Below are 121,896 nucleotides of genomic sequence, written 5' to 3'. Positions count from 1 at the left end.
AGAAATGCTGCGGCAGCGGTGCTCTGTGCAGCGGCGGTGCTCTGTGCAGCGGCGGCGCTTTGTGCTGGGGCTGCGGCGGTGCTCTGTGCTGGGGCTGCAGCAGTGCTCTGTGCTGGGGCTGCAGCAGTGCTCTGTGCTGGGGCTACAGCAGTGCTCTGTGCTGGGGCGGCAGCGGTGCTCTGTGCTGGGGCGGCAGCGGTGCTCTATGCTTGGGCGGCAGCGGTGCTCTGTGCAGCGGCGGCAGAGCTGGGGCGCACCACCGGCATTTTTTTCAAAGCCCAGAGGCCTCCGCAGCACCATTGCTACGATGCGGTGGCCTCCGCTGCTCCATTGCTACGATGCGGTGGAAAATGGCCGCTGGGGTCGGTGCATGCTCAGATTGAGATCTTTGCTTTAGTCTTGCAAAAATACAGTGGCCCAAAAATGTGACAGTTGTACAGCAAAACTGGAGTTTCCTTTTAGAAGCTTTGCAGCCACTGTCTGCAAGGAACTGTAGGAGGGACAGCGTGTTTTCAATACATTCCTCTTTACTGGGGCAGCAAAGGTGTAAGTCATCAATATACTGGAAAAGGACTACCTGGTCATATGGTCCTCTAGGACTGAAGACATGGTGCCATGCATTGGTTGGGCGATTGAGCACCTTGGAGGAGTACCACCCAGGCGTAATGTTTGCTCTGGTGTGTGAAGGCAAACACATACCAAGAATCAGGGTGGAGTGGTATATGCGAAGAAAGCATTGGATAATTCAGTGACCGTGAAATGGGTGGGTGGCCATGTGAGAAATCAGTGGCAATAGGATATGCAGGTTTGGCACAATGACCGTATTGAGAACAGTGGCCCGCAAGTCATGGACCATGTGGTACTGGGCAGGCTGACCTTTCTCTACCTTTTTCTTGACTGGGAACAGTGGGGTACTGCATGGTGATGTAATTTTAACAATAACCCCTTTTTCTAAAAACTCCTTCACTGTCTTGGATATTGCATCTGCTCGTGCCATGCTCAATACGTATTGAAGCTTGTCTGCAAAGGGGCTCTGTTCTTTAGATCAACTCTCTGGGGGCACAGACAGGCGGCTTACATCTGCTAGCCCTTTGAACCAGAGGTTTTCTGGTATAGCAGATAGAAACTGGGCGGTTTCCTCTTTGGAGTATACTGTGACAAACAGCCACTAGGCAAAGCAGCCATTAGGCAAACCTCATTGTTTGGGGTACCAGAGAGTAGCACAGTACCATCCTCCAGATACTGTGTGTTGGCACGTATCTTCTGCAGCAGGTCAGCACCAAGAAAATTCACAGGAGTGGTGTCACTGACTAGGAGTCAACTAAGGGTGGACTGATTGGTTTGAACGAAACTTTAATGGGGCATGTCAGTTGATTGTATATGGTTTTTCCTTCTACCTCAACACAAGGAAGAGACTGCATGGAAAGGCACCTGACACCTAAAACTTTCCTGCCCAGTGCCCACTACTGATTTGGCTGCACCAGTGCCAATGAGAAAAGGTATGGGCAATTGAAATGGGGATAATGGGTGTGGGACCAAAATTACTGAGAGACATTACACACGCAGGTACTGACTATGGTTTTCCATTTTCCTAGTGAGACCCTGACTCCCCTGCTGGAGAAGGGGAAGGGGGGTATAATGCTCTGCTCCAAGTCTAGGAGGGAGCCTACAGTTTCTCTTTACGTGTCCAGGCTTTCCACAATTCCGACCTCTGACGTTTCTTCATCCTTGCCTGGTCTGGTCTCCTGTCGGGTCTGGTGATACATAAGAGGGGCTCTAGACCGGGTTTTTGCCTTGTTATTCAGGGCATTTGTTGCTTCTACACCTTTGAATTTCAGGGTCTGGCATTCTACTCATCATAGCCATCATGTCACTAGGATTCCAGGGACGCCACACCCTCCCTGGGGCTCTACAGTATCTGGTCCCCTAGACTGGGGTGTGAGGTCTGGTGGTAAAAATCTGGTAGAGTGCTGTGGGAAAGCTGCAGGAGTTGAGTTGAGCTGCCCATCTTGACATAGTATCTGTTCTAGTGAGTCTCGAATGGTAGTGTAAGACTTACTGCTGTATCCATTTGGAATGTGTCAGGGGAGGAGTTGGAGGTCAGTCATGTTAGTCCCATCCAGTGCAGGCATGATATTCATTGGTGGCACTGGCTTTTGCCGAGAGGGGGCATAGCACTTGGGGCACTGGACAAGCACACTGGCTTGACCGGACTCTGGGGGCTTATAGTATTCAAATGGATTGCGAGGCGACATAGATACAATCCTGTCTTAGGAGTAGGAGGGCTGCTGCTGTTGCTGGAACTGTTGCTGCTGCTGGAGCTGTTTCATAGACAGTTTATTTGTCTCTTGTTGTGCCAGGTGTTGTTGTTGGGTTTGTACCAGGTGTTTAATTAGGTCCTACAATCTGTCTGACATTGCTCCCTGGCTTATAGCCACTTTCACCCAAGACATGCAGTACTTCTGTTAGGCTTCTTTCACACTTGCGTCGTGTGACATCTGTCGCAATGCGTCGTTTTGGGGAAAAAACAGATCCTGCAAATGTGCCCGCAGGATGCGTTTTGTGCCCATAGACTTGTATTGCCGACAAATCATGACTTTATGGCCATACGTCGGGTCCGTCGTGCACTGGATGCGTCGTGTTTTGGCGGACCGTCGGCACGAAAAAACATTCAAGGGAACGTTTTTTCGTACGTCACGTCCGCCATTTCCTACCGCGCATGCGCGGATGGAACTCCGCCCCGGACTTTAGAATGGGCAGTGGATGCGTTGAAAAACTGCATTTTCTGCCCACATCGTGCCAAATTTTCACAACGTACGTCAGGCCAAAGCTTAGCGACGGACCCGTACCGACGCAAGTGTGAAAGAAGGTTAAGTCACACGTGTTCCCTGGGAATGCTATCCACATTGTTACATTTGGTAGAAAATCCTATTCGGGAGCAACATGAGCTTCATAGGAACCATTCCTGTTTAACCCCTTTACCCCCAAGGGTGGTTTGCACATTAAAGGGAACCTGTCACCTGAATTTGGCGGGACCAGTTTTGGGTCATATGGGCGGGATTTTCGGGTGTTTGATTCACCCTTTCCTTACCCGCTGGCTGCATGCTGGCCGCAATATTGGATTGAAGTTCATTCTCTGTCCTCCGGAGTACACACCTGCGCAAGGCAATATTGCCTTACGCAGGCGTGTACTCAGGACTCAGGAGGACAGAGAATGAACTTCAATCCAATACTGCGGCCAGCATGCAGCCAGCGGGTAAGGAAAGGGTGAATCAAACACCTGAAAACCCCGCCCATATGACCTAAAACTGGTCCCGCCAAATTCAGGTGACAGGTTCCCTTTAATGACCGGGCCAATTTTTACAATTCTGACCACTGTCCCTTTATGAGGTTACAACTCTGGAACGCTTCAACGGATCCCAGTGATTTTGACACTATTTTCTCGTGACATATTGTACTTCATGTTAGTGGTAAAAATTTCTTTGATATTACCTGCGTTTATTTGTGAAAAAAAAATGGAAATTTGGCGACAATTTTTAAAATTTCGCAATTTTCCAACTTTGAATTTTTATGCCCTTAAATCACAGAGTTATGTCACACAAAATACTTAGTAAGTAACATTTCCCACATGTCTACTTTACATCAGCACAATTTTGGAACCAAATTTTTTTTTTTGTTAGGGAGTTATAAGGGTTAAAAATTGGCCAGCAATTTCTCATTTTTACAACACTATTTTTTTTCAGGGACCACATCACATTTGAAGTCACTTTGAGGGGTCTATATGATAGAAAATACCCAAGTGTGACGCCATTCTAAAGACTGCACCCCTCAAGGTGCTCAAAACCACATTCAAGAAGTGTATTAACCCCTCAGGTGTTTCACGGGAATTTTGGAATGTTTTAAAAAAATAAAATGAACATTTAACTTTTTTTCACAAAAAATTTACTTTAGCTTCAATTTGTTTTATTTTACCAAGATTAACAGGAGAAATTGGACCCCAAAAGTTGTTGTGCAATTTGTCCTGACTACGCTGATACCCCATATGTGGGGGTAAACCACTGTTTGGGCGCATGGCAGAGCTCGGAAGGAAAGGAGCACTGTTTGACTTTTCAATGCAAAATTGACTGGAATTGAGATGGGACGCCATATCGCATTTGGAGAGCCCCTGATGTGCCTAAACATTGAAACCCCCCATAAGTGACACCATTTTGGAAAGTAGACCCCCTAAGGAACTTATCGATATGTGTTGAGCACTTTGACACACCAAGTGCTTCACAGAAGTTTATATTGTAGAGCTGTAAAAATAAAAAATCATATTTTTTCACAAAAATAATCTTTTCATCCCCAATTTTTTATTTTCCCAAGGGTAACAGAAGAAATTGGACCCCGAAATTTGTTGTGCAATTTGTCCTGAGTACGCTGATACCCCATATGTGGGGGTAAACCACTGTTTGGGCGCATGGCAGAGCTCGGAAGGGAAGGAGCGCCGTTTGACTTTCCAATGTAAAATTTACTGGAATTGAGATGGGACGCCATGTTGCGTTTGGAGAGCCCCTGATGTGCCTAAACATTGAAACCCCACACAAGTGACACCATTTTGGATAGTAGACCCACTAAGGAACTTATCTAGATGTGTGGTGAGCACTTTGAACCACCAAGTGTTTCACTACAGTTTATAACGCAGAGCCGTGAAAATATAAATTCTTTTTTTTCCACAAAAATTATTTTCTAGCCCCCAGTTTTGTATTTTCCCAAGGGTAAAAGGAGAAATTGGACCCCAAAAGTTGTTGTCCAATTTGTCCTGAGTACACTGATACCCCAATTGTGGGAGAAAACTACTGTTTGGGTGCATGGCAGAGCTTGGAGGGAAGGAGCGGCGTTTGGAATGCAAACTTAGATGGAATGGTCTGCAGGCGTCACATTGTGCTTGCAGAGCCCCTGATGTACCTGAACAGTAGAAACCCCCCCACAAGTGACCCCATATTGGAAACTAGACCCCCCCAAGGAACGTATCTAGATGTGTTGTGAGAATTTTGAACCCCCAAGTGTTTCACTGCAGTTTATAACGCAGAGCCGTGAAAATAAAAATTATTTTTTTTCCACAAAAATTATTTTTTAGCCCCCAGTTTTGTATTTTCCCAAGGGTAACAGGAGAAACTTCACCCCAAAAGTTGTTGTCCAATTTGTCCTGAGTACGCTGATACCCCATATGTTGGGGTAAACCCCTGTTTTAGTGCACGGGAGAACTCGGAAGGCAAGGATCACTGTTTTACTTTTTCAACGCAGAATTGGCTGGAATTGAGATCGGACGCCATGTCGCGTTTGGAGAGCCCCTGATGTGCCTAAACAGTGGAAACCCCCCATTTCTAATTGAAACCCTAACCCAAACACACCCCTAATCCTAATCCCAACCCTAACCACACCCCTAACCCGAACATGCCCCTAACCCTAATCCCAACCACATCCCTAACCCCAACACACCTCTAATCTCAACCCTAACCACACCCCTAACTCCAACACACCCCTAACCCTAATCCCAACCATAACCCTAACCACACCCCTAACCCTGACCCACCCCTAATCCCAACCGTAAATGTAATCCTAACCCTAACTTTAGCCCCAACCCTAACCCTAACTGTTGCCCCAACCCTAACTGTAGCCCTAACCCTAACTTTAGCCCCAACCCTAACCCTAATGGGAAAATGGAAATAAATACATTTTAAAAATTTTATTATATTTCCCAAACTAAGGGGATGATGAAGGGGGGTTTGATTTACTTTTATAGCGGGTTTTTTAGCGGATTTTTATGATTGGCAGCCGTCACACACTAAAAGACACTTTTTATTGCAAAAAATAGTTTTTGCGTCTCCACATTTTGAGAGCTATAATTTTTTCATATTTTGGTCCACAGAGTCATGTGAGGTCTTGTTTTTTGTGGGACGAGTTGACGTTTTTATTGGTACCATTTTCGGGAACGTGACTTTTTTGATCGCATTTTATTCTGATTTTTGTGAGGCAGAATGAACAAAAACCAGCAATTCGTGAATTTCTTTTGAGGGGGGGTTTATACCGTTCCATGTTTGATAAAATTGATAAAACAGTTTGATTCTTCGGGTCAGTACGATTACAGCGATACCTCTTTTATATCATTTGGCGCTTTTATACGATAAAATCAATTTTATATAAAAAATTATTTTTGCATCGCTTTATTCTGAGGACTATATTTTTTCACTGATAACGCTGTATGGCAGCTCGTTTTTTTGCGGGACAAGAAGACGTTTTCAGCGGTACCATTTTTTTTATATCCCTCTTTTTGATCACGTGTTATTCCACTTTTTGTTTGGCGGTATGATAATAAAGCGTTGTTTTTTGCCTCTTTTTTTTTTACGGTGATCACTGAAGGGGTTAACTAGTGGACAGTTTTATAGGTCGGGTCGTTATGGATGCAGTGATACTAAATATGTGTACTTTTATTGTTTTTTTTTTTTTATTTAGACAAAGAAATGTATTTATTGGAACAATATTTTTTTTTTCTTTTAGGATTTTTTTTTTTTACACGTGTAAATATACCGTAGATTTTTTTTACTTTGTAACATTGCCCCAGGGGGGACATCATACTATAGTGTCAGATCGCTGATCTGACATTTTGCAGTGCACTGTGTCAGATCAGCGATCTGACAGGCACTGCAGGGAGGCTTGCCGGCGCCTGCTCTGAGCAGGCGCCTGCAAGCCACCTCCCTGCAGGACCCGGATGGCCCCCTGTGGCCATTTTTGATCGGGGACCTGATCGCGTTGCTCCGAGGATCTCGGAAGCACACAGGGAGCCCCCTCCCTGCACGATGCTTCCCTGTGCCGCCGGAACGCTGCGATCATGTTTAATTGCAGTGTTCTGGGGGTTAATGTGCCAGGAGCGGTCCATGACCTGCGATAGTCAGCTGACACCTGGCCCCAATCGGCCGCACTCCCCCCGTGAGCGCGGCTGATCGCGTTAGACGTACTATCCCGTCGGTGGTCATACGGGCCCATACCACCTCGACGGAATAGTACATCATCTGTCAGAAAGGGGTTAAAAGTCCGGCTGGTTTATTTCAGTCCTCATAAACCACATCACAGGAAAACTAAAATAAAACCCTTCACAAAGTGAAACATAAAGTAAAAAGTCCATACAATAATGCGGGGTTGTCTGCTTGAGTTAGAGTTCAACTTCTTAGTCCTTTAGTAAAGGCACTCAGTGCTGGAGGTCTACACACCTCCACACACAGAACCATGTGTGTGATAAACACGTCCCATTTTACAATGTAAACCACACCCAGGGGTGAAGATATCTTAAGCAGCCATTCCACCCTAACTCATCGGCTGCTCACAATAACACCTCGTCCTAACATGGCCGATTAACCCCTCTTAGTACTATGTGTACTAGAGCATTACTCCAGGTTTATATCACAGAGGACATGCACCTCTGTGATACGTATCTCCCATCTATTATGTGTCCGGCAGTCACATTACAAGGGGTTAAATGACTTTGGGCCACTGAATTCACATTACATGCCACGCATCCAATTCAAAAATTGAAGAAAACAACCGCACTCAATTTGTATATTTGCATCATGAATGTGAAAAGTCTTTTAATAGGAACACCACAGTGATACAGACAGTAGCTCAGCTACGGTGCGGTTGTTTTCTTCAATTTTTGAATGGTCTGGATCTCTCCAAGTTCAACCAGCACCTTCCTCATTTAATTCAGAGTGCACGTCATTTCTTGTATATTACGCATCCAATTCAGGTCACTCCAGCCTGGCTCAACTGTTTTGGGCATTAGAGCTGACATTTAAGTTGCCAAATAGTAAATTTCCCCAGATCTGAATAAGTAACTTGTTTTTCTAAAGGGTTAAATGACTTTGGGCCACTGGTCTCACATGACTATGACAAAAATAGTGGTATCCCGCATCAAAATAAGGTCACTGCAGCCTGGCTCCTAAATGCGTTCTGGGCATGAGAACTTGCATCATAGTGGGTAAAAAGCCAATTCTCCCAGATTTGAATAAGTAACTGGTGTTTTTAAGGGGTTAAATGACTTTGCGCCACTGATCTCACACCACGATTACATAGATAGTTATGCCCCGCATCAAACTTAGGTCACTGCAGCCTGGTCCAAATTAGTTCTGGGCATCAGATCTGGCATGAAAGTGCGAAAATAGCCCACTAGTTTGTTTTAAGGGCTAAAGGGGTTGTCTGGTCTTAAACTACTTCATGTGACTACAGATTTGTGAATCCTCCCATCACTCGTACTGCTCACTGTGATAATTTTCCAGTGCCGGTGCCAGTAAGTGATTTGCATACTTGCGGCCACATTCTGACAAGACGTGTCCGGCCTCGCTTTATGCACTTGAATTGATTACGGCCTCTTCCATTTATGCAGCACGTGACTGCATGTTTTCAAATCACATACTTGCGGTCACAAGCCTGACGTCCCTGGCGCCGGCACTCACAAGCCTGACGTCCCTGGCGCCGGCACCAGTTACTTATTCAAATGAATTAGATGCGGGACTTCAATATCTTTGTGTCTGCATTGTAAGACTATGTGCGATTTTTCCGCAGCGGAATTGATAAATCTGAAGTGCAAAAACGCTGCGTTTTTGCTGCAGATTTATTGCGGATTTCACTGCGGTTTTACACATGTGGAACGGAGCAGGTGTAAAACTGCTGCGGAATCCTCAGAAAGAAGTGACATGCTGCGGAATGTAAACCGCTGCGTTTCCGCGCAGTTTTTTCCGCAGCATGGGCACAGCGTTTTCTGTTTCCCATAGGTTTACATTGTAATGTAAACTCATGGGAAACTGCTGCGGACTCGCAGCTGCGGAAACGCTTCGGATCCGCAGCAAAATCCGCAGCGTGTGCACATACCCTTAAATCAGTGGCCCAAAGTAATTTAACCCTTTCAATAACTCCCTTCGGTGCCCACATTGATGTCCATTTTCGTGCCAGTTGTATTAATTTTTTGTAGCTGCTTTTAAAGGGAATCTGTCACCCAAAATTTTGCCTGTAAGCTGCGGCCACCGCCATCAGGGGCTTATCTACAGCATTCTGTAATGCTGTAGATAAGCCCCCCCCCTCCGATGTCACCTGAAAGATAAGAAAAACAGGTTATATTATACTCACCCAGGGGCGGTCCCACTGCGGTCCGGGTCCGGTGCCATGACGTCCTCTTCTTTTCTTCCTGCCGCGGCTCCTTCGCAGACGTACTTTATCTATCCTGTTGAGGGCAGAGCAAAGTACTGCAGAATGCTGCAGATAAGCCCCTGATGCCGGTGGCCACCTCTTATAAGCGAATTTTGGGGTGACAGATTCTCTTTAAGTGTATCCTCACCAGGGCACCCCACTGCATTGTATTTTATTATTGTGAATTTTGATTTTTGTTAAACCTGTAACAAACACAAAAAATTGCACTTCTGTGGAAAGTAAAGATGGCAGCTGGTGATTTACCAAAGCCATCCTCATCTCTGTAGTCACAACCTCCATTAGTCCAGTGATGGGGCCGTTTTCACTGATATTGGGTATAATGGTGGTCACCGTCTGCTTCCTCCGGGCTCCGTCATTTTATAGTCAGCGACTGTGGCCGTGTTCAGAGGAATCTAAGGAATCACGAAATATAGAGTCTCCATCTGCAGATATCGCAGGTCCCCCCACTCTTCTGTGAAGGTTTTCTACAAGATCCTAGAGGTGTTTGTGGGGACAGAAATGCACTTCAAGCAGAAGAGCATTTGTGAGGTGAGACCCTGATGTTGGGGGGGAGGGGGGGCGGGCTCACAGTCTCCATTCTTGGATGGCCTGAGGTCCAGACTCTGTGCGTCCGCTCATAATCTTCCACCCTTCATGTCAGTATGGAGCTTGTGCACAGGGCATAGTTATGGGTAACAGGGCCTTCTATCAGATGTTCCCACAAAACCAGAAGCTATAATTGTTCACAATGTTTTGGGCTGAAGATTAAGATTTCCCATCACTGGAACTAAGCGGCCGGGGCAAATCCCTGATAATACCGCAAAGCAATATCCCTCTTCCACCAAACTGAGCAGCAGGCAAAATGTAGTCGGGCGGGTAATGTTCTCCTAACCTTCACCAAACCCCGACTTGTCCATCATACGCTGATAGAGAAATGTGACTCACCACTACACAGAATGCATTTCCTCCAGAGTCCAGGGGTGGCGGCTTCACATCTCTCCATTTGATGCTCGGCCTTGTGCTTGGTGATGTTCGGCTGCATGCAGCTCCTGGCGGGGGCGCAGTGTTTGTGCTAATGTTAATCCCAGAGGAGGTCTGGACTCTGATGTCATGGGGTCAGCAGAGCTTTGGTGACTTTTCTATGCTCTGCTCCTCAGCTCTCGGCCCCCCGCTCTGTAAGGCTATGTGCACACATCTAATGGTCCTCTGCGGATTTTTCCGCAGCGGAATTGATGAATCTGCAGGGCAAAAACGCTGCGTTTTTGCTGCAGATTTGTCGCTAATTTACCGCGGTTTTTCGGCGGATTTCACTGCGGTTTTCTATTGGAGCAGGTGTAAAGCCGCTGCGGAAACCGCAGAAAGAAGTGACATGCTGCGGAATGTAAACAGCTGCATTTCAGCGCGTTTTTTTCCGCAGCATGTGCACAGCGTTTTTTGTTTCCCATAGGTTTACATTGTAATGTAAACTCATGGGAAACTGCTGCGGACCCGCAGCTGCGGATCCGCAGCGTGTGCACATACCCTAATGCTACATGGTGTCGAGTTTGTGGCTGAGTTGCTGTGGTTCTTTCCACCTCTTACTAATATCACTCATAGGCAATGGGGGGAAGAATCAGGCGAATAATTATGTCATGTTCCCCCTGGTGGCTACTACGGTAGTACAAGACCTGCTGATATCAGTGAGCTCTGCACCACCGGTTATTCTGTCATATTAGTAAAGACTGATGGTATGGCGGGGGGCTGGAGGTTATACACTGGGGAAGGGGCCGGAAGTGATACTTATGGCCCTATTGCTCCCAGTGTAATACTTTGGGGGAGGGGGGGGGGGGGCAAAAGGGCTGAACGTAAAAGGCAAATTCAGCAATTACATGAGGCCAGATGCTTTGTCTACATGACATGGGTGTGAGGGTGACCCACCTTTACTACATCAGGCTTTCTGGATAACTTCAACAGCCAGGTCATTTTCTCCCACAAGATCAACACACTCTTCTCCTGAAACACTACATGCAGCTGATGGCCTTTTGTATTACAGCTGCATCCAGGGCATCAGCAGGACTCATATGCTGATTCTTACATCACACACCATCAAATCGCAACAGGATCATCCTTGGTTCCTGGTAGAAGTGCAGAGCTAACTGGGGCCACTAGAGGGCGAAAGCACATCATACATGTAATGAATCACATGGTATAAACTTTGTTGCATCCCTGCAAGGAGATTTAGCCCCATTTGTCCAGGAGCAGGGTAGAGTTAACAGTGCTTAACAGCTGGAATGATTGCATGCAGTTTAATAACTGCACTTTAGGCCGATTTCACTCATCCATTTTTTTTTCCATTACCGGAAAACAACGGTACCGGAGATGTCAGTGTCTGTGTAATACTTGCAGCACACATGTGGCGCCCGTGTGCTGCATCAGAACCACATGCACCTGAGAAGCAGCGGTACAGTAAGCGCTGTTCCTCGGTGCCGAAGACGGCTCTCATAATTCTCCCGTGTTCTGCCGGCGATCAGCATGAGCAGAGGAGAAAGATGAGTTATATTCACCTGATGGCAGCGGCTGATGGGACTATTATTAACATCAGCCTACACCTGCTGCTGCTAATAACAGTGAGTTCAGGCAGCAGTTTATGGGAGTATTCATAACCCGCTGCCTGTGCCATAAATAAAAAATCCGGCGTGGGATCCCTTGTATTTTTGATAACCAGCCAGGCAAAACTCACAGCTTGGGGCAGGGAGCTGGGGGCTCCAGGTCACTGATGGCCCCCACAAACAGTTGTCACATCCCGTAAGCAAAAAAATAGATCAGAATTTGCTCTTAATGGATGTATAGAAAGGCATGGATTTCTTAATGTTTTGCAAGAGCAATAGATATAAATCTGACATAAAACAACTCTGCTTAGAAAGCTTATTAGTGCTGTAAAAAATTAAATCCCAACCCATCGCTCACCCCATCGACCAAAGAGCAGGAAGTGGTCAGTGAGCAACGAACGGTCAACACAACAAAACTGTAAAAAGTATGCAGCAAGTGCAGAATATAATACCAACTTCACAAAGACTCTCCCCCTGAAGATGTAAAAACCATATGAAATAAGACCTTACTGACATGACATTACTTATCCTGTACTGATCCTGAGGTACATGCTGTATTATATTCCAGAGCTGCACTCACTATTCTGCTGGTGCAGTCTCTGTGTACATACATTACTAAACCTGTACTGATCCTGAGTAAAGGCCCCGTCTCACATAGCGAGATCGCTAGCGAGATCGCTGCTGAGTCACTAGTTTTGTGACGCAACAGCGACCTCAGTAGCGATCTCGCTATGTGTGACACGTACCAGCAATCAGGCCCCTGCTGCGAGATCGCTGGTCGTGTCGGAATGGCCTGGACCTTTTTTTGGTCGTTGAGGTCCCGCTGACATCGCTGAATCGGTGTGTGACACCGATCCAGCGATGTCTTCACTGGTAACCAGGGTAAACATCGGGTTACTAAGCGCAGGGCCGCGCTTAGTAACCCGATGTTTACCCTGGTTACCATCGTAAATGTAAAAAAAACCAAACAGCACATGCTCACCATCTGATGTCCGTCAGGTCCCTTGCCGTCTGCTTCCTGCTCTGACTGACTGCCGGCCGTAAAGTGAGAGCAGATCACAGCAGTGACGTCACCGCTGCGCTCTGCTCTCACTGTACGGCGGCTCAGTCAGAGCAGGAAGCAGACGGCAAGGGACACCGAAAGGCGAGTATGTACTGTTTGGTTTTTTTGGTAACCAGGGTAAACATCGGGTTACTAAGCGCGGCCCTGCGCTTAGTAACCCGATGTTTACCCTGGTTACCCGGGGGCTGCAGGGGGACTTCGGCATCGTTGAAGACAGTTTCAACGATGCCGAAGTCGTTCCCCTGATCGTTGGTCGCTGGAGAGAGCTGTCTGTGTGACAGCTCCCCAGCGACCACACAGCGACTTACCAACGATCACGGCCAAGTCGTATCGCTGGTCGTGATCGTTGGTAAATCGCTATGTGAGACGGGGCCTTTACATCCAGGGTCGGTTTTACACAAAGTGGGGCACTGGGCAAAAGTTTAAAGTGGGGCCCCAAATGGTCACATATTGCACCATCACACAAACTTTTCTGTTGTATTTACAAGCGCTAAGTTCAGGCCGGTAAACGAGCGTGATCGACAATATTGAAGTCGTTCGACGCTTGTTTCCCGGCCTCTCTAGGGTAGGTGCACATGTTCAGTAATTGGGAGCGTTTTGGGAGCAGCACATGTCCACTGCCGCCTATTGAATGCAGGTGAATCCGCATGTGGTCACTGAACCGTGTGGATTCACCGTGTCCAATACATTGCATAGGTGAAATTTACCTTGCGTAGACTCACATCTCTGCAAGATAAATAGACATGCTGCGGTCTGAAGAGACGCACCACATGTCCGTCTACATGGTTGAGTGTATAGTGCATCCCCCACATTCACAGAATAGTGCAGCCCCACACACAGTCTAATGCAGTCGATACACACACAACACAGTATGGTGCAGGAGACACACACACACACACACACATACCTCTCCTCCTTGTCCTGCTGCTCTGGCTTCTGCAGAGCATCTCATAGAGCATAATGCAGCCCACTACACACACAGTATAATTCAGCGGCCCCCCACAAACACACACAGTATAGTGCAGTCCCCCCACACAGTATCGTGCAGCAGACACACACAAATACCTCTCCTCCTTGTCCCCTTGCTGCTCTGACTTCTGCAGAGCGTCTCATCAGCTCCACTGCTGACACGCGGAGGCAGAGGGGGAGTGATGAGAGAGGTAGCGTCACATGAAGCTCTCTCCTCCATCACTGCTTTCAACTGTATCAGCATCTGTGATGCCTGTTAGTTGAATGCGTGATGGGGGGGGGGTGGCGACAGCGTTGGGCCCCTCTGCAGCTGTGAGCCCTGGAGGTGCTGGGGCTCTAGTCGGCTGCCTGGTCTGCCTGCCCCTAACGCCAGCCCTGGTTACATTCTGTGTTATACTCAAGCTGCATGTACTATTCTGCTGGCGCAGTCACTGTGTACATGCATTACTAAACCTGTACTAATCCGGAGTTACATGCTGTATTATACTCCAGAGCTGCACTCAATATTCTGCTGGTGCAGTCACTGTGTAAATACGTTATTACTTATCCTGTACTGATCCTGAGTTACATCCTGTATTATACACTGCACAAAAAAATAAAGGGAACACTAAAATCCCACATCCTAGATATTACTGGAAGAAATATTTCAGTTGCAAATCTTTATTAAGTACATAGTGAAATGTGCTGAGAACAATAAAACATAAAAATGATCAATGTAAATCAAAATGAATATCCCATGGAGGTCTGGATTTGGAATGATGCTGAAAATCAAAGTGGAAAATCAAATTACAGGCTGATCCAACTTCAGTGGAAATGCCTCAAGACAAAGAAATGATGTTCAGTTGTGTGTGTGTTGCCTCCATGTGCCCGTGTGATCTCCCTATAATGCCTGGGCATGCTCCTGATGAGGCGGCAGATGGTCTCCTGAGGGATCTCCTCCCAGACGTGGACTAAGGCATCCGCCAACTCCTGGACAGTCTGTGGTGCTATATGACGTTGGTGGATGGTGCGTGACATGATGTTCCAGATGTGTTCAATCGGATTCAGGTCTGGTGAACGGGCGGGCCAGACCATAGCTTCAATGCCTTCATCTTGCAGGAATTGCTGACATACTCCAGCCACATGAGGTCTGGCATGGTCCAGCATTAGGAGGAACTGGAGGGCTGTGCGGCTCTCCAAAGAAATGCCACCCCACACCATTACTGACCCACTGCCAAAGCGGTCATGCTGAAGGATGTTGCAGGCAGATCGCTCTCCGTGTGAACCTGCTTTCATCTGTGAAGAGCACAGGGCGCCAGTGGCGAATTTGCCAATCCTGGAGATCTGTGGCAAATGCCAATCGTCCTGCACGGTGTTGGGCTGGGAGCACAACCCCCATCTGTGGAAGTCGGGCACTCAGACCATCCTCATGGAGTCGGTTTCTAACCGTTTGTGCAGACACATGCACATTTGTGGCCTGCTGGAAGTCATTTTGCAGGGCTCTGGCAGTGCTCCTCCTTGCACAAAGGCTGAGGTAGCGGTCCTGCTGCTGGGTTGTTGCCCTCCTACGGCCTCCTCCACATCTCCTAGTGTACTGGCCTGGATAAGACTGGCTAAAGCCACTCCAGAAGCTTGAAATGCTTCTTACGGTTGCCTTGGCTGTGTTTTGGGTCATTGTCATGCTGGAAAACCCAGCTTCAATGCTCTTACTGTGGGAATGAAGTTGTTAGCAAAAATCTTGCGATACATGGCCCTATCCATACTCCCTTAAATACAATGCAGTCATCTTATCCAATTTGCAGAAAAAAAGTACCCACAAAGTATGATGACTGTTGGGATGGTGTTATTGGCGTTTTACTCATGTTGCGTCTTCCTCTAATCATGGCGAGTGGATTTGAGACCAAAACGGTTTTTTTGGGTCTCATCTGACCACATGACCTTCCTAAGCCTCCTCTGGATCAACTACATGGTCAATGGCGAACTTCAAACAGGCCTGGACATGTGCTGGCATGATCAGGGAGACGTTGTGTGCCCTGCAGGATTTTCATCCAGGACAACGTAGTGTGTTACTAATGGTAATGTTTGAGACTGTGGTCCCAGCTCTCTTCGGGTCATTGACCAGGTCCTCCCATGTAGTATTGGGTTGAGGCAAAATCTTGCACGGAGCCCCAAACCTAGTAAGATTGACAGTCATCTTTTGTTTCTTCCATTTTCTAATAATTGTGCCAACAGTTATTGCCTTCTCACCAAACCTATTGTCCTGGAGACCATCCCAGCCTTGTGCAGGTCTACAATTTTGTCCTTAGACAGCTCTTTGGTCTGATGGATAGGTGGGAATGTGATTGTGTGGACAGGTGTCTTTTATACAAATAAATGAGTTCAGACAGGTGCAATTAATACAGATAATGAGTGCAGAGTAGGAGGGCTTCTTAACCCCTTAATGACTGCCAATACGTCTTTTTAGTGACCTGAGATATAAGAGACTAGCATCGCCCTAGAGGAGACAATCCAGCAGCTGTCGACTGTACACTATAGCTGACAACTTGCTGTATTAGCCACCATCAGTGTTGGCACCGTCCATATCTGTTTAGCCCTTTAGCTGCTGTTGTCAATAGTGACTACATCACATAAATGGTTAACAGAGTGTGGGGACTTCCTCTTGATCCCCATCGGCATCCCGAGAACATAATTGTGTGGTCCTGATGTTTGCCATGGCAGTTCACGACCAAATAATGGCCTCAGAGTCTGCTGGCTGTAGTAATCTGTTCAGAAGTTACCGACATTTCGGGGGTAAAAATATATATTTTTTCATTCCAGCCATGTCACTTTGCATTAATTCAAAATGATGGTCAGATTTCAAAAAAATTTAGCTCCATCACTAAGGGATTAAAGAAAAACTAACAAGTCTGAGAGCCAGAATTCTTGCTGGTTGGTAGGTGATCAACTACGTACTTCATGAAATTTATGTAAAAATCATACAATGTGATTTTCTGGTTTTTAATTTTAGATTCTGCCCCTCACATTTGACTTGGTGTACCTACGATAAAAATTACAGACCTCTCCATTCTTTATAGGTCGGAAAACTTGCAAAATCAGCAGTGTATCAAATACTTATTTTCCCCACTGTACACATGACTCGTACAGATACTGATACTTTATACAGATGACTGATAATGTCTGCACAAACAAAGAAGCAGGGAGTGCTGGGAGATTCAGCTTTATGTCCCCCTCCCCATCTCCCATGTGTTTTTAAGAAATCACATTTTTTTTAATAAGATTTATTATAACAAAACTGTTTGCTTACAAAGCCGTAAAAAAAAATACATCATTATTTCCAAACTACAAGTTTGCGTGTAGATAGATACAATATTTGTCACTACATTCTAGACCTTTTTTCCCCCAATTCTCTTTACAAGATGATATCAGATGCTCCCGGTATTAATCCGCATATAAAAAGGGACTAAAAGAGTTAATCTCTCCAGCTACTTTACTCTCAATACGCTTTTTACAGTGGAGGACAACCTCGTAATTCACCGTTCTACAGTCGTGTGCTCATAAGAGCGTCCTTTGCCGAAATGTCTTTGTAAGATTAGAGTTCACGGCGTAGAACCGCAGCGAGCGCGTTTTCCTCAAGGGATATTCACGTAGACTTTTTAAACAAAATCCACAGTATGGGTCTAATGTCTATATACAAAGCTTAGAGATGCCACAGGCTTGTACCAAAGAATAACTTTTTTATGTTTATTTCTCCAAGGCGCTGTTCACGATTTGTGGGAACAATGGCTCTGGGACAAAATATATCAAATGTATAAAAACTGACCAAAAACTATTATAACATGTAACTGGGTGGGATATCAATACAACTAAATAGCATATTCTACCATTAAAAAAAGAAAACAGTTTGGGGGCATTAAAAACAAACATTTTCCGTGCGACAGTCGTCAATAATTTGAGTGTTTAAATGTGCGAAGCACATTCAAGAATAGACCATAATACTGCAGACTGTCTCAGATGAGGGTTCTTTGGCCCCACAAGCTGCACACACTAATATATATATATATATATTTTTTTTTTTTACACCTTAATGTACAATGTTTTGCCAGTGAGGGGATAAAGTGTTTTGTTCTTTCCAATAGATGGTGACATGAGCAGTGGAGAAAATAAATACCATATTCAATACAATATCTGTCATCACACAATAGACATCTATACCTATACTTTAAGGCAGACATACCGGTATAAAAAAAAGAGAATAAAATAAAAGACAAAGTTCATCCAGAAAACATAAATAAAAAGGGGCAGTGTTAAGGTTTAGGTCAGCACTAAAAAGTTCTCAAATAAATAAAAAAAAAATGTTCTTGACTTTAAAGTATAAAATTGTATAAAAAGTTTTCCTTTCATAGTCTGTATCAGCATCAGATATTGGCCCAGGCCTTGCTTTATGGCTATTCTTTAGTAGAGTCTATTTGAAAGCCTCGGGAATGTGGTTATGTTGGGGCTGTATATTTGTCGGAGGACTCGATATACCCTCAGACCAATCAGATATATTTGAATGAGGGGACGAGCTTGACCATTGGTCTGGCGATTCAGGAGATGGGGTTAAGAAAGGGTGGTCCGGGACCTGTAACTGGTGGCTTGGGGTATTGTCTATGGGAGAGGAGTAACTGTGCTGTGAGGGTGGTGTTAGGAACTGGGTGGTTGACATAGATTGAGTAAGAGTGGTTGGCAAAGAGCCCGTTAAGATTTGGGTGTCCTGGGGAATTAACGAACGCAGGCTGTTACTCGTCAATTGCTGCATGTCTGATTGTGCCATGTCGTTTGCACAGAAGGGTGCACCAATGTGGGTGGTAGATGCAGAAGTTGCATTGTGTTGCTGCTGCTGTTGCATATTTTGTTGCTGGAGTTGCAGGTTTTGTTGCTGCATCTGCTGAATTTGCTGAGCTTGCAGAAGATGAGTTTGTCCGGACAACCTTGTGTTGGGAATAGCCTGATAGGTCATCATCGGTGAGAGAGTGGTGGTTGGCAACCCATTATGCAAAGAGGACATCAAGCTGTGCTGGAGGGCTGCTGCAGTTTGCTGATGGCCACCCTGCTGGAGACTAGTTCTCATGGGATTGTACTGGTTGGGGACCATCCCATTCTGCAGCCTCAGCCAGTCGCACTGGCCATTCATCACTGAACCACCCACTGTAAACTGCATGGTGCCTCCGTTCAGAATAGTGCTCGGGTTTGATACCGAGAGATGAGCGAGACGGGGTGTCATAGACTCAAATCCCATTTGGTTACTACCACCAACCATTTCTTGCTTGGCAGACATATTCATGTGATTCATGCTGATGTGGGTATCAGGCATATTGTTGAGGTGGCTGAGAGGCATTGATGGAGACTGCTGGAATGGGGAAGTCATCAGTGGAGGAGATGACACATCCGACAGGTAGCCATGAGGAGACTCCAGTGAGTCGACGGGGGAGAGGACACCTGAGCTGTTGTTGTCTAGCACCCCACCCTTGCCATCTTGACACTTTTTCCTCCTGGTTTTAAGGTCTTTAGACTCTTTGCACCCAGAAGCTTTGGCACTTGGCTTTCGAGCTTTCTTCCCTTGCACTGCTGCCTTCATGTTTCCAATATAACCATTAGGAGAGCAGATGGGGGATAAAGTTGAAGCTCCCATGGGACCATTGTGAAGCTGTGGACTCCTCACAAGGTTATAGTCATCCAATAATCGAACAATATCGTGGTGCATACGCTCTTGTGCAATGTCACGTGGAAGCCGGTCCATGTGGTCAGTGATGTCTCGGTTTGCGTAGTGATCCAGAAGCACTTTGGCTGTTTCATAGCTTCCTTCTCTTGCAGCAAGGAACAAAGGAGTTTCTTCCTGCATGTAAAGAAGCAGTAGGTCAGAAGATTTGCAGCTATACATTTCTCTACTTTTCCAGAGCAGAACATTTCATCACGTTTCCACGAGGCCACAGATAATGCAATACTTTTGCCTCACCTTGTTATTTTGCATGTCTTTATTGGCACCATTTTTCAAGAGAACAGTTGCTGCATCCACGTTATTCACTGCGGCCGCCCAGTGTAAAGCAGATTTTCCTGGGAACATATAAAAGCACAGATTTTACAACCATTCCCAGAAGGACAAGAAAAAAATGTGATGACTAAAATAGTGTCCATGTGCTTACCAAGATCATCCACTGCATTCACATCGGCATGGGAGTTGATTAGCTCTTCCACCATACCCTCCACAGCCAGACGAGCCGCCAGGATTAGCGGAGTTGTACCGTCGTACATGCGAGCATCTAACTCTGTTGCTCTATTCCGAATGAGAATCTGTTCAAAAAGGAAAAAATAATTAAAAAGGTACCGTATATACTCGAGTATAAGCCGACCCGAGTATAAGCCGACCCCCCTAATTTTGCCACAAAAAACTGGGAAAACTTATTGACTCGAGTATAAGCCTAGGGGGAAAAATGCAGCAGGTACCGGTGAATTTCAAAATTAAAAATAGATGCTCCATACCGTTCATTATGGCCCCATAGATGCTCCACATAAAGCTGTGCCACATATAATGCTCTGCACCGTTCATTATGGCCCCATAGATGCTCCACATAAAGCTGTGCCATATATACAATGCTCTGCACCGTTGCCCCATAGCTGTGCCACATATATAATGCTCTGCACCATTGCCCCATAGCTGTGCCATATAGTGCTCTGCACCGTTGCCCCATAGCTGTGCCATATATATAATGCTCTGCACCATTGCCCCATAGCTGTGCCATATAGTGCTCTGCCCCATTGCTGTGCCATATAGTGCTCTGCCCCATAGCTGTGCCATATAGTGCTCTGCCCCATAGCTGTGCCATATAGTGCTCTGCCCCATAGCTGTGCCATATAGTGCTCTGCCCCATAGCTGTGCCATATAGTGCTCTGCCCCATAGCTGTGCCATATAGTGCTCTGCCCCATAGCTGTGCCATATAGTGCTCTGCCCCATAGCTGTGCCATATAGTGCTCTGCCCCATAGCTGTGCCATATAGTGCTCTGCCCCATAGCTGTGCCATATAGTGCTCTGCCCCATAGCTGTGCCATATAGTGCTCTGCCCCATAGCTGTGCCATATAGTGCTCTGCCCCATAGCTGTGCCATATAGTGCTCTGCCCCATAGCTGTACCATACAGTGCTCTGCCCCATAGCTGTACCATACAGTGCTCTGCACCGTCCATTATTGCCCCATAGCTGCTGCTGCAATAAAAAAAAATAAAACACATACTCACCTGTCTTGCAGCTCCTCGGCGCCATCTTCCCGGCGTCTCCCTGCACTGACTGATCAGGCAGAGCGCGGCGCGCACACTATATGCGTCATCGCGCCCTCTGCCTGAACAGTCAGAGCGGAGAGAGAGACGCCGGGAAGATGGCGCGACGCCCGGCGTGTGGAACCAGGATAGGTGAATATGCGATACTTACCTGCTCCCGGCGTCCCGCTCCTTCCCCCTGCCTGTCTTCGGTGCCGCAGCCTCTTCCTCTGTCAGCGGTCACCGGCACCGCTGATTAGAGAAATGAATTATGCGGCTCCGCCCCTATGGGGGGTGGAGCAGCCTATTCATTTCTCTAATGAGCGGTCCCACGTGACCGCTCAGGGGAAGAGGCTGCTGCACCCGGAGACCGTGTAACAGGCAGGGGGAGCGCCAGGATCGCCGGGACTAGGTAAGTATATGACAGTGCTCACCCGCCGACCCCACCACCGATCATGACTCGAGTATAAGCCGAGGGGGCACTTTCAGCCCAAAAATTTGGGCTGAAAATCTCGGCTTATACTCGAGTATATACGGTATTTCCAAGAAAACTGCATCTTTCTAAGCTTCAGGTCTATCCCTGCCCTTGCTTAGAGACGACTGTTATGGAAGAGGGTCAAGATAACGTTCTGTAGTTTTCTTGGTACTCACGCCATGGAGGCAGAAGCAGCAACATAACATTTTATCACACAATATCTATAATTTAACAAACACAATACTACACACCTGAAATACACCTTGTGCATCAGCTGCCACCGCAGCATGAAGAGGAGTGCGCCCCATGTTGTCTGGCACGTTGGCATCGGCACTGGACTCCAGCAGCCGCTTGGCAGCATCAGCACGGGCATATCGAGCAGCCAAGTGAAGGGCAGTCTCTCCGGTGCGGTCAGTTTGGTTGTGTAGACTTGCACCTTGACCAATAAAGTCAGAGATCATGTTAGCAGGCGTATCCTCCTCTTCTTCACTGTTCCCGGTCTCTAGTCCTCCTCCGCTGCATGCTGCGATCATAAGTGGGGTGAAGCCATCTGGAAGGAGACAAGAGACTGTTAAGATAATAAATAATAATAATAATTTTTATTTATATAGCACCAACATATTCTGCAGCACTTCACAATTAAGCATGGACATGTACAGACAACAAATACAAGTTAACACAATTTAAACAGTGACATTAGGGGTGAGGTCCCTGCTCGCAAGCTTACAATCTACAAGATGATACTTTCTAATACCCAGGATGCAGCTAACATTTATATAATACCCCAAAAAATAAAATAAAGATATATAAGCTTGCCTGGTCCCCGCACGTTGACATCCATGTCAGTATCAATCTCTCCTTGGGGTGGAGTGGGAGCCATAGATGGAGCTCTGAGATCGGCTGCATCCAGGTGTTGTTGAGTCCACTGTCTGTGGTCTGTCTGATCATCAAGATTGGGAAGTATGACGTGATCATCAAACTAATGGAGAAGACAAATTTCAGCATGAGGCACCTTCAGCTCAAAGACACACACAACTTATAGAGTTCCCTGATCTATAAATGCAGCACAAATATGTCAAAAAAGATGCAAAAGCAGCACAAATACCTCTACAGAGCACAAACAAAGCACAGTTATCCTTAAGGAGGCCCAAGATGTAAAGCTCAGTGCAAACTGATGTACAACTATTAAAAGATGATTTTTACCCGGAATCTCTTGCTTTCTGAGGCTTCTTCATCTCCCCATTCATTCTGATTATCATCCATCAAAGAACCATCTGCACCATTTTTTAAGGGCCTACAATGAAGTGAAAAAAAAAAAAAAAAACAGCTAAAACTTTAAAATAAAAAAAACAAACAAAACAAACTAACATTTATTTAACATGGTTAACCCAGAACTTAATGCACAGTAACAGTATAAAAAGAAAATGCCAATATGTAAAAGATGGAAAGAAATGTGGCGGCAATCAGCACATTTCCAGCAGCGGGTTCAACACTTACTTTAAGCCTACTGAATCCTCCCCGAGGGGCTCTCGTCTCTTCTTTTTGGTTGACTCCTTTGCATTGAACCCTTCTGGGTACCAGAGGTGACCATGCTCCCGTCGTCTCTTCTTGTTGTGGATGAGGACTCCCACGACAGCAAAGATGACAAGGATGACGCACAGGCTAACACCTAGGCTGGGATAGAGTGGTGAGCTGGTCGGTGGAGTTGCCGTTTCACCTGAAGATAACCAGAAGCTCGGTGAGACAGACATTAAAGCTGCATTTCAAAGAACAAGCACAATGGAAATGAGCAGAATTCTCTCTACAAAAACAAAGAAAAAAAAATTGTAATCTCAAAAAAAAAAAAATCATTAAAAAAAAAAAAGATTATTTTCCGTTACTCATCAGAATTGCAAATTACCCTTAAAATTCTCTCCTGCCCCAAATGGCAGTATCAAGAGACAGGTTTTCTTTACTCCTTTAAGAAAATGGATTAATCAACTTCACATCACTGCGCTCTCGTTGAGCTGCTAAGTCAGAGGATTTACATGGGATTTTCGAGATAACGGTTCTACCACCTCGTGTATGCTATTGATCAAATTTTCTCCCTTTTTTTCCTCCCTTCTTAAAGAATTAATGATCCTGACATAAATCCGGTAGAAAAAAAAAGTTGAAAGGCGTTTTATTTACTAAGCTTTATGGAAAAAAAAAAAAAGACGCTGATTTATTGTACGGACTCCTGAAGTTTGGGAACTTACTTCTAACAGCTTCTATCTTGTATGGGAGGTCTAGATTGCCAAGTGATGCCAGAGCCCCGAGGAATGCCGCCACGTCTGTGGCACTATTGAAGCACTGAGAAGTGGTCTGGAAACATTGTCTATTATCGATCTCCAGGTAGACGATTGACCTGTGTACAGAGGATTACAGGTCACTTAAGGTACCTTCACACTAAGCGACTTTACAACGATAGCGATAGCGATCCGTGACGTTGCAGCGTCCTGGATAGCGATATCGTTGTGTTTGACACGCAGCAGCGATCAGGATCCTGCTGTGATATCGCTGGTCGTTGCTGAAAGTTCAGAACTTTATTTGGTCGTCAGATCGGCGTGTATCGTCGTGTTTGACACCAAAAGCAACGATGCCTGCAATGTTTTACAAAGGTAACCAGGGTAAATATCGGGTTACTAAGCGCAGGGCCGCTCTTAGTAACCCGATATTTACCCTGGTTACCATTGTAAAAGTAAAAAAAACAAACAGTACATACTCACCTTCTGCTGTCTGTCGCACGTCCCCCGCCGTCCGCTTCCGGCACTGACTGAGTGCCGGCCGTAAAGTAAAAGCAGAGCACAGCGGTGACGTCACCGCTGTGCTGTGCCTTACGGCCGGCACTCACAGTCAGTGCAGGAAGCAGACGCCGGGGGACGTTACGGACACCGGAATGTAAGTATGTACTGTTTGTTTTTTTACATTTACGCTGGTAACCAGGGTAAACATCGGGTTACTAAGCGCGGCCCTGCGCTTAGTAACCCGATGTTTACCCTGGTTACCCGGGGACTTCGGCATCGTTGGTCGCTGGAGAGCTGTCTGTGTGACAGCTCTCCAGCGACCACACAGCGACGCTGCAGCGATCGGCATCGTTGTCGATATCGCTGCAGCATCGCTTAGTGTGAAGGTACCTTTACAATTCAATCATGGCAAGCTTTATCTCATGTAACGGTGTCGGAAGGAGGTAGTCCACCTACCCTTTCACCTCCAGCTGGTCGAGTTCTCTACGATATCTGGCAAGCATCAGGGAATTCTTTACACCACTAAAGATGGCACTTGGGGCATCGGCCCAATCCTTTGTGGATCTTTTGATGTGATGTTTCTTCAGCTCCTCTTTGTTGCCGTAATATGGGATAATCATGTAATCTCCCTGCTCATTCTTCTTAAACACAACATTTGTGTGAAGGATCCTACTTAACTCTCGGAGGAAGTCAACAGAAATGTTCTTCAGCTTTTCTGGGGGTACCAGAACCACTAATACCAGGGTGCCATCAGCCAATTTCTCAGGCATATTATTAGCGCAGTCCAAACCATCCCACTCACACTCGGCATTGTTACAGCCTTGGTCACAATGACCATCCCGGAAGTGGTCCTTGCAATACTGGTCGTACAGAGGGCTGGAAAAAGTAGGAAAATGGAGTCACTCACAGAGGCTTCAAATGCAGGTCGCCATTCACTTTCCCCACGCTAACTGCACTGTCGGCACTGCCGTCCCCCTGCTCACCCCAGTGTCGGCACATTCTCCCCTAACTTGCCCCTACTTCTTTACTTACTTGCACTGATTGTCGATGTTCTGGCAGTCAAAGCCGTCATAGAGGCATCCTGCGTTGTTACACTGGGAGTCACATTTTCCGTCGTTAAAATATTTCCAGCATTGCAGCGCCTCGGTACAATTCTTCCAAGGATCGTGGAAATCCAGGGAGCAATCGCCTCCATCCCACCCACAGGCATGAGTGTTGCAGTTTGTGTTGCAGATTTTATTTCCTGCCTGATCTGCACATAGGTCAATTCCACAAGCTTCTTCAAACTCAGGTGGTTCGATGTCCTGTCCTTGGCCGCCTTTAAAGCCATAGTCCAAGATGTGGCAAAACAGACCATTAAAGTTCTGGGGACAGATGCACTGGTAGAAAGGTTCCTCTGTTACAAACTTGCACGTGCCACCATTGTAACAAGGGTTGGAATTACAGGGGCTGCTGACCGGGTACTGACACAGGGGTCCAGTGAATTCATCTGAACAGACACATTTAGGGGTCTTGAGGGCAGATATACAGGTCCCACCATTGTGACAATGAAGATTCCCACATAGACGGGTGTCATATTCACAACTGGCTCCATCAAATCCCTTAAAAAAAAATAATTACAACTCAGTTTTCCATCTCCATATTCATATTCATGTTAATCTTAATAATCTACAGGTTAAAAGACCAGGTGTCATTTTTATAGATAAGTTTTGTTAACTACACTTGGGCCCCAAATCAATTTGGAAGTTGTGTAAAAAATTAACCACTTTTGTTGTTTTCAGTTTTGCTAAAATGAGCAAAGCTGGAATGGGGAAGGAATGGGGCCTGATGACACAGTTAGGGTACCGTCACACAGTGCCATTTTCATGGCTACGACGGCACGATTCGTGACGTTGCAAGCCATATAAGTATCGCTCCAGCGTCGTATACTGCGGTCACACGTTGCAATACACGGCGCTGGAGCGATAATTTCATGACGTATTTGCGATGTAGAAGCCATTGGTTACTGTGCGCACATCGTATACAACCTGTGTCACACAATGCAATCATGCCGCCACAGCGGGACACTAGACAACGAAAGAAAGTTTCAAACGATCTGCTACGACGTACGATTCTCAGCGGGGATCCGGATCGCAGTAGCGTGTCAGACACAGCGATATCATAAATGCATCGCTGGAACGTCACGAATCGTGCCGTCGTAGCGATCAAAATTGCACTGTGTGACGGTACCCTTAGTCCAATATATGAGGAGCTGTGGCGTTCCCTACGGTAGAAATCTTACTACAGTCAGGTTTCAGGTGTGGCGCATGAAGGTACATGCCTCTCGCCAGATGCTCCTGATTCATAACAAAATATTCAACTCTTCATGAACTAGGACTCCCATTACACCCCCCTCAAAGACTGGGGAGAAAAAACACCAGTCTTGATGAATTGGGGCCAATATGTTTTATGCCCAGCAGTTCATGCTCATCTCTTACCAGGGGACACTTGCAGATGAAGCCTCGCTCCGTATTTGTTACAGTGGCACAAGTTCCACCGTTTTTGCATGGTTTTCCTTTGCATCCATCAAGCAATGACTCACAGCGCCTCCCTAATGACATAAGGAATTGGATTAGTACTCATGGTTTACACTGAAGACAAGAGGAAAGAATGGGACCAGAGATATTTGTTACCTGTAAATCCTTGTCGGCATTCACAGCGGTAATCATTCACCAGCTGGACGCAGTTCTGGGTACCGCGGGCATCACAGGGGTTAGAAAGGCATTCGTTCACATCGCCCTCACAGCGCTCCCCGACAAAACCTGGCAAACACTTACAATGATATCCACCAACACGATCAACACATTTGCCGCCATTGAAGCATTTAGGTTCTTGGTTGGGCCCCTCATACAGGGGATTACAGTCATCAATGTTAATTTCACAGTGAACTCCTGGAGTGGAAAAAAAATTGAAAAAATGTGGAATATTGATGCAATATAAGAACTGGAGGGTTGATATAGCACCCGCATATTTGCACTGTCCTTTTTATGGCTTCTGCTTTACCTTGGGTGCCTCTGGGACAGGAGCATTTGTAAGTGTTGATCAGATCAATGCAGGTTCCTCCATTTTGGCAAGGGTGAGAGTGACACTCGTTAATTTCCTCTGAACAGTTAACCCCATGGTAGCCTGCAACACACTGCAAAAGAGAAGAATATATAACAAAAATATCCAATCTCCATTTTATTGAGCACTGACAGCAGCAAGGTCCATAGATGCTCACCTCACAGGAATAGCCGCCCAGGTAGTCTGTACAGGTGGCTCCATTCTGGCATGGGTTGGGACTACATTCATCCACCTGCTCCTCGCAGTAGCTTCCAGTATATCCGGGCTGACACAGGCAGTAGTGGGTGTTCCCAGTGTCTCGACAAGACCCAGTATTCCTGCAGAGACTATGGACGTCCACACCTGGTGACAGACAAAGTGCAAAGTCACAAGACAGGATTTTAAGGAAGCAGTAACGTGTGACTGTAAAGCACAGTGGTCTCCAAGAAGCTCTCACCTCGCTGTAAAGCCGCAACATCGCATGAAACATTGGGGACATCACAATACAGCCCAGTCCAGCTGCTATTACACTCACACCGATACAGGTTGTTGGTTTGCCAGCATTTTCCCCCATTTTTACATGGTGAAGAGTCACACCATCTCACCAAATTCTGTACAAAATAAAATCAATGTTGTTACATTGTGGAATATGGAAAACATGCCTTTCCTATGCAAGTAGAAATAAACTTGCAGAGTATAGTATTGAGTACCTGACAGTTCAGTCCAGTATAGCCCTGGGGACAGGTGCACTTGTAGGTCCCATAGCTGTCCTGGCACGTGCCACCATTGAGGCAAGGCTTGGAGTCGCACTCATTGATGTCATGCTGACAGTAGCTTCCGGTAAATCCGGGCGGACACTGACAGGTAAAGGCGTTTATTCCGTCCACACAGGTGCCACCATTGAAGCAGGAGCTGGAAAAGAGAAGACCAGTGAATGGTGGAGAATATTCAGCTGTATATAATAATAAGCTTCTCATTTTCTCCCGTGTGAGTGTGTGCTCTTGAAGCTGCTGTACCTTTCTGTACAGTCTGGAGTGTTTATTTCACAGTGAATTCCACTAAATCCCGAGGGGCAGGTGCAGGTGTAGCTGTTCACACAATCTGTGCAATTTGCCCCGTTCTTGCAGGGGTTGCTGGCACACTCATTAATATCCTCTTCGCACTTTGGCCCACGGAAGCCGGGCAAGCAGTTGCAGTAGAAAGCATTGATGCCGTCAGTGCAGGAACCTCCATTGTGGCAGGGGTCTGAAAATTAAAATCATAGGAAGGCAATTAATTTCTCGCTCACCCCCCTAAAATGCCACCATCTAGAAGAGACGGCTGGAGGCTGGCACAATGCACTCACTCGGCTGGCAGTCGTTAATATCAGTCTCGCAGTTCCTGCCGGTGTATCCAGGTTTACAGATGCACTTGTAGCTGCCATTCGTGTTCTGACAAAGGGCGCCATTTCGGCAGGGGTTCTTCACACACTCATTGATATCGATCTCACATGTTTGTCCTTTGTGAGAAAAAAAAAAAGGATAAGATTGTACTGATATGGAGGATGGATTCAGGTCACTAGTGAAGTCTATGGAAAATATCTGCAAGTCACTCAGCTGAATGAGCACACATTGGTATGGCTGCCGCAGGAGTTTCTATAGCAAAGGATTTATAAATCACAAGTTACAGGGGCTTTATTACTGAGAACAAACAAGGCAGCTTGTCGGCCATCAACCATAGGACTTTATATATTACTCAAAGGGATCGAATACAGAAACATGGATGAGACTACAAAATATGCAGCAACATTTACCTGGGGCTCCACTCCATCACTTCACACAAAGATATAGCCAAAAAGGAACATGTGCTGCAAGGCATATCAGGAGAGCAAATCTCCTCATCAGGCTAGGATGCCAGGGTAAATGCAGGGCTAAATTACCTTGCCAACCAGCAGGACAGACACAGGAAAAACTTTCAAAGTCTTCTGATTCTCGACAGTTTCCATCATTTTTACATGGGCTATTTGCACAGGGGGCTAAGACATCCTCACATGTGGCTCCTGGAGAGAGTTCACAAACAGCATTACCAAAACAGTGTGCCAAGACCCATTTTATTATAATCGGTGCCTCATCTCCAGGTTTTGTGCTGCAGTGTTATTGGTAGTAGATGAAAAAAAAAAAACCTACAAAAGCAAGCAGCTAAAAATGTGACATCAGCAACACGGAAAAAATAAAACGTAGGAAACTTATTTTCTCCGTGAACCGCTATCTCTGAAATAGGCCGTGGCCTTTTTCCAAAGCCTTCGATATCCTCATTGGGTTACTGTGGAGACCAGGGCCAGGCAGGAAATTCAGTAGGGTTTCCTGCAATTGTGCACATTGCCATTTTAATGGAAGGGGAAGCAGGAAGCCAGTAAGCAGGATTTGACTCGGACAGCAATTCCCATCTACCGCAAATCTGTCAAAATAATCTCTCACCCACCAGGGCTTGAGACGCGCACTGTAAGCCAGTCGCCCGAGAACGATCCAAAAAATGGCACTCAATACGCCAACAATGAGGGTTTTTCCACCTTTGACAGGATCATTGGAGAGACTCATCGCATAGCCTCAACTTGTTTGTGGGAAAACTATGTTATTTTTGGAGAGAGACAGTATGTGGAGGCAATGGATAGTTTTTCCAAGCAAAATATTTTCTTCCCTTGACTTGGAAAAGAACAACGAACGTAAGCTGAGTCTCCCAGGTGCTAGCGCTGCTTATATAACAAAGTATTCAGCCTGTTGGACTTACCAGTGTATGGTAATATACAGTTGCACTTGTATCCAGCCACGCCATCAATGCACGTCCCCTCATTGAGACATGGGTTAGATGCACATTCATTGATGTTTGTCTGGCAGTTCACTCCTTAAAAATAAAGCACATAGCGTCAGAAATAAATCCTGTTATCCATTAGAATTCAGATTGTACTGATAGGCGAGGCGACACTTACCACTGAAGCCCTCCTTACAAGTGCAGATGTAGCCGCTGGTCATGTCCTTACAGGCTCCCCCATTCATACACGGATTGGAGTCACATTCATTGTTATTAATGTCACAGTTGGTTCCACTCCAGCCCGAATCACAATCACATTTGTATCTAGAGAACAGACATGGGATGTGATCTGTGGCCAAAATTATATGGTCATCCAAGATGGCTGTTCCTATAGGGCCAGCCCCTGGAGAGCAAACCCACATATTAAGGAACCACTACTTCCCTTGACCCATGGTCAGGCATATTTACCAATCAGACGGCGAGAAAAAGTTAAGTAATAACCCCTGGAGGAGGTACTATTGGTAACTATGTTATTACATTCTTAGACAATTTTCCTACAAATAGGGCAAACTAAGAAGTTCAAGGTTAATCATTACGTACTCCATCCAAGAGGGTTAACTAGCTTGTAACCTGTGATATCAACCCCTTGTCAACACTCACCCATTGATGCCATCACGGCAGAGTCCATGTATACAAGGGTTGCTCCTACACTCGTCCACTTCAGACAGACACATTGGTCCTTGGAAACCCTCAGGACACGTGCACCGAAAGCCGTTAATAAGGTCTTCGCAGGTTCCCCCATTGTGGCAGGGATTGCTGGCGCACTCGTCAATGTTAATGTTACACATCTTCCCTGAAAACAACATAAATGTCACAAATGGCGGATTGCATTCCTATAAAGCGAAGGATCTAAATTCAGTGAAGTAAAGAGCGTCTCCTAATTGTGGTTCCTCCGTGATGTATCATCTGTCTGACTTACCCGCATAGCCCGGCTCACAGGCACACTCGTAACCATTGATCTTATCAATACACTTCCCAGAGTCACAAGGATTGCTGGCGCAATCATCTACATTTACTTCACAGTTGGTTCCTGTTAAAAAAATAAAAAATAAAATAAATACATTAAAGTTGCATTTTACATCTTGTGGTCTGTCAGTATCATTAATTATCTAGATCGCTTCCCAGCTCTGTCCATGGTTTAATAGCAGGGAGATTCCCTGTAACAGACGCCAGAGGACAATGTATGTTCTGTTCACTGGAGAAGACTATAGCTCCTGTTACCTGTGGTTCCTTTGAGGCATTGGCACTCGTAGTCGTTTTCTTTGTTTACACACTGTCCACCATTTTTACAAGGCATGCTTAGACATTCGTTGATGTCTGTGTCACATTTCCTTCCAGTATACCCAAGTTTGCATTCACAGGAAAAGGTGGCAATGCCATCGATGCAGGTTCCATGGTGGCAGGGTTTTGGACTACAGTCATCTATATCAACTTCACAGTGGGGACCTGCAAATCCTGCAAATAAGAACACAATTAACCTTAGAGCCAAGAAACACGGAGCTGACGGGTAATTACATTAGTGGACCAAAAGTTGTATCAATGTAACTTTTTGTCGACTTCTGTAGTTTGCAGAGGCAGCAAGAACCAGTACAAGTCTCTGACGACTGTCACCTCTATTAGCATCTAGGGGAGCAACAACTGTACTGGACAAAGTGGTCACAGGTACTATTTCAGTAAGATATGGCCTGCAAAATTAAAGTAATCTTCCTACGTTCAGGAAATTATCTGAAAGTATTTAAAATGTTTCTCCTCCTGTAATTTTACGTCTGTCACTAATAAAATATGGGAAAAAAAGGCTGCAGTGATTATGCAACACTGAAGTGTCTCCGTCTTCTCAGTTTGCTCGCAGAGAGAAGCATTCAGAGCGCACAGTGGCCGCGCACTTGCTGGAAATAACAGCTTTTCATCGCTCGCTGCCATTCATAGGAGCCTGATTAGAAATGATTCAGCTGTGAACTCTCAGTGGTGACAATAGTGGCATTGTCTTCCCTCAGGGCTCATGTCATCGTCCCATCAAGGCCACTCCTCGCAGCCTGCCGCTCAATGCAAAAGAGAAAAAGAAAAACCCTTTCTGTAGAACGGCCTCCAACTTTTCCCGCGTCTTTTTCTTCCCCTCCTTCTCTACACAAAAAAAAAAAATGTTCTGGCTTGAGAAGATAAAAGCACAAAAGGGGAAAAGAAAAGGGCCCCTGTGTGACAACACCTCTGCCCTGCGTTCCACATGGGGAGCGTTCCGCTTTCATTCTAACTGCGACACCAAAGCTGCAGACATCTGCTCCAGCGCAGATCACTTTCCACGCTCTTTCATCATTAATCCATTGGCTTTTGCAACATAGGACAGAGGTTTTCTAATCTTCTGAACAATCAAATTATTTTTCCCCTTGGTCAGTACAAGACCACAAATCCCAGCATTTCTTTCTGGATAACTGCCAGACAAAACAGAGACAAAGAACTGATGTGGATAGTACATTACCTTCTGTGCACTGACAGGTGTAGGTGTTCGGTCCATCCACACATTTGGCGCCATTTTTGCAGGGTGTGCTGGCACACTCGTCAATGTCATACTGACATAAGTGACCGTTAAAACCTAGGGAGGAAAGTTGAAAACTTGTTTTTTTGGGGGGTGTTTTTAGGCAATATTTTTTGCAAAAATATAGTGAGAAATTGGTGATATCAACGTGCTTCAGGTGACTGTTTACAGCTGTACTCTGTCATCTGCTTCAACGATTGGGAAATGTGGGTTCTGGCAATGACCAGAAACATACGCATTGTCAAAGTGGTCATCCACTGACTGTGATAAACACATTTGGAAGACAGGAGAGGGGGACAGTCTAGTCTTAAAAGACCCAATACTGCAGCCAGGCCTTGTATGCCCATCTTAAGCTGGACTACAGAGAGATGACGCCTCTCAGCATGAATCCAGTCTGCCCCATTACTGCAGCCGGCTCAGCCTTACTATCCTCACAGCTCAGTTTAACATTCATTGTCAATCTTCACACCACATTGCCCTCCATTGCAGGTCACGAGATCAGAGGAACCAGTAGCCTTATGAATGACTTTAGGATTTAAACTTTCTTGATCCTTAGACACAGGGGGCCAAAGCACGTGCTTCACTAAGGATACCATGGAGGCATCCACGCTGGATGAAAGGGAACGGGGCCTCCGATGCTACATTCACATCAGGTTATTTACATTCTTTACAGAGATTAGGCGTATCATGATTAGAATATAACGCTGCTTTCAGCTCTAAAGCCTAACCTCCCTCCTCACATATCCAGTATCCCCTCTCTACACTGCACACATGCATTGCACCTGTCAGTGCCACGGCATATAATATGCATAATCTTTCATCAGGACACAGCATTTTCCCTTTTTTTTGGCTCTAATATCCATTATGTGAAATTTATGCGAAATATTCACATTTACAATTAGGTCTTTAATATATACAAAAAGAGGACAGCAGCCAATATGAAGACCAAAGCAACGTCAGAAGATGCAACCAATGCTGTGCCCTTCAATAGCCCATTCTTTCCTATGTAGAATTATAACATGTAATCAACCCATCTCAGATCGGCAGACGAGTATCAGCTGATGGGAGGAATTTTCCTCAAGTGATGGAAGGAAGATGCCTGCGGGTGCAGATTAGTTGTAGCCCTGCCAGACAGCGCTGTTCTATTGATCCGCTTTCTCACCTGTGGGGCATTCACAGAGAAACTCGTTGATTTTATCGATGCATCTGCCATTGTGTAGACACGGACTGCTGGCACATTCGTCAGAATTGATTTCACAGAACTTCCCCTCATAACCTAACAAATTAAAAAGTAACAGTTCATATGATGACATTTTAAAAGCTACACAACCAGAAAGAGAAGGTGAATGCTCCACATCTTCCTATAATCAGTAATGGGCACACCTGGCATACAGATACACTGGAACTCGCCAATCTGGTCCAGACATGTGGCGTCATTTTGACAGGGGTTGGAGAGACACTCATTAACATCAATCTCGCAGCGAGGTCCTGTGTAGCCCGGGAGGCAGTTGCACTGGAAAGAGCCCTGAGTGTTGATACATTTACCACCATGTTCACAGGGGTTTGCACCTGCATAGTCAAACCAAGAGTTAGTGTGACTTTCCAGTAATGTCTAACGTTATGGTATTCATTGAGGATGGTTGGAAGTCTTTTTACCTAGAGAACATTCATCCACATCATGGTTGCAGGCAGGGCCCGTATACCCAGAGGGGCAGGTGCAGATAGCTTTGCCATTCACTGGGTTGGTATCGCAGTTGGAGCCTTCGTTGCAGGGGTTGCTAATACAAGCGTCATCCAGGTGACAAAGCAGACCTGTAAAGCAAAAAAGTACAGCAAGGCATTAGCCAATTCTGATCAAATAAGCTTTGAAACATACCCGGAAGTCTCAGAAGACATCAGGAATTATTCTCACCAGTGCGGCCGTGTGGACATTCGCAGTAGAAGGATGCTACTCGATCATGGCAGGTGGCTCCACTGTTACATGCGGCGTTGGCACAATCATCAATGTTCTCACTGCAGTCCTCTCCCGTCCAGCCGTTGACACAGACACAATTATATCCTCCATGGGTGTTGTGGCAGGTGCCTCCATTCTGACAGGCGTTTGGCATCAGCTGACACTCGTCAACATCTTCGGTGCAGTACTGGCCTGCGTGACGAAAAATCACAGACATGGAGGCAGCAGCACTGATATACTATAAATATATAATACACAAAGTTATCCCTACCTGTCCAGTCAGGAGAACACCGACAGTTGTAGGTGTTCACGCCATCCACGCAGGTGCCTCCATTCTTGCACTGGTTTCCTGGACAGTCGTCAATATTCTCCTCACAATTTTGGCCAGAAAATCCTTAAAAAAAAGTGCAAAATAAGTGACAGAAATAAATAAAGGGAATTATTTTGTATCAAAACTAAACCGTGGGGAGGAAAAGGTTCAATTTTAATCTAGATACCGGATGCAGGTAGGCGTAGGTGAAATATTCATGGACGATACAGACTAACAGGATTGGGATTAAATTACAGCTCGTTTTAGGATTTGACCTTATCTGATGGCAGCAGTCTCTGTATACACAAAACGAGGAGCTTATTCTCCGGGATTTGCACTATATAGAGAAGACTTCACTGTTGGTTACATGGAGTTTGTTGTTTTGTTTGCTAAGTGTGAGGAAGATGGAAATTGAGCAACAAGTGAGATTAGACCAAGTCTCCAGCAGCAATCAATGTGCCAGGGAAGGGCCAGGAGTAGGCCAGCCATAAAAACGTACACAATAGACTTCTAATGCTGCCGCCAGCCTGATTGTTGGAAGCTCTTACACAAGACCAACATGTGGCTAGTTATTTATTAATCAGGCTACTGCAGCATATGAAGCTGATGTGATAACGCTTGCCATTCCTAAAGGTGGTCATAAACCTTAGATGGCTGCTGGCTGAACATTCATTTAGTCAATGAGTTCTCTCTCAAACACCCCATGCACACGCGTGATGGGGGCAGCAGATCTGGTGTGGAGAATGAGCAGAGACCAGGCACCACTGATACTGGCTTATTTGGAAAGTAGAAATCGAGCATGCCCAGCTTCCCCCACAAACACAATAGATGGTCAGCTGGTTTGTTGCATGGGCTCCAAGTGGGTAGTCTGGATCAGGAACTCTCTGCAGAAAATGTATCCTTTTGACATTTGGATAGGGATTCTTCGGCCAACCTATTGACAGAGTTTTGCAGGTCTATGACTTCATATTTCACTTAGTCACCATTTTGAAGATCTCGGCTTCGTGTCAGTGAACAAGTCCATTCTATACAACCAGAGGCTGACAATCCTTATCGCAGCCAAGGGATAGTTACAGTCCTCTGTGAGCGACTGATACATTGTGGCAAGGACAGGAGACAATTAGGTGGAGAGCTGTACTGAATATATTGTAACGCCTTCAGTTACAGTAAACACGTATCTATAGATTACTGGATAATTGATCGTTCAAGAGGCATTAGAGAATGTTTTACTGTGAGAAAAACAAACGTTTCTAATCAAATCTAAGTTTACTGTACACAGAGCGAGGTAGCTGCACTGACGGCAGGGATCCTTCACAGCGCTGCTCCCATTCACAGAACACATTACTGGGTGTGAGAACCAGGGCGACGCCATAAATCACTGCTCACAATTTATCTGATAATAGCAGGATTTCTACTGCAAACAGCAGCAGAGATTTTTGTGCCGCCTGAAGGCGAGAACATTAATGGTGCAGGTCAGCAACGGGGCCCGGGAGGGGCCCAATAATGGAATTGAATGTGAACAATGTCTGCCCCCATCCATCGGTGTGTACAGTGACAACATTGCCGTTCAGCTGCCCGTGCTCTGCCAGGTGTAATATGATCAGCACGTGTTTATCCAACAACAAGAAACAAGTCTTTCCGAAAGGGTTTCTAAATCTGCTGGTGCTGCCGGCCCACACCTCATTCCCTGCAACAAACTGGTTGTAACCAACTTTCAAATAACTGACGCTGCAGGAGACACCATAACATAACGTCAGGATGTATCGGCAGCCAGCAAACATAAGGGACAGGTCCTTGCTGCAGCCAGCTCAATAAAAGGCAGTAATGATCCAGGTGTGATGGAGCGCGGGACGCCCCACCGCCAGCCGCCGTACACACACCCGGGGATCATGTGGTCTGCTCTTTGATCTCTCAATCTCCAGAGGAGGTATTCTATTTTATGATAAAGTGTCCCAAGTCGCATGTGCTGTTAAAGACACCTGCTCCACAAGCCCATAAAATAGAGGCGGCTATTGTTGTTCAGCTTCAAAGTATCATGCAGGTTAATGTTTGCCCAGTTTTAACATGCCTGGGTGCAGAACTAAGAGGAAGGAGAATATACCCGATGATTCACAACTTAACCCATGGAATGGTCTGGAAATCACGAGACAATGGAGACATCTTACTGCATATATGCTGTCCGGACAGCTTCTGAAGAGCATGGCCACACAGACACAACTTCATACATTCTACAGCAGGTGCGGGTATATAGGCACAAGCCACATGCACACATTTCAGAACTAAACACCAAATATCAATGTGCCTTGAAATCTGGGATTATTGATCCTTGCTTACTTCTTGACCTTGTGGAAGGGTTAAAGGGGTATGCCCATCTCCAATAACCTATCCCAATATGTAGGAGGTGTAATAGTAATAATATTAGCAAATACCTCCAGTTAGAAATGTAGTATTTGTTTTCTGAATCACGGTGTCTCTTTCCTCATGTACAGGCATTGCAGGACTTGAGGTATCCATGGTTACGACTACTAGCAACTAGCTGTCACTACGTAAGTGGTCGTAACCATAGATACCCAAGGTTCTGCAATGAATGCACACAAGGAAAGAGACACAGTGAATCAGAAAAAGTATACTACATTTCTAATTGGAGGTATTTGCTAATATTACTACTACACCTGCTACATATTGGGATAGGATCTTGGAGATGGGAATACCCCTTTAATGCTTTGTGTTTCTTCTGGTGCCCAATATATATAGTGTAGTGTTCAGTCGCAAATCACATGCCTCTAAGCCACCTATTAATTCACTTTGGGGATCTGCGCTCCTAACTTTTATACTTGTTTGGTCTCCAATAAAACTAGAATTTTGTACTTTCAATTAAAAAGAAAACTCCAGTGCAACATTTGACACTCCATATTCCACAGGAGGAGATAATGCTACAGGCGCATGAGGGAATATCAAGGATTTTCATACTTCTCTTGGTCTGAACAGAAGGAATTTCTTTATTTTTATTGCTTTTCTGAGCTGAGGAGGAAGAAATAACTTCCGTTTTGTGCGAGGTTGAAGCTTCCTGTTCTAGAAGTGTGCGGCTCTGGGGGTCATCATCTTACGTCTCAGAATCAGACCAATATAGAAACAGTGAGCAGTGACACAGGCAAAGGATCCCTTAGGAAACTGCAACCAGAGCGAGGAGGCCCAGTGCGGAATATACACATTATTCTTCACTTCAATTATCTTGTTGCTAGCATTAGGAAAATCTGGTTATATACCCTAGTCGCCTATAATTTTCTGCCGTGGAGGCTGCCGGACCAGACATCTTCCTCCTGTTCTTTAGAGTGACCATTATTGTGGTGGAACCCTTTCTCCAGGTAGGTCAGTATATGCAGCTTGGGAAGTGATTGGAGTATTCAGTGTGGAATCACATTGCTGGACATTCTTCTTAAAGCCGTATAACAAACACTTACACCATTTAGCAGCTTCCCCTTTAATGCTACGGCTGAAAATCAGTAATCTTATAAACGGCCACACATTATTACGGGGCAACAGCTCAACATGCATGGTCATATCTTTGAATTGTGGGGAGAAGCGGCGTGTGATCACATCAGACAAAACATTTCCTGCCACAGTACAAGACCCAAAGCTTACACAGAGGTCTGCAGCCACAGGATCCCCCCGCTCCGCTCATAACCTCATTACTGCACTAAACTTCCAATAATTGGTTTTCTGTCACCATCCAGATGGATGTGACGTCATCTCAATTCAACAACAGTTCTAGCGCTCTGCATATAATCTCTAGAAATGGACATACCTGGCAGACACGTGCATTCATAAGATGTGTCATCTGTCTGACGGCAGGTCCCACCATTTTGGCACGGTGACGGGGTGCATGGCACGTAGGGGATATCGCAGTAGCTTCCAGTAAACCTGCTTTTGCATTTGCAGGAAAATGATCCTATTTCATTTGTACATGACCCTCCATTCTTACAGGGGTTATGTTTGCATTCGTTAACGTCCAATTTGCAGGTTTCTCCATGAAATCCTTCTGGACATTTACAAATGTATTGAGAATCAAAGGGGACGCAGCTTCCACCATTAGCGCATGGGTTGGACGCACATGGGTCTGCTTTCTGGCACGTGTCACCTGTAGAAATGTAAAAAGACAACATGAGACAAAGACACTATTGAATGTCAGAGCTAATGACGCCCCAGCACTAGCACCATTCCATATATATGTATTCCCTACCTGTCCATCCTGGGGGACATCTGCATTTATAGCTCCACTCATCTGTGGTCAGATCGCAGGTTCCTCCATTGCGACAGGGGTTGCTGAGACACACATTGTCCTTCCGAGTGATGCACCGCAAGTCTTGATAACCCAGCGGGCAGGTGCAGGTGAAATAAGCGCCGCTCCCTCTGATGTCGTATTGGCAGAAACCACCATTTAAACATGGGTTACTCATGCAGGGATTGGTAAACTGGCAGCGCTCGCCAATATATGGACTTGGGCATCTGTAAGGGGAATATCAGAATTCAGCCTATAAACAGCTTGTAAAAGAAAACATTTTACACACTTAAACACAATGCAATGTTCTTGGTTATCAGCCAGTTCAGGCTACGGAGGAGACGTGACTGTAAGACAAGTAATACAATCTGTTGCTCCCTGTTGGCGACCATTTGGGCTGGAGAGTAGCTGATTTTAGGACAGCTATAAAAAATGTATTGCTCACTCCCTTACAAAATGTAGGGTTATTTAATAGGGCAATCAGCAGGATGCCTCATTCATAGGTTTTAATCAATGGTTAAATATTCATAGCTCTTTTTCTTCAGGATTAGTTTAAGAGCTCATTCAGTACACGAAGTGTAACTAGATCTGCCCTCCATTAGCAAAATCGGCCCCGGGAGAATGGTACACCTCCTTGCAATAAGCCTTTAACATGACTGTGTCGCATGTAAAAAGCATGAAATAAGCATGCAACGCTGCAGCCTGTGGATCAGAGTGGGTGCAGCAGATGTGTGACCCCTACATCACCACCTGTTACCAGCGCATTGCCCAGCGAAGCCTGCCTCAAACTAAACAGATTAAAGGGAGATTTGTGGGAGTGTGTGGCCCCTGCAGTCAGGGATCATCACTTCCCAATCATCCCAAAAATCAAAAGTCAACAGAACAAGAAACTAAACAAACACAAAGCAGCAAACTCCCTGCCAGATGATTGGAGGTCCATGGAGGCTCCTTGTAATCTGAAGAAGGGAATCGAGCAATGGTGGAAACAACACACTACAAAAGTAGGCTTTCGAAAAAGTTCTTTATACTGAACAAGTATGTAACCATTTATAGCTGAAAGGGTATATTGGTATATACAGTGAGTAAAGTATTGAACACGTCACTAATTTTCTAATTAAACATATTTCTAAAGGTGCAATTGCTATTAAATTCTCACCAGATGTCTGTGACAACCCATCCAATCTACACAGGCAAAGAAATCAAACCATAGGTGTCCATAAATTAAGTTGTGAGAGAAATGACACGTGGAAAAAGTATTGAAAACATGAAGACAGGTGCAAAAAGCCATGGAAAGTCATGACGCTAGCTGAAATCCATCAATAATTTGAAAACAATCACATCAAAGAGTGAAAAAAATAATATCAACTGGTTCAACTGATGCCTATAAAAATATTTCTCATTACCAAGGTGCCACACAAGAAATATCTCATGATGGGTAAAACAAGTGAGTTGTTGCAAGACCTTCGCAACCTTATTGTTGCAAAATATACTGATCGCATTAGTTACAGAAGAATTTCTAAAACACTGAAGGCTCCAGTGAGCACTGTTGGGGCCATAATCCGGCAGTGGAAATGGGCCACAATCAGGTGCTTCCCACAAGATTTCAAACAGTGGAGTGAAAAGAATTTTCAGAGGAGTTGTCCAAGAGCTAAGGACCACCTGTGGAGAGCTCCAGAGAGACCTAGAATCAGCAGAAAAAAATAAAAATAAAATATAAAGAAATCGATAAGACATCTCAGGAGAGGGGAGACCTCACCCTCACATTGAACATATGGCATTGAGGGTATGTGCACACGTCAGGATTTCTTCAGGAATTTTTGAGGGTTTTTTTTGCGGATTTCCCCGATAAAAACGCTATAAGGCTATGTGCACACGTAAGAAAAGAGGTGCAGAATTTTCTGCACAAAATCTGCATCTCCTGGCAGAATCCGCAGCTGCGTTTTTTATGCGTTTTTAGTGCATTTTTTTTGGGTGCAGAAACGCTGCAGAACTGCACAAAAGTAGTGACATGCACTTCTTTGAAATCTGCAGCGTTTCTGCGCAGATTTTTCTGCACTGTGTGCACAGCTTTTTTTTTTTCACATTGATTTACATTGTACTGTAAATCACAGAGCAGTTCTGCAGCGTTTCTGCTGCAGAAAAATCTGCTGCAGATCTGCACCAATTCTGCACTAAATCTGCATCGTGTGCACATACCCTAATACCGCATAAAAAACGCATACATTATGCATCCTATCATTTAGAATGCATTCCGCATTTTTTGTGCACATGTTGCGTTTTTTTCCGCAAAAAAAAATGCATTCCGGAAAAAGAAGCAACATGTTCATTATTTTTGCTGATTTTTTGCGGATTTCCCATTAAATTGGAGTGTCAGGAAAAAAACGCATAAAAAACGCAAAAAAAAAAAACTCATGCGGATTTCTGGCAGAAATGTCCGGATTTTGTCAGGAAAATTTCTGCAAGAAATCCTGACGTGTGCCCATACCCTAATTGTGCCTGGGAAGAGAGAAACTAATTAAATCAAGGAAAATGAGAGAGCCAACACTTCAATGTCAATTGAAATCGGGGCCTCCTGTAGTGACCAGGTAATTTCAGCAGATAAATGCTCTGGGAAAAAGACACACAGTCTGAGATCCATATATTCCAGAGGCAGAGAAGTGGAAAATCTAACACCTTCAGAGGTAACTTGTTCTTTTAAGAGAACTGAATCCGGTGTCCAGATATGAATAATGGGGTTTTACATTGATGTGATATTTAGGGGAGTTTTATTTTTTTTGTGTTGTAGTGAAGGGACGGACATAACACATTCAAGCAAATCACCGTAAGGCCATTGTAACCCCTCCAACTTAATAATGGTTCGATAGATGGTGCTATCCAGGTCATGTTTAAGCTCTATAGAGATAGGTAAAATCACAAAAAGAAGCATGATGACAATATCTATCGCCTGGGTCCTCTAGGGGCAAGATACCCTTGTAAGTTGGGGATCTCATGGAACTCTGAAGGACCTAGCACATCCCACAATCAGTCCCCATGTGAGCTCATCAAGGGGGGGGGGTGTATTTGGGCATAGCACTGAGCCAATAAAAATGAAAGTTTTTTAAACCCTTGAAGCCATGCACTACCAGTAACTGTTGTCCAATCGGCCTGTATAAAGGACTGTTGGTGGCAGCTAGCGGTGGCTCCTTTTTGTTTTTTGGTTATTGTGGTGCTGGCAGTGACCGTACGGGGATATATATTTATATATTATACACACACATACACACGCACACCTGTGAGAGACAGAATCTAATAATAAAAAACAGAAAAGCACATTGTATGATTTTTACATAATTAAATTGCATTTTGTTGCATGAAATAAGTATTTGACCACCTACCAACCAGCAAAAATTGCGGCACTGTTCTCCTGACTGTCTGGTGACAAGAGGTGGGATCTGCGTGAACCCACACTTGACAACTGGTGACAGCAGTAGGATCAGTGCAACCCCCGACTGTCGTCCTTGACAAGCAGGTACAATTGTTTCAAGAAAACAATACGTAGTGCACTCAACCTCCATGGCCTGTATATAAGCTCGCCACGCAAGACTCCATTGCTGAAGCAAAAAAGCATCTATAAGGGGGTTTAAAGCTTGCTCAACATTTACACAAGCCTGTGAAATACTGCGAGAATATAGTCTGGTCAGATGAGATGAAATTTGAACTTTTTGGATGACATAATACACACCATGTGTGGAGGCCAAAATACACTGCACATTACCCCCAAAACACCATACTAACAATGAAGTTTGAAGGTGGGAACATCATGTTGTGAGGCTGTTTTTCAGTATACCACACTCGCAAACTTCATATAATTGAAGGAAGGATGAATTGACAAATGTATTCTTGATAAAAAATCTGCTGCCATCAACCAAGATGATGAAGATGAAACAAGGGTGGACATTTCAGCAAGACAATGATCCCAAACAAACACACAGCCAAAGAAACTCTCAATTCGTTTCAGAAAATAAAAATAAAGCTATTACAATGGCCCAGCCAATCACCGGACCTGAATCCAGTAATTTAGTAAGCGTGTTCAATACTTTTTCCCTATGTCATTTCTCACTATTACACAGTTATGAACAGCTATGATGATTTGTTTGCCTGTGTGGATTGTTTGTTACCGACATCTGGTCAGAATTTCGGGTCAACAGCACCTTTAGAAATATGTTTACTTTATCAAATTGGTGACGTGTTCAATACTTATTTAACCCGCTGTTGACCCTCCAAAGCATCAGTCACAGCATAAGAATTAGAGCCAGTTCCATCTCCACATGGCTCAACTGCACCATTACATGTGTATTTTAACAATTCTAAATAATGAGCGAAGTCATCTATAGACCCCGGAAAGCTGCAGGGCCAGGCCACACTGAGACATCGCCACCATTTGCTGTTATAAACCAAAAGGTCTGACCATTTGCATCCACTGTCTAAAAAGGGACAAGAGACGCAAAAAGTCTTAAAGACATCAGCCCCATCTACTGCTTTAAGAGGGAGGTCTGGACTAGCCCAACTTCTAGATGCTAATATATTGTATTTCTAGGCTATATAAGAGCACGAGAAGAAAAAAAAAAAAAATTGACCACCAATAATCCACGTAAGGGTTGTTACTTGACTTTCCCAGGTTCTTGAATATCTAGAGCTCTGAACTGAGGAGAGTGTGTGTGTAATGGAGTCACATACTGAGCAAAATGCAGAGATTAGGTTATGAGCTTCTATGTTCTGCAGAAGACGTTCCTGCTGTATCTAGTTAGATCAACAATTATCAAGTTTTTTACTAAAAAAAAGAAAGTACAGAAAAGTAACAAAATAAACTTTGGGGAAAGTATTGATTTATTTTCTTAATTCTGAGGGAGGATCCTTGCCCCTGGATTTCCCTGCTCCCATTTTCTTTGTTAGGGAATTGTGAGAGAATTTGTTAGGAATTGGAGACATTTCGAGTTAATGAGAAAGCATTATGCCGGCCAAAAGGAGTGCAGAGAATAGGAGCAAAATTAATTAGGGCATCTGCCGGCTGCACAAAAGCTGCAAAGAACAGGTGTGCATATTAATGAGAGGCGGCAGCTGCCTCTCGCGAGTGGGGCCCAATCACCATGAAGAAGGAGCCCAGGATTGTGGGTGGCTGTCCTCTCTGCTTCCAGTCGGAGAATGCAGCGGGCTCGAGCTGCGCTCATGAGAGAGGCCATTGTCCTATGGCCACTGAGGCCAGTGAAGGCATGTGGCTTGTATGAAGTGTGCACTCAGTTGGAAAGTCCGCCTCGCTACGCACTTTTCCAGGATGCATGCTAATATTAATGTGCTGCCAGCTATCCTGTGGGTTCCCTGTCACACATGTCAATGTGTTCCCAAAGGCCGGATGCACCTGCAGGGGATGACATTCCAGAGACTGCGCCAACCACTTACTACCACTATTCAGACTAATCGCCGAGAAGAATCAGAGACCTAACGACAGTGAAACACAATGCTGACCGCAGGATGAAAACCAGTGCGATAACTGCCTAAGTCTCTAGAGGAGCACGGCCATTACCTGACTCATGACCTGGTGTCTGCCACATCAAGTTGTCAATGGACAAGGAATTTGGGACTGATGCTTGATTTCTAGCGGTTACCAAACAGCAGGACAAGATCACACAATGATACAAAAGGGATGAGTCCAGATATGTGACTGAGCGTTGTGCAGACCCCAGGTGCACGTAAGATGTGTTTACTCTGAGTGGGCCCCAACTCGAGGGACTGTCTTAAGATAGAGACTATGGAATATTTTTAGCATCGATTGAGTAAATGGAATTTCCTAAATTGTTCATATGTTCTTATTTAGAGAGACAGGAGCACAAAAGAAAAAAAAAAAAACCTAAACCGGTAATCGTTTATATTAATTAATAATAAATTATATTAATAAAGTCCTGAAACTATGGTTAAGAAGACCAAAAACTTGTCATACCTGGAGCCAAACTAGGTAGGAGTGTTAGGAAGCTATGGCTTTTACTCCAGGAGTATAGCAATTGCCTACAATGATATACTGAAACAAACCTTCATGTGTGTGACCAGGACCTGGCTCTGTATATTCACATTGCAAAATATCAACCGGTGAATGTCGCTATAAACACCACATTAAACCATTCCAAACCTTTTTTATTTTTACACCCATTACTCTTCTAAGGCTGATGACATATTAAACTAGTCAATAAAAACTCCAGCAAGATTTTTCTTTATTCTTCAGATGATAAACATCTGTGAGACGTTAACACCGCCAGTTTCAGGATGTGGAGACAAGTCGACGCTTCTCCTTTAGGCCATTTACAAGAAGCACATGATGAGTCTAAAGGTACCTTCACACGAAGCGACGCTGCAGCGATAGCGACAACGATGTCGATCGCTGCAGCGTCGCTGTTTGGTCGCTGGAGAGCTGTCACACAGACCGCTCTCCAGCGATCAACTATGCCGAGGTCCCCTGGTAACCAGGGTAAACATCGGGTAACTAAGCGCAGGGCCGCGCTTAGTAACCCGATGTTTACCCTGGTTACCAGCGTAAAATCTAAAAAAAAACAAACAGCACATACTTACATTCACGTCCCCCTGCGTCCACTTCCTGACTGACTGAGCGCCGTACAGTGAGAGCAGAGCGGTGACGTCACCGCTGTGCTGCTTTCACTTTCACTTTGCAGCGCTGAGTCAGAGGAGGAAGCAGACTGCAGGGGACGCAATGTGAGTATGTGCTGTTTGTTTTTTTTACATTTTACGCTAGTAACCAGGGTAAACATCGGGTAACTAAGCGCGGCCCTGCGCTTAGTAACCCGATGTTTACCCTGGTTACCAGTGTAAAATATCGCTGGTATCGTTGCTTTTGCTTTCAAACACAACGATACACGGCGATCGGACGACCAAATAAAGTTCTGGACTTTATTCAGCGACCAGCGACATCACAGCAGGATCCTGATCGCTGCTGCGTGTCAAACGAAACGATATCGCTAGCGAGGACGCTGCAACGTCACGGATTGCTAGCGATATCGTTATAATGTCGTTTCGTGTGAAGGTACCTTAATGAAGCCTCATACCATCCCTGACGACACAGGCCTCAGATCTGAAAATCTACATGAGGGCAAAAAGAATTCTATACTCTACAGAAAACAACAATGATAAGGCGAATGTCAAAAACAGAGAAAAGAAGAAACAGCTGGGATCTCTGACACACAGCGACCACATATGTAACATTACGGATTGCTTCATTCATTTCCACCAATTTGATGACCATGGGCATGAATAGGCTAATCTGAAAAGTGATCTGGTACTGATTGGCCCATGGGAAATCTGGAGACATTTCGCCCAAAGTAGCAAAGAGATGCTAAATACATAGCCAGCTGATTTTGTGTGTGCCTGGCAGTCAGGCGGCAAACCATCACCTGCATCTGAAATTCTTGTTTCAGCTCTTAAAATTAGTTTTGATGAGTAACTATGACAGCTTGTGTTTTTTCCTTGCTGGTGTCCAGCTTGTAAACAGCCTAATCTTCACTGATTGTACCATTTATGGTTTTTCCTAACCAGGGCCTGATATTATAGCCATCGATAAACAGCCATATGACAGGACCTGTAATCCGCATATTCAAGCATATTACTAACAGGTGGAAATTTGCTCTGTTTCTATGGTGTAAGACTGAGAATCCACCTGTAGACAGCAGAAAATTAGACTAAGCTCCAGAGTGGGAATGGACGGCTGTGCTTCATACTATGTACAGAGGTAACAGGAAGCAGCAGCGACTTCTACAAAGCATAATAAACGCCCAGAAAAAAAGAGGAAGCAAAAATACTACATTTCTTTCGCTGTTACAAAAATGAAATTAAAAATGTAGAAAAAAAAAAATTTGCAGCAGAAGTAACAGAAGTTGCTCGCACAATGCAAATATTCCGCCATCTATATTACAACCATCTGCAGCACATTTACTGCACTTAAGAAGTTCAATAAAACTTGGTACTATTGCCTTGTGCTGATCGCCCCGCTGCCAAGACTCTCAAGATGGCAGATGTTTCCCAGTAACCTTTGACCCCAGTCTTATTTCTGAGTTCAGGGATTGTAGCCATTGTGTGTGCAGCCATCTGCCGCCTCCTCCCCAGAAATACGACAGCAACAATGGAGCAAGAGGGAAAGCACAGAACAAGAAGGGGAAAAGCCCCAGTCTGGGCCGCACAGCAGCGTGGGAATTGGATTGAAAACTCCAAACAGAAAATAACATCTACACTTCTCCCCAGTATCAGTCCGGGACTCTATTTCAGCCAGTCAGTTAAAGCTTGTGAAATAGTCAGTACGGATGAACATAGGGTTGTCAGTCAATTTGGTCATTTACGGATTATTCAGGAGTGTAGGAATATGGGGCAACCTGGGGAGCTGAACTGGTGGCAATGTTGGCTGCTTCCAACTTAAATTCTTATAAAATGCAGCAGAGATCACAAGCAGGCAAAACTTCAGTCGTGGGAGAAATCTCCACTGCCATAACTGGGGCTGTATCGATGCTTGCTGCAGTCAGAGTAGCCAGATTATCCGCTTGGTGGCCTTATGTGGTAGACACAGATTTGTGTTCTACTCCCAGCAACCAATCTGCTTCCACTAGAAATAAAGTTAACCGTGGGAAAGAACTTTTAAAATGTGAAGGGGTCATGACTTTAATTAGCTCCATCCCCCTCCCTAGCGTCTAAGAGTAATCACCGAGTTTCTGAGAGCTTGGAGAAGCCCTAAATGTTTCCAGGTGCCGGAAAAGAGTTGGCGCAAGATGCAGTCAGCACCCACTATCAAGGGCACAATCCCGATCTTACAAATGGACTTTATAGGAGCGAGACATTTCTGTGTTGTGTCATTCTGTTCACTACACAAAATATCGATCACAAAGCTATGAACCCAAGAGGGAAGCTGATGTTACCCCAGAGTGCTCAATGGAGACCCATTCATCTAATAAAAATAAAAGGGATAAAGGGAAAATAAAATTACCTAAACTTGATCATTATGGCAGAGACTGTCCGCTTGGGACAATCATTACTTCCGGAGAACCAACCTCAACATCAAATCAGTTTCTAACAACTTTGGGTGATGAAAGTAGATGCAGAATTTGAAGGATTGCTGTGCAAAACTAAAAATTGGGTTTTTCCTGTTTCACATAAGAGGTGAATGATTATTTGCCTCTGCCCCCAATTCCCAGTTCTATTTAGAAAGGAAACAAGACCAGCCAATGGTCTCATATCAACTATAGAGGGAGTTTTCCTAATATATGCAGCCTCAGAACACAGACAACAACTTTAACCGATGCCAGCAGGTTCCCTCACCGAATGTGGGGATAGTTATTAGAACACCTTCCCCCCAAAACCACAAGTGATCGGTTTAACCCACTGAGCAGACTGCCTCCTACCCCCCTCGCAGCAGATGGATCTCCACCTGGATGGGAGTTTCATGTGGTTTCTCTACATCTGTTCCAGGAATCTACGGCTCGTTGTTAAACAGACGTCTATGTAAAATTAGGTAAAATGATCAGATCATCAACCTGAAAAGAAATAATAACCTACCCAAGAGACTGAACATTACAACTAATGACCTGTAATACACTGCAAAAGTACATCAGGAGAATCTGAGTAAATTGTCCTCACAGGAGGCATCTTATTGCTCCCCATAGATACCACCCAATGAAATGCACAGTCATCGGGGGTACGAAGCAAAAAAGAAAATTTCCAACGCTAAATAGGACTCGTCCTTTTCCGTCAAGTGTTATCTCACACTCAGACCTTTAGGCTGTGTGCACACGTAGCATATTTTTCGCGTTTTTTTCGCGGTTTTTCGCTATAAAAACGCTATAGAACCGCGAAAAAAACGCTTACATTAAGCATCCTATGTAATAGAATGCATTCCGCATTTTTTGTGCACATGCTGCATTTTTTTTCCTGAGCGGAATCGCATTCCAGAAAAAAACGCAGCATGTTCATTAAAATTGCGGAATCGCGGCGATTCTGCACCCATAGGAGTGCATTGATCTGCTTACTTCCCGCACGGGGCTGTGCACACCATGCGGGAAGCAAGCAGATCATGTGCGGTTGGTACCCAGGGTGGAGGAGAGGAGACTCTCCTCCATGGACTGGGCACCATATAATTGGTAAAAAATAAAGAATTAAAATAAAAAATAGCCCTATACTCACCTTCTGATGGCCCCCGAAGTGTTCCCGCCTCTCCGGTGCATGATCTCTCTTCCGTTCCTATAGATGATGTGGTTCAGGACCTGTGATGACGTCACTGTCTTGTGATTGGTCGCGTGACCGCTCATGTGACTCACGCGACCAATCACAAGACAGTGACGTCATCGCAGGCCCTTCACTGCACTCCAGCTATAGGAACGGACGCCGCTGAGGTCTGCAGGTGAGTATAACCATGTTTTTTATTTTTTTTATTATTTTTAAACATTCGATCTTTTACTATAGATGCTGCATAGGCTGCATCTATAGTAAAAAGTTGGTCACACTTGTCAAACACTATGTTTGACAAGTGTGACCAACCTGTCAGTCAGTTTTCCAAGCGATGCTACAGATCGCTTGGAAAACTCTAGCATTCTGCAAGCTAATTATGTTTGCAAAACGCTAGTTTTCTGCGGGTATATGCATGCTAACTCTGCATGCGATATACCCGCGGCAGGAGGCGCAGAATTGTCGCGGAAATTTCCGCGGCAATTCTGCAACGTGTGAACTTAGCCTTACTTTTCAAGTCAGAAAACTGTCAATATGGCTATTACAACTCATCCTGCTTTCATCTTATGTGAGATTCCCTGTTAAAGTCGGAATATGGGAGCAGGGAATTAGGGTAGGTTAACACGACCGATTTCTCCACAAATGTGAAAAATGGACTGATTTTTCTGATCAGACTGGCATCAGTTTTTCTTGTAGGTGGAAAAAAAAAGTTTCTACACTTCATCCTGTTCGTCTGCATTAATTCAGACTCAGACTTGCATTGGTGATTTTGATCAGACCCCTTGGATCAAAACCAGACATGCCTCCAATTTTTTCTGTGGACCTCTCGGCCTGAGGGGGGGGGTGCGTGGGGGAGTTAGGAATAAGAAAAATCGCACATGTGCACAGCCCCATAGAATATCATAGGCACGAGTAATATCAGTGAAACCCATGGATAGCACTCGTATGAGAAAATCGGTCATGTGCACGAGCCCTCACATAGATCAATCATCCAGGAACCTCAACAAATATCCAAGATGATCTCTATAGCCAAGAGACCTGCAGAGAAAGGTCTGTCCTCACCCCTTGGTGGCATTCCTCTGGATCCATGACCCCAGTGATTGGGATGATGGATGACGATTTTTGGGAAAACCCTGTAGCCTCAACCTAAAAAAAATGCATCATGTTACCCAGAATCACTATCATCTGCTGTCAGACTTGTTAATGTTTTTTGTCACCATGCTATACACAGGTTTATATCTATGCTTTCTGCAACTGTTCAAAGCAATGTATAAGCTCCCTTGCTCCGTTATTCTCCACACTTTGGATGCATGAGGTGAGGAAAAAAAAAAAAACACCTTGCACACCGACCTATACTGCTCTCTTTATAAACTCCACACAGCCTTGAGGCTTATTTGCATGTTCGACTCATTGAACAAGTTATTAACCTCCAGTAAGCTGTGAATCTCCCACCTCTGTATGGACGGTACCCTTGCGAGGAGGTAGATACGGGGAACTTTAACACACTGGGCATGGGAACCGCAGGGCAGGGGATGGAACATTAAACTCCAGGAATGGCAGTCAGGGCAAGTCAGGCATGGCGTCACCTCCTAGCACAGCAGCCTATATACTCAGATCCACATTGCCACCCAAGGGACACGGCAGAGCTGGCCGGGCACATGCTGCATAGAATACCTGCAGTTCCTTATTGTCAGCCACTTGTAGATACTACCCGGGCACAATGTGTTCAAGGCAAAAACAGCAGGAGAAAAGGTTCGTTTTGTAAACCAAAAATAATCTGTAACCTGTTTGTTAGGAAACTGACATCAGTGACAAAGAAAGCAAAGAGTCCATTATAAATGGTGAAAGGCGTTTACCACAATAACACTGACACATACCGTGGTGGCCTCTGTGGCAATGGATACAGCTTCAATAAGAACTTTCCTTAGTCCTCTAAATATTGGACTATTTTTATCACTGTTATCCATGTTTTCTCAAACGCAGCTATGGAGCCTACAGCATCTACAAGACATGTGACCGTATGTACAGGGGGCGCCAGTGGTGGCAATATGAAGCATCATGTGCTCCTTCATTGGGGAGTTGCCTCCTTATCAACACAGGAAAAAAAAGATGAAGGAGGGGGGAGAGCTGAGGCAGTCTGTGCAAACATCTGCTGACTACAGCGCTGGCAGATGGACGGGAAGGGACCTCTCACAAGCAGACCATTATACAAAGGCTGTAGAGCAGGAGACTCCCCGTCCTCATATCGGGACTACAAGTGGATGAGCTTCACATCCTTCTGTCGGCACCATGAACCTCTGTTCATTAAGAAAAGCAGGGTGACAACCAGTATGGCATCATTACAGCTTACACAGTTGTCACCCAGCTTTACCGTAGATGGGCAGACTAGACATTCAGCGGCCCAAGAAAGCTGTGTGCTGGCTGCACCAATGTCCAGTACCCGTAGGATAACTGGTGCAATAACCAATGGTGACCAAAGGAAAAGTTCTGGAAATTAACTGTGAAGTTTTGTTGAAAAAAAAATAAAAATAGGTGCCATCAAGCCCCCGAGCACTTGGAGGTGCCCCCCAATATAATCTGACATCTGGCTGCAAGTTTCAGACTCTGCAGATGGAGGAGACTTGCTCGTTTTACACATCAGCTGCAGAAAAGCAGGAATCTCCTTTCCCTCAGCGGTTTTTATTTCACTTGACTTTCTAATTGGATTTGGGGGAAACATAATGGAACCTTTGTGAACAAAACTGATAAAAGACAGGTGAAACAGAGATGTGGCTGCCAGCCAGTGCGCCATATTGTATCCCAGCCAGGCTCAGATGCCACGCTATCCTGACGCTTATCTGGAGCCGGCGCTGTGATGACAGAGACTCCTACAAAATCAGGAGAGAGCAGGAGAGGGGCAGGATACAGCAAATACCAGAGATTTCTCATTAACCAATTCACTGAGAATTTACTCCTTATTATAATCCAGGAGTTTAATTGGTGCAATTAAAGTCCATGGGTTCCTGTAGTTGGGGGAGGGGCAGGATACAAGAACACAGGGTGATAATTGCACTTTTCTTTAAAAACGTCCCTTTGGGAAAATTATTTAAGGAGATGATCAGGCTTAAAGTGACTGAGCTACTTAGCATTACACAGCCAAATACACCGGGAGGAACCATTGGAAAACATTCATCAGAACAGTTGTGTTATTCAGAGGGCCCCAGGGATCGGGCAACCATCTGCCTGCAGATTATGGTCACCACGCTCATTTAAGAACGCTATTTTCGCAGCTTGCCACCCCGGCTTTGCTTTATCTGGCTCCTAGAGACAAATTACACACAGAATCACAAAAAAAAAAAAAAATCAGTGCGGGCTTCGCTCATTTAGATACAGCTGTCGGGAAACTCCTGGAGAGAAATCTACAATCACACGTTTCATTCAGACGCTGCAATAAAACGCAGTCAGGGGATTCGTGAGCGTCACGCTGATCTGAAGAAACAACAAATCTATCCAATTAGATAAAAACTCACTGGTGGAGAAATTTAAGGAAAATTTGAGAATTTTTTTTTTGTACAGATGCCTCCTCTTAACAAACGTCTCCGTGTCTCAGCCCCCAATTGTGAAGATGAGGGATATTCCATGATGGTTTGCTCTGGATACAAGTTCTCATTGTGTCTCCTCTGAAGTTTTATATTTTTTATTCACTGTCCTTGGGATTGGGGGTGAGTAATAGAATCAGCCCCAAGAATAAAAAGTGTCCGCAGTGCATTCTGGGCCAGCGGGTGATTAGTTGCACAATGTTAATCTGCATCTCTGAATAATGGAGACCAAATTTTGAGCGAACCCCAGCTGTCGCTTTTCTCAATGAAAAGAAAACAAGATTTACAGCATCAAGCAGCCATGTGGCTTCAGTGTGAAGGGTGGAGGGGAAAAAAGTGGTCTGTATTCATTAGAGGCTGACAATAGAGGGGCTGCCCTGTGTAAGACTGCCTGTCAATAGGCCTGAAGGATTCGCTATTGTTCATCAGGATCATCCTGGGGGGAAGCTGCTAACATCACCAGGAAATTGCATCATGTCTGTGCCCAAATACCTGTGTGACCAAATAGAACGATACATTTGTGGGTAGGTAAGATTATATACATATAGATATACAGTACAGACCAAAAGTTTGGACACACCTTCTCATTTAAAGATTTTTCTGCATTTTTATGACTATGAAAATTGTACATTCACACTGAAGGCATCAAAACTATGAATTAACACATGTGGAATTATATACTTAACAAAAAAAGTGTGAAACAACTGAAAATAAGTCTTATATTCTAGGTTCTTCAAAGTAGCCATCTTTTGCTTTGATGACTGCTTTGCACACTCTTGGCATTCTCTTGATGAGCTTCAAGAGGTAGTCACCGGGAATGGTTTTCACTTCACAGGTGTGCCCTGTCAGGTTAAATAAGTGGGACTTCTTGCCTTATAAATGGTGTTGGGACCATCAGTTGTGTTGTGCAGAAGTCTGGTGGATACACAGCTGATAGTCCTACTGAATAAACTGTTAGAATTTGTTTTATGGCAAGAAAAAAAACAGCTAAGTAAAGAAAAACGAGTGGCCATCATTACTTTAAGAAATGAAGGTCAGTGAGTCCGAAAAATTAGGAAAACTTTGAAAGTGTCCCCAAGTGCAGTGGCAAAAACCATCAAGCGCTACAAAGAAACTGGCTCACATGAGGACCGCCCCAGGAAAGGAAGACCAAGAGTCACCTCTGCTTCTGAGGATAAGTTTATCCGAGTCACCAGCCTCAGAAATTGCAGGTTAACAGCAGCTCAGATTAGAGACCAGGTCAATGCCACACAGAGTTCTAGCAGCAGACACATCTCTACAACAACTGTTAAGAGGAGACTTTGTGCAGCAGGCCTTCATGGTAAAATAGCTGCTAAGGACAGGCAACAAGCAGAAGAGACTTGTTTGGGCTAAAGAACACAAGGAATGGACATTAGACCAGTGGAAATCTGTGCTTTGGTCTGATGAGTCCAAATTTGAGATCTTTGGTTCCAACCACCGTGTCTTTGTGCGATGCAGAAAAGGTGAACGGATGGACTCTACATGCCTGGTTCCCACCGTGAAGCATGGAGGAGGAGGTGTGATGGTGTGGGGGTGCTTTGCTGGTGACACTGTTGGGGATTTATTCAAAATTGAAGGCATACTGAACCAGCATGGCTACCACAGAATCTTGCAGTGGCATGCTATTTCATCTGGCTTGCGTTTAGTTGGACCATCATTTATTTTTCAACAGGACAATGACCTCAAACACACCTCCAGGCTGTGTAAGGGCTATTTGACCAAGAAGGAGAGTGATGGGGTGCTACTCCAGATGACCTGGCCTCCACAGTCACCAGACCTGAACCCAATCGAGATGGTTTGGGGTGAGCTGGACCGCAGAGTGAAGGCAAAAGGGCCAACAAGTGCTAAGCATCTCTGGGAACTCCTTCAAGATTGTTATAAGACCATTCCCGGTGACTACCTCTTGAAGCTCATCAAGAGAATGCCAAGAGTGTGCAAAGCAGTCATCAAAGCAAAAGGTGGCTACTTTGAAGAACCTAGAATATAAGATATAATTTCAGTTGTTTCACACTTTTTTGTTAAGTATATAATTCCACGTGTTAATTCATAGTTTTGATGCCTTTAGTGTGAATTTACAATTTTCGTAGTCATGAAAATACAGAAAAATCTTTAAATAAGAAGGTGTGTCCAAACTTTTGGTCTGTACTGTATATAGTTTGTTTGCGTAATATTTATAATGATCTTGGTGGGCAGTGAGGCATCTACACCTATCACTAATCCCAATGTTGGAAGACTACACAGTCAGCCGCTCCCCAGCCTCAATTGGCGGATACCAGAAAGTAATAGTTTGTAGCATATTTATTTTATTCACTTATATAGCAACATTAATTCCACATTGCTGTACAGACATGATTATCACGATAGGTGAATACAGTCAGTCTCTTCATGGCTGATCACACTATTTTTTGCTCTATTATATGGTGACATTTGTATTTATAGCCTCAGGGAGAGAGCGCTGTACAAATGATGGTGACTCACCTGCACTCCGTCCCGCTAGCCTCACATCTCCCATTATTCAGGCATGTTTCTCCTGGCTGCGTACACCGTAATCCTGCAAAAAGGGACAGCACCATTAAAAGTCTGGCAGCAAAGTATAACAGAAGTTATCAGCTCAGTATTAAAGTATACTATGGTGAATGCAGACTGTGACTGATACATAGAAGAGACAGTTACCCCTGTGAATGGGCAGCGTCACCAGGCACTGGCCACGGCTATGTCACTAGAAATGGACTCCCCAGACACATCGACTTCGAACCAAAAGTCACATGTGCCTCTCGGGAGTGGAGCCTGAAAAGCTGTAACATCATCATGTGCCCTGGACACCGACATAACGATGAAAGATCAGAGGCAGGAATGAGAACCGTAGCGGAGATGTAGCAGTCTGCTCCTCATGTACATACATCAGGGTAGGGAGCGGCTTTGTCCTGCCAGGCACTGGCATGGGGCACTGCACACAGTGGGGCACTACCCTTTAGTCACCTGGACACGATTTATCACTGCAGACAGGAAACATGTTCTCGTTAATTCCTGCACTAAAGTCTTGATTTAAAAGAAGCAGAAAGCAAAATTGTGATAAGTATTTCACAATGAGTCACTGCACATGGGAGAGGGGACAATGGCAGACTATGATTTACAACTTACAACTTAATTTTGGACCATTTGTTTAGTAATCGATATTTCTGGGACTCTCAGGATGAAAGTTTCTTGTGCCCTTTTGGGCTATGTGCACACGTAGAATGGTCCACTGTTGATTTTCCTGCAGATTTATCGCGTTTTTTGTGCGGATTCTACTGCGGTTTTACACCTGCGGTTTTCTATTATGGAGCAGGTGTAAAAGCGCTGCGGATTCCGCACAAAGAATTGACATGCTGTGGAATGTAAACCGCTGCGTTTCCGCGTGTTTTGTTTCCGCAGCATGGGCACTGCGTTTTCCGTTTCCCATAAGTTTACATTGTACTGTAAACTCATGGGAAACCGCTGCGGATCCGCAGCAAAATCCACATCGTGTGCACAGAGCCTTACTAGTTATGCCCCAACAAAGTTTAGAAACATGAGGACTAGATGGTGCCACATCTTAGGGGTCATTCTTTAGCATCACTACTGATGGAATACCCCCATGTGTCCTGAAGTACCCGGTGCGGGGGAGGGGATGTGTGACAAACAACGCCCCCACCCCTCCAGGCTGCTCCTGGGAAAACACAACAGCTGCAGAGCAGGGTCTATTCTTCATTCCCAACAAAGAGGGAAATCAGAGCCGGCCATTGTGAGGATCCACACACCTCTTGGCATATTGTTTAGCACAGGGCAGGAATCCATGTCCTGCTCCCCTGTCACATAATACCTGCAGCCCAGAGCTGGGACTATAATAGCCCCCTGCTAGGAGAGCACACTGCCGCCTGTGTTTGCCCTCTTGGAGAGGGGGCATCAAAGAGAAGGCCAATTAACTCTTCAGAACAAAACCCACTCTAAAAAAAAATAATAAAAATAGAGAAGCCATGCTCCACCTGTGAGGCCATGGCTGCTGTGATACTACAAACCCCAGCAGGCTATGGCAGCCTCTCTTATAATTCATGAACTGCGACACCTAAATTGTTGAGCCTACTGCAGATACTAGAGGACAGAAGTGACAATGAGAACTGGGCGCCAATCCTGTTATGTCAGACATATTGGAAGTTACCCAATTTTTCCAGACTTTGGTACAATTAGCAAAATGCAGAAAGGACGACTCCGTCTAATTTTCACTCTGTACCGTTCTCTTATGGACTGATTAAATAGTCAGACGTTGGAAACTCAGAAGTTTAAGAAGCAGACAAGCGTCACATTCACCTCCTCCCTCCCATTTCCCTGCAGTCATTCTGCGATAGGAAATGATCTGAGCTGTGAAACTAGACGGGGAAAGTTTGCGCCTCCAGCTTCTTCGTAGAGGAACAGATTTCAGCTCCAAAACAAGTTCAGAGACTTGTCCACAGAGCACGTGCGGCAAACCTAAATGTTGTACTTCACCCTGATGGGGCGAGCCTATCCTCAAATACAAGCATCCCAGCAGGGGAGAGACATTATCCAGTGTATCCCAGAGGGCCCAGCTGCCACCACTGACCCCAGCACCACTGCAGTCCGAACAGCAATCACTATTAGCTCTATAATAGCCTGTTAACCCCCCCAGTGACAATCATTATACACTGTTCTCAATGGTAAAAGTCAAAAACTTTGCACAATGCAAAAGTCAAGTTCTCATCTACGTCCTAATATGACCACTGGGGGCACTGCTTCACATAGAGACCCCCTCACATAATAGTAATAAAGTATCCAAGTAAAAAAAACAACATTTCTATATAAACACGATACAACATTTCCTGTACTGATAACTACTGTTATGGTAGGGGGGGACAGGGGGCTGATTAAGGAGAAATGTCAGTGAAGATAGAAGGCTTGGAGGACACCTATGTGTGGGGGGACTCTGCTTCCGTAACAGAAAGCAGAAGAATAACTGTCCCTAGTCTGAGAAGCCGGAAACCCTCAAAATGGGGCAGACAGTGAAGCCGCTGATAATGATTGCAAGCTCATGGGACAAGACATCCAGTAACAGCAGCTCATAGGCAGATTTATTCACAGAAAATAATCCAGGCCGGAAACATCATACTAGGTGGACCCCAAAATACAAAGAATCCCCCAATTAGACACAATGAACACCCATACAGGACCAGCAGTCCTCTCACCATAAAATGTAAAAAAACATAACCTCATAGCACCTCCACACTCCACAGTGCTGTTCACCAACCACAACCCAAGGCATCAGCTGCCAGAAGTCACAGATGGAGGTTTTTTATTCCCTGTCAAAACACCAAAAACTCAAATGCAAAAGAGACAATGAGAAGATGAATCTGCAGCTCCTTCCACCTGGGAACTACAAGGCCCAGCAGGCTTGGCACCTCACTGGCAGTTTTGGTGTTCAGGCTGCCTGCACCTTGTGTACTAGAATCCGGAAACATTGAGAGAAGGATGAGCCCGATGTCACACACACCCCATCCCCAGAGGTCTACACACTGCTCCCCAATGATGAGGGTGTAGGGGGATCATAGACCCAGGGCAGGAGCAGCAGTGTCCCCTCCACCTCTTATTCACAGAACTGATGTACACTGAAGCATTATAGAGCAGAGGACCAGAGAACCTGCTGCCCATCCAATGTCACAGTCATCTGTACCCACCAACAGAAGCTGCAGATTGTCAGCTCCACGGGTCACACATGAGTGATCAGAGCCTTCTGATTATACTGTACACTATCAGTCCATATACACAGCTCCTGCACGTTACACTATCAGTCCATATACACAGCTCCTGCACATTACACTGTATCAGTCCATATACACAGCTCCTGCACGTTACACTGTATCAGTCCATATACAGAGCTCCTGCACGTTACACTGTATCAGGCCCTACACAGCTCCTGCACGTTACACTGTATCAGTCCATATACACAGCTCCTGCACGTTACACTGTATCAGTCCATATACAGAGCTCCTGCACGTTACACTGTATCAGTCCATATACAGAGCTCCTGCACGTTACACTGTATCAGTCCATATACACAGCTCCTGCACGTTACACTGTATCAGTCCATATACAGCTCCTGCACATTACACTGTATCAGTCCGTACACAGCTCCTGCACGTTACACTGTATCAGTCCATATACACCGCTCCTGCACGTTACACTGTATCAGTCCATATACAGAGCTCCAGCACGTTACACTTTATCAGTCCATATACACCGCTCCTGCACATTACACTGTATCAGTCCATATACAGCTCCTGCACGTTACACTGTATCAGTCCGTACACAGCTCCTGCACGTTACACTGTATCAGTCCATATACAGCTCCTGCACGTTACACTGTATCAGTCCATATACAGCTCCTGCACGTTACACTGTATCAGTCCGTACACAGCTCCTGCACGTTACACTGTATCAGTCCATATACAGCTCCTGCACGTTACACTGTATCAGTCCGTACACAGCTCCTGCACGTTACACTGTATCAGTCCATATACAGCTCCTGCACGTTACACTGTATCAGTCCATATACACAGCTCCTGCACGTTACACTGTATCAGTCCGTACACAGCTCCTGCACGTTACACTGTATCAGTCCATATACAGCTCCTGCACGTTACACTGTATCAGTCCATATACAGAGCTCCTGCACGTTACACTGTATCAGTCCATATACAGCTCCTGCACGTTACACTGTATCAGTCCATATACACAGCTCCTGCACGTTACACTGTATCAGTCCATATACACCGCTCCTGCACGTTACACTGTATCAGTCCATATACAGCTCCAGCACGTTACACTGTATCAGTCCATATACAGCTCCAGCACGTTACACTGTATCAGTCCATATACACCGCTCCTGCGCGTTACACTGTATCAGTCCATATACACCGCTCCTGCACGTTACACTGTATCAGTCCGTACACAGCTCCTGCACGTTACACTATCAGTTTGTACACAGCTCCTGCACGTTACACTGTATCAGTCCATATACACAGCTCCTGCACGTTACACTGTATCAGGCCCTACACAGCTCCTGCACGTTACACTGTATCAGTCCATATACACCGATCCTGCACGTTACACTGTATCAGTCCATATACACAGCTCCTGCACGTTACACTGTATCAGTCCATATACACAGCTCCTGCACGTTACACTGTATCAGTCCATATACACCGCTCCTGCATGTTACACTGTATCAGTCCATATACACCGCTCCTGCATGTTACACTGTATCAGTCCATATACACCGCTCCTGCACGGTACACTGTATCAGTCCATATACACAGCTCCTGCACGTTACACTATCAGTCCATATACACCGCTCCTGCACGTTACACTGTATCAGTCCATATACAGCTCCAGCACGTTACACTTTATCAGTCCATATACACCGCTCCTGCACATTACACTGTATCAGTCCATATACAGCTCCTGCACGTTACACTGTATCAGTCCGTACACAGCTCCTGCACGTTACACTGTATCAGTCCATATACACAGCTCCTGCACGTTACACTGTATCAGTCCATATACACAGCTCCTGCACGTTACACTGTATCAGGCCCTACACAGCTCCTGCACGTTACACTGTATCAGTCCATATACACCGCTCCTGCACGTTACACTGTATCAGTCCATATACACAGCTCCTGCACGTTACACTGTATCAGTCCATATACACCGCTCCTGCACGTTACACTGTATCAGTCCATATACACAGCTCCTGCACATTACACTGTATCAGTCCATATACAGCTCCTGCACGTTACACTGTATCAGTCCATATACAGCTCCTGCACGTTACACTGTATCAGTCCATATACAGCTCCTGCACGTTACACTGTATCAGTCCATATACAGCTCCTGCACGGTACACTGTATCAGTACATAAACACCGCTCCTGCACGTTACACTGTATCAGTCCATACACAGCTCCTGCACGTTACACTGTATCAGTCCATATACACAGCTCCTGCACGTTACACTGTATCAGTCCATATACACAGCTCCTGCACGTTACACTGTATCAGTCCATATACAGAGCTCCTGCACGTTACACTGTATCAGTCCATATACACAGCTCCTGCACGTTACACTGTATCAGTCCATATACACAGCTCCTGCACGTTACACTGTATCAGGCCCTACACAGCTCCTGCACGTTACACTGTATCAGTCCATATACACAGCTCCTGCACGTTACACTGTATCAGTCCGTACACAGCTCCTGCACGTTACACTGTATCAGTCCATATACACAGCTCCTGCACGTTACACTGTATCAGTCCATATACACAGCTCCTGCACGTTACACTGTATCAGGCCCTACACAGCTCCTGCACGTTACACTGTATCAGTCCATATACACCGCTCCTGCACGTTACACTGTATCAGTCCATATACACAGCTCCTGCACGTTACACTGTATCAGTCCATATACAGCTCCTGCACGTTACACTGTATCAGTCCATATACAGAGCTCCTGCACGTTACACTGTATCAGTCCATATACAGAGCTCCTGCACGTTACACTGTATCAGTCCATATACACCGCTCCTGCACGTTACACTGTATCAGTCCATATACACAGCTCCTGCACGTTACACTGTATCAGTCCATATACAGAGCTCCTGCACGTTACACTGTATCAGTCCATATACACCGCTCCTGCACGTTACACTGTATCAGTCCATATACACAGCTCCTGCACGTTACACTGTATCAGTCCATATACAGAGCTCCTGCACGTTACACTGTATCAGTCCATATACACCGCTCCTGCACGTTACACTGTATCAGTCCATATACAGCTCCTGCACGTTACACTGTATCAGTCCATATACAGCTCCTGCACGTTACACTGTATCAGTCCATATACAGCTCCTGCACGTTACACTGTATCAGTATCTATGCACAGCGCCTGTACGTTACCGTGTCAGTATCTATGCACAGCGCCTGTACGTTACACTGTGTCAGTATCTATGCACAGCGCCTGTACGTTACACTGTGTCAGTATCTATGCACAGCGCCTGTACGTTACACTGTGTCAGTATCTATGCACAGCGCCTGTACGTTACACTGTGCCAGTATCTATGCACAGCGCCTGTACGTTACACTGTCATTATCTATGCACAGTGCCTGTACGTTACACTGTGTCAGTATCTATGCACAGCGCCTGTACGTTACACTGTGCCAGTATCTATGCACAGTGCCTGTACGTTACACTGTGTCAGTATCTATGCACAGCGCCTGTACGTTACACTGTGCCAGTACCTATGCACAGCGCCTGTACGTTACACTGTGCCAGTACCTATGCACAGCGCCTGTACGTTACAGTGTCAGTATCTATACACTGCTCCTGCACCGTTACACTGTGTCAGTATCTATGCACAGCGCCTGTACGTTACACTGTGTCAGTATCTATGCACAGCGCCTGTACGCTACACTGTGTCAGTATCTATGCACAGCGCCTGTACGTTACACTGTCAGTATCTATGCACAGCGACTGTACGTTACACTGTCAGTATCTATGCACAGCGCCCGTACGTTACACTGTCAGTATCTATGCACAGCGCCACGGTCGGTCTGTGTGGAGTGTCAGCTCTTGGGCTCACGCTTTACCTTGTGCAGTGACGGTCAGCGCCAGGACCATTATAGCGGCGGCTCCTGCCCGCTCCATTCCTCCTGGATGCGGCTACAGCAGACACATAAGTCCTGGAGAACAGCGGCTCCTCGGTATAATCCTGCCCCGTTCCCCGCACTCTGGCCGGCTTCTCTCCGGTCTCTATCAGTCCCCGGAGCCGCAGCTCCGCTCCAGGTCTCAGCAGGGAAATGCCCAGAGTGAGCGCAGCGCTGGGTGTGCGCGACCGGCGAGTCTCCTTCCGCCGGCAGAGGGAGGGACTACTTCTTCACAAACTTCAAAAGTTGTGACTTGTGGCTGCGGAGGGATCGGGCTGATGCTCCCTCTCATTACCATGTGAATGGGAGTGTGGAGGGCGCTGTGCTGCCGGGGAGGAGGGGGAAGGGTCCGGGGGGGCTGGCTATGGCTGCAGGCACAGTGCCCAAGGGACTGGTGACAGGAAGAGCTGTCAGGGGACTGTAAATCCCAGCAGTGTGCAGGACTGTGATTGCTACTTGCATCAGTCACATCCTGCTGGTACTTGTAGTCAGCAGAGAAACCATAGGATGTAGAGCCTGCTGCTACTTGTGGTTCTATGGGCCTCAGCTAAATTTACAATTGAGGGGACTGTGGCAGAAATCTGTTCGGTGACCCCTACCCTACCGTAGTCCCTATTGGCTACAGGGCCACCAGGCAGCCCCTTTCATAATGCTGATTTTACACTGAGGAGAAGTTTCCCATTAGCATCTGACCTCTAGCGCTTTCCAGGCCTCCGATCCCTTTAGGATGCAGCAATGCCCAAAATACGCCATTCCAACTCCGGCCCTGAAACCTTGCTGACTCCTCCAAGCTGCGCCTTGGCTGGCCCTGAAAGGGTTCCCCGGGGCCACCCTCGGGCACAGAGCATGTGGTCAGGGCATAGTATGGCTTTCAGCCTCATGCTGTCATTGTGTGAATGGAGGACTGGCTACAACCATCTGCCAAGCGCTTCTCTTCACCCCTCCCCTGGCGTCACTGGGATGGAGCCGCTGCAGTAATGGACAATATGATGTGAGCTGTCAGCCGCTGGTCAAACTTATTGTGAGGAATAACTATTTACTTCAGTCCTCAAGAGATGAAAACGCGGTGCTAAAGGCCACTTGTCGTCTTTATTCACCACAACATGGAAAGTACACTAATTTCCAGAAGGATTGGGGGGGGAGGGTTATGGTGATATTCCACTTTTTACACCATCTCCTACTGGCGCAAATAAAAAAAAGTCATAATATGGGACCAACCTGGTTTATGGAGCTGAAAATAAAAATTATGGATTTGGTGCAAAAGTGCTTTAAAATTAGAGCACAACTGTCCAAAATGTACACAAAATGCCCCAAAATCCTGGTTGGTTCCAAACATTGGATAAATTGCCCACTTTATGTTTTAATTCTCACCATTTGCTTGTGTCAGTGAAGGAGAACATTCAGCCCTGACCTGGTTCTGTTTACTTACTCATGAATCACCACCCAGAAAACTAGGTAAGGACCCCAGCAAAAAACATTCATGGCAGCCATGCTGGTTGTTACATACCCTTCAGATAAATGGATAAGAAGAATATTTAAAGAGGTATTCCTACCTCCAAGATCCTATCGCAATATGTAATAATAATAATAATATTAGCAAATACCTCCAATTAGCAATGTAGTATAGTTCTTCTGATTCACTATGTCTCTTTCCTGATGTGCAGGCATAGCAGGACCTTAGGTATCTATGGTTACTACCACTTGCAACTAGCTGTTACTGTATCAATGGACATAACCATGGATACCTAAGGTCCGGCAGTGACTGCCCATGAGGAAAGAGACATAGTGAATCTGAAATACTAAACTACATCTCTAATTGGAGAAAAAACCACAAAAAAATGCAGTCAAAAGGACCCATAAAAGTATAAAGTTTATTAAATAACCATTAAAAACAGTACAAACACTAGGTAATTGTAACAGGGGAAATGAAATGTGTCCACCGAGGAACACCGACATACAAATGCGGACTCAAGTGACCTACACACCCACGCCTCACATTAATAGCAGTGCTCATCTAACCATATATCATAGAATGACAAAAAGTAAGTACCAATATCAAACGCGGCATGTAGCCACATATAGCATACCTACAAGGTGCGGGAGCGGGAGGCCACGAGTCCTATCCCCGACGCGCGTTTCGGAGTGTGCAAGACCACTCCTTCCTCCCCTGAGGAAGGAGTGGTCTTGCACACTCCGAAACGCGCGTCGGGGATAGGACTCGTGGCCTCCCGCTCCCGCACCTTGTAGGTATGCTATATGTGGCTACATGCCGCGTTTGATATTGGTACTTACTTTTTGTCATTCTATGATATATGGTTAGATGAGCACTGCTATTAATGTGAGGCGTGGGTGTGTAGGTCACTTGAGTCCGCATTTGTATGTCGGTGTTCCTCGGTGGACACATTTCATTTCCCCTGTTACAATTACCTAGTGTTTGTACTGTTTTTAATGGTTATTTAATAAACTTTATACTTTTATGGGTCCTTTTGACTGCATTTTTTTGTGGTTTTTGTGCATTTATGTCTGCAGTTTGGCCCGATTTGTGGTCCATATCTACACGTGTAGTATATATTTATGACAGGATATGTGGGTATATATCCCTTAGGGGTAATTCACGTGTAGTATGTTTGCTGTAATCCATTTTTTTGGATCTCTAATTGGAGGTATTTGCTAATATTCATCATCTTTCCCCCATCTCATGCGACCCCCCCCCCCCAACGGACCTATCCATTAAAGTAAATGGCTGCCCACTCTCCCTAGTCCCACAAGCTCGCTGCCTCGGGGTAATCCTTGACACTGATCTCTCCTTCAAACCACATATCCAAGCCCTTTCCACTTCCTGCCGACTTCAACTCAAAAATATTTCACGAATCCGTACATTCCTAAACCAATAATCTGCAAAAACCCTAGTCCATGCCCTCATCATCTCCTGCCTTGACTACTGCAACCTCCTGCTCTGTGGCCTCCCCTCGAACCCCTCCAATCTATTCTAAACACTGCTGCCCAACTAATCCACCTGTCCCCCCGCTATTCCCTGGCCTCTCCCCTCTGTCAGTCCCTGCACTGGTTCCCCATTACCCAGAGACTCCAGTACAAAACCCTAACCATGACATAAAGCCATCCACAACCTGTCTCCTCCATACATCTGTGACCTCTTCTCCCGGTACTTACCTACACGCAACCTCCGATCCTCACAAGATCTCCTTCTCTACTCCCCTCATCTCCTCTTCCTACAATCACATACAAAATTTCTCCTGCACATCCCCCTACTCTAGACCTCTTGCCTACCATGGGCACCTTCAAAAGGAACCTGAAGACCTACTTCTTCCGACAAGCCTACAACCTGCAATAACCATCGCTTCACTATACCGCTGCACGACCAGCTCTACCCTCGTCTATTGTATCCTCACCCATCCCTTGTAGATTGTGAGCCCTCGCGGGCAGGGTCCTCTCTCCTCCTGTACCAGTCGTGACCTGTATTGTTTAAGATTATTGTACTTGTTTTTTATTATGTATACCCCTCCTCACATGTAAAGCGCCATGGAATAAATGGCGCTATAATAATAATAATCCATGCTGGCTTCCAGTTAGCGCTCAGGCCTTCATGTGTCACTGATGTTCTCTGCAGGTTCAGTGCTGTTACCACTCATGCTTGGCTGCGCCGCTGACACCAGGTACTTAGTGAATGATGACATACAGTAGGTAACATCTCCCATAATAATAATAATCTTTATTTTTATATAGCACTAACATATTCCGCAGCACTTTACATTTTCCACACATCATCATCACTGTCCCCATTGGGGCTCACAATCTAAATTCCCTATCAGTATGTCTGGATTGTGAGAGGAAACCCACGCAAACACGGAGAGAAGATACAAACTCCTTGCAGATGTTGTCCTTGGTGGGATTTGAACCCAGGACTCCAGCGCTGCAGTGCTAACCACTGAGCCACCGTGCTGCCCATAAGGCAACAGATCAGAACGCCTCAGGGTGTTATTGAAGCTTAGGCAAGGGCAACGATTCCAAAGGACATCTAGCAGAATTGTGAATGCAGCTCTGAATGTGAAGATAACACATACACATAATACACGGATGCTGTGGGTATACACGGATGCTTTGGGTGGGAGTACACTGCACACCCCCACAGCCTAATTTAGGGCATTTCTTGGACTATAGATGATTGAAATAGAGCAGCTTGGGCCCTTCGCCGGAAATTCTGCAGTGATGCTATTGTTTGTTGGCATTCAATGTGCCAGCACTGGTACCACCCTCGCTTTGTGGCACCCAGATGTAGGCGCTACACGACTGATATTGGCTGCGTTTGTCCACAGGATGAAGCCAAATCTGCGGGGAATTCTCTGATTTAAAACAAGTTATGTGAAATGGAAATCCGCTATTTAATTATCACTCTAATGTAAGAGGTGGAAATCCCCGGCAGACTGAGCGTGGCATCGCCCCAATGTAATTACAATTGGCACTGGCAGAAGGATTATATTATAAAAAAGCCTTCCCCGGGCGATGACAGAATCGGGGGCCCGAAGTATAGGAAGATGAATTCACTCCTGCGGAATCTGGAAATCTGTGATGAAAGCAGCGCTGAAAAGTCAGATGTCAATTTATCATATCAGTCGATGTCAGAAAACTGGTGCAAAACAGTTGAGAAACAGGTAGTTGTGGGAAATGTGCCAGGGGCAGGTCTGAGGTTATTACCGATAATCTGGGCAGACCTGAGGTTATTACTGATAATCGGGTAGACCTGAGGTTATTACTGATAATCTGGGCAGACCTGAGGTTATTACTGATAATCGGGTAGACCTGAGGTTATTACTGATAATCGGGGCAGACCTGTGGTTATTACTGATAATCGGAAGAGATCTGAGGTTATTGCTGATAATCGGAAGAGATCTGAGGTTATTACTGGTAATCTGGGCAGACCTGAGGTTATTACTGATAATCGGGTAGACCTGAGGTTATTACTGATAATCGGGGCAGACCTGAGGTTATTACTGATAATCGGAAGAGATGTGAGGTTATTGTTGATAATCGGAAGAGATCAGAGGTTATTACTGGTAATCTGGGCAGACCTGAGGTTATTACTGATAATCGGAAGAGATGTGAGGTTATTACTGATAATCAGAAGAGATCTGAGGTTATTACTGATAATCGGGGCAGACCTGAGGTTATTACTGATAATCGGAAGAGATGTGAGGTTATTACTGATAATCAGAAGAGATCTGAGGTTATTACTGATAATCGGGGCAGACCTGAGGTTATTACTGATAATCGGGTAGACCTGAGGTTATTACTGATAATCTGGGCAGACCTGAGGTTATTACTGATAATCGGGTAGGCCTGAGGTTATTACTGATAATCGGGGCAGACCTGTGGTTATTACTGATAATCGGAAGAGATCTGAGGTTATTGCTGATAATCGGAAGAGATCTGAGGTTATTACTGGTAATCTGGGCAGACCTGAGGTTATTACTGATAATCGGGTAGACCTGAGGTTATTACTGATAATCGGGGCAGACCTGAGGTTATTACTGATAATCGGAAGAGATGTGAGGTTATTGCTGATAATCGGAAGAGATCAGAGGTTATTACTGGTAATCTGGGCAGACCTGAGGTTATTACTGATAATCGGAAGAGATGTGAGGTTATTACTGATAATCAGAAGAGATCTGAGGTTATTACTGATAATCGGGGCAGACCTGAGGTTATTACTGATAATCGGAAGAGATGTGAGGTTATTACTGATAATCAGAAGAGATCTGAGGTTATTACTGATAATCGGGGCAGACCTGAGGTTATTACTGATAATCTGGGCAGACCTGAGGTTATTACTGATAATCGCAGCAGACCTGTGGTTATTACTGATAATCCGGGCAGATTTGAGGTTATTACTGATAATCGGAAGAGATCTGAGGTTATTACTAATAATCTGGGCAGACCTAAAGTTATTACTGATAATCGGGGCAGACCTAAAGTTATTACTGATAATCGGGGCAGACCTAAAGTTATTACTGATAATCGGGGCAGACCTGAGGTTATTACTGATAATCTGGGCAGACCTGAGGTTATTACTGATAATCGCAGCAGACCTGTGGTTATTACTGATAATCCGGGCAGATTTGAGGTTATTACTGATAATCGGAAGAGATCTGAGGTTATTACTAATAATCTGGGCAGACCTAAAGTTATTACTGATAATCGGGGCAGACCTAAAGTTATTACTGATAATCGGGGCAGACCTGAGGTTATTACTGATAATCGGGGCAGACCTGGGCATTTTTGTAATATTCGGAGGAAATCGGTGCACATCTACTGTTTGAACATTCATGACCTGAGGTGACAGATTTCGGGGCTATTGCTCAGTCACGTTCACAGTAACCGCAGTCTCGGCCAACGAGCTCGGGGCTGGTTCGTCTGTACAGGGCGGCAGCCAATGACAGCAGCAGGAACATGTGGGAGACGTTTCTATCTGGAAGAATCCGCATCGTTCTACCTGTAACTTTTAAAAGAAAACATCCCGCTCACTTCATAACAAGCTGATGGCACAAGATCCCGGCTCAGGAGATTCTCTGCCCAGACATGTCCCCTTCACACAACACCTGCCTTATACTCACTGACACTTTCTGCTGCAGAATAAGTTGCACTGCATTGATAAATGTGGCACACACTTGCTAAAATGAAGCCTTGCAGGCTGCCAGGGGTCATAGCCCCTCACCCCCTGTGAAAGACCATCTTCTCACTGCTAATAATAAAGGTATTGCCTCTTGACTTGAATGTACACTGTAAATTAGCATCCATGTGCCAGGTATAGTGCTGCTGTGTTCATAGTGGCCACAGGGGTATGTAAAGCGCAAATGCTACCACTGCATCCCCTGGAGGGTCCGCAAAAACCCGAGTAGTAAAGTGACATTGGCCACGTGCATTCCTCCAGTGTGATTGCACCATTGTCCTCCTTCCCACTTCTCTACCTCTGTAGCCCTCATTGCTATCTGTGTGTACATGGCTTTTGATGAATTCCCTGACTTTCTTTCTCCTGGTCTGTGACTGCTCCTTCACCCTTATCATCACATCATTATGTCTGTGCCAGGAGATTATAAAGAGTCAGGGCCTAAACTACCCAGATCCTAGATGTGCAGAGGACACTAGTAATAAGCCCCACTCTGCTCACTTACACACCAGTATCCAGGGTGCGGTCGTGGTGTGAGGCATCCTGGGTGGCCATGGCTTGGTCACCCATCCAGCCTCCCATCAGAGGGTAGAGAGTGGTCCCAAGTCTGAGAAATGCACCCGCCTTGCACAATGGACGCTGCAATTTTTAAGGAATAACAAAAGATAAGCGCAGCATTGTTTTCCGAGCGCAGACGGGACGGTTCTGTGCCGCTATGAAAACATTACACTCATAAGAACAGACTTTGCACATCTGCCAAGTGTTGTTCTTTCGCCTCCAGAGATCAGAGAGGATGGACCAGCGCTCGGCTCTGCTGTATGTTCCCCTCCTTGCAGAACACAAGCCTTTTTGGCGCAATCTCGACTCTGTATAGAGTACCGGCGTGGGAATGTTGACTTATCCTAAACTTTGCCTTGGGCAGAATCTAAGCTGGAGTTTGTATTAGTGAGGAATATTTCTCTATCTTTGGAATAAGCCCCTGCAGCCCAGTGCTGGGGGAATACAGAGGGGCAGACACTGAAAGTATATTCTATCAGTATTAGGGCCTCTCCATGGAATGAAATTATGGCCCATTATCTACAGGCAGGATACACACAGCTCAGAGGCTGTACAGTGAGAGCCATGATGTGGTGAGTATATCACCCATGCCTCTTACATGATTTGATATACGAGCTACAGATAATTACCCATATGATTCTCTAGGTGTCCAATAACAGATCCATATCAAACCAAGCCATAATACGGCAGTGTGCATGAAGCCTTAAAGAAGCACTTCCATCAAAGTTTTTACCCTCTTAATATATTGCACTCATCATATTATACAGCACTGTGTACTTTCAATTGCTCATATTCAGTAGCGTAGCTACCGGGGGGCAGAGGGTACGGGCGCCCCGGGCCCTGCGCTCTCAGGGGGCCCACCCGGAGCTACGCTACAGTTACATTCTGCGGCAGAGCAGGGAGAATCGATCTCCCTGCTCTGCCGCCGGCTGCTATGGGGCCCCTGAGCAGGCGCGGGGGCCCGATGCCAGTAGTGGGCCCCCCGCCGTCATTGGAAGATCAGCTGTTCCGGCATTTAGCCGATACAGCTGATCACATTGATGGGAGAAGTAGCGCTGCGCTCATTCTCCAATCATCCCCCTGTCAGTGTCGCCGTCTGACGTCGCCGACAATGACAGCGGGCGCAATGACGTCACTGACCGGCGCCCGCTGTCAGAAGATCAGTGGGAGCAGCGCAGGAACCAGGAAGAAGAGAGGTGAGTATTTTTTTTTTTTTAATGGGGTGCTGCTGCCTCATTACAGGGTCTGACTATGGGGGGCTGCCTTATTACAGGGTCTGCCTATGGGGGGGGGCTGCCTTATTACAGGGTCTGCCTATGGGGGGCCTGCCTTATTACAGGGTCTGCCTATGGGGGGGAGCCTTATTACAGGGTCTGCCTATGGGGGGGCTGCCTTATTACAATTACAGGGTCTGCCTATAGGGGGGGGGGCTGCCTTATTACAGGGTCTGCCTATAGGGGGGCTGCCTTATTACAGGGTCTGACTGTAGGGGTGCTGCCTCATTACAGGGTCTGACTATGGGGGTGCTGCCTTATTACAGGGTCTGACTATTACAGGGTCTGACTATAAGGGCGCTGCCTCATTACAGGGTCTGACTATGGGGGCTGCCTTATTACAGGGTCTAATAAACACATATCTGCCAGATATATTACTGGTAGAACACAGAGGCTTGGGCAAACATAGATAAAATGTGTATTTTTATTGACAATTACGGTACATAAAATCATACATAAAACAAGACAAGGAAGTTTCATGAAAGTATAACTGATGGTGAAAAAATTTGTAAGAATTAAGAAATACTAAGGGCACAATATCAAAGAAGGTTCCACAACGTTATATATGTATGTCAATGACTATACCCCTTTAAACCCATTAAATAAAGTGCATCATGCAATAAACCATTTCTGGGGTAAAACAAGGGGGTAGCCTGAACTAATTAGAATATGAACCTAACTATACTTACTATGTATAGACTGCTGTAACTGTATATACTAATGCATATAACCTGGTACAATGTAAAAATAAAGTGCAAAAGTGCTGTGCAAATATAAGTATCATATAAACTAACCACAGCTCACAAAGTGCATAGTGCTGTGCAAATGTAAATACCACTAATAGACTGACCGCAGCTCACATAGAGATAGAGTATAAAACACAATGTGGGCTGCCTTATTACAGGGTCTGACTATGGGGGCTGCCTTATTACAGGGTATGCCTATAGGGGTGCTGCCTTATTACAGGGTCAGACTATGGGGGTGCTGCCTTATTACAGGGTCTGCCTATAGGGGTGCTGCCTTATTACAGGGTCTGCCTATGGGGATGCTGCCTTATTACAGGGTCTGCCTATGGGGGGAGTGCCTTATTACAGGGTCTGCCTATAGGGGTGCTGTCTTATTACAGGGTCTGCCTATGGGGGGCTGCCTTATTACAGGGTCAGACTATAGGGGTGCTGCCTCATTACAGGGTCTGACTATAGGGGGCTGCCTTATTACAGGGTCTTGACTATGGGGGTTGCCTTATTACAGGGTCTGACTATGGGGTGCTGCCTTATTACAGGGTCTATATGGGGGTGCTGCCTTATTACAGGGTCTGACTGGGGGCTGCCTTATTACAGGGTCTGCCTATGGGGGGTGCCTTATTACAGGGTCTGCCTATGGGGGGCTGCCTTATTACAGGGTCTGCCTATGGGGGGCCTGCCTTATTACAGGGTCTGCCTATGGGGGGGCTGCCTTATTACAGGGTCTGCCTATGGGGGGGCTGCCTTATTACAGGGTCTGACTATGGGGGCTGCCTTATTACAGGGTCTGCCTATAGGGGTGCTGCCTTATTACAGGGTCTGACTATGGGGGTACTGCCTTATTACAGGGTCTGCCTATATGGGGGTGCTGCCTTATTACAGGGTCTCCCTATGGGGGCTGCCGTATGCTATAGAGTCTGCCTGTGGGGAGTGCATTATACTATATTGTGAACTATTTGGTGCATTATGCTACTGCATATGGAGGCTATCTAGGGGGCCATCATACAGCGTGGGGATTACAGTATGGGGGTCATTATACATTGTTGGGAGCCATCAAACAGTTTGGAGGCTATTAAGGGGTCAGTATACTGTGTGGGTGGTACTATACAGTGAGGGGGCATCATACTGTGTATAGGGGAGCTGTACAGGGGGGAGACTTGGGACATTATTAAATGTAAAGTGGGCACTTATTGTTATAGGGGAACTCAGGTTACTGTGGCTATCAAAGGGGCACACACAGGGCAATATTACTTTCTAGGGGGCAAAATATGGGCACTGTTTTCTAGGACACTTGCACACAGCATTACTATATTATAGAGGGATGCTTTAGAATTTAGAGGGCACAGAGAACCACACAGCAGGTGCAGTAATAGGGACACATACGGCAGCAGCGGCTCAGTATTGGGGTATCAGGTGCAGTAATAGGGACACATACGGCAGCAGCCGCTCAGTATTTGGGTATCAGGTGGAGTAATAGGGACACAAACGGCAGCAGCGGCTCAGTATTGGGGTATCAGGGGCAGTAATAGGGACACATACGGCGGCAGCGGCTCAGTATTGGGGTATCAGGGGCAGTTAGGCTATGTTCACACTTTGCGGTTTTTGCTGTGGATCCGCAGTGGATTTGCAGCTGCGGATCCGCAGCCGTTTTCCATGCAGGGTACAGTACAATGTTACCCTATGGAAAACAAAAACCGCTGTGCCCACTTTGCGTTTTTCCGCTTGAAAATCAGCGCGGATTTTCTGCGGAAAAAAAGAAGTAGCATGTCAATTCTTTCTGCGGATTCCGCAGCGGTTTTCCACCTGCACCAATAGGAAAGTGCAGTTGGAAACCCGCAGTGGAATCCGCAGTAGAAACCGCACAAAAAACCGCAGTGAAAACCACCGCGGTTTTGCACTGCGGTTTTTCCAAATCCGCAGCAAAAAAAGGATAGTGTGAACAAGGCCTAATAGGGACACATACGGCAGCAGCGGCTCAGTATTTGGGTATCAGCAGGATGAGGAGTTTGTGCAGGTTGGGAATAGATGATGATGGGGCTGGAATATGAGAAGCTAAACGTGTCTTTGTTATAATCTCTGCAGACGATATGCGCTGGAAGAAGTTGTCATGTCGGTCTGGGCCAATGGAAAAGACGGGAAAAATGAACGATTCCATCAGAAAGGACGTCAGCAGTAAGTCACTATCTGTAACTGTGCAGTGATCTGTTATATGTTCTGTAGGGCTGGTATCTACCACTGACCAAATGGCGGTAATATCTATATTGGTATTTATATAGAGATTATCTTCAGTAACAGCGCGGTCATCTGCTGAGGTTCTCCTCCACTATTAGGGTGCGTCACCCAGTTGTAATGAAGGTTACCTGGTTAGGGGCCCACTCAGAAGCTTCGCCTCCCTGAACCAAAACGCTAGCTACGCCTCTGCTCATATTGCCTTTCTACCCAGTTAATTCTTCACTTTCCTCTGCTCTCTGTATAAACAGGAAGTTTCTTGTCCCAACAGAAATCATTCCACTCTTCAACTCCTAACCCAGCTGCTCCACCCCTTGACTTTTGCAGTGACTGATGAGTCATACAGGAAAAATTGACCTCCTGTTGCTACACAGAGCTTAGAAAGATTCAGCTAGTTGTAACAGGGATGGTGGAACCACTGCGCCGTGATCCGTGGAGAGCCTGGAGCGGCATGACTAGGCAAATACATAACTTTTCGCTCCATGCCGCCATGTTTAACTTCACCCTGATTGTGGAGTTAGACTTGGCTGCAGATGGACGCCAGTTGCTACTTCACGACAGACCTCAAATGCACGGCAGTTGACTCCCAAAGGGGCAGGCAGATGGAAAAGACAAGACTAGATGGACTTGATAAGTACAGGCAGACACAACAGGAATACTGGGAAACACGGCAGGTGTAAACATGTACGGCTGGAATGCAGACTGGCACAGCAGGTGCAGGCAGGTACGGCTGGTATACAGACTGGTACGGCTGGTTTACAGACTGGCACGGCATATGCAGGCAGGTACAGCTAGTATACAGACTGGAACAGCAGATGCAGACTGGTATGGCTAATATACAGGCAGGCTGGTGCAGGTGGGTAGGGCTGATGTACACAGGCAGGCAGATGCTAGCGGGCACGACTGATATATAGGCAGGCAGGTGCTGGCAGGCATAGCTAATGTACAGGCAGGCTGGTGGGCACGGCTGATATACAGGCAGGGTGGTACAGGCAGGCACGGCTGATATACAGGCAGGCAGGTGCAGGCGGGCACGGCTGATAAACAGGCAGGCTGGTGCAGATGGACATGGCTGCTATACTAGCAGGCAGGTGCAAGTGGGCATAATTGATATGCAGACAGGCTGGTGTATGCATATATAACAAAACCTGGCACTCAACTTAAGTTGAGTGCCAGGTTTTGTTATATATCGTTATGGTGTTGGAACCTACCTGAGCACCGCTAATATTTAGGCAGTGCACGAGTTTATTAATTGATTAGGCTGGTGTAGGCAGGCACGGCTGATATACAGGCATATTTGGATGTTGACTGTAGACCACAAAAAAAACAAAGATTTGGCAAAGGATTCGCTCACATGGTTATTGTATGAGAATTCGCCCCAAGGCAGGAGTTCAGCCCAATCATTACGGTGAGCATTAATGAAGAGCAGCAGGAAGTTGGTCAGGATCTGGTTGACCGGCTCTACCTGGCCATTGGATTTCGGATGTTAGGCTGAAGAGAATTTCAAGGTGAAATTTAGTAGTTTGCAGGTAGCCTTCTAGAAGCAAGATATAAACTGTACGCCTCTAAAACTTTATGGAGAGGTAAACCATGGAGGTGGAAAATAAGTTGGATTAACTTCTCGGCAAGCTCAGGAGCAGACAGGAAGCCAGACAATGGAGTGAAATGGGCCATCTTAGAGAAGCGATCCACAACTACCCAGATGATGGTACACCTTGCCGATACAGGGAGATCGGTAATTAAATCCATTGCGATATGCTGCCAAGGAGCAGATGGTACAGGCAAAGGAAGTAGCCGGCTGGTCAGAAGCTGTTTCTGAGTCTTGTTCTGGGCATAGGAGGGACAGGCCTAGATGAAATCAGCAATATCCTTGCTCAGGGTCGGCCACCAATAATGTTGAGAAAAGAGAAGAGCCGTTTTCTTTTGTCCAGCATGACAAGCCAATATAGATGAGTGACCAGAGTGAAGAACCTGCTTCCTGTTTGGTTCATTGACGAAAGTGTTTCCGGATGGGACCTGAGGAAATCTAGCAGAGCAACCATAACTATTTTGGAGGGCTCAATAATGTGTTGAGATTCTTTCTGCTTGTCGTAAGAGAGAAAGGACCTAGAGAGTGCATCCGCCTTGATGTTCTTATCCACAGGCTGAAAATGGAGAATAAAATTGAAACTGAGGAAGAACAGAAGCCACCTGGCTTGACTTGGAATTAGCCACTGTGCAGACTGCAGATAGGCTAGATTCTTGTGGTGAGTGTAAATAACCACCAGATGCGTCGCTCTGTCAAGCAAAAATCGCTACTCCTCCAGAGCCAGTTTTATCACCAACAGTTCTCGATCACCTATCGAGTAGTTGTGTTCTGGTAATGAGAAGGTTTTGGAAAAAAAACCGCAGGTCACCATACGGCCGGAAGTAGATTTCTGGGTAAGAATGGCTCTGGCCCCAGAAGAAGAAGCATCCACTTCCAAAACAAATTGTTTATTATTGTCTGGTCAATTAGGCACAGGAGCTGAGGAGAAGGCATGTGTTAAGGCAGTGGTCCCAACCTTTCTGACCTTAAGAGCCACATTCAACTCTGTAAGAGGGTCACGAGCCACACCCAGCTACTGCCCCCCTCAGAGTAGTGGCAACCAAAGCCCCCATTACGGGTATAATGATAACCAAAGCTTTTCCACACAAATCACCCTGAAGCAGTATACCAAGATCCAGGGGTTCCCATCACACCCCACCACATTCAGCATTCTCCCATCAGACACTCCCAACACAGTCACATCCAGCTTCAAGCACCTCCTCTGACCGGCAGTATCATCCTGTCTTCAGCGTACCATACATAAATTATCTCTAATCCCCAACACCAGTAGAAGTGTACTCAAATCTGCTCTTCCCTGCAGGACCACTCACAAAGTTCACCATTTTGAGATGTGCTCTTCATACCAGTTTACTAAATCTGGAGCTAATGCACCAAGCTGGCAGACAGCCGCGAGCCACAATTCATGGGACCGCAAGCCACATGTGGCTCCCGAGCTAGAGGTTAGGGACCCCTGTGTTAACCCCTTTCCGACCTGTGACACCACGTAGGCGTCATGAAAGTCGGTGCCAATCCGACCTGTGACGCCTATGTGGCGTCATGGCAGGATCGTGTTCCTGCAGGTCGGGTGAAAGGGTTTACTAAACCCCCGTGTCTTCGATCACTCTGATTGGCTGTTGAAAGTGAAACAGCCAATCAGAGCAATCATAATATTTCACCAATGAAAATTGGTGAAATATTACAATCCAGCCATGGCCGATGCTGCAATATCATCGGCCATGGCTGGAGACAGCGATCTGCCCCCGCCACCGACTGACAGCGACGATCTGCTGCCACCGTCAGTCTTTCCTCCCCTCCATCCTGTCCTCCGCTGCCCTCCTCTCCCCTCCATCCTGTCCTCCCGCTGTCCGATCTCACCCCCCCATTCCTCCTGAGTCCCGGTGTCCCTCCCTGTGTCCATACGTCTTCAGCGATGGGCGCCGCCATCTACCAAAATGGCGGCCGGCAGATTCATTCCAGGTACATTTTGATCATTGTGATAGAACCTGTCACAGGGATCAAAATGAAAAAAATAGTAAACAAACCCCCCCTTTATCACCCCCATAGGTAGGGAAAATAATGAAATAAAGAAAATATATTTATTTTTATTTTTCCACTAGGGTTAGGGTTAGAATTAGGGTTAGGATTGCAATTAGGGTTAGGGTTGCAATTAGGGTTAGGGTTGCAATTTGGGTTTGGGTCAGAATTAGGGTTACAATTAGCGTTAGGGTTAGAATTAGGGTAAGTTAGAATTAGGCTATGTGCACACGGTGCGAATTGGCCGCTGCGGATTCGTGGCAGTTTTCCATCACGTTTACAGTACCATGTAAACCTATGGAAAACCAAATTCGCTGTGCCCATGGTGCGGAAAATACAGCGCGGAAATGCTGCATTGTATTTTCCGCAGCATGTCAATTCTTTGTGCAGATTCCGCAGCGTTTTACACCTGTTCCTCAATAGGAATCTGCAGGTATCCGCACAAAACACACTGGAAATCCGTGGTAAATCCGCAAGTAAAACGCAGTGCGTTTTACCTGCGGATTTTTCCAAAACAGTGAGGAAAAATCTGCACAAGAACCCACAATGTGGGCACATAGCCTTAGGGTTGAAACTAGAGTCAGGGTTGGAATTAAAGTTAGGGTTGGAATTAGGGTAACGATTAGGGTTAGGGGTGTGTTGGGGTTAGGGTTGTGGTTAGGGTTGGGATTAGGGTTAGGGGTGTGTTGGGGTTAGGGTTGTGGTTTGGGGTGTGTTGGGGTTAGGGTTGTGATTACGGTTATGGTTAGAGTTGGGATTAGGAGTGTGTCGGGGTTAGTGTTGGCGTTAGAATTGAGGGGTTTCCATTGTTTAGGCACATCAGGGGGTCTCCAAACGTGACATGGTACCACCATTGATTCCAGCATTGCATTCAAAAAATCAAATGGTGCTCCCTCACTTCCGAGCCCTGACGTGCTGCCAAACAGTGGTTTACCCAAATATATGGGGCATAACTGTACTCAGGAAAAATTGCACAACAACTTTGGAGGTCTAATTTCTCCTCTTACCCTTGGAAAAATAAAAAAATTGGGCTAAAAAAATTATTTATGTGGGAAAAAAATTATTTTTTATTTTCACGGCTCTGCGTTATAAAATTCTGTGAAGCACTTGGGGGTTCAAAGTGCTCACCACACTTCTAAAGTTCCATGGGGGGTCTAGTTTCCAAAATGGAGTCACTTATGGTGGGTTTCTACTGTTTAGGCACATCAGGGGCTCTCCAAACGTAACATGACACCCGCAGACCATTCCATCAAAATCTGCATTTCAAAACGTCACTACTTCCCTTCCGAGCCTCGACGTGTGCCCAAACAGTGGTTTACCCCCACATATGGGGTATCAGCATACTCAGGACAAACTGGACAACAACTATTGGTGGTCCAATTTGTTCTGTTACCCTTGTGAAATAAAAAATTGCGGGCAAAAAATCATTTTTTTTCAGGAAAAAAAATATTTTTTATTTTCACTGCTCTGCGTTATAAACTTCTGTGAAGCACTTGGGGGTTCAAAGTGCTCAACACACATCTAGATAAGTTCCTTGGGGGAGCTAGTTTCCAAAATGGGGTCACTTGTGGGGGGTTTCTACTGTTTAGGCACATCAGGGGCTCTGCAAATGTAACATGATGCCCGCAGACCATTCCATCAAAGTCTGCATTCCAAAACATCACTACTTCCCTTTCAAGCCCCGACGTGTGCCCAAACAGTGGTTCCCACCCTACATATGGAGTATCAACATACTCAGGACAAACTGGACAACAACTTTTGGGGTCCAATTTCTCCTGTTACCCTTGTGAAAATAAAAAATTGCGGGCTAAAAAATAATTTTTGAGGAAAGAAAAATTATTTTTTTTATTTTCACGGCTCTGCTTTTTAAACTTCTGTGAAGCACTTGGAGGTTCAAAGTGCTCACCACACATCTAGATAAGTTATTTGGGGGGTCTAGTTTCCAAAATGGGGTCACTTGTGGGGGGGCTCCAAAGTTTAGGTACACAGGGGCTCTCCAAACGAGACATGGTGTCCGCTAACGATTGGAGCTAATTTTTCATTCAAAAAGTCAAATGGCGCTCCTTCCCTTCCGAGCCTTGCCGTGTCCCCAAACAGTGGTTTACCCCCACATGTGAGGTATCGGTGTACTTAGAAGAAATTGCCCAACAAATGTTACGATCCATTTTATCCTGCCAACCACAAAAAAATGAAGTATACCACCTCAAATTTATATATAAAATTGTAAATTTATTGAATACTAAAAATAACAAAATATAATATAACATAATAAGAAATGTCATATACAGAGATATTCAAATATAAGGACAAGGTGCACCACAATACCCACTATCACATTAATGGAGGGAGGGAGGAGGACATGAGTTCTGACAATAGTAATAGTAAGTCCCTGTATCTACTCATAAGAACCTAAGAACGCCAGTGCTAAATATCTATCTGGGCATTACAACATATCTCCTATGCTGCGGACACATGTCAGGGCCAAATCCCACAGTCTAGTGACCCATGGTTCCAACTATGCAGCAAAGTTTGTTATCCTCATGTTCAGATCTTACCCTTCTCCGTCTCCATCAGTGATAACACATAACACATAAAACATTAGCATTCTGCAAGCTAATTACGCTTGCAGGATGCTAAAAAAACACGAAAAAAACGGAAAAAAAACGCAAAAAAAAAAATGCGGATTTCTTGCAGAAAATTTCCGGTTTTCTTCAGGAAATTTCTGCAAGAAATCCGGACGTGTGCACATACCCTAAAAGAATTTTTTTGTGAAAAAAAGTACTTTTTAATTTTTACGGATCAATTTGTGAAGCACCTGGGGGTTCAAAGTGCTCACTATGCATCTAGATAAGTTCTTTGGGGATCTAGTTTCCAAAATGGGGTCACTTGTGGGGGAGCTCCACTGTTTAGGCAAACAGGGTCTCTCCAAACACGACACGGTGTCCGCTATCAATTGGAGCTAATTTTTCACTCAAAAAGTCAAATGGCGCTCCTTGCCTTCCGAGCCTTGCCAGGTGCCCAAACAGTGGTTTACTCCCACATGTGATGTATCGGTGTACTCAGGAGAAATTGCCCAACAAATTTTAGGATCAATGTTATCCTGTTGCCCATGTGAAAATTAAAAAGTAAGGCTAAAAGAATTTTTTTGTGGAAAAAAGTGCTTTTTCATTTTTACGGATCAATTTGTGAAGCACCTGGGGGTGAAAAGTGCTCACTATGCATCTAGATAAGTTCCTTGGGTGGTCTAGTTTCCAAAATGGGGTCAATTGTGGGGAATCTCAAATGTTTAGGCACACAGGGGCTCTCCAAACGCGACATGGTGTCCGCTAAAGATTGGAGCCAATTTTTCATTCAAAAAGTCAAATGGCACTCCTTCCCTTCCGAGCCCTGTCATGCGCCCAAACAGTGGTTCCCCCCCACATACGGGGTATCGGCGTACTCAAGACAAATTGTACAACCATTTTCTGGGTCCAGTTTCTCCTTTTACCCTTGGGAAAATTAAAAAAAATGATGCTAAAAGATAATTTTTGTGACTAAAAAGTTAAATGTTAATTTTTGTCCTTCCATGTTGCTTCTGCTGCTGTGAAACACCTGAAGGATTAATAAACTTCCTGAATGTAGTTTTTAGAATGGTGTCACTTTGGGGTATTTTCAGCCATATAGACCCCTCAAACTGACTTCAAATGTGAGGTGGTCCTTTTGTCGTAAAAATGAGAAATCGCTGGTCAAATTTTAACCCTTATAACTTCCTAGCAAAAAAAAAAATGTTCTTTCCAAAACTGTGCTGAAGTAAAGTAGACATATGGGAAATGTTATTTATTAAGTATTTTGTGTCACATAACTCTCTGGTTTAACCGAATAAAAATTCTAAATTTGAAAATTGCAAAATTTTCGAAATTTTAGCAACATTTCCTTTTTTTTAACAAATAAACACAAAAATGATCGACCTAAATTTACCACTAACATGAAGCCCAATATGTCACGAAAAAACTTTCTCAGAATCGGTAGGATCCGCTGAAGCATTCTTGAGTTATTATCTCATAAAGGGACACTGGTCAGAATTGGCTGGGTAAAAATAGGCTGGGTCATGAAGGGGTTAAGGAGACAAATACGTTCTCTGCCTCCTGCGTCTATACCTTAGGGTTGACTCCCTTGCAGGTCAGGGCATAACTATGAGCAGTCCAAGAGGAAAAATGCGGAATGAACTGACGGTAATAACACATCTGAGAAACTGTTGGATATTTGTCAGACTGTCAGGACGGGACCACTTCAGGACTGCGGACACCTTCTCGGGATCCTTTCTCAGACCAGTCTCAGAAATAATTTGCCCTAGAGACGGAAGATAGGTCTGCTCGAGGACGCACTTCTCATACTTGACATACAGATGGTTATTCCTTAATCTCTGCAGAACCAGACAAATATCCCTCCTGTGAGTAGGCATATAGGGAGAAAACACCAAAATGCCATTCAGGTAAACTACCACACACGTGTAGAGGAGGTTCCGGAAGATATTGTTCACAGTTCTTGAAAGACTGCAGGGGCATTACAGAGCCCAAATGGCATTACATGATACTCATAATGAAATGAGGGGCAGAGGATATATATTTTTGATCGTACAGGCAGGCAAGTGGAGGCAAGCATGGTTGGAGCAAGAGTGGATCTTTGGGACTGAGGATGACAGGCTTGAGGAGAGACACGTGAAATGAATTGGGGATCCGTAAAAAAGGCCGGGAGTTTGGATTTGTAGGCAATAGGGTTTGTCTGCTTGAGAGTGTCAAACAGACTGATTAAACGAGGACCCAATTTATACGAGGGTAGCTTGGAAGAGGAAGAAGTGCAGGATGGGGGCTGTTGCGGTTAATGAGTCAGCTTCCCTGCCGGGGAGGAGAGAAGCATGCAGGGACGCCGGCGCTACACTAGACCGTTTTTAATCACATTATGGCATAGACCTAATGGAAAAGAGAAGAATTATCTGGGTAGAAGGGCAAAATGAGCGATTGGAAATACACAATGCTATGTAGTATAATGACTGCAATATATTAAGAGGATAAAAATGATGGGAGTGCTTCTTTAACCCCTTAACAACTGCAGATTTGCCTTTTAACGGTGGCAGTTAAGGGGCCTTATTCCTCAGCGATGCTTTTTAATGACGCTAAGAAATAAGTGAATAGTGCCCCCCAGCGTCAAAAGATCTCCGGGATAGACAATATCACAGTGATCAAAAGCCCAATATTTGGTAAACACGGCAACACTTGGGCTGTGCTTCTCTCTTCTCTCCCTTGTAGTTATTCTGGGAGATAAGAGAGATACCCTACACTCACGTGCGTCCTGTCACATAAAAAAATAATCACATTTCTAAATCAATTTCAATAAATTTAACTCCAATCTCCTAATCACTCCCTTGATCGTCTCCCCCGTGTATTCCCCACCTAGTCAGATAAAAAAATATATAATTTTTAATTTTTTTGCCTTTAGTTAGGTATATGTTCGTTATAGTTAGGTAAGTTTATAGTTATAGTTAGGTTAGTTTAGTTAGGTATAGGTTACATAAAAATTTTTAAAAAATATAGAAAAAAAATAAAGCAAAAAATAATTACTACTGTTACGTTAGGTTTACTAGGGTTAGATTAGGTTAGGTTTTTTTTGTTAGGCATTCATATGAAATAAAATAATGGCCCGCAGAATGTTCACCGCAGAGCAGGCGTACACCCTGCTTTGCTCCAGCAGTTCTGGGAGTGAAACCGAATCTGCTTCTGAAGTAGAACAATTTTCAGACAGTAAGGACTCCTCTTCCTCCATGGGATCCCACAGCCCGATGGTAGTGGAGTCAGTCGTCAGAGGCAGTGTTAAGTTCTGCAGTCCCCCCTCCATTGTGGTATCCCGACAATGCATTTTTTCATCTCAAATTTCCCATTTTTCAGCAACCTTTAGAATAAAAGTAAATGTCACCAATTTTACTCCCTTTGAATTTTTACAAATTTTTGTTACCCAAGAAGTTTGACAATCAATTTCCCACCAAACAAATTTATATGCCTGGCAATATATTTTCCAAAAACCCACATCATATCATGACTTTTGGATATGGGATGGACCCCACTCCATCTTAAAACCACCATAACTACTGTAAACCTAAGTACTAAAATACACAAAACACATTATTTTGGTTGTCAAAATGGCCACAGCTTTTATTCAAATCACAGGATTAAATAATCACAGTAGGAGTCAGGTGGAGTGCTAGTACATTGGGATTCACAAGTACTGCGATATCCCCAGCTGTCTGACATACAGCACCAGGACAGACAGCCATAAAGGGGCGGCATGCACTGGCTTGCCATTCAAGCAGAGCCAGTAAACTTTCAGGGCACCAATGACCCTGTAATCCTCACTCCTGTGCTTAACCACTGTGCCCGCCCCTGATTGATGTTACCATTACAACGTCCTTGAGGCTGGCCTCCAAAGCCGAGCCTGCTCACCACCATGAGGTTTTACATCCTCTATTAGTTAAAATGAGTCCACCTTAACTTGTCTGCAACTTCCACCTGACTCCTAAACCGCCACCAGCGAGGCCATTTGACACCTTGAATGGACTCGACCCCCATCACCCATGCCTAATAAAGTCATCAACCAGTTCTGCTTGCTATGGAAAGACTGTGCATATGAGTAACAAAATTCCAGGGCTACAAAAGATTAATTTTAACAATGCAACACTACCAAATTATGATCGATAATATGGTAACTACAGCAAAATAACAGCCACTAAACATCTTGCAATGAGGATCCTATAATGGGGAATGCGGAAACTATACCATAATAAAGGGGTAGCCACAGTCTGACCACCTGTATAATGACATCTGTCATGCCCCAAAAACTATTATATCAATTCACAGATTTTAGTTCTAGAAACCACCATTACATACAGTAGCTGGGATGCAGTAACCAATTCTTAAACCCACTTACTATTACTACCCAAAAAGTGATGAGTGTATATAAAGCGAAAGATACTATAAACAAGCAGTAATTAAAAGCCATACACAATATAATATCGACAGTATAACCGATTATTAAATAATTTAAATAATTTCTGTAATATTTGGACATAGTAAATGAAATAAGCCTATAGCAGAAAAGTCTACAAAGGCATTATTGATAACCTTGCCACGCCATTGTTAATTGCTTTACAGGCACTTGATAACAGATATACCATTAACCCTCTCCAACTGGGACAAAGGCATTGGGAATAGGCACATTGCCCTTCGTGTTAATGCACTTGATTACTTCACCCTTAGCCGCTCCCACTGGCTCAAGGGCATCGGGATGCACTTTATTACTTTTCCCTTAGTCACTCCCACTGACTCCAGGGCACCCATATTAGGTACCTTGCTCTTTAGTTTAATGCCTCATATTACTGCATTGTCCAGACAACAACCTTGAAAGAAACAGGAGTGGGTCAATATAAACAGTCAAAATCTGTGCCTCAGCATTCTCAAGTCACATGAAAAAAGAGAGCGTCCTTGAAGCTACCGATTGTATTGAAATGCAAATTTTTTTTTTGTTCCAGCTATTGTTCCTAGCTCATAGGACCCAATTTAATTTGTAGGCATGTAAAATATGATTGCCATGACCACATGGACTTTACCCTAACAGGGTCTTGTAAGATATAAATGCTTCTGGAGACCAGGGGGCCATACCGCGATGGTCACCCCTCCATACCAGGGAGTCATACTATGATGTACACCCCTCCATCCAGGGGCCATACCCGAGATGTTTACTCCTCCACACAAGGGGTCATACTATGATAAATACCCCCCAAAACAGAGGTTCCATACCTGAGATGGTTACCCCTACTGACCAAATTATAATTAGCTTCAAGGACCCACTAAAAAAGAAACAAATAAGGTTTTTTTTTTAATACACACCTTTATTAAAACAAACATACAATAACCCAACAAAGCATAAATAACCTTAGCTCGCTGGAAGGAGTCATTGAAGCTCATAAGATCTGGCGATTACCAAACATTAAGTGAACATAAAATGTACCAATTACTCCCAGCCGTTACCCCATTGGCTCGGGAGCACCATAACCACAGGGTTCCAATGTTCACTTGAACTTCCTGAGGATCCGACAAACCCTTGCCAAAACTCCTCTCCACATTGCACCAGATCCAGAACCATACTTAATACCAAAAGGAGGAATCCATATCCCAATGGATCCCCCAGACCAATTTGTAACCAACTTCAAGGACCCCCCCAACTGCCCAGCTCCAGGTAATCCACTCAGTCTGTGCTATCCACCATCTTAGGTAATATAAAATTAAGCACTCGGTGGGTATACACCATTCCTGCAAATATATGAAGGGGACAATATAAGAATTAAAAGAACATACAATAAAACATCAAAGCATAAAGAACATTAACATGCTGGGAGGAGTCCTTGAAGCTCATGAGATCTGGTGATTACCAAACAAAAAGTGAACATAAAATGTACCAACAATTACTCCCAGCCGTTAAACCAACTGCTCAGGAGCACCACAACCACAGGGTTCCAATGTTCACTTGAACTTCCTAAGGATTCAACAAACCCTTGCTGAAAATCCCCTCTACCATTCACCAGATCAAGAACCAAATTAAATTCCAAAAAGAGGAATCCATATCCCAATGGATCCCCCAGACCAATTTATAACCAACTTCAAGGACCCCCCCCCCAACTGCACAAGATGTGGGATAAGTGAAGGTGAAAACACCATGTAAGTTTACAACCAAGGTATATTACAGGTTGATACTGGAAAATGTCCCATCATAGGGTCAGATAAATTCAATGATGGGCAATGCTGTGTTATATGCTGTAACAATAAAGAAGCCGCCTGCTCCTCTACAGCAGTTACAACCACAGCTCTCTAATCACCAGCTGCACATATATCGTAAGAAAATATAATATGTAGGTCTAGCATAAGCTGCCTGCAGCCATAAGTGTATGTGCAGAAAACTGCAAGGTCTGTGTTCCCAGTCAGTAACACTACCTACATACAATAGACGAGAGACAGGGCTGAAAAACTGGGCCCATGATGTGTTCTCCAGCGTAAGGTGCAGCATCACACTAGGAGTGCTGTTGTGAATTCTGCTCTTGGGTTCCCTCCGGTGGTTGTTGGTGGTAGTGCAGTTGTCCCTGGGTTGCAATCCTGGGCAGGTGTCCCTGCTGATTGCAGCTCTGACTGGGGTATTTAGGTGTGCAGGATTCATTAGCCCTTGCCAGTTGTCCATTGTTCTTGGAGGTTTTGCATCTCTGTCTGGTTCCTCCTGCCCTGCTGCCAAATCAACAAAGATAAGTGTCTGGTTTTTGTTTCTACAGCACACATGCTGTGTGCTTTACTATTCAGTGCTATTCATTGTTTTTTCTTGTCCAGCTTAGACTGTGTTTGGATATTTCAGTCAAGTTGGATTCTCAGGAGATGCAGATATACCTTCCATGTCTTTAGTTAGATGGTGGAATTTTTGTATTATCTGCTGTGGATATTTTTAGGGTTTTAATACTGACCGCTTAGTATTCTGTCCTATCCTTTTGTATTTAGCTAGAGTGGCTTCTTTTGCTAAATCCTGATTTCTGCCTGCGTGTGTCTTTCCTCTAATACTCACAGTCAATATTTGTGGGGGGCTGCCTATCCTTTGGGGTTCTGCTCTGAGGCAAGATAGAATTCCCATTTCCATCTATAGGGGTATTTAGTCCTCCGGCTGTGTCGAGGTGTCTAGGATGTGTTAGGTACACCCCGCGGCTACTTCTAGTTGCGGTGTCAGTTTAGGGTTTGCGGTCAGTACAGGTTCCACCTTCTCCTGAGAAAGTCTCATGCGGCTCCAAGGTCACCGGATCATAACAGAGTGCCCACTCACTGCCCGCCATGTGCTGAGTTATTAGTGCCCACTCAATGCCCGCCATGACTGCGTTACTGTCCACTCACTGTTAGGGCTAGCGGAATGCACCGAGGAAAATAGTTTTTATTGTTATTGGTGCGTTCGCAGCCCGGGGTCCACCATGCAGGAGAACCTGCTGCTAGACAAATGGCAGCACTATATGGCGGTATTGGCTAGCTCGGTTAACTCACAGAGCAGCCGTGAAAGCAAAGCTCTGCACCCTGTTAACTTCACAGGAGCACAGGCTAACTACCGAAGAGAGAGCAGTCAGTGGTCATGCATGCACACAAAACTCCTCGCCGGAGGTGCCAGCATTCTAGGGGCTTATTTCAGCCAGGTCCCTGAATGTACTCAGACACACAAACTCCTCGCCGGAGGTGCCAGCATTCTAGGGGCTTATTTCAGCCGGGTCCCTGAACACAATCACACATAACCACACTGGCACAAAGCACATAATTTAGAAAGACACTAGCGCATGGCCGTGCGGCCATGCGAGCCTTTTATAGCTGCAGCCCAAACAGGACCTTCCAAGAAGGACCAATGAGAAGCTGCCGCAAAGCCTGAGCACCTTCAGGACCTTGCTGCAGTATCCAAGCATGTGACCCTCGATCTCCAATGAGAGATCTTACCCTGGGCATGCTCAGAAGGAGAAAAGCAAGACTTAGTCTCAAAAGCATCTGCTCGCCGCTGCCCAGCACTGACTACAATAGCAGAAGCTGGAAGAGCAGCAGTAATCCTCCTCACAGAGTCAGATTGAGCGAGACGCTGAGACCGACGTCTCCGCTGAGCAGCCTCCACTGCGGCAGGAGAAGAATGGGAGACCGCAGCAGAGATGGCCCGAGATTCCCCCTGTGCTGAGGCGGGAACTCGAACCCTAACACTCACTGCCTGCCATATGCTGCGTTATTAGTGCCCCACTCAAAACCACACCATGTGCTGAATTACTCCACGAATTATTATTGACACCTGATAAAATATATATAGTAAGGGCCCCTTCACACTGGTCGATTCTGCTACGATTACGACGCATTTGCGTCATATTCGACATCGCAGTACGAGCTCGTAGCCAGCGGTCACACTCTACGATGTTAACGCTTTTTCTGACGTAGTTGCGATGTGAACGTCACGCGTCGCAATCGTACGCTACCCTTCACACCGCCATAGTCCTACGACTCCGAGCGTGACGTATTACCAGCATGGGCGTGCTAAAACGTCACGCCCAATCAGGAGACAGGTATGCGGAAGCCCAACCCACGTAGTCGCATTACGAGCTCGTATGACCGCCGTCACATACTACGATTTCGACCGCCACAGCGAGACATTTACGACGAAAGAAAGTTCTGCTCTTTCTTTCACATCGTACGATGCTGGGCTGCGTCGCAAATCGTAACGCCATGTCACACTTTGCAACCTCGGAACGAGGACGGATAAACATCACAAATCGAACGCTCGTTCAGACTTTGATTGCACAGTGTGAAGGGGCCCTAAGGCTCCAGGTAATCCACTCAGGCTTGTGCTATCCACCATCTTAGGTAATATAAATAAGCGCTCAGTGGGTATAACCCGATCCTGCAAACATATGAAGGGGACAATATACAGAAAAAGGGGTGGATATATCAGGCAGGACAGCATGCAACATAATAGGACTAAAGACTGCCATATCTCCAGAAATAAAGCACGGATTTGGAAGTCATGCACAAATTATATGTGCAGCAAGGAAAGTAAGCTGGAGACCCAGGATCTAACATATACTCAAAGTCTGTATACATGATAAGCATGCTGCACAGAGATGGAGCCTTTACTCATATATCACATATATAGTGAGAGTAACCTGTTATGCTGGATCTGTACACCCAGCATCATCAGACTGTACAGAGATCAGGTCACCAGACTCCATTTATGGGAAGGGGGGGAATCAGCACACAGCAGCAGCATGCAATGCACAGACATGAAGTGCAGCCTCATACCCTCATATATATACGGTGTATATATACACCATCCCGTTACTGCTCCCCCTCACCAGTGACTAGTACCTGTAACTGCCCAGCTCCACGCTAGCAATAGCAGACACTGTATGTGTCAATGCTCTGACCTATCATACAGATACCCAAAACTCATGAAGACTCTATATAATACAGCAGAAATGTGATACAGCAGCCATGTCTGTAAGGAGGTCACACAGGAGCTGTCTCTGCAGTGTGAGGCAACTTGTAACAGACCCATGAAGGAACATGGCAGCTACATGAATCTCTGAGGTAATATTGCTCCCAAATAAGATGTAAGACCTGATACTACACTAATACATGATGAATGTGGAGTAGTTTATCAGCCATGTCTGCAGTGAGGAACACATGAGGGAACATGGTGACTACATGAATTTCTGAGGTAAAATTGATCCCAAATAAGATGTAAGACCTGATACTACACTAATACATGATGAATGTGGAGTAGTATATCAGCCATGTCTGCAGGAAGGTACACATGAGGGAACATGGCGGCTACATTAATTTCTGAGGTAAAATTGATCCCATATATGATGTAGGAGCAGATACTACACTAATACATGATGTGTGAGGTGAATGTACTCCTATGAGCTATAATGTGAGGTGATAACCCCAGTATTATACTCCCTGACACTGCAGACATGTTTCCTCCTGTCCATCCTGTGAGAGAATGAGAAAGAGGGAGAGCCAGAGTTGCCTCCCCTATATAAGCCCCACCCTCCTCACGGTAATACACCAGGCACAAACATCTAAACTCCTTCCTCTTAACCCCTTAACGACCGCCGATACGCCTTTTAACGGCGGCCGCTAAGGGTACTTAATCCACAGCGCCGTTAATTAACGGCGCTGTGGAAAAAGTGAATAGCGCCCCCCAGAGTCGGATTTTCTCTGGGGTCTCGGTTGCCGAGGGTAGCCGAGACCCCAGAGAACATGATTCGGGGGGTTTTTACCGACCCCCGAGTTGCGATCGCCGGTAATTAACCGTTTACCGGCGGTCGCAACAAAAAACAAAAAAAACGCGATTTGCCGTTTAATTTCTCTGTCCTCCGATGTGATCGCACATCGGAGGACAGAGAAATGTGGTCCCCGATGGCCCCCAATAGCCCCCCAATACTTACCTACCTCCCCCGGTGCTCCTCGTGTCTCCCCATGGGCGCCGCCATCTTTCTTCCGGGAAAAAATGGCGGGCGCACGCGTAGTGCGCCCGCCGCCCGGATGATCTTTGGGGTCTCGGCTGCCGGGGGTAGCCGAGACCCCAAAGAACATGATCGGGGTCGGTTTGCACCGACCCCTCCTTTGCGATCGCCGGTAATTAACAGTTTACCGGCGACCGCAAAAAAAAAAAAAAAAAAAGCGATCAGTTATTTCTCTACCCTCTGATGTGATCGCACATCAGAGGACAGAGAAATAGGGGGATTCGGGGACCCTATCATACTCACCCGGGGTCCCTGGGTCCTCTTCTGTCTTCTCCTGCCAGCCGGCTTTTTCATCATGGCGGGCGCATGCGCAGTGCGCCCGCCATCTGCTGCCATCTGCCGGCCGGCAGGAGAAGACAAGTTGGGGCTAAAATTAGGGTTAGGGTTAGGGTTAGGGTTAGGGTTAGAGTTAGGGTTAGAGTTAGGGTTAGGGTTGGGGCTAAATTTAGGGTTAGGGCTAGGGTTAGGGTTAGGCTACTTTCACACTAGCGTTTTTTGGCTTCCGTCGCAATGCGTTGTTGGAGAAAAAACGCATCCTGCAAAAGTGCTTGCAGGATGCGTTTTTTCTCCATTGGCTTGCATTAGCGACGCATTGCGACGGATTGCCACATGTCGCATCCGTCGTGCGACGGATGCGTCGTGCTTCGGCGGACCGTCGACACAAAAAAAACTACATGTAACTTTTTTGTGCGACGTGTCCGCTATTTCCGACCGCGCATGCGTGGCCGGAACTCCGCCCCCGCCTCCCCGCACCTCACAATGGGGCAGCGGATGCGTTGAAAAAACAGCATCCGCTGCACCCGTTGTGCGGCGCTTACAACGCTAGCGTCGGTACGTCGGCCCGACACACTGCGATGGGCCGAGTACGACGCTAGTGTGAAAGTAGCCTTAGGCTTCTTTCACACTTGCGTCGGTACGGGGCGGTCGCAATGCGTCGGCCCGATGTACCGACGCACGTTGTGAAAATTGTGCACAACGTGGGCAGCGGATGCAGTTTTTCAACGCATCCGCTGCCCAGTCTATGTCCTGGGGAGGAGGGGGCAGAGTTACGGCCACGCATCCGCGGAAATGGCGGACGCGACGTACAAAAAAAAGGTTACATTGAACTTTTTTTGTGACGACGGGGGCTAAAGTTATGGTTAGGGTTGGGGCTAAAGTTAGGGTTGGGGCTAAAGTTAGGGTTAGAGTTGGGATTAGGGTTAGGGTTTGGATTAGGGTTGGGATTAGTGTTACGTTTGGGATTAGGGTTGGGATTAGGGTTAGGGTTGGGATTAGGGTTAGGGGTGTGTTGGATTTAGGGTTTTGATTAGGGTTATGGTTAGGGTTGAGATTAGGGCTGTTTTGGGGTTAGGGTTGTGATTATCGTTAGGGTTGTGATTAGGATTATGGATCGGGTTGAGATTAGGGTTAGGGCTGTGTTGGGGTTAGGGTTGGAGTTAGAATTGGGGGGTTTCCACTGTTTAGGTACATCAGGGGGTCTCCAAACACGACAGCCAATTTTGCGCTAAAAAAGTCAAATGGTACTCCCTCCCTTCTGAGCTCTGCCGTGCGCCCAAACAGTGGTTTACCCCCACATATGGGGCATCAGCGTACTCGGGATAAATTGGACAACAACTTTTGGGGTCCAATTTCTCCTGTTACCCTTGTGAAAATAAAAACTTGGGGGCTAAAAATCTTTTTTGTTGGAAAAAAATATATTTTTTTATTTTCACTACTCTGCATTATAAATTTCTGTGAAGCACTTGAGCTTTCAAAGTTCTCACCACATATCTAGATAAGTTCCTTAGGGGGTCTAGTTTCCAAAATTTGGTCACTTGTGGGGGTTTCTACTGTTTAGGTACATTAGGGGTCTGCAAACGCAACATAACGCCCGCAGACAATTCTATCAAAGTCTGCATTCCAAAATGGCGCTCCTTCCCTTCCGAGCTCTGCCGTGCGCCCAAACAGTGGTTTACCCCAACATATGGGGTACCAGCATACTCAGGACAAATTGGACAACAACTTTTGGGGTCCAATTTCTCTTGTTACCCTTGTGAAAATAAAAACTTGGGGGCTAAAAATCTTTTTTGTTGGAAAAAAATATATTTTTTTATTTTCACTACTCTGCATTATAAATTTCTGTGAAGCACTTGAGCTTTCAAAGTTCTCACCACATATCTAGATAAGTTCCTTAGGGGGTCTAGTTTCCAAAATTTGGTCACTTGTGGGGGTTTCTACTGTTTAGGTACATTAGGGGTCTGCAAACGCAACATAACACCCGCAGACAATTCTATCAAAGTCTGCATTCCAAAATGGCGCTCCTTCCCTTCCGAGCTCTGCCGTGCGCCCAAACAGTGGTTTACCCCCACATATGGGGTACCAGCATACTCAGGACAAATTGGACAACAACTTTTGGGGTCCAATTTCTCTTGTTACCCTTGTGAAAATAAAAATTTGGGGGCTAAAAAAATCTTTTTTGTGGGAAAAAAAATATTTTTTATTTTCACTACTCTGCATTATAAACTTCTGTGAAGCACTTGGGCATTCAAAGTTCTCACCACATATCTAGATAAGTTCCTTGGGGGGTCTATTTTCCAAAATGGGGTCACTTGTTGGGGGTTTCTACTGTTTAGGTACATTAGGGGTCTGCAAAGGCAACATAACGCCCGCAGACAATTCTATCAAAGTCTGCATTCCAAAATGGCACTCCTTCCCTTCCGAGCTCTGCCGTGCGCCCAAACAGTGGTTTACCCCCACATGTGGGGTACCAGCATACTCAGGACAAATTGGACAACAACTTTTGGGGTCCAATTTCTCTTGTTACCCTTGTGAAAATAAAAACTTGGGGGCTAAAAAATCTTTATTGTTAAAAAATATATATTTTTTATTTTCACGACTCTGCATTATAAACTTCTGTGATGCACTTGGGCATTCAAAGTTCTCACTACACATCTAGATAAGTTCCATGGGGGGTCTAGTTTCCAAAATGGGGTCACTTTTGGGGGGTTTCTGCTGTTTAGGCACATCAGGGGCTCTCCAAACGCGACATGGCGTCCGATCTCAATTCCAGTCAATTTTGCATTGAAAAGTCAAATGGCGCTCCTTTGCTTCCGAGCTCAGCCATGCGCCCAAACAGTGGTTTACCCCCACATATGGGGTGTCGGCGTACTCAAGACAAATTGTACAACAGCTTCTGGGGTCCATTTTCTCCTGTTACCCTTGGTAAAATAAAAATTTGGAGGCAAAAAGATCATTTTTGTAGAAAAAATGCGATTTTTTTATTTTCACGGCTCTACGTTATAAACTTCTGTGAAGCACCTGGGGGTTTAAAGTGCTCACCACACATCTAGATAAGTTCCTTAAGGGGTCTAGTTTCCAAAATGGTGTCATATGTGGGGGGTCTCTACTGTTTAGGCACATCAGCGGCTCTCCAAACGTGACATGGCGTCCGATCTCAATTCCAGCCAATTCTACATTGAAAAAGTAAAACGACACTCCTTCTCTTCCAAGCTCTGCGGTGCGCCCAAACAGTGGTTTACCCCCATATATGGGGTATCGACGTACTCAGGAGAAATTGCACAACAACTTTTGTGGCCTAATTTCTCCTGTTACCCTTGTGAAAATAAAAATTTGGGGGCAAAAAGATCATTTTTGTAGAAAAAATGAGATTTTTTATTTTCACGGCTCTACGTTATAAACTTCTGTGAAGCACTTGGGGGTTCAAAGTGCTCACCACACATCTAGATAAGTTCCTTAAGGGGTCTAGTTTCCAAAATGGTATCACTTGTGGGGGGTTTCCACTGTTTAGGCACATCAGGGACTCTCCAAACGCGACATGGCATCCGATCTCAATTCCAGCCAATTCTGCATTGAAAAAGTCAAACGGTGCTCCTTCACTTCCAAGCTCTGCGGTGCGCCCAAACAGTGGTTTACCTCCACATATGGGGTATCGACGTACTCAGGAGAAATTGCACAACAACTTTTGTGGTCTAATTTCTCCTGTTACCCTTGTGAAAATAAGAATTTGTGGGCGAAAAAATCATTTTTGTGAAAACAAATGCGATTTTTTATTTTCACGGCTCTACGTTATAAACTTCTGTGAAGCACTTGGGGGTTCAAAGTGCTCACCACACATCTAGATAAGTTCCTTGGGGGGTCTAGTTTCCAAAATGGTGTCACTTGTGGGGGGTTTCCACTGTTTAGGCACATTAGGGGCTCTCCAAACGCGACATGGCGTCCGATCTCAATTCCAGCCAATTCTGCATTGAAACACTCAAACGGTGCTCCTTCACTTCCAAGCTCTGCGGTGCGCCCAAACAGTGGTTTACCTCCACATATGGGGTATCGGTGTACTCAGGAAAAATTGCACAACAAAATTTGTGGTTAAATTTCTGTTTTTACACTTGTGAAAATTAAAAAAAATGGTTCTGAAGTAAAATGTTTGCAAAAAAAAGTAAAATGTTCATTTTTTTCTTCCACATTGTTTTAGTTCCTGTGAAGTACGTAAAGGGTTAATAAACTTCTTGAATGTGGTTTTGAGCAGCTTGAGGGGTGCAGTTTTTAGAATGGTGTCACACTTGGTTATTTTCTATCATATAGACCCCTCAAAATCACTTCAAATGTGATGTGGTCCCTAAAAAAAACATGGTGTTGTAAAAATGAGAAATGGCTGGTCAACTTTTAACCCTTATAACTCCCTAACAAAAAAAAAAATTGTTTCCAAAATTGTGCTGATGTAAAGTAGACATGTGAGAAATGTTATTTATTAACTATTTTTTGTGACATATCTCTCTGATTTAAGGGCATAAAAATACAAAGTTTGAAAATTGCAAAATTTTAAAAATTTTCGCCATATTTCCATTTTTTTCATAAATAATCGCAAGTAATATCGAAGAAATGTTACCACTAACTTGAAGTACAACATGTCACGAAAAAACAGTCTCAGAATCAGCGGGATCCGATAAAGCGTTCCAGAGTTATAACCTCATAAAGTGACACTGGTCAGAATTGTAAAAATTGGCTCGGTCATTAAGTACCAAATTGGCTCTGTCACTAAGGGGTTAAAGCAACAACACTCTTGTTTAACCCCTTAGTGACAGAGCCAATTTGGTACTTAATGACGGAGCCAATTTTTACAATTCTGACCAGTGTCACTTTATGAGGTTATAACTCTGGAACGCTTTATCGGATCCCGCTGATTCTGAGATTGTTTTTTCGTGACATGTTGTACTTCAAGTTAGTGGTAACATTTCTTCGATATTACTTGCGATTATTTATGAAAAAAATGGAAATATGGCGAAAATTTTTAAAATTTTGCAATTTTCAAACTTTGTATTTTTATGCCCTTAAATCAGAGAGATATGTCACAAAAAATAGTTAATAAATAACATTTCTCACATGTCTACTTTACATCAGCACAATTTTGGAAACAATTTTTTTTTTTGTTAGGGAGTTATAAGGGTTAAAAGTTGACCAGCAATTTCTCATTTTTACAACACCATGTTTTTTTTAGGGACCACATCACCTTTGAAGTGATTTTGAGGGGTCTATATGATAGAAAATAACCAAGTGTGACACCATTCTAAAAACTCCACCCCTCAAGCTGCTCAAAACCACATTCAAGAAGTTTATTAACCCTTTACGTACTTCACAGGAACTAAAACAATGTGGAAGAAAAAAATGAACATTTTACTTTTTTTTGCAAACATTTTACTTCAGAACCATTTTTTTTAATTTTCACAAGTGTAAAAACAGAAATTTAACCACAAATTTTGTTGTGCAATTTTTCCTGAGTACACCGATACCCCATATGTGGAGGTAAACCACTGTTTGGGCGCACCGCAGAGCTTGGAAGTGAAGGAGCACCGTTTGACTGTTTCAATGCAGAATTGGCTGGAATTGAGATCGGACGCCATGTCGCGTTTGGAGAGCCCCTAATGTGCCTAAACAGTGGAAACCGCCCACAAGTGACACCATTTTGGAAACTAGACCCCCCAAGGAACTTATCTAGATGTGTGGTGAGCACTTTGAACCCCCAAGTGCTTCACAGAAGTTTATAACGTAGAGCCGTGAAAATAAAAAATCGCATTTGTTTTCACAAAAATGATTTTTTCGCCCACAAATTCTTATTTTCACAAGGGTAACAGGAGAAATTAGACCACAAAAGTTGTTGTGCAATTTTTCCTGAGTACGTCGATACCCCATATGTGGAGGTAAACCACTGTTTGGGCGCACCGCAGAGCTTGGAATTGAAGGAGCACCGTTTGACTTTTTCAATGCAGAATTGGCTGGAATTGAGATCGGATGCCATGTCGCGTTTGGAGAGTCCCTGATGTGCCTAAACAGTGGAAACCCCCCACAAGTGATACCATTTTGGAAACTAGACCCCTTAAGGAACTTATCTAGATGTGTGGTGAGCACTTTGAACCCCCAAGTGCTTCACAGAAGTTTATAACGTAGAGCCGTGAAAATAAAAAATCTCATTTTTTCTACAAAAATGATCTTTTTGCCCCCAAATTTTTATTTTCACAAGGGTAACAGGAGAAATTAGACAACAAAAGTTGTTGTGCAATTTCTCCTGAGTACGTCGATACCCCATATATGGGGGTAAACCACTGTTTGGGCGCACCGCAGAGCTTGGAAGAGAAGGAGTGTCGTTTTACTTTTTCAATGTAGAATTGGCTGGAATTGAGATCGGACGCCATGTCACGTTTGGAGAGCCGCTGATGTGCCTAAACAGTAGAGACCCCACACATATGACACCATTTTGGAAACTAGACCCCTTAAGGAACTTATCTAGATGTGTGGTGAGCACTTTAAACCCCCAGGTGCTTCACAGAAGTTTATAACGTAGAGCCGTGAAAATAAAAAAATCGCATTTTTTCTACAAAAATGATCTTTTTGCCTCCAAATTTTTATTTTACCAAGGGTAACAGGAGAAAATGGACCCCAGAAGCTGTTGTACAATTTGTCTTGAGTACGCCGACACCCTATATGTGGGGGTAAACCACTGTTTGGGCGCATGGCTGAGCTCGGAAGCAAAGGAGCGCCATTTGACTTTTCAATGCAAAATTGACTGGAATTGAGATCGGACGCCATGTCGCGTTTGGAGAGCCCCTGATGTGCCTAAACAGCAGAAACCCCCCAAAAGTGACCCCATTTTGGAAACTAGACCCCCCATGGAACTTATCTAGATGTGTAGTGAGAACTTTGAATGCCCAAGTGCATCACAGAAGTTTATAATGCAGAGTCGTGAAAATAAAAAATATATATTTTTTAACAATAAAGATTTTTTAGCCCCCAAGTTTTTATTTTCACAAGGGTAACAAGAGAAATTGGACCCCAAAAGTTGTTGTCCAATTTGTCCTGAGTATGCTGGTACCCCATATGTGGGGGTAAACCACTGTTTGGGCGCACGGCAGAGCTCGGAAGGGAAGGAGCGCCATTTTGGAATGCAGACTTTGATAGAATTGTCTGCGGGCGTTATGTTGCGTTTGCAGACCCCTAATGTACCTAAACAGTAGAAACCCCCAACAAGTGACCCCATTTTGGAAAATAGACCCCCCAAGGAACTTATCTAGATATGTGGTGAGAACTTTGAATGCCCAAGTGCTTCACAGAAGTTTATAATGCAGAGTAGTGAAAATAAAAAATATTTTTTTTCCCACAAAAAAGATTTTTTTAGCCCCCAAATTTTTATTTTCACAAGGGTAACAAGAGAAATTGGACCCCAAAAGTTGTTGTCCAATTTGTCCTGAGTATGCTGGTACCCCATATGTGGGGGTAAACCACTGTTTGGGCGCACGGCAGAGCTCGGAAGGGAAGGAGCGCCATTTTGGAATGCAGACTTTGATAGAATTGTCTGCGGGCGTTATGTTGCGTTTGCAGACCCCTAATGTACCTAAACAGTAGAAACCCCCACAAGTGACCAAATTTTGGAAACTAGACCCCCTAAGGAACTTATCTAGATATGTGGTGAGAACTTTGAAAGCTCAAGTGCTTCACAGAAATTTATAATGCAGAGTAGTGAAAATAAAAAAATATATTTTTTTCCAACAAAAAAGATTTTTAGCCCCCAAGTTTTTATTTTCACAAGGGTAACAGGAGAAATTGGACCCCAAAAGTTGTTGTCCAATTTATCCCGAGTACGCTGATGCCCTATATGTGGGGGTAAACCACTGTTTGGGCGCACGGCAGAGCTCAGAAGGGAGGGAGTACCATTTGACTTTTTTAGCGCAAAATTGGCTGTCGTGTTTGGAGACCCCCTGATGTACCTAAACAGTGGAAACCCCCCAATTCTAACTCCAACCCTAACCCCAACACAGCCCTAACCCTAATCTCAACCCGATCCATAATCCTAATCACAACCCTAACGATAATCACAACCCTAACCCCAAAACAGCCCTAATCTCAACCCTAACCATAACCCTAATCAAAACCCTAAATCCAACACACCCCTAACCCTAATCCCAACCCTAACCCTAATCCCAACCCTAATCCCAAACGTAACACTAATCCCAACCCTAATCCAAACGCTAACCCTAATCCCAACTCTTACCCTAACTTTAGCCCCAACCCTAACTTTAGCCCCAACCCTAACCATAACTTTAGCCCCCGTCGTCACAAAAAAAGTTCAATGTAACCTTTTTTTTGTACGTCGCGTCCGCCATTTCCGCGGATGCGTGGCCGTAACTCTGCCCCCTCCTCCCCAGGACATAGACTGGGCAGCGGATGCGTTGAAAAACTGCATCCGCTGCCCACGTTGTGCACAATTTTCACAACGTGCGTCGGTACATCGGGCCGACGCATTGCGACCGCCCCGTACCGACACAAGTGTGAAAGAAGCCTAAGGCTACTTTCACACTAGCGTCGTACTCGGCCCATCGCAGTGTGTCGGGCCGACGTACCGACGCTAGCGTTGTAAGCGCCGCACAACGGGTGCAGCGGATGCTGTTTTTTCAACGCATCCGCTGCCCCATTGTGAGGTGCGGGGAGGCGGGGGCGGAGTTCCGGCCACGCATGCGCGGTCGGAAATGGCGGACACGTCGCACAAAAAAGTTACATGTAGTTTTATTTTGTGTCGACGGTCCGCCGAAGCACGACGCATCCGTCGCACGACGGATGCGACATGTGGCAATCCGTCGCAATGCATCGCTAATGCAAGCCAATGGAGAAAAAACGCATCCTGCAAGCACTTTTGCAGGATGCGTTTTTTCTCCAACGACGCATTGCGACGGAAGCCAAAAAACGCTAGTGTGAAAGTAGCCTAACTCTAACCCTAACCCTAACCCTAACCCTAACTCTAACCCTAACCCTAACTCTAACCCTAACTCTAACCCTAACCCTAACTCTAACCCTAACCCTAACCCTAACTCTAACCCTAACCCTAACTCTAACCCTAACCCTAACTCTAACCCTAACTCTAACCCTAACCCTAACCCTAACCCTAATTTTAGCCCCAACTTGTCTTCTCCTGCCGGCCGGCAGATGGCAGCAGATGGCGGGCGCACTGCGCATGCGCCCGCCATGATGAAAAAGCCGGCTGGCAGGAGAAGACAGAAGAGGACCCAGGGACCCCGGGTGAGTATGATAGGGTCGCCGAATCCCCCTATTTCTCTGTCCTCTGATGTGCGATCACATCAGAGGACAGAGAAATAACTGATCGCTTTTTTTTTTTTTTTTGCGGTCGCCGGTAAACTGTTAATTACCGGCGATCGCAAAGCAGGGGTCGGTGCAAACCGACCCCGATCATGTTCTTTGGGGTCTCGGCTACCCCCGGCAGCCGAGACCCCAAAGATCATCCGGGCGGCGGGCGCACTACGCGTGCGCCCGCCATTTTTTCCCGGAAAAAAGATGGAGGCGCCCATGGGGAGACACGAGGAGCACCGGGGGAGGTAGGTAAGTATTGGGGGCCATCGGGGACCACATTTCTCTGTCCTCCGATGTGCGATCACATCGGAGGACAGAGAAATTAAACGGCAAATCGCGTTTTTTTTTTTTGTTGCGACCGCCGGTAAACGGTTAATTACCGGCGATCGCAACTCGGGGGTCGGTAAAAACCCCCCGAATCATGTTCTCTGGGGTCTCGGCTACCCTCGGCAACCGAGACCCCAGAGAAAATCCGACTCTGGGGGGCGCTATTCACTTTTTCCACAGCGCCGTTAATTAACGGCGCTGTGGATTAAGTACCCTTAGCGGCCGCCGTTAAAAGGCGTATCGGCGGTCGTTAAGGGGTTAAAATCTACACCACAATACAAACAAAAGCTGCAGGAGTTCTCTGTCCACCCAACCCCAAGTCATGTCCACCTCCGTCTAGTCTCCGGTGGTTTCTTTCCCGTTCATGGATCCCAACAAATGTCCCTGAAATAAAAAAAAAGTTGGGCTTTACCCTCAACATGGCTTTAGTAAAAAAGAAAATCAACTCTCCGTTCCTACTGGACAATAAAAACTGTCCACAGCGCCCTTGTATTTGCAGCTGTCAAGACCCGAGCCTGTTATGAAACCCAAATGAGATTCCTTAATTTAAATTACAATTCCCAAGCCCCCAAGAAATTACCCCAACTGTGACTCCTAATTACGGTATGCTCATTAAGCATTCATTCATTCATTCATTCATTTATTCATTCCCTCCTATACCCCTGTACAAAATATTGCAGTTGACGTGTCCCTCATGAGTTTCAAAGCAGTCTGGCATTCCGCCAATTTATTCCCTCCAAGTGAGCCAAATACGGTTCAAATTATACAAAATGAGCTAGAGCACATCAGGGTACACTTGCACCTTTCTAATATATGACGGTAGGGACTGCCAAATAAGCCCACCAAACTGCCCCAAGACAATTGGCATCCCTGGTAAAAAAAATTTGGGAGCTATTGATGCCATTTCTCCATCAAGTGTTCCACGTGTACACCGACAACTATTACACAAGTATCCCCCTATATACTGTAAATCTCCCCATGCTGCAAATACAGGGGCATATGGGAGAGTCAGAAAAAAAAAGTTGATTTTCCATCACCGTTGGTGTCCAGACATTTGGAGAAGGGGGCATCTGTCATGGTTAGGACATGGTTAATGTCCTGTTCTCTCAGGGTTAATCTTGTTGTTTCAAGATGGGAGGGGTATTTATACTCACTCCTAGCTGAGGTTCTTTGTCAGCTATACTTTCTGCTTTGGTTTGTGTGCCTGACTCCTGGAGTGTGTGCTCAGTCTGCACTGTGTTTACCTTGCTCTCCGTGCTTTACTATTCTGGATTTCTGACCTCTGGCTTTGCTTCTGACAATCCTGTCTCTCACTTTGGTACCTCGTGATATCCTGGCTCTGATCTTTGCTTGTTTAGAAACTCTCTAGTGTTTGTCTCTTCTCTGTTCCCTGGCATCTGGCTCCGCCCCCTGAACTCCTCCCACTCAGTCACATGTCTAAGGTCCTGTTGGTGACCAGGTTAGAACCCGGCGTTTAGTTCAGCTCCATTGCTGCTGTATGCAGCTCTCCCCACAGCATTTATACCCGGGAGCTGTGACAGTATCATTCTCACTTGCAAGTAACTAACTTTTTGCAGTAAAGTGGAATGACAGGAAAGACGTGTGTATGCTGACCACACTGCATATGTACACCACTCTGATAGTCAGAGACAGGGGCACCACCAAGGACAAACAAAAACCGGTCTGCATCACAGATAATACATTTTTGGGTGGCGGTAACCTGTGAGGACAGGTGCTTCATCTGTATCTGGTAAAGGGGAAGATTAAGGCCTGGTATAAAAAGGTAGCAATCTACCTCATCCAGATTGCTACCTATAACAGTTTTGTTCTGTACAAAAAGTCACAAGGAGCGCTCACTTTCCTTCAGTTCCAGGAGAAAATTGCAGAGTGTCTCCTAATTGACTCAGCAGCACAGGAAGCAGCCTTCAAGTCCAAGGATGTCCAGAGACTTGCGCCATTTTATTTGCCCTGTCCATGCTAATCCCGCCGAAAAGTATCCCCAAAAAAGATGTTGAGTTTGTAGGAAGCATTTTAGAAGGAGGGATTACTGGTATTACAACAAGGCTTTTGTATCTCCCCCTGTTTTGAAACCTAGAACACATCTTACAATTATTAAATTGCCATTAATTCCCACAAATTGTATGGTAGGGTCTTTTTTAAACAAACAATTTATATGTATATTTTCTGTTTAGTGGCCCCAATAGAGTAATTTTTATGGAACAAGTAATGAAGAGAATGTTTTCATCAGTAAAAGACATTTACCCAATTTCACAATTAATTCCAGGCCGCGATCATCACATACCAAACTATTATTCAAATTCTCTTCAACATGCCCATGTCTGTATACTCCAGAGTCCAGAATATGGACCCCACAAACGTTCTAGAAAAGTCAGGTCATCTGATAATTAATTCCAGGACTCGATCACTCACAAACATTTTTGACCATTTATCTTATAAGGTTAGACAGTTTTTTTACGACTTTGTCTTGCTACACAAAACTTTTGTTCCCATTTATATTACTTACATGTTTATGTTGGTGACATGGGCATGATCATTTTATTGGAGGATCTCTAATAATGAGGTTTTCCCTTATGGTTAGCTACATTTCCCTCCATATTTTGAACACTTTGCCCTTTACTACCAAACTGTTTGTTTTTCCTACTACAATATACGCAATTGCAGGACATCTGTTTTGCTAGGAAGATCAAGTTTTATAATCCTCAAATGTGTTTTTAGGGGCATGTCTCCCTGTGTGAATAATAATTCCTTGAAGGATTTTATTGCTTGGTAGCTCAATGTCTCTGTAAGCTATGAATTGCATGAATTTTACCCTGAAGACCAAATGGTGCGCCATCTATTATTACTATTTATCTTATTCAACTATTTATTATTAATGACAAAGAAATCCAAACCTACAGGGCCCTGTGTGAAAAAGTGATTGCCCCGTAAACCTCATAACTGGTTGCACCACCCTTACATCAACAACTGCAATCAAGCGTTTGCGATAACTGGGAATGAGTCTTTTACAACGCTCTGGAGGAATTTTGCTCAGGACTGTATGCATTTCTTGAGGGATCTAATTTCCAAAATGGGGTCACTCATGGGGGGTTTCTACTGTTTAAGCATCTCAGGGGCCCTTCAAATGTGACGTGGTGCCAGACAATTTACTTCAGCCAAATTTATGTTCCAAAATTCAAATAGTGCTCCTTCCCTTTCGAGCTCTGCTGTTTTTCCAAACAGACCACATGTTGGGCATCAGCACACTGAGAAGAAATTGAGCAGAAAATTGTGAGGTCCATTTAGTTGTGCTATCCCATGTAAAAGTGAAATAACTGGGGCTAAAGCAACACGTTAGGGGAAAATGTTGTTTTTTTTCATTCCACTTTGCATTAATTCCTCTGTAGCGCATGAAGGATTTAAATATTTTCCTGACAGCAGTTTTGAAGTATTTCAGGGGTGCGGTTTGTAAAATGGTGTCACTTTGGGGGAGTTTTTAATATATAGGCCCTGTCAAGTCCATGTAAATCTGAATAGGTCCCTAAAGAAACAGGTTTTGTAAATGTCTTGAAAAAAATGAGAAATGTGAACTAAACGTTTAACCCTTCTAACATTCTAACAAAACTACATTGAAAAATGATGCACATGTGAAGTAGACATATGGGAAATAGTATTTAATAATTATTTTGTACAGCATGACTAACTGGTTTAAAGGGAAACTGTTAGGTCCCCCATGCCTTCCAACCCTGCATCATTCACCTATGTATGAGCAAATTCCATGCCTAACCAGCCCTGTATAATGTGATTGAGTGAAAACAAGGTATAAAAAAATGTATAATATCCCTGTTTGTTATGCTAATGACGTCTTTGATTAGTCGATGGGGCGTTAGTTTCCATAGACTAGTCAGATGTCTTTCCATGTTATCACTCACCTGTGGGCGTGGTAACATAATTTGCAGGATACAGGGCTGTTTAGGTAGGGAATTTGCTCATGCATAGGTGAATGCTCCTGGATTGGAGGGCACGGGGGACCTGACAGGTTCCCTTTAAGGATATATAGCAAATAGATAATGGCTGCACTCAAGTTTATTGTGCTAAAGCAAGGAAATGTGCAATACATGAAATGTGAACAGCATAATGGCTTGTGAAATTTATGAAAAAACACATGAGATTTTTAGCACAAAATTTGGCCAAATATTGTGAGCCCATTCACCAAACGTCAAGGTAATCTCAGATCGAATGGGTAACTAACCTGTCTGCCTAGTGTGAACACTTACCCATGGCTAATAAAAGCCATGGGTAAGCTATTAGCCATGGGTAAGTGTTCACACTAGGCAGACAGGTTAGTTACCCATTCGATCTGAGATTACCTTGACGTTTGGTGAATGGGCTCACAATATTTGGCCAAATTTTGTGCTAAAAATCTCATGTGTTTTTTCATAAATTTCACAAGCCATTATGCTGTTCACATTTCATGTATTGCACATTTCCTTGCTTTAGCACAATAAACTTGAGTGCAGCCATTATCTATTTGCTATGTAAGACTTTTTGGTTATGCACCAGTTCAGACTAGATGGCTGTTCAGTCAGTTTTTCTATATTTACTATGTATTGCTTTTTCTGACTTGAACGCCCCGCCCTTCACCATGCTGTGATTTTAACTACATCCAAACACAGTTGGTTCTAACCTCCTCTATGAATACAGGCTTTGCCATTTTATTAGCCATGGGTAAGTGTTCACACTAGGCAGACAGGTTAGTTACCCATTCGATCTGAGATTACCTTGACGTTTGGTGAATGGGCTCACAATATTTGGCCAAATTTTGTGCTAAAAATCTCATGTGTTTTTTCATAAATTTCACAAGCCATTATGCTGTTCACATTTCATGTATTGCACATTTCCTTGCTTTAGCACAATAAACTTGAGTGCAGCCATTATCTATTTGCTATGTAAGACTTTTTGGTTATGCACCAGTTGAGACTAGATGGCTGTTCAGTCAGTTTTTCTATATTCCCTTTAAGGATATAAATTGAAAACTGCAAAATTTTCAATATTTTCAGTAAAATTCAGATATTTTCACAAATAAACACAAACATATTGACCTAAATATGCCACTAACATAAAGTACGATGTCACAAAAAATCAATCTCAAAATCGTTGGGACATGTAGAGGTGTTCCTGGTCAGATTTAAAAAATTTGGCCTGGTCATTAAGGTTAACATTGCCTCCATCACTAAGTGGTTAACCCCTTCCCAACCTTGGACATATCCATATGTCCAGGTTGCTATGTACCTACCGAGCTTGGACGTATGGATACATCATGGAGATTTTGCGCACACAGAGGTTCTGAGTGTGCGATCGCTGCCAGGTGTCAGCTGTATACTTAGCCTTTACTGGTTATTAAAATGGGACATCCCCCTAAATAAATGACGTAGAGTCCCCCTATGATTAATAACCAGCAAAGGCTAGGCAGACATTGGAAGGCTGATATTCATATCCTAGAACGGGACCATGGATATTGGCCTAGTCCCAGACTAAACACATTCCCTTGTAGATTGTGAGCCTTCGCGGGCAGGGTCCTCACTCCTCCTGTACCAGTTATGACTTGTATTGTTTAAGATTATTGTACTTGTTTTTATTATGTATACCCCTCCTCACTTGTAAAGCGCCATGGAATAAATGGCGCTATAACAATAAATAATAATAATAATAATAATCAGCTCTCAGCCGCGTCAGAAATGGTGCAAACATAAGATGCACTACATCTGGCACTTAACCTCGCTCTTCCCACTTGTCCTGGAGCTGTGGCAAGTAGGGTCATAGTAATGGGGTTGATGTCACTTTGTATTGTCAGGTGACATCAAGCCCAGGGGTTAGTAATGGAGAGGTGTCTATAAGACGACCTTATTACTAACCCCATAGTCAAATAAAAAAAAAAAAACTAACTCTAAAGGCCCCGTCACACAGCGATTTACCAACGATCACGACCAGCGATACGACCTGGCCGTGATCGTTGGTAAGTCGCTGTGTGGTTCGCTGGGGAGCTGTCACACAGACAGCTCTCTCCAGCGACCAACGATCAGGGGAACGACTTCGGCATCGTTGAAACTGTCTTCAACGATGCCGAAGTCCCCCTGCAGCACCCGGGTAACCAGGGTAAACATCGGGTTACTAAGCGCAGGGCCGCGCTTAGTAACCCGATGTTTACCCTGGTTACCAAAAAAAACAAACAGTACATACTCACCATCTGATGTCCGTCAGGTCCCTTGCCGTCTGCTTCCTGCTCTGACTGAGTGCCGCCGTACAGTGAGAGCAGAGCGCAGCGGTGACGTCACTGCTGTGCTGTGCTCTCACTGTACGGCGGCACTCAGTCAGAGCAGGAAGCAGACGGCAAGGGACCTGACGGACATCAGATGGTGAGTATGTACTGTTTTTGTTTTTTTTTACATTTACGCTGGTAACCAGGGTAAACATCGGGTTACTAAGCGCGGCCCTGCGCTTAGTAACCCAATGTTTACCCTGGTTACCAGTGAAGACATCGCTGGATCGGTGTCACACACACCGATTCAGCGATGTCAGTGGGACCTCAACGACCAAAAAAAGTTCCAGGCCATTCTGACACGACCAGCGATCTCGCAGCAGGGGCCGGGTCGCTGGTACGTGTCACACATAGCGAGATCGCTACTGAGGTCACTGTTGCGTCACAAAACTTGTGACTCAGCAGCGATCTCGCTAGCGATCTCGCTATGTGTGACGGGGCCTTAACATGTGGAAGGAAATCCATAGAAAGCCCTTTATCTACAAGCGCACAACTGCAGAGAAGATGCACTTGGTCTTTGTGTAAACAGAGGAATGACGTTGCAGGGCAGTGTGACCTGCAATTTCTGCAGACATCATCACTCACAGGAAGGGGTCATCAGGTAGCACCAAACAAGGACAAAATATCTAGGAAAGCACAGGAACAGTCCCAGATTAGCAGGGAGCAGACACTGAATGATCTGCCTCAGCCTTATACTACTGTAGGCTGGCTGATCTGGGCTCATGGTTCCCATGGGAAAAAGTACAGCCTAGAGAAAGTAAAGTCTGTGCAGAGTTTACTGGTGATTGTACCAGATAATGCCTGAAAGTCATCTGCATTATTAATATAGCCTGAAGATGACGTTATCTGTGACCAGTGACACTGCGCCTTTAAGAGGCCTGCAAGGAATGTGTCATACATAGAATATCTTTAGAAGCCCTTCTCACCTCTATTCCTAACATCACAGTATATATAGACACATAGAGCAAAGTCACTCTGTACATACAGTTAGGTCCATATATATTTTGACAGAGACAACATTTTTATAATTTTAATCAGGCAGTGCCACCTCCCCCCTTTTCCCACCACCCAGCCTAACACCTCTCAAATCTATATCCCTATATACAGTACAATATATAATCTTAATTATAATAATCTTTATTTTTATATAGCGATAACATATTCCGCAGCTTTACAGGTTGCACACACTTTATCATCACTGTCCCCATTGGGGCTCACAATCTAAATTCCCTATCAGTATGTCTTTGGAATGTGGGAGGAAACCAGAGTACCCGGAGGAAACCCACGCAAACACGGAGAGAACATACAAACTCTTTGCAGATGTTGTCCTTAGTGGGGCTTGAACCCAGGACCCCAGCACTGCAAGGCTGCTGTGCTATCCACTGCGCCACCGTGCTGCCCAACAAACACTGCAATATCCACAAATAACAAAGCCCAAGTTCGACGCCTGCAGCCCTACATCACTGTATAATGATCAAACAAAACAAAAATCTACAGTGTCCACAGCAGCCCACCACCAGGAAAGAAAATGACCAGACTAGGGCACACTAAAAGAATAGCCCCTCCAAAGGACAGCAGCCCTACGTGTGCTCAGTCTCTCATACTCCAGAGAGGGCACCTTCACCAGGTATGGGAGTATGGTCCTAAACACATCGACAACTGAGAGGATTTTCCGTTGCGTCGATACTAAGCACCGTGTGTTCCACGTGTGAGTCAAAGATCAACCCTTTCATTGTTTCACTATCTGAGTTGGCGATCTCCAGGCTGCTGTCCCAAATTTGTTTGGGGTAATCCCCCTGGCCAAATTCGATCCCAAGGACTTTGGCAGAGACTTTAGGCCCTGGAAAGGTGTCCGGGAAATCAAAACCAGGATCTCCTCCCAGCCAAAGACTCTCACAATTATTTCGGTTGATCTTGGACCTGGATGCCTCCGAGTAGCGATTTACCTCTGACAGCCACCCTGCCTCCTCATGAGAGGAAACAAAAACAGTGACATCATTGGCATACGCCACTACCCTCAGAGTGGCTTCCGATGCTGCCCAGTCCATCCCGATCCTAGCTAACGGTTCACATTCTACCCTACTAAGAAGTGGATCAATCATAAACACATACAGCAGCGGACTCAAGGGACAACCCTGGCGAACACCAGATCCAACCTCAAAAGAGCTGCCAATCCAACCATTCACAAGCAGGAAACTCTCTGCCCCACCATACAAGGTCTTAAGCCAATCAACAAACTGTCCCGGCAGGCTGTATCTTAGAAGGACAGACCAGAGGTACTCGTGATTAACCCGATGAAACGCTTTTGCCTGGTCCAGTGACAGCATGTACCCCTTCTAGTGACAGCCCTACCGTGCTCCACTGCTTCTCAGACACAGAGCACAGCACTAAATGTGCTGCGGCCTGGAACAGAGCAATGCTGGGCCTCCGAAAGGAGTCGGGGTGCAAATTTCACCAGCCGATTAAACAGCACCTTTGCCAGAACCTTCCTGTCTGCATTGAGAAGCGCTACGGGATGCCAATTCTCAATGCAAGATGGGTCCTTACCCTTTGACAAGATGATCAAGGCAGACCTCCTCATTGATTTCGGCAGAGTGCCCGAGGAAAGATACTCATTGAATACCTCAGTCAATAGGGAAACCAAGGTGTCCTTAAAGGTCTTATAGAATTCAGATGTTAAGCCATCTGGACCGGGCGATTTCTTTAGGGCAAGCCCTTCAATCACCAACTTAGCTTCCTCTTCCCTGATAATCTCTGTCAAAACATCAAGAGAGGGGTCTACCCCTGGTTCGGGGATGGCTTCAGCCAGGAAAGCTGACATCTCATCCCAATGAAGATCCCTCTTCCCCAAGAGGTGCGAGTAGAAGGATCTGACAACTTCCAGGATCCCTGATCTGGATCGCCTCAGGGATCCTGTAGTGTCGACCAGTCCTTTAATTACTTTATTATTCACTGACGTCTTGCAGTTTCTGTAAGGGTGAGGAGAGCGGTACTTCCCGTAATTCCTCTCAAAAGCCAAAGATGCATGTTTATCGCACTGACATAAGCAAAGGACTGTCTTATCTCCGCTTCTTCCAAGGGAGACAAATTGAGCCTCCAAAAGCCTCTTCCCATGGGGGGGTCTCTGTAACATTCAGAGAAATCAAAATTAAACAGTGGTCGGAGAACTCCACCTCAACAACAGATGCACTGCTAAAGAGACAGCTTCCTCCTTTAAATAAAACCTGTCTATTCTGAACCTACAGTTACCTCTATGATAGGTGAACCCCTGGTGTGTGCCGAATATGGACATCCAACATGTGAGCCTCATTAGATATACTATTAAGGCCGACGCTATTATACGTCAGCTTTTCTCTGGAACCACCTCTATCTCAGGGCCTCGTGACAGTGTTGAAGTCCCCTCCAAAGACAACGTGCCGACTTGTAAAAAGGTAGAGCTTGACCCTCATAAAGAGACACTTCAAGTCCCACTTAGATTGGGGACCATAGATGTTAATGAGCTGGAGCTCTTATCCCTTCATGAGGATATCTAATATCAGGTACCTCCTCATTTCTAACTCAATAATCTGTCGGTATTCCACTGGTGCGATAAAATGGACCGCCACTCCGCTATACGTCTCGGCCGCAAGAGACAAATAGAAGGGCCCGAGTCTCCACTCCATCTTCGCTTTATACACGTCTGGTATGTTTGACAGCCTGGTGTCTTGCAAAAAGGAAATTCAACCTAGCTGACAAAATCAAAAGCTGCAAATCTGGCAGTATTTGACTTTATGCTGGCGACATTTATGGACGCCAGCATCAACGGAGTGGGTACCGCCTTCATTGGTGATTGAGTTAGATGGCTTTCTTCTTCCCACTTCCCTATTCCTTTGCCTCAGGAGGAATCCTTTCCCCTCTTTAAAGACACAGAGGTATCCATTCCCACGTGTTTTTTTCTTTTTATTGTCCTTGTTTCCGGACTCTAGGCGAGTCCCTCCCTCCAAGGACCTTACATCCCCAGAAGAAGGAGACTCGGCACACCTGTAAGCCCTGCCGAAGCCGTAACCTCACCCTCAGCTTCCTCCTCAGAGGAAGAGATGTTCTCAAGGGCTTGGAACCGGTTAGAAAGTCCAATCAGAGGGGAGTCAGTTTTTCCTTCCTTAGGTACCTTGGTCAGAGCAAAAGATGTTTTATCTCCCTTCTTTCTCATCTTTTTGTTGCCGAGCTTACGCTTGTCCTCTTGAACTGCTTATTATCCTCATCCATACTTTCATAATGGGACTACGCTGAGGAAGTGGCGCTTTTCTCCCTGTGGATCCTCCTGACCTCCTCATCCAGCTCATCATCCCTCGGGGCCTCAGCAGCAAGACTGGCATCCAGGACAGAGGCCGCCCAGTAGCCCGGGGCTTGCCTAGCTCCCTCCCCTGTATGCTGGAGTGTACTGAAGTGTGTGGGGTTGCCGCACCTGTGACAGAGCTTCGGTTGCCCCTGGTTGAAGACCAGGATACAATCCCTACCCAGGAAGGCAGATGATGGAATGTGGGCAACCGTACCACCTGAACGCTTAATTTTTACCATAAACATCCAGGCACCTGACCAGATACCAAACTTGTCGCTGGTTTTCTTTGGCATCTCTACCACCTCTCCATACCGGCCAAGCCATGTCGTGATGTCATAACAAGAAAGTGACTCATTACAAGTCATCACAGTCACTTTCTTGACTTGGTTTTGGCGAGATACCGCCTGAATGGCAAACTCTAGCTAGCCGGGCTCTTTTTTTGCCAACTCATAACCAGAATAGCTCAAGCCCCTCCGGCAGAACAAAGCTGACATTAAAGTCAAGCGTGGAATAGGGATGTATCAAGGTGTAAATGTCAATCTTCTTGAAGACCATCTTCAGCAGGAGCTCCACAACCTTAGACCTTGGAGGACAGGCATCACTGCCCATCCACCGAAGATGGACCATATTCCAACGCACACTGTCCGGCCCGGCTATTGGGAGGGACAACACTGTATCCCCCCTTTTTGCTCTCGGAAGGTCTCGAGGCCATGCCTGTTGTGAATTCTGCTCTTGGGCTCCCTCCGGTGGTTGTAAGTGGTAGCGCTGCTGTCTCTGAATCACAGCATTTATCAGGTGTTTTCACTTTTTGCAATTTGGACAGGGCTATTTAGTCTTGCTTCACCCTTTAGTCAGTGCCAGTTGTCCATTGTTCCTGGAGGATTCACATCCCTGCCTGGTCTCTTCTGCTTTGCAGTTCTTTTCAACAAAGATAAGTTCTGGCCTTGATTTTGCTGTCCACATGCTGTGGTCTTATTGTTCAGTTATTTTCCATGTTTTGTCTTGTCCAGCTTGGTCTGTATAAGGATTTGTTTAGCCAAGCTGGTATCTCAGGAGATGCAGATATACCCTCCATGTCTTTAGTTAGCTGTGGAGTTTTTGTATTTTCTGTGGTGGATATTTTCTAGTGTTTAATACTGACCGCATAGTACTCTGTCCTGTCCTTTCTATTTAGTTAGAAGTGGCCTCCTTTGCTAAATTCTCATTTCAGTCTGTGTATGTTTTTTCCCTCTCCTCTCACAGTCAATATTTGTGGGGGGCTGCCTGTTCTTTGGGGATTTTCTCTGAGGCAAGATAGTTTTCCCTTTTCTATCTCTAGGGGTAATTAGTGTTATGATCCTTAGTGGTTGAGGATCACAAATTACTCCAGCTAAGTAACAAACATAGGACAAGCTCAAGGGAGGTGGTAAACTGAACTAACCGCAAAACTGAACCTATCCAAACACACTAGAGGTAGCCGGTGAACGTGCCTAAAAATCCTAGACGTCTCGAGCCAGCCTGAGGAACTAACTACCCTTAGAGAGAAAGAAAGACCTCTCTTGCCTCCAGAGAAATAATCCCCAAAGATATAGAAGCCCCCAACATGTAATAACGGTGAGGTAAGAGGAAGGCACATACACAGGGGTGAAAACAGATTCAGCAAATGAGGCCCACTAATACTAGATAGCAGAAAATAGAAAAGGGGTCTGTGCGGTCAGTAAAAAACCCTTACAAAATATCCACACTGAGATTTCAAGAACCCCCGCACCAACTAACGGTGTGGGGGGAGAAACTCAGTCCCCTAGAGCAACCAGCAAGCGAGGAGATCACATTTTAGCAAGCTGGACAAGAAACATGATGAATGCTGATAATCAAAAAATGAACAAACAAAAACTTAGCTTGTCTTGGAGAGACTGGGAGCAAGGTAGTCACAAGGAATCTGAAGAGCACTGAATACATTGATAGCAGGCAAGGAACTGAGTATCCAGGTGAGCTAAATAGGAAACCAACCAAGGATAACGAACCAGCTGATGCAGCCAACCTGCAGAAAGACAACACTACACAGTACCGCTTGTGACCACTAGAGGGAGCCTAAAAATAGAGTTCACAACAAATTAGTCCTCCGGCTGTGTCGAGATGTCTAGGGAGCGCTAGGTACATTCCACGGCTACTTCTAGTTGTGGTGTTAGGTTCAGGGTCTGCGGTCAGTACAGGTACCACCTTCTCCAGAGTACGTCCCATGCTGCTCTTAGGCCACCAGATCATAACACATGCCTCTCTATCCAGAAGGATAGATCAACCTCTCGACACTCGACACATTAGTGATTTCTCCCCCTTCTTTAGAGCCTCTAGGAGACGCCACTGCAACATACTAATCCCCTGAGCCCGGAGACAAGCAGGATGCCCTATTTACCCCGGAGGTGACAGCGGCATAACTCCTGACGTGTGCTGCCACCACAAGGGGGCAACCAGACCAATGATCACATTAACTCCAACAGTAACACTATTACTCACATTCTTAACCCCCTTACCATCAACCAAACCAGCAACAACACCACTAGACACAGAATTTTCCTCATTCACATCAATCACCACATTTACTCCTGCTGGACCAGTTACAACAGGGGGTGACATGTTGACCTCTGCATCATCAGGCACAAGGGGCTCAGCCTCCTCCACAGAACTGGAGGTGACCTCACCCCAGTATTACATGTGCCCTCAGCATCATCAATTGGTTATTTCTGTTGCTTCACTGTTGATACTAGATGCCGCTGATCCTTAGCTACTTTGAGGTGCCACTGATCCTTAGTATCAGGATCTTGCTGATCAGCAGCATCAGCACAGAATAGGACTTTGGTAGGAGGACCGAAACTCCCCGCCTCGGAAGCCCCCTCATACAGCCGCCGCTTCTCAACTAAGTGATCAACGGCAACAGCATTCAGGGGCACCGAGGCTACCGGACCAGCCCCGGCACTGGGCCACTCCCCCTCCAACAGAGGAGCGCATCACAGTACCGTAGCCTGACCATACGCCTGGCCACCCTCACTGTCCAGTCTCTTGGCTGATGCACCTCCTGCTATGTTGCCACTACTACAAGCAAAGACGGAGCTCTGCGCCTCACTACCATGCTTTGTAATCTCCTGGCTCCTTTGCACCGGATCCACAGCAGAACCTGGGCTGGTCAACGGGGCTTTTATTGTGAGCTGACCCTGCAGCCGACTCAGGGAGTACAGGAAAGGGGGCATATACATAGCTTACCGCTTCCTGCAGCTTTGGTTTGGTGTTCTTTGCCTTTTTCTTCTGGCCCCCAGGTGCCTCCTCTGGTAAATCTTCACAAGATGGAAATTCTGAAGGCACACTGGGGACTCCAGGAGCTTGATCTCTGCCATTAGTGTCCCTCTCTGGCTGCTGTTGTCACTGTCCTCCCCAGAGCTGGCAGAACTGCGACCAGATGTCAATGTCCCCTGTCCTGCAGGGAGCTCGCTGCACGTGGCCTACGGGTGACTTTGCAGGCTGCCAGGTGGGGCTTTCTGCTGTTCATCATCCTCCTCATCATCATCCACCTGGCTCTCAGGCTGCAGCCCCATCTGCCTTTGCTCTCTGTAATCAGCCATTTCTCTAAATCTGTCTTCATTCATTAGTTTTTCTTTGAAAGGACCACTTTTTTTCTGATGAAGGCTTTTCTGACTTTCAGCTCATTAAATTCATTTTAAGCCTCCTTACCTCTGTCTGGAGTTGCGTCTTCCTCGGTTTGGAGGCACCTGCAGCTTTGGCGCTAGTGCAGCGCAGCTCTTCTCGGAGCCTCCTGATCGTCTTACTTGCTTCTTCATACTCACGGAGGTGGCTCATGACTTGGGAGCCATAGGTTAACACAGACTCCCGGGGTCTCTGCAGCTCCCAACCTTCCTCAGTGAGGTCGGCCTCACCTCCGTGAGCACTCAGCTTTCCTCCGGAAGGACCGCCATCATGCATGCTTGCAGGCGTCTCCATGTTGGAAGCCTTGCAGCTTCACTGGGTCTCTGCAGACCTGGTGGGGGAGTAAGAGACACATTGCTACGACTCCTGGTGTAGCGTCTTACCCCCGAGTCCTCTGATGTGCAGGCCAGTTGCTGGTTTTTCTTGCCCCCCACCGGCCTGATCCGGAGAACAGAAGCCTGGGACTTGGCTCCATTGCTCATCTCAGGAAACCCACTCAATCCCTGGGTAAGAGAGAGAGAGAGCAGGTCCCCAGGTGGAGAGGTGTTGGTTCTCAGAGCTCTGGAGCACACATCAGGATCAGTAGCTACCGCAGCCACATGTGTGCATACATTACTTATCCTGTACTGATCCTGAGTTACATCCTGTATTATATTCCAGAGCTGCACTCACTATTCTGCTGGATCAGTCACTGTGTACATACATTACACATACACAGGAGTGACATCACTGCTTTACAGATATAATAATCCACAGGAGTGACATTTTATTATTATTATTATTATTATTATTATTATTATACATTTTTATAGCGCCATTTATTCCATGGCACTTTACATGTGAATACGGGGAAAATATAGACAAATACATTAAACATGAGCAAAAAACAAGGCACACGGGTACATAAGGAGGGAGGACCCTGCCCGCAAGGGCTCACAGTCTGCAAGGGATGGGTGATGAAACACTAGGAGAGGGTAGGGCATGTTGTGCATCACTGCTATACAGATATAATAAGAAAGAGGAGTGACACTGCTGCTATACAGATATGATAATACACAGGAGTGACATTATCAGTTTGGCCTTGGGTGTGTCAGTTTGGAGTTTGCAAGCTGCAGAACAGGAGGCTCTGTACAACACAGGTCTGTGTGGAGCTAACACAGAGACATGGACTTCAAGGCGGATGACACACCCAAGAGACACGATGGTGCCATTGTCCATGGGAACGGGTTTTGAACACGGACTGTAGTTGTGTAAACTCAGCTGAGATCTGGAGGACATCACTCCTGTAAGTAAGTTTGGAAATATGACACTGTTTATGTTGAACTTTCTGTGGTCTCTGCCTCTCTGTCGCACTGCACCAACCCCGCTGCACTACAAAATACAATAATACACAGGAGTGACATCACCGCTATATATATACTAGCTATTAAACCCGTTCTACGCCTGGTGGCGAGCATTTATATTGGTATATGGTCTCCATCCTGGTATGTGCTGCTTCCATCCTGCGTCCTAATCTTGTCATGTGCTGCTACCATCTTGCGCCCCCATCCTGTCATGTGCTGCTCCCATCCTGTGCCCCCATCCTGTCATGTGCTGCTCCCATCCTAAGCCCCCATTCTGTCATGTGCTGCTCCCATCCTGCGCCCCTATTTTGTCATGTGCTGCTCTCATCCTGCGCCTCCATTCTGTCATGTGCTGCCCCCATCCTGCGTCCCCATTCTGTCATGTGCTGCTCTCATCCTGCACCCCATCCTTTCATGTGCTGCTCCCATCCTGCGCCCCCATCCTGTCATGTGATGCTCCCATCCTGCGCCCCCATTCTGTCATGTGCTGCCCCCATCCTGCGCCCCCATCCTGTCATGTGATGCTCCCATCCTGCGCCCCCATTCTGTCATGTGCTGCCCCCATCCTGTCATGTGCTGCTCCCATCCTGTGCCCCCATCCTGTCATGTGATGCTCCCATCCTGCGCCCCCATTCTGTCATGTGCTGCCCCCATCCTGTCATGTGCTGCTCCCATCCTACGCCCCCATCCTGTCATGTGCTCCTCCCATTCTGCGCCCCATTCTGTCATGTGCTGCTCCCATCCATATGCCCTGTATGCTGCTCAACACTGCGTGCAGAATTATTAGGCAAGTTGTTTTTTGGATCACATGATACTTATTATACATGTTGTCCTACTCCAAGCTGTTCAGGCTTGAGAGCCAACTAGAAATTAAGTAAATCAGGTGATGTGCATCTCTGTAATGAGGAGGGGTGTTGTCTAATGACATCAAAACCCTATATAAGGTGTGCTTAATTATTAGGCAACTTCCTTTCCTTTGGCAAAATGGGTCAGAAGAGAGATTTGAGGGGTTCTTAAAAGTCCAAAATTGTGAGATGTCTTGCAGAGGGATGCAGCAGTCTTGAAATTGCCAAACTTTTGAAGCACCGAACAATCAAGAGTTTCATGGCAAATAGCCAACAGGGTCGCAAGAAGCATGTTGGGCAAAAAAGGCACAAAATAACTGCCCATGAATTGAGGAAAGTCAAGCGTGAAGCTGCCAAGATGCCATTTGCCACCAGTTGTGCCATATTTCAGACCTGCAACGTTACTGGAGTAACAAAAAGCACAAGGTGTGCGATACTCAGGGACATGGCCAAGGTAAGGAAGGCTGAAAAACGACCACCTTTGAACAAGAAACATAAGATAAAATGTAAAGATTGGGCCAAGAAATATCTTAAGACTGACTTTTCAAAGGTTTTATGGACTGATGGACTAATGAGAATGACTCTTGATGGGCCAGAGGCTGGATCAGTAAAGGGCAGAAAGCTCCACTCCGACTCAGACGCCAGCAAGGAGGAGGTGGGGTACTGGTATGGGCTGGTATAATCAAAGATGAACTTGTGGGACCTTTTCGGGTTGAGGATGGAGTGAAGCTCAACTCCCAGACCTACTGCCAGTTTCTTGAAGACTTCTTCCAGCAGTGGAACAGGAAGAAGTCGGTATCGTTCAATAAAAACATGATTTTCATGCAGGACAGTGCTCCATCAGATGCCTCCAACTACTCCACAGCGTGGCTGGCCAGTAAAGGTCTCAAAGAAGAAAAAATAATGACATGGCCCTCTTGTTCACCTGATCTGAACCCCATAGAGAACCTGTGGTCCTACATAAAATGTGAGATCTACAGGGAGGGAAAACAGTACACCTCTCGGAACAGTGTCTGGGAGGTTGTGGTGGCTGCTGCACGCAATGTTGATAGTAAACAGATCAAGCAACTGACAGAATCTATGGATGCAAGGCTGTTAGTGTCATCATAAAGAAAGGTGGCTATATTGGTCACTAATTTTTTGGGGTTTTGTTTTTGCATGTTAGAAATGTTTATTTCCAAATTTTGTGCACTTATATTGGTTTACCTGGTGAAAATAAACAAGTGAGATGGGAATATACAGTATTTGGTTTTTATTAAGTTGCCTAATAATTCTGCACAGTAATAGTTACTTGTACAAACAGATATCCTCCTAAGATAGCCAAATCTAAAAATAACCCACTCCAACTTCCAAAAATATTAAGCTTTGATATTTACGAGTCTTTTGGGTTGATTGAGAACATAGTTGTAGATCAATAATAAAAATAATCCTCTAAAATACAACTTGCCTAATAATTCTGCACACAGTGTATAAAGGTTGATGGCCCCATACGATGCTCCATAGTATAATATGCCCCGTTTGCTGCTCCATAAAGGTTGATAGCCCCAGTGGCGTATCCAGGGGGGGGCAGCCGGGCCATGTGCCCCGGGCGCAGCCATCAGGGGGGCGCCAGCAGGCCGCCTGATGATGCGGCGGTCCAAGGAGGGGGTTGGCAGGGCCAGGGAGCGGGGGCTGTCTAATTATACTCACCTACTCCTGGCGCGGTCCCTGCAGGTCCCTGGCTGCCCGGCGCCCCGGCTTCTTCCTGTACTGAGTGGTCACATGGTACCGCTCATTACAGTAATGAATATGCGGCTCCACCTCCCATAGGGGTGGAGCGGCATATTCATTACTGTAATGAGCGGTAACGGTGACCGCTCAGTACAGGAAGAAGCAGCAGCGCCGGGGAAGCAGGGACTGCACTGCGCCAGGAGCAGGTGAGTATACGGGGAGGGGAGCGCTGCGCTGCGCGATATTCACCTGCTCCTCGTTCCAGTCGCCGTCCGTCTTCTGCAGTGACGCTGAGGTCAGAGGGCGCGATGACATAGTTAGTGCGCGCCCTCTGCCTAAACGTCAGTGCAGAGGAGGCGGAAGATGGAGCGGCGGCTGGAACGAAGTCAGGTGAATATTGAAAGTGCCGGGGGCCTGAGCGATGGAGAGGTGTTGTGATCCGCTTTTTGGGCTCCTCTAGTGGTGGCTGGTGGTACTGGAGACTTGTGTGTTCTTTTCTGCCTCAGCTCACCTGCTTCCATCAGTTTTGGGAGTTCCCTATTTAGCCTTGCTCTCCAGTCACTTCCTTGCCGGTCATCATTGTAACCTGAGTCTTTCAGTTGCATGTTCCTGCTACCAGTCTGCTGATCAGCTAAGTGGACTCTTGTCCTTTTTGTTTTGTATTTTTGTCCAGTTTACAGTTTGTCATTTCCTGTTACTGGAAGCTCTTGTGGACTGAAATTGCCACTCCTGTGTCATGAGTTGACACAGGAGTCTTAAAGTAATTTCAGGGTGGGTTTTTGAAAGGGTTTTTCAGCTGACCGTGAAGTCCTCTTTTGTATCCTTCCTCTATCTAGTAAGTGGACCTCGCTTTGCTAAATCTACCTTCATACTGTGTATGTCTTTTCCTCTGAACTCACCGTTAATATATGTGGGAGCTACTATCATCTTTGGGGAATTTCACTAGAGGTAAGCCAGGTCTGTTCGTTCCTCTTCCAGGCGTAGTTAGTTCTCCGGCTGGCGCATGGCATCTAGGCAGCCGTAGGAATGCTTCCTGGCTACTGTTAGTTGTGTGGTAGATTTAGGTCACGGTCAGCTTGAGTTTCCATCACCCGAGGGCTAGTCTGTTATTTTGTGTTTCTGATGTTCCCATGCCATTGGGGAATCATGACAGTATGACCGGCCACTGTTAAAGTAATTGGCAGAAGAAAGGAGAGTAAAAGAAGTCTGTAGATTTTTTTTTTATTTTTTTTTCTCACATGTTTGCTACTTAGTTGGCTCAGTTGTATTTCTGCTCTATTTACAGCCTTGCCTTTCTCTCCTTCTAATCCTTGAATGGCTCTGATCTCTCCGGTGTAAGGATGGACTCTCAGAGTTTGGCTGCAGGTTTAAATAATCTTGCTACGAAGGTTCAGAATTTACAAGATTATGTTATACGTACTCCTATTTCTGAACCTAAGATTCCTACACCAGAGGTATTTTCCGGAGATAGATCTCGGTTTCTGAATTTCAAATATAATTGTAAATTATTCCTTTCTCTCAGACCTCACTCCTCTGGAGATCCTGTTCAGCAGGTTAAGATTGTGATTTCTTTGCTGCGAGGTGACCCTCAAAATTGGGCATTTTCATTGACACCAGGGGATCCTGCGTTGCTCAATGTGGATGCGTTTTTTCTGGCTTTAGGGTTGCTGTATGAGGAACCTAATTTGGAGATTCAAGCTGAAAAAGCGTTAATAGCCCTGTCTCAAGGGCAAGATGAAGCTGAGATATACTGCCAAAAATTTCGTAAATGGTCTGTGCTTACTCAGTGGAATGAGTGTGCCCTAGCGGCAATTTTCAGAGAAGGCCTTTCTGATGCCGTTAAGGATGTCATGGTGGGGTTTCCTACGCCCACAGGTCTGAATGAGTCCATCACAATGGCGATTCAGATTGATCTGCGTTTGCGGGAGCGCAAACCCGTGCACCATTTGGCGGTATCTTCTGAAGGGACGCCAGAGAAAATGCAATGTGACAGAATTCTGTCAAGAAGCGAGCGGCAGAATTATAGGCGCAAAAATGGCTTGTGCTTCTACTGTGGTGATTCCGCGCATGTTATATCAGCATGCTCTAAACGTACTAGGAAGGTTGACAAGTCTGTTTCTATTGGCACTTTACAGTCTAAATTTCTTCTGTCTGTAACTCTGATTTGTTCATTATCAGTTATTACCGTGGATGCCTATGTGGACTCTGGCGCCGCTCTGAGTCTCATGGATTGGTCCTTCGCCAGGCGCTGTGGGTTTGATTTGGAGCCTCTGGAAGTTCCTATACCTCTGAAGGGTATTGATTCTACACCTCTGGCTTGTAATAGACCACAGTTCTGGACGCAAGTGACTATGCGTATGACTCCAGACCATCAGGAGATGATTCGCTTCCTCGTGTTGCATAATTTACATGATGTGTTAGTGCTTGGATTACCATGGTTGCAATCTCATAACCCAGTACTGGACTGGAAAACTATGTCTGTGTTAAGCTGGGGATGTCGGGGGGCTCATGGGGACATACCTTTGGTTTCTATCTCGTCATCTATTCCCTCTGAGGTTCCGGCATTTTTGTCGGATTTTGGGGATATTTTTGAAGAGCCTAAAATTGGTTCTCTCC

General features: G+C 45.4%; 1 protein-coding gene across 1 annotated transcript; it reads right to left on the bottom strand.

Annotated features, from left to right (window-relative positions):
- Window positions 1-16,622: 16,622 nt before the first annotated feature.
- On the bottom strand, window positions 16,623-63,139 carry NOTCH1 (notch receptor 1). The gene is made up of 34 exons (XM_077284797.1): window positions 62,874-63,139; window positions 55,671-55,743; window positions 39,310-39,575; window positions 38,875-39,207; window positions 35,031-35,153; window positions 34,718-34,951; window positions 34,462-34,617; window positions 34,189-34,374; window positions 33,968-34,081; window positions 32,749-32,862; window positions 31,497-31,730; window positions 31,195-31,305; window positions 30,876-31,068; window positions 30,394-30,539; window positions 30,195-30,308; window positions 29,347-29,466; window positions 28,774-28,926; window positions 28,445-28,673; window positions 28,139-28,340; window positions 27,886-28,039; window positions 27,607-27,791; window positions 27,390-27,522; window positions 27,020-27,277; window positions 26,825-26,937; window positions 25,380-25,948; window positions 24,804-25,223; window positions 23,820-23,968; window positions 23,080-23,299; window positions 22,786-22,876; window positions 22,399-22,561; window positions 21,834-22,132; window positions 20,001-20,148; window positions 19,814-19,911; window positions 16,623-19,693 (listed from the first exon to the last, which is right to left on the bottom strand). The coding sequence occupies exons 1-34, from the start codon at window positions 62,929-62,931 to the stop codon at window positions 18,281-18,283; spliced, it is 7,572 nt and encodes a 2,523-aa protein (XP_077140912.1). The 5' UTR covers window positions 62,932-63,139; the 3' UTR covers window positions 16,623-18,280.
- Window positions 63,140-121,896: the final 58,757 nt, after the last annotated feature.

The sequence above is a fragment of the Ranitomeya variabilis genome, chromosome 2, assembly GCF_051348905.1.
Source record: "Ranitomeya variabilis isolate aRanVar5 chromosome 2, aRanVar5.hap1, whole genome shotgun sequence".
In the NCBI taxonomy this organism is placed as follows: domain Eukaryota; kingdom Metazoa; phylum Chordata; class Amphibia; order Anura; family Dendrobatidae; genus Ranitomeya; species Ranitomeya variabilis.
This window is presented reverse-complemented; position numbering and strand designations above follow the sequence as displayed.

Coding starts and splice junctions, on each gene's coding strand:
- NOTCH1 (XM_077284797.1), bottom strand. CDS start 62,931: ATGGAGCGGGCAGGAGCCGCCGCTATAATGGTCCTGGCGCTGACCGTC. Junction 31,731..32,748: donor CACCTGTCAGTGCACAGAAG/GTAATGTACTAT, acceptor TCTTATTTGCAG/GATTTGCAGGTCCCCACTGT. Junction 19,694..19,813: donor AAGACATGCAAAATAACAAG/GTGAGGCAAAAG, acceptor CTTTACATGCAG/GAAGAAACTCCTTTGTTCCT.